The sequence below is a fragment of the Elaeis guineensis genome, chromosome 15 (assembly GCF_000442705.2).
Source record: "Elaeis guineensis isolate ETL-2024a chromosome 15, EG11, whole genome shotgun sequence".
Classification (NCBI taxonomy): domain Eukaryota; kingdom Viridiplantae; phylum Streptophyta; class Magnoliopsida; order Arecales; family Arecaceae; genus Elaeis; species Elaeis guineensis.
The window spans coordinates 72,429,426-72,573,604 of record NC_026007.2 but is presented as its reverse complement, the minus strand read 5'-3'; the positions used below and the strand labels follow the sequence as shown (position 1 = coordinate 72,573,604).

Sequence of the window (144,179 nt, the reverse complement as noted above, 5' to 3'; positions counted from 1 at the left end):
TGTTACAAGCGGTTTATCTTTTGTCTGTGTTTGGTAATTGCTCTGGAACTGAACTAGCTTCTTCCTCTGGCAGATATAGAAGATGGCAGATGCTGAGGATATTCAACCTCTTGTGTGTGACAATGGAACCGGGATGGTTAAGGTACAAATGAATGATACTTCATCCTATCTAATTGTTTCTAGGAAAATACCTATACTCCTTAAACTTATGCTACTTCTCCACTACGACAGTGCCTTTGTTGATAATGACACTAAGGGCTCAATTTTATGCATCTTATTTAACCAGCACTCCCCCACCCTCCCCACCCTGCACCAAAAAATAACACATGTACATGCAGGAGGAAAAAAAAGAAAAAGAAAAACGGGAAGTCACACCAAAATTTTCTTCTACATTCATGTGCTAGTTTTATGTGTGCAACAAAATGCTTAAACCGGTAGTACTGTACATACTTAACCTTCTGTTTTAATCTCCAGGCTGGATTTGCTGGAGATGATGCTCCCAGGGCTGTTTTCCCTAGCATTGTTGGCCGCCCACGTCACACTGGTGTGATGGTTGGCATGGGGATGAAGCTCAATCCAAGCGTGGTATTTTAACTTTGAAATACCCTATTGAGCATGGTATTGTGAGCAACTGGGATGACATGGAGAAGATCTGGCACCATACATTTTACAACGAACTTCGTGTTGCCCCTGAAGAACATCCAGTTCTCCTTACCGAGGCACCTCTCAACCCTAAGGCTAATCGTGAGAAGATGACTCAAATCATGTTTGAGACCTTCAATGCTCCTGCTATGTATGTTGCAATCCAGGCTGTTCTATCTCTGTATGCTAGTGGTCGCACAACAGGTAAACAGATTACACACACACACACACACACATATATATGTATTATTGGTTCAGTTCCCTTCTTTTGAATAAAAGAAATTGGTTAAAAGTCGTTTGGTAGTTCTCTGCAAGATGTATTTTGTTTACTTTTGAACGTAAATTTGCAAAGATGTTTAGCTAAAGGACGGAAATATCTGGGCATGGGAAGACAAGGCTTTGGTCACCTGTACTGTCAAAATAAGTGTAGACACCGGTGTTTCATGTAGCGTGCATAACCTTGTGATGAACTATGCATCTTTCCTCAGTTGGTAAACTGCCTTTTGCTTAGTTGGGTTTTTAAATTTCTTACATTTTGTATTCTGCAAATCTAAATTTACCAGAATTTTGGACCTCACCCTTTTACTGGTCTATTGTATTTGACTATTGTAAACCCCCATTTCATTCTCTCGTGAAATGAACTAATGGGTAACACCAATCAGTCCCATCCTTTTCATAAAAGAAAAAAGAGAGGCTTAAATTATGACTGCCGTTTCATTACCCTAGTTCAGGGATGAAAGAGTTCATCTCATTTCTACCATTTCCCAAATTTGTGCACTGACCAGTTTCCTCGTCTAGTTAACATGTTGGGTGAGGTCACTTGTGGTTTTTGAGCCGTGAGATTTCTTAATATTACAATTTCTGTTCACTTTAAATTCTTAAAGGCTGAGTTGGAAGATATTTTGAGTCCAGATTCATAAATTCCCTGCTAACTTCACCAAAAATGTCTTATCAGAATCTGGATTTACTGCATATTTTGGAAGAGCTGGACACTCTTATCATAGTAAATGACTTGATTGCGCTGATTTAATAAAAGAATTTTGGATACTGCTATATTGTATTTCATGCTGCTGTTCCTTTCTTGGTGAATCATAACGATGATGGCTTTATGGATCATTTTCTCACTTTGGGTGTTTGCTTGTACAGGCATTGTACTGGACTCTGGGGATGGTGTCAGCCACACTGTTCCTATCTATGAAGGATATGCACTCCCACAAGCAATCCTCCGTCTGGACTTGGCGGGGCGTGATCTTACTGATGCTCTCATGAAGATTCTGACAGAGCGAGGCTACTCTTTCACTACGACAGCAGAGCGTGAAATTGTGAGAGACGTGAAGGAGAAGCTGGCATACATCGCTCTAGACTATGAGCAGGAGCTGGAGGTGGCCAAGAACGGCTCATCTGTAGAGAAGAGCTATGAGTTACCTGATGGTCAGGTGATCACTATTGGTGCTGAACGGTTCCGGTGCCCAGAGGTTCTTTTCCAGCCATCCATGATTGGGATGGAAGCTGCAGGCATTCATGAGACCACCTATAACTCCATCATGAAGTGCGATGTAGATATTAGGAAAGCTCTGTATGGCAACATTGTTTTGAGTGGTGGGACCACAATGTTCCCAGGTATTGCTGACAGGATGAGCAAGGAGATCACAGCCCTGGCGCCAAGCAGCATGAAGATAAAGGTGGTTGCTCCCCCTGAGAGAAAGTACAGTGTTTGGATTGGAGGCTCCATCTTGGCATCCCTTAGCACTTTCCAGCAGGTGAGTGTAATTACCCCAATTTTATTGATCATGTTATAGCAAACACTTATGAGGACACACATGCATGCTATGACAATATTGGCAATCATGTCAATGTCTGTATGACACAAATGATGCTATGAGCTATTCTGGAATAATCAAGTGATTCAGAAATTTGAACACCACTTTGGATAATTTCATTTAATGTAGAATTGTGTATTTACTTCTGTTATCCTTTTTGATGACAAACACTCATGAGAGGTTGTCCATGATGGCAGATGTGGATTGCAAAGGCTGAGTATGATGAGTCCGGCCCATCGATTGTGCACAGGAAATGCTTCTAATTCTGTGGGACTGTGAAGCAATTTGAAGGCAGCTATGTTACATCTTGAAGATGAAGCTTTCTTTCTTTTTTGTGGACAAAATATTCGGCCAACATTTATTATTATTTTCTTCTTTGCAAAGACTTGGACTTGTACTTCAAGGGTAGCCGATAAATTTCACTTAAATTTGGGATTCAGTTAAAGTTTTTTTTTTTTTTTTTAACCTTATATTTTTATTTCCGATACTCTTATTTCTATCAGAAAATGCATTTTAGTTTGTGGATGCATCTAGTGAGGTATGATGGGTACTGGTAATATTAGTGTTGCGGAAACTTAACAGGAATCATCTTTTTCAAGCTCATTTTTAATCTCCTTTTTTGGGTATAGTCGGATTTGTCCTCCTATACTGATGATACTTTTTATACATCTTTTTTCTCTAAATCGTAAGCACAAGTGAGTCAATAGATTTGCTTAGATAATCCACAACAGGGACCAGACAGATGACCAGTTCAGTGGTTTTCCAGTTTGACTGACCGGTCGTGTCTGCATTTAGAAAGTATTGAAATGAGATAACTGTAACACCCCGGCCCAAAATCAGTCACAGCCCAAATCAAAAAAAAAAAAAAAAAAAGGAAAGAAACAGGGGAGAAGACTCCCGAAGACTCCCGAAGGAAGTCTTCTTCCTCCGTTCAACGGCTCCCAATCGGAGTCGGAGACAAGCTCCCTCCGGTCCTATTTAAGGAGCAGATCCCTCCTCTCTCCTTTCCATCGAAAATCCGGGGCAAAACGGCGGCAATCGCTGGAAATTTCTCATGGAGACCCATCACTGTGACGTCCAATTTCTCGCCGGAAAAGCTTCGCCGGCGACGGAGGTAAGCCTCCTCCCCTTCCTCTCTTCCTCCCCTTTCTTCCGTGCCGATGTGCATGCTCGCCGGCGACCGGAGTCGCCGATTTTGTTACGGAAGAAATCCTTCTTTTTGCCATTTTCCATCGCCGGTGGTCACCGCCGACCACCGGTTTGGCCGCCTCTTATCGTCGGATCACCTCTCCTTCGATCGCCGACCATCCCCACGTCGGTTGCATCGTCGGCTGGCCAACCAGGGAGGGGATCAAAGATCCCCTGTTTCGGTCAAAAATAAGCCACGGGAAGAAAAGAGAAGAAGAAGGAAGAAGAAGAAGAAGAAAAGAAAAGAAAAGAAAAAGGAAAAAGAAAAAAAAAAGAAAAAAGAAAAAAAGAAAAAAAAAAAAAAAGAGAAAGAGAAAAATAAAAATAAAATAAAATAAAAGAAGAAGAAGAGAGAAAAATTTTTCTCTCCTCTCTCTATCTTCTCTCTATATTTTCTCTCTCTAGATACTCTTTCTATTTTCTCTCTCTAGATCTTTCTCTCTTTTTGTGGATTTTATCTCTCTAGAATCTTTCTACTCTCTCTCTGATTACATCACAGACCCTAGGATAAATTTGAAATAAAAATATGATGATTTGAGATTGCTCCAAAATTCGTGCAGTAGATCTGATCCCAGTCCGATCCTATTCAAAATTTGTAACACTTGATTCATATTGAGTCACCCTGATAGGACCTCTGATGATCTCGATCATGACTGCCTCATCGGAAGGATACGAAAGTTTCTCTCTCCACTTTATCTCTCTACTTTCTCTCTCTAGAATTTTCTCTCTCTTCATGGATTTTCTCTCTCTAAAAGTCTTATGGATCAGTGGAGGATCTAGATACTTAGATAAATCCTAATTTTGATTAATCCTAAGAGAGGTCCTCAATCTGTGTTATTAGGATCGATTATCGGTAATTTTCTCCATATATGATCTTTATATTTGATCAGGGTTATGAAGAGATGATTGTTTGCAAATGATATCGAGTGGAATATTTTGTTAAAGAATTCATAAATCAAAGAAGAACATTAATTTTTGTGTTTGGATCAGTCACCGGTAAAGGTAAGAATCTCTGTACATGATCATCATTATATATGTTATTTTACCGTTAGTTTTATCTCTTTGATTTTGAATCGTTGGATTTGAGATCGATGAATTTGTTATTTCTGAGACATTGTTATTTATTTATGTGATTTTGAGCATGAGTATGCTATATCAATACATATGTATCAGTGATTGATGGCATGATTATGTGTATGACATATTTATTTCACTGCAAAAGATGAATTGACTAATGAAGTTAAATATTTTAATTTCATAAAAAATGAAAGAAAGAGAAATATGGTTTGGACTGGTCTTGTCATGTGGAATAGCTTGCCAGGAGCTTATGCCTGGGACAGCCCCCACAGGCTTATGTGTGGAAGAATATGATCCGAGAAAGATCATGAAGAATCTGATCCGAGAAAGATCATGAAGAATCTGATCCGAGAAAGATCATGGCCACTTTGATCCGAGAAAGATCATGAATATTTCAATCCGAGGAAGATCACAGAAATCGATCCGAATAAAAGATCGTCGCATGATCCTGATAGTCCAAAGCCAAAGCCAAAGCCAAAGCCAAAGCTAAAGCGAAAAAGAAAAGGATTAAAGATGATGTGATAATAGAAGAAAATAGAAAGATAAGACATGAAACAATCGTTGAATAAAATTGTTTCACTTATTTAACATATGATGATGCATCTCTTTTGATAAAACAGATAATCTATAAATGTTTGCAGTATTCTGGACAGTGAACATCGACTTTTATGTGATATTGCCTATCATTATTTTTAGATTATATTATTATATTGGTGTGATATGAAAATTCTTACCGGGCTGTAAAGCTCACACCTCTTCATTTTTTTTTCTTCTCAGAGTTACAAGATGTCCATGGTTGGCTGTGGTATGGATTTGTGAGTGAGCGGATGCATAGATAGAGTACCATTGATACCTGATCAGAGGATTAAAGAAATATTAATTGTAATTATGTAAGTTTTATGAATTATTATTGAAATTAAATATTATGGTTGATAAGGTTGTAATGATTTAATTTGGCCTTGCATATTCTTTAGGGCTTGCTCTAAGGAGTGTGCGGCCATCACGTATCCGACCCGGGTGTTGGGTTCGGGGCGTGACAGAATGGTATCAGAGCTTAGGTTATGATCATTGGAGATTACGATATAAATGATTAGGATGTGATAGAATAATATCAAAGCTTAGGTTTAAGATCACCAGAGATTATGAAGTGATATTAAAACTTTATGTAAGATCAATAGGATGTGACAAAATGGTATCAGGGCTCAGGTTATGATCATTAAGGATTATAATATAAGTGATTTAAATATTATAGAGTAATAATACAGCTTAGGTTATGATCATTAAGGATTATAATATAAGTGATTTAAATATTACAGAGTAATAACAGAGCTTAGGTTATGATCATTAGAGAATATGATTTAAGTGGTATTTGAGTTTAAGGTTATAATGATTCAGAATTATAATTTTAGTGATATCTGAACTTAGGTTATGATCATGAGGAACATGATAGATATAAAAGAGAAGATTCAATATTTAGATTGCGAATCAATAGATATTAAGATGAAATTACGCATAAGTAGCATATGATATCTATAATAAAATTGACGAGTTATATCTTGGATTTTAATTAGTAGGATGGCCTGAATATAAGAAGAATTGACTCTGGAAGGAAGCGGGAGGTATTGATATGTTATATTGAGTATACTCGATAATTTTGGAATGCTAAACTTATATGGAAGGAAATCATGAAAATTTTTCTGACTTTGATGTTAATTATTTGAGCATTACAAATTTTTGGACTTACCAAAAGAAAAATTAATTAGGGTATGGTCTAAGAAGAAATTTCATCATATGAGAGAGAAATATTTTTGAGTATTGAACCTATAAGAGGATCATATATGAAACTCAATCTTAGATAAAAAATATATTTAAATTTTTATTATGAGAATATGAGATACACATCTTGGTGAAATCTTTGGTTACTCAAAATATCATATTCTGAATATGATTCCTTGATCTTTCAAGTTGCATTGAATTTCAAGTCAAAAGTTTATTTTTTAAGTGGATCAAAAGTATTTTGATATTGTTGCTAAATTAAAAGAAGAAAATTGATTTTGTCAGAGTATGATATATAGGTTATGATGAAATCTTTAATAATTCGTATTACTATCTTTGGATTACATTTTAATTTTTCTTGTGATTGTTGAAGATGGTGAAATGTATTAATTATTCAAGTCAAAGTTTGGATTGAACCAAGACATCTTGCTAGTGTTAAATTTTGAATGACTTATACAAAAAACAAGATTTTGTATAGATTTATTGATTAATATTAAGGGTTGTGATGAAGGGAGTTCTATAAGAAATAATCAAGTTGATTCTACTTAAGGATGTTGGCTTGAGTTCTTTTAGTTGTCAAGTTAGAATTAATTCTTTTAAAAAGGAAGATTGATTTAGAAATTATCTAAATGATTGTAAGATAAATCTAAGGTTAACTCCAATTGATTCTAGATATGTTGGATTCTTGAAGAGTGATGAAACTTATGCAATGATTTCAAACATAGAAAGTGGATCAAGATTTAATTTTTATATGCTATACCCAAAGGTAGTAAAGATAAAGAAACTTAAAATTTTGTCCTAAGTCTTATATAAAATTTGAAGGTTACATCTATCCTGGATTGATCTAACATATGAGGATATTTTTATCTTTGATAGACTTATATAATTTGATAAATTAAGATCAGAGTGTGCAGCAAAAGCGTGATGGATTAAATTGATTAGAAATATTAATCTTTAAAATCAAAAGATATTATGATGAAATATATTAGTTGCAAATAAGGAAGGATTTTATTGATAATGAAAGGATACTATAAATTTTGATCTAATCTGATCATAGCCGGATAATCTTGTCAGTAGGTTGCTTCATTGTAGATAATGCCAAGAAATTTTAAATATCTCAAGTTTATTAACAGCTTGATAGTTCTGATATTAATTCAAACTTAGAATGTCTTGACATAGATCTCATATTTTTTAAAATTTAATATTGTTACTTGAACTGATATAGAAGATTGAGATTTTTCTTAAGATGAGAGTCTATATATAAAATTTGTTGGAAGATCAAGTGAAGAAAGAAATCGATGATTGTGAAGAGTGCCCGATGTTTGATCTTTATTTATTTTTCTATCAAGGGTAGCCTGAGTAATTATGAATTTGAGTGGAATGTATTAAACAAATAATGGTGGTATATTAATACAAGTCCAAAATATTATAGTTCTTCAAAAAGTTGAGAAATCAATAAGAGGAGATGAATTTGAAGTTTCAAATAATTTTTGTTATAACAAGATCATGAGAAATAAATAATATATAAGATATTATTGTAAGCTTGAGAATGATATGAGGAATGTATACCTTGAAATATATCTCAACAACATAACTTAATTTTGAGGACGAAATTAGTTGAAGGGGGGGAGAATGTAACACCCCGGCCCAAAATCAGCCACAGCCCAAACCAAAAAAAAAAAAAAAGGAAAGAAACAGGGGAGAAGACTCCCGAAGGGAGTCTTCTTCCTCCATTCAATGGCACCCAATCGGAGTCGGAGACAAGCTCCCTCCAGCCCTATTTAAGGAGCAGATCCCTCCTCTCTCCTTTCCATCAAAAATTCCGGGGCAAAACGGCGGCAATCGCTGGAAATTTCTCATGGAGACCCATCACTGTGACGTCCAATTTCTCGCCGGAAAAGCTTCGCAGGCGACGGAGGTAAGCCTCCTCCCCTTCCTCTCTTCCTCCCATTTCTTTCCGTGCCGATGTGCATGCTCGCCGGCGACCGGAGTCGTCGGATTTTATTACGGAAGAAATCCTTCTTTTTGCCATTTTCCATCACCGGTGGTCACCGCCGACCACCGGTTTGGCCGCCTCTTGTCGTCGGATCACCTCTCCTTCGGCCGCCGACCATCCCCACGTCGGTTGCACGTCGGCTGGCCAACCAGGGAGGGGATCAAAGATCCCCTGTTTCGATCAAAAATAAGCCACGGGAAGAAAAGAGAAGAAGAAGGAAGAAGAAGAAGAAGAAAAGAAAAGAAAAGAGAAAGGAAAAAGAAAAAGAAAAGAAAAAGGAAAAAGAAAAAAAGAAAAAAAAAAGAGAAAGAGAAAAATAAAAATAAAATAAAATTAAAAGAAGAAGAAGAGAGAAAAATTTTCTCTCTCCTCTCTCTATCTTCTCTCTATATTTTCTCTCTCTAGATACTCTCTCTATTTTCTCTCTCTAGATCTTTCTCTCTTTTTGTGGATTTTATCTCTCTAAAATCTTTCTACTCTCTCTCTGATTACATCACATACCCTAGGATAAATTTGAAATAAAAATATGATGATTTGAGATTGCTCCGAAATTCGTGCAGTAGATCTGATCCCAGTCCGATCCTATTCAAAATTTGTAACACTTGATTCATATTGAGTCACCCTGATAGGACCTCTGATGATCTCGATCATGACTGCCTCATCGGAAGGATACGAAAGTTTCTCTCTCTACTTTCTCTCTCTAAAATTTTCTTTCTCTTCATGGATTTTCTCTCTCTAAAAGTCTTATGGATCAGTGGAGGATCTAGATACTTAGATAAATCCTAATTTTGATTAATCCTAAGAGAGGTCCTCAATCTGTGTTATTAGGATCGATTATCGGTAATTTTCTCCATATATGATCTTTATATTTGATCAGGGTTATGAAGAGATGATTGTTTACAAATGATATCGAGTGGAATATTTTGTTAAAAAATTCATAAATCAAAGAAGAACATTGATTTTTGTGCTTGGATCAGTCACCGGTAAAGGTAAGAATCTCTGTACATGATCATCATTATATATGTTATTTTACCGTTAGTTTTATCTCTTTGATTTTGTATCGTTGGATTTGAGATCGATGAATTTGTTATATCTGAGACATTGTTATTTATTTATGTAATTTTGAAAATGAGTATGCTATATCAATACATATGTATCAGCGATTGATGGCATGATTATGTGTATGACATATTTATTTACTGCAAAAGATGAATTGATTAATGAAGTTAATATTTTAATTTCATAAAAATAAAAGAAAGAGAAATATGGTTTGGACTGGTCTTGTCATGTGGAATAGCTTGCCAGGAGCTTATGCCTGGGACAGCCCCCACAGGCTTATGTGTGGAAGAATATGATCCGAGAAAGATCATGAAGAATCTGATCCGAGAAAGATCATGAATGATTTGATCCGAGAAAGATCATGGCCACTTTGATCCGAGAAAGATCATGAATATTTCGATCCGAGGAAGATCATAGAAATCGATCCGAATAAAAGATCGTCGCATGATCCTGGTAGTCCAAAGCCAAAGCCAAAGCTAAAGCTAAAGCGAAAAAGAAAAGGATTAAAGATGATGTGATAATAGAAGAAAATAGAAAGATAAGACATGAAACAATCGTTGAATAAAATTGTTTCACTTATTTAACATATGATGATGGATCTCTTTTGATAAAACAGATAATCTATAAATGTTTGCAGTATTCTGGACAGTGAACATCGACTTTTATGTGATATTGCCTATCATTATTTTTAGATTATATTATTATATTGGTGTGATATGAAAATTCTTACTAGGCTGTAAAGCTCACACCCCTTCATTTTCTTTTTCTTCTCAGAGTTACAAGATGTCCATGGTTGGCTATGGTATGGATTTATGAGTGAGCGGATGCATAGATAGAGTACCATTGAAACCTGATCAGAGGATTGAAGAAACATTAATTATAATTATGCAAGTTTTATGAATTATTATTGAAATTAAATATTATGGTTGATAAGGTTGTAATGATTTAATTTGGCCTTGCATATTCTTTAGGACTTGCTCTAAGGAGTGTGCGGCCATCACGTATCCGACCCGGGTGTTGGGTTCAGGGCGTGACAGAATGGTATCAGAGCTTAGGTTATGATCATTGGAGATTACGATATAAATGATTAGGATGTTATAGAATAATATCAAAGCTTAGGTTTAAGATCACCAGAGATTATGAAGTGATATTAAAACTTTATGTAAGATCAATAGGATATGACAAAGTGGTATCAGGGCTCAGGTTATGATCATTAAGGATTATAATATAAGTGATTTAAATATTATAGAGTAATAATAAAGCTTAGGTTATGATCATTAAGGATTATAATATAAGTGATTTATATATTACAGAGTAATAACAGAGCTTAGGTTATGATCATTAGAGAATATGATTTAAGTGGTATTTGAGTTTAAGGTTATAATGATTCAGAATTATAATTTTAGTGATATCTGAACTTAGGTTATGATCATGAGGAACATGATAGATATAAAAGAGAAGATTCAATATTTAGATTGCGAATCAATAGATATTAAGATGAAATTACGCATAAGTAGCATATGATATCTATAATAAAATTGATGAGTTATATCTTGGATTTTAATTAGTAGGGTGGCCTGAATATAAGAAGAATTGACCCTGGAAGGAAGCGGGAGGTATTGATATGTTATATTGAGTATACTCGATGATTTTGGAATGCTAAACTTATATGGAAGGAAATCATGAAAATTTTTCTGATTTTGATGTTAATTATTTGAGCATTACAAATTTTTGGACTTACCAAAAGAAAAATTAATTAGGGTATGGTCTAAGAAGAAATTTCATCATATGAGAGAGAAATATTTTTGAGTATTGAACCTATAAGAGGATCATATATGAAACTCAATCTTAGATGAAAAATATATTTGAATTTTTATTATGAGAATATGAGATACACATCTTGGTGAAATCTTTGGTTACTCAAAATATCATATTCTGAATATGATTCCTTGATCTTTCAAGTTGCATTGAATTTCAAGTCAAAAGTTTATTTTTCTAAGTGGATCAAAAGTATTTTGATATTGTTGTTAAATTAAAAGAAGAAAATTGATTTTGTCAGAATATGATATACAGGTTATGATGAAATCTTTAATAATTCGTATTATTATCTTTGGATTACATTTTAATTTTTCTTGTGATTGTTGAAGATGGTGAAGTGTATTAATTATTCAAGTCAAAGTTTGGATTGAACCAAGACATCTTGCTAGTGTTAAATTTTGAATGACTTATACAAAGAACAAGATTTTGTATAGATTTATTGATTAATATTAAGGGTTGTGATGAAGGGAGTTTTATAAGAAATAATCAAGTTGATTCTACTTAAGGATGTTGGCTTGAGTTCTTTTAGTTGTCAAGTTAGAATTAATTCTTTTAAAAAGGAAGATTGATTTAGAAATTATCTAAATGATTGTAAGATAAATCTAAGGTTAACTCCAATTGATTCTAGATATGTTGGATTCTTGAAGAGTGATGAAACTTATGCAATGATTTCAAACATAGAAAGTGGATCAAGATTTAATTTTTATATGCTATACCCAAAGGTAGTAAAGATAAAGAAACTTAAAATTTTGTCCTAAGTCTTATATGAAATTTGAAGGTTACATCTATCCTGGATTGATCTAACATATGAGGATATTTTTATCTTTGATAGACTTATATAATTTGATAAATTAAGATCAGAGTGTGCAGTAAAAGCGTGGTGGATTAAATTGATTAAAAATTTTAATCTTTAAAATCAAAAGATATTATGATGAAATATATTAGTTGCAAATAAGGAAGGATTTTATTGATAATGAAAGGATACTATAAATTTTGATCTAATCTGATCATAGCCGGATAATCTTGTCAGTAGGTTGCTTCATTGTAGATAATACCAAGAAATTCTAGATATCTCAAGTTTATTAACAGCTTGATAGTTCTGATATTAGTTCAAACTTAGAATGTCTTGACATAGATCTCATATTTTTTAAAATTTAATATTGTTACTTGAACTGATATAGAAGATTGAGATTTTTCTTAAGATGAGAGTCTATATATAAAATTTGTTGGAAGATCAAGTGAAGAAAGAAATCGATGATTGTGAAGAGTGCCCGATGTTTGATCTTTATTTATTTTTCTATCAAGGGTAGCCTGAGATAATTATGAATTTGAGTGGAATGTATTAGACAAATAGCGGTGGTATATTAATACAAGTCCAAAATATTATAGTTCTTCAAAAAGTTGAGAAATTAATAAGAGGAGATGAATTTGAAGTTTCAAATAATTTTTGTTATAACAAGATCATGAGAAATAAATAATATATAAGATATTATTGTAAGCTTGAGAATGATATGAAGAATGTATACCTTGAAATATATCTCAACAATATAACTTAATTTCGATGACGAAATTATTTGAAGGGGGGGAGAATGTAACACCCCGGCCCAAAATCAGCCACAGCCCAAACCAAAAAAAAAAAAGAAAGAAAGAAACAGGGGAGAAGACTCCCGAAGGGAGTCTTCTTCCTCCGTTCAACGGCTCCCAATCGGAGTCGGAGACAAGCTCCCTCCGGCCCTATTTAAGGAGCAGATCCCTCCTCTCTCCTTTCTTCCATCGAAAATCTCGGGGCAAAACGGCGGCAATCGCTGAAAATTTCTCATTGAGACCCATAACTGTGACGTCCAATTTCTCGCCGGAAAAGCTTCACCGGCGATGGAGGTAAGCCTCCTCCCCTTCCACTCTTCCTCCCCTTTCTTTCCGTGCCGATGTGCATGCTCGTCGGAGACCGGAGTCGCCGGATTTTGTTACGGAAGAAATCCTTCTTTTCGCCATTTTCCATCACCGGTGGTCACCGCCGACCATCGGTTTGGCCGCCTCTTGTCGTCGGATCACCTCTCCTTCAGCCGCCGACCATCCCCACATCGGTTGCACCGTCGGCTGGCCAACCAGGGAGGGGATCAAAGATCCCCTGTTTCGATCAAAAATAAGCCACGGGAAGAAAAGAGAAGAAGAAGGAAGAAGAAGAAGAAGAAAAGAAAAGAAAAGAAAAAGGAAAAAGAAAAAGAAAAAGGAAAAAGAAAAAAAAAAAAAAAAAAGAAAAGAGAAAGAGAAAAATAAAAATAAAATAAAATAAAAAGAAGAAGAAGAGAGAAAAATTTTCTCTCTCCTCTCTCTATCTTCTCTTATATTTTCTCTCTCTAATACTCTCTCTATTTTCTCTCTCTAAATCTTTCTCTCTTTTTATGGATTTTATCTCTCTAGAATCTTTCTACTCTCTCTCTGATTACATCACAGATCCTAGGATAAATTTGAACTAAAAATATGATGATTTGAGATTGCTCCGAAATTCGTGCCATAGATCTGATCCCAGTCCGATCCTATTCAAAATTTGTAACACTTGATTCATATTGAGTCACCCTGATAGGATCTCTGATGATCTTGATCATGACTGCCTCATCGAAGGATACGAAAGTTTCTCTCTCCACTTTCTTCTCTACTTTCTCTCTCTAGAATTTTCTCTTCTTCATGGATTTTCTCTCTCTAAAAGTCTTATGGATCAGTGAGGATCTAGATACTTAGATAAATCCTAATTTGGTTAATCCTAAGAGAGGTCCTCAATCTGTGTTATTAGGATCGATTATCCGTAATTTTCTTCATATATGATCTTTATATTTGATCAGGGTTATGAAGAGATGATTGTTTGCAAATGATATCGAGTGGAATATTTTATTAAAGAATTCATAAATCAAAGAAGAACATTGATTTTTGTGCTTGGATCAGTCACCAGTAAAGGTAAGAATCTCTGTACATGATCATCATTATATATGTTATTTTACCGTTAGTTTTATCTCTTTGATTTTGCATCGTTGGATTTGAGATCGATGAATTTATTATATCTGAGACATTGTTATTTATTTATGTGATTTTGAGCATGAGTATGCTATATCAATACATATGTATCAGCAATTGATGGCATGGTTATGTGTATGATATATTTATTTCACTGCAAAAGATGAATTGATTAATGAAGTTAAATATTTTAATTTATAAAAAATAAAAGAAAGAGAAATATGGTTTGGACTGGTCTTGTCATGTGGAATAGCTAGCCAGGAGCTTATGCCTGGGACAGCCCCCACAGGCTTATGTGTGGAAGAATATGATCCGAGAAAGATCATGAAGAATCTGATCCGAGAAAGATCATGAATGATTTGATCCGAGAAAGATCATGGCCACTTTGATCCGAGAAAGATCATGAATATTTCGATCGAGGAAGATCACAGAAATCGATCCGAATAAAAGATCGTCGCATGATCCTGGTAGTCCAAAGCCAAAGCCAAAGCTAAAGTTAAAGCGAAAAAGAAAAGGATTAAAGATTATTGATAATAGAAGAAAATAGAAAGATAAGACATGAAACAATCGTTGAATAAAATTGTTTCACTTATTTAACATATGATGATGCATCTCTTTTGATAAAACAGATAATCTATAAATGTTTGCAGTATTCTGGACAGTGAACATCGACTTTTATGTGATATTGCCTATCATTATTTTTAGATTATATTATTATATTGGTGTGATATGAAAATTTTTACTGGGCTGTAAAGCTCACATCCCTTCATTTTCTTTTCTTCTCAGAGTTACAAGATGTCCATGGTTGGCTATGGTATGGATTTGTGACTGAGCGGATGCATAGATAGAGTACCATTGATACCTGATCAGAGGATTGAAAAAATATTAATTGTAATTATGTAAGTTTTATGAATTATTATTGAAATTAAATATTATGGTTGATAAGGTTGTAATGATTTAATTTGGCCTTGCATATTCTTTAGGGCTTGCTCTAAGGAGTGTGCGGCCATCACGTATCCGACCCGGGTGTTGGGTTCGGGGCGTGACAGAATGGTATCAGAGCTTAGGTTATGATTATTGGAGATTATGATATAAGTGATTAGGATGTGATAGAATAATATCAAAGCTTAGGTTTAAGATCACCAGAGATTATGAAGTAATATTAAAACTTTATGTAAGATCAATAGGATGTGACAAAGTGGTATCAGGGCTCAGGTTATGATCATTAAGGATTATAATATAAGTGATTTAAATATTATAGAGTAATAATAAAGCTTAGGTTATGATCATTAAGGATTATAATATAAGTGATTTAAATATTACAGAGTAATAACAGAGCTTAGGTTATGATCATTAGAGAATATGATTTAAGTGGTATTTGAGTTTAAGGTTATAATGATTCAGAATTATAATTTTAGTGATATCTGAACTTAGGTTATGATCATGAGAAACATGATAGATATAAAAGAGAAGATTCAATATTTAGATTGCGAATCAATAGATATTAAGATGAAATTACGCATAAGTAGCATATGATATCTATAATAAAATTGACGAGTTATATCTTGGATTTTAATTAGTAGGGTGGCCTGAATATAAGAAGAATTGACCCTGGAAGGAAGCGGGAGGTATTGATATGTTATATTGAGTATACTCGATGATTTTGGAATGCTAAACTTATATGGAAGGAAATCATGAAAGTTTTTCTGACTTTGATGTTAATTATTTGAGCATTACAAATTTTTGGACTTACCAAAAGAAAAATTAATTAGGGTATGGTCTAAGAAGAAATTTCATCATATGAGAGAGAAATATTTTTGAGTATTGAACCTATAAGAGGATCATATATGAAACTCAATCTTAGATGAAAAATATATTTGAATTTTTATTATGAGAATATGAGATACACATCTTGGTAAAATCTTTGGTTACTCAAAATATCATATTCTGAATATGATTCCTTGATCTTTCAAGTTGCATTGAATTTCAAGTCAAAAATTTATTTTTCTAAGTGGATCAAAAGTATTTTGATATTGTTGTTAAATTAAAAGAAGAAAATTAATTTTGTCAGAATATGATATACAGGTTATGATGAAATCTTTAATAATTCGTATTATTATCTTTGGATTACATTTTAATTTTTCTTGTGATTGTTGAAGATGGTGAAGTGTATTAATTATTCAAGTCAAAGTTTGGATTGAACCAAGACATCTTGCTAGTGTTAAATTTTGAATGACTTATACAAAGAACAAGATTTTGTATAGATTTATTGATTAATATTAAGGGTTGTGATGAAGGGAGTTCTATAAGAAATAATCAAGTTGATTCTACTTAAGGATGTTGGCTTGAGTTCTTTTAGTTGTCAAGTTAGAATTAATTCTTTTAAAAAGGAAGATTGATTTAGAAATTATCTAAATGATTGTAAGATAAATCTAAGGTTAACTCCAATTGATTCTAGATATGTTGGATTCTTGAAGAGTGATGAAACTTATGCAATGATTTCAAACATAGAAAGTGGATCAAGATTTAATTTTTATATGCTATACCCAAAGGTAGTAAAGATAAAGAAACTTAAAATTTTGTCCTAAGTCTTATATGAAATTTGAAGGTTACATCTATCCTGGATTGATCTAACATATGAGGATATTTTTATCTTTGATAGACTTATATAATTTGATAAATTAAGATCAGAGTGTGCAGCAAAAGCGTGGTGGATTAAATTGATTAAAAATTTTAATCTTTAAAATCAAAAGATATTATGATGAAATATATTAGTTGCAAATAAGAAAGGATTTTATTGATAATGAAAGGATACTATAAATTTTGATCTAATCTGATCATAGCCGGATAATCTTGTCAGTAGGTTGCTTCATTGTAGATAATGCCAAGAAATTCTAGATATCTCAAGTTTATTAACAGCTTGATAGTTCTGATATTAGTTCAAACTTAGAATGTCTTGATATAGATCTCATATTTTTTAAAATTTAATATTGTTACTTGAACTGATATAGAAGATTGAGATTTTTCTTAAGATGAGAGTCTATATATAAAATTTGTTGGAAGATCAAGTGAAGAAAGAAATCGATGATTGTGAAGAGTGCCCGATGTTTGATCTTTATTTATTTTTCTATCAAGGGTAGCCTGAGATAATTATGAATTTGAGTGGAATGTATTAGACAAATAGCGGTGGTATATTAATACAAGTCCAAAATGTTATAGTTCTTCAAAAAGTTGAGAAATCAATAAGAGGAGATGAATTTGAAGTTTCAAATAATTTTTGTTATAACAAGATCATGAGAAATAAATAATATATAAGACATTATTGTAAGCTTGAGAATGATATGAAGAATGTATACCTTGAAATATATCTCAACAACATAACTTAATTTCGAGGACGAAATTATTTGAAGGGGGGGAGAATGTAACACCCCGGCCCAAAATCAGCCACAGCCCAAACCAAAAAAAAAAAAAAAAAGAAAGAAACAGGGGAGAAGACTCCCGAAGGGAGTCTTCTTCCTCCGTTCAACGGCTCCCAATCGGAGTCGGAGACAAGCTCCCTCCGGCCCTATTTAAGGAGCAGATCCCTCCTCTCTCCTTTCCATCGAAAATTTCGGGGCAAAACGACGGCAATCGCTGGAAATTTCTCATGGAGACCCATCACTGTGACGTCCAATTTCTCGCCGGAAAAACTTCACCGGTGACGGAGGTAAGCCTCCTCCCCTTCCACTCTTCCTCCCCTTTCTTCCCGTGCCGATGTGCATGCTCGCCGGCGACCGGAGTCGTCGAATTTTGTTACGGAAGAAATCCTTCTTTTTGCTATTTTCCATCACCGGTGGTCACCGCCGACCACCGGTTTGGCCGCCTCTTGTCGTCGGATCACCTCTCCTTCGGCCGCCGACCATCCCCACATCGGTTGCACCGTCGGCTGGCCAACCAGGGAGGGGATCAAAGATCCCCTGTTTCGGTCAAAATAAGCCACGGGAAGAAAAGAGAAGAAGAAGGAAGAAGAAGAAGAAGAAAAGAAAAGAAAAGAAAAAGGAAAAAGAAAAAGAAAAAAAAAAAAAAGAAAAAGGAAAAAGAAAAAGAAAAAAAGAAAAAAAAAGAAAAAGAGAAAGAGAAAAATAAAAATAAAATAAAATAAAAAGAAGAAGAAGAGAGAAAATTTTCTCTCTCCTCTCTCTATCTTCTCTCTATATTTTCTCTCTCTAGATACTCTCTCTATTTTCTCTCTGTAATTCTTTCTCTCTTTTTGTGGATTTTATCTCTCTAGAATCTTTCTACTCTCTCTCTGATTACATCACAGATCTAGGATAAATTTGAAATAAAAATATGATGATTTGAGATTGCTCTGAAATTCGTGCAGTAGATCTGATCCCAGTCCGATCCTATTCAAAATTTGTAACACTTGATTCATATTGAGTCACTCTGATAGGACCTCTGATGATCTCGATCATGACTGCCTCATCGAAAGGATACAAAATTTCTCTCTCCACTTTCTCTTTCTCTACTTTCTCTCTCTAGAATTTTCTCTCTCTTCATGGATTTTCTCTCTCTAAAAGTCTTATGGATCAGTGGAGGATCTAGATACTTAGATAAATCCTAATTTTGATTAATCCTAAGAGAGGTCCTCAATCTATGTTATTAGGATCGATTATCGGTAATTTTCTCCATATATGATCTTTATATTTGATCAGGGTTATGAAGAGATGATTGTTTGCAAATGATATCGAATGGAATATTTTTTAAAGAATTCATAAATCAAAGAAGAACATTGATTTTTGTGCTTGGATCAGTCACCAGTAAAGGTAAGAATCTCTGTACATGATCATCATTATATATGTTATTTTACCGTTAGTTTTATCTCTTTGATTTTGTATCGTTGGATTTGAGATCGATGAATTTGTTATATCTGAGACATTGTTATTTATTTATGTGATTTTGAGCATGAGTATGCTATATCAATACATATGTATCAGCGATTGATGGCATGATTATGTGTATGACATATTTATTTCACTGCAAAAGATGAATTGATTAATGAAGTTAAATATTTTAATTTCATAAAAAATTAAAGAAAGAGAAATATGGTTTGGACTGGTCTTGTCATGTGGAATAGCTTGCCAGGAGCTTATGCCTGGGACAGCCCCCACAGGCTTATGTGTGGAAGAATATGATCCGAGAAAGATCATGAAGAATCTGATCCGAGAAAGATCATGAATGATTTGATCCGAGAAAGATCATGGCCACTTTGATCCGAGAAAGATCATGAATATTTCGATCCGAGAAGATCACAGAAATCGATCCGAATAAAAGATCGTCGCATGATCCTGGTAGTCCAAAGCCAAAGCCAAAGCCAAAGCTAAAGCTAAAGCGAAAAAGAAAAGGATTAAAGATGATGTGATAATGGAAGAAAATAGAAAGATAAGACATGAAATAATCGTTGAATAAAATTGTTTCACTTATTTAACATATGATGATGCATCTCTTTTGATAAAACAGATAATCTATAAATGTTTGCAGTATTCTGGACAGTGAACATCGACTTTTATGTGATATTGCCTATCATTATTTTTAGATTATATTATTATATTGGTGTGATATGAAAATTCTTACTGGGCTGTAAAGCTCACACCCCTTCATTTTCTTTTTCTTCTCAGAGTTACAAGATGTCCATGGTTGGCTATGGTATGGATTTGTGAGTGAGCGGATGCATAGATAGAGTACCATTGATACCTGATCAGAGGATTGAAGAAATATTAATTGTAATTATGCAAGTTTTAAGAATTATTATTGAAATTAAATATTATGGTTGATAAGGTTGTAATGATTTAATTTGACCTTGTATATTCTTTAGGGCTTGCTCTAAGGAGTGTGCGGCCATCACGTATCCGACTCGGGTGTTGGATTCGGAGCGTGACAATAACTCTACATTTTTTTTAAACGCAAAGGCAAATTAATTAAATAGGGTTGCCTTCTTAAATATTTGAGACGTTTGGTGCTGGTAGGCGTTTACCTTAACCACACAAGAGTTTGGGGTTCCCTCAAGTACCATGTCGCATGTGGATAGGCGAAGGAGCTTTACTGAAACATCAACATCAAACTGTTTCTTCAAGCATAATTGCAATGCTAAGCACTTTTACAAGCGCAAACTTTCCTGGGCAATTATCTAGTGCTAATATGCTACACCATGCTGATGTATACCATAGAATATATGAAGGAGAAATGGACAATACCCCTGTGATAGCAAAACAGAAGGTTTTTGTAGCACAGGCAGCAGAAGAGCAAAAAAAAGGAGGAATTCTTTTTTTTTAAAGAAGAACAAAAATGTACCATATTTATGTGATTTGATCTATTAATCTATATCCACGAGCGAAGATCATTCAAAAATTTTTACTACAAAAAATTAGAAATTATAAGTACAAGATTTCCTTATAAACTCTAATCTTCATATATCCAGTTTTTAGGACATTCAATTGCTCTCTTTCCTTAGGGTTGTAGTATATATAATAGAAAAAATAATTTAGATTCGAACTGGTTTTCTTAAGTTGATTTGGACTTGAGTTAGTGTTCTAGACTCAATCTTTAGAACTTGTAAACTTAAAGCATGTTCAACAGTTTTGGATTAGGATTACTCTATCATATCAGTCTTCTCTTGGTCTAAGAAAATTAATAGTTACATATTAAGAGGTGTTTGGTTTGTGATCGAATCAGAACAGATTGGAATGAAATCAGAATGGCCATATCTCCTAAATATTGGTTCATGATCAGAATTAGAATCAGAAGGAATTTGTATCATTAGAAAGAGTTGGAATTGGTTTTAAGGATATTGGACCATTCCCATTCTTTTTTGGAATTGAAATGGGACTCTCCCCAATTAAACGGTAAAATATGAGTCACTCATTTTATTTTCATTCGGGACCAATTTCTCCCAACCAAATATCCTCTAGAATTCCAATAATGAATGACTTTGGCGTGCATGTCCATGATTTTCATGTTAAAGGGAAAAAAAGTTATTTGCCCTTGTAGGTCATTCTTAATACATGGAACGCAGTGACAAGGAAAAGCGTGGTTCCACATCCCTTTCGTTTCAGCAGCATCTAGTACCGAAGCTATCTATTGCAAAATCTTATCCAGAGGAATTTTATTTCGTTGGCTGCGGGGACCATCTGCATGAAGCTGACGGATTTGTTGCGGAACTTGCTCTGGTCCTGCTCCATACGCTTTGCAAGCTTTCTTTAGTCTGCCTATCTGGCTATCTTATATTCTATAAACTAATGCTTTGTCCATTTTGTTGAAATAAAGTACCCATATTGAAGCATAAATCAAGAAAATATTCAGTTTCTGTCGTTATCTCGTCTCCACTCCTTTTTTAATTTGGTTAGGGATCGAGGATGAGCTGGGTGCACATCTGATGGTTGCTTACAGATGACAATATTCACTAGTTCTCTTCTAGGAAGGCATTCTGTTTCAATTATTTGTGCCGTTGTACACTACTCCCGTTCAAAAAGTTTGTTCTTTTGTTCTCTCTCTTTTTGTTTAGGGTAACCAAAAAGTATATTCCTTCAGAAATCAGCCTTGATTTGTTGGCTTTCATTGCAAGGAAGGCCCAATGGTAAGGATACTCTGCAGTGCGCCAGCTGCACCATAGATTGCTGTATAGCCCTCGAAGACCATCATCAGAAGATAGACAGCCATCAGATAAGATGGTCCATAAACATGGATGTGTTATGCACAGCATGTATTATTTGATATAGTTGTCCATCTTTTGACGGCGGTCATCAAGACTTGTATAGCACTCTACAATATGGCCCATGCACCGTAGAGGATCCTGGTTGAAGTCATCCCCATTTCGAACTCCAAAGAGACACATTCACAGTCCCAGTCCTATTCCGTAGTTTCAAACGTAGGCCCCTCTTGTGTGTCCATTATCTTATGCAGAAATCACTACAAACCAAATCACTCTGAACTGAAAGATGAAAGCTAGTGGGGTGGCTACTGCCAGCAAAAAGATTGATCACAACTAAACTGGTAATATTATATTATTTAAGTTCAATAAAACTAGTACATTTGGTGTAAGTAATCCTCAAATCCTCCGCTTATTTTTTTCTTTTTTTCTCTTGCATACAGCTCATCCAGCTCTAATTGATGGGCTGCACGCATACCACTATCTTGGCATGCATCCCATGATACACCATATCAGTATGCAGGTATCCTGATCCTATTAACAACAACTCCAATGGCTATAGTATGCACAGGGGGCTCACACCATCCTATTTGTGTTCACTTCTACTACATTGCAGGGTGAAGCTGTTTGGCCATGCTCCATTTGTACAGAACTCGGCCGAAGACATCATAGAACACCACGTCAGCATTTGTCTTGGTTAATTGAAGTGACATGAACCCTTGGCCATCATGGAAGAATTGAAGTTTATCTGCGTTTGGAGTGAAGACACCCCTCCATGCCTTTGAGCCGCCTCCACTTGTCAGATATTGGAGTGGACTGCAAGTATAATCGTCACCATAAGATTGAAAAATTCTAATGAGTTAAAATAATACATTAATAGCTATATTAATCTTTTAAAGCTATTAAACATATACCTGTCCTTACTGCTAATATGCTCAGGCAATGGTCATGCCCATTTATATACAAGTCGACTTCATTAGCCTGCAATAATGCCGTGATCACAAGAGTTACCGAGACTTTTCTAAAGCTTTAAGCATGAAAACTTTAATCCAAACGAGTCCTATGTGTACAATGTATTGAAAATCATTTACCTTAAGAATGGGGAGCAGCAGTTTCAGGAGCTCTTCGGTGTCCCCATGTTCACTGACGCTTCTTATGGCATGGTGTCCCACAACAATCTTCCATGTTGCTGAAGATTCTTTCAGTGCCTTATCCAAATCCTAATGAGAAGTTCAAAGAAATTTAGTTCTAGTGGTTCTCCTGCTAAACTTTTGGTTAATGTTCTACAGTCAAAATGTACTTCTTCCCCAGAATTATATTGAGGAACTAAAGTATTTCAAATGTAAATGTATTGATCAGGATCATACATATAAATTTGTAGTACTGGAGGAATGGAATGGGATGTTATGAATTTACCTTCAAGAGATTTGAGATATAATTTTCACGAGGAGCGACTTCCCTCCAATCATAGTGACAGTCATCTAGATCATGCCAATATGATTCGACAAAGGGAGTAGTATCCACAAAGAAAAACTCCACCATTTCTAACAAAAAGAAGAAGATTAAACAGATGTCACATTAACTTAGACCCATGATCAAAGCACAGATGACAAAGTTCTTCACCTGCATTAACAATAAAAGATCTCATGCAAATCCAACGGCTATCAATCTTTTGGAGGACAGGATTCAATTGTGCTAGCGCGTCACCCCTATAATCATGATTTCCAAGAACTACAAAGAATTCACAATAACATTATTCAGTTTAACATCTAAGAATACTGGGCTTAGCAGACAAAAGTATCGATACAAATTATCATGTCTTAGATAACGTACTGGTATACCATGGCCTTTGTAAGCTCTTTGCAGTGTATACGTTAGTAAATGACTCCTCGAATGCCTTGTCATCGATGCCTGTTAATCCATCTTCATAGAAATTATCGCCAGCCGATATTACAAAATCTATATCTAGCTCCTCTCCAATCCTTCCCATCTGGATCAGATCAAGTTAGTTTTCTGAGTCTTGTTCGGTAATTGGCCTGAATATTTCCAATCTTATGAATTACTGACTTGTAGGGATCTCTAGTCTAGTTTGCACCAAGCATTACCAGTATCTTGGCTAGAGAGCTAGGAGAGAAACTTTTCCTAACCATAAACAAAATGAGCAAAGATTTACCCATTTTGGGATTATAAAGTTAAAGCAACTAAATAATCACTAATGACAGAAGAAACTGTAGATCTAGTTAAATAATCACGTATGCTTTCCATTTCAACTTTTATGAAACTTAACTGACATATTCCTTGGAGCCATCCAACTCTACCCTAAGCCATTATCGCAATTTATTCCAGCTGCCTTTGGGCACCTTGAGACCACTCTTCCGAGGATAACTTGCCTAACAAAGTCTCTCTTTCCTTGGTATTTTCCTTCCCTTGTCTTGGAAGGCAAAATATCCTTTATGTACTCAATTGTCTAACCATAAGGTGAACAACTTATGTTCCTATCTTTTATTGGTGACACACCCTATTTTGTTTTCACAGTCTTATTTATGTAAAAGATTGGACAATGTGATACTCCAAATAGTAACTGGTCAGAAAACCATCTCTTTAAAAACAAATATGTAATTTTTGTTCATCAAAAAAGAAGAAGAAGAAGAAGAAGAAGAAAAGTGGACAACCAAATGCCTGCTGACCTGCAAGGACTCATTATATCGAGTTTTTCAAAAAAGAGATACTTCCTAAATATTAAAACAACAAGAAAAAGAAAAAAATATGAGATTGAGAAGAAGGGAATTGGAACCGCTCATGTGAAAAGATAAAAATTATTGTTGTCTCTGAATCTAGAAAAAGCTAAAAAGAAAGATGAGAAAAAGGGAATTCGCACCTGTGTTGCGACTTCAGATTGATTATATTGTCCTTTCCTTCCCCAGTCTCCGATCACCAGAAGGCTTAGAGAACCATCATGCTTTAAAGGGTGCTGGAGCCTCTGAAGCTCTGCAGAGGAGGGAAGAACGAAGGAAAGACCCCCCACGAGGAGAACAAGAGCCAGAGCCATGGTCTCGCTGCAAAGGCTAGCCATGGCTCCGGTTTATTGAAGAGCTAAAGGAAGATCGCCGAGAGCAAACAAGAGGATGAAATAATAAAGAGAGGTTGAGGATGGTCATGAAGAAACCCTGGAGAGGCTTTTATAATAAATCGGGCGGGGAAAAGGGAGGCTGTTACCCGGGGGCGGTATCCGTAAATCGAAGGAATTAGTGGCATCCAATCGAATATTTCGCCTGGCTTTCGGACCGCCCATCACCGGTTGACCCGGTTTCCGCGGGGTGGAAAGTGGAATCGCGGAGGACGAGAGGAATGGGCGGTAGCCGGTCACCGGCCGGTTCTTTGGTGTACGTGATGGGCTGTGATTGCTTGTTGGGTTCAGCGGGTGTGGGCTCCCACTTGGTGGGTGGGCAAGGTTTTCGGAAGGTGGGCCACATAGAATATCGTAGAGGGCGGGTTTTCTATTTTGCTATGATTCTTCTAATAATATTTTTTAAGCAAAAAATCTAAAAATCAAAGATTCTTATCAAAAAGAATTGTTAGTCTATAATTGAAAACAAAAATGCATAATTTCTTTCTACCTTATTTTTACAAGATCTTTTTTATCGATACATGTTACGTGATCAAATAATATATACTAAATAAATTAATCATCAAGCAAGTCAATACATACTTTTAAAAAAATTAATACATAATTTTTGAAATATAAAGTTCATTAATATACAGTATATGGCTAAATGATATATAATTTTTTTTTTATAGAATTCTTGCCAAATTTTTTAGTATTTATTTAAGCCACCAAGATACATTTCTCATCTTTCTGGCTAAGAACAAGTGTATTTAAGCTACCATGGGCATTCTTCTTGATCCATGCATGTGCATCATGGAATTTGATGTGTACCACCCAACATCCTCTAAATCACACCAGTATTTGGATGAGATCCATGGGCATGCACACAATATATTCGCCTCAAACCAGTATTTGGATGAGATCCATGGGCATGCACACAATATTTTCACCTCCGGTTGCCTGTAGAAAAATTCTATCAGCAAGGCAAAAAGTTAACTATCCTAGTTCTATTAGGATAATTGGCATCCAACTCTGTATAGGACAAGTCGTTGAGTTTGGTCTATACTGATGGCAAATTAGCATTTAAACAGAACTGATCATGCAGGACTATGGCTATCTAGAATTTTACATTATCCAATTTGACTCTTAGCTTGTGCTGGGTAAGACCCGGGTCAACTGAAATTCTTTGTGCACCGCGAGCAGTGCAGAACTACGTGCACCATATGTGGTGATTGGCTCACACACGGGGTTGAAAGAAAAAAAAAAAATTTTTTGTGCGCCGCGCCCCGACCCCGAGTGTGAGTTAATCACTGCAGGCAATGCGCGTGTTCTACAACACCCATGGTGCACAAAAAAATTTTCTTGGGTCAAAAGGCTTGGGCAAATCTGGCCGGGCCCAATTCGAGATTAGGTTAATATATACCAACGCTACCAAAGCTATGGTTTGGACTCGAAGCCAGGGTTTCAGTTCAAAAGGGCAAACGATACATGAAGCAAAAAACTGATTGGATTGTTAATTCATCTTTATAATTCCACAGTCCAACAATGAGTAATTCAAGAAATTCAATATATCTGTGGCTATGAATCAGTAGAAAACACTTGAAATTGTATACAGTTATCTCATGGCAAAAATATTTATATGAGAACTTAGAAATGGATCTTATATTTAAAATTAACAAAAAAATCATAAATCATCAGATCATGATCCTTATAATTTCAATTTTAAGTAAAGTAAATAATAAAACTGAAAATAGAATATTTTTAGCATGGAAAAGACATAATTTATAAAGAAGTAAAAAGGAACAGATTTATAGCATGAAAATAATTATGTAGTGCTTTTCTTGTTCATATAGTTCCTAACGCACAATAAAACTAAGTTTAAATATAAGATGTTAAACTAGAAAATCAAAAAGAAAAACAATAAAAATCAATCTACAGTCCGTCCGGATAAAGGCCAGCTTCGATCTTAATTAGAACTCTATTACAACTATGGGGAAGCTATTTATTTTTCTTTTCTAATGAAAAAAAATAAAGAGGAAGTTCAGGCCTTAACCAAAAGCATCCGCTATTGAAATATAAACAAATTGCTGGTATATGTTTAGCACTGAGCCCACCCTAAGACCATAAAATGCCCACCGTTGGATGTATGTATTTGTGCATGCATGCATACGTGCATGCGTTCGAGGTCTAGTCCTTTGTATATTAGCACACTAATCATTATTCATTAGAACTTCTGAAAAGAAAATAGTATTGGATTTTGATTGTACCTGGCAAATGTCTAAAATGTCATCCAAAATTTGATAAAAAGTCCTATACTCTTCATATTATTTGTAAAAACATGTAGTTAGCTGTTATGAATAACAATTATACATGGGACTTAATGCTAGCTAGGTATGTCAAACTCTCAGTTATAATTATTAACACTGAATTGAAGCTAGTAGCTAGATAATATATCTAATCAATTCACGTCCAATGAGTTTTTCCCCGGAAAACTGATAAGTTATTATTGTCACCATTATATAACTTTTAATAGCATTAATCTAAACAGTTGATGGAAATTAGTATTAATCTTAATTAGCTATCCATTTATTCTGCAATCGTAGCACTGGTCCTAGCGTTTTATCTTCATGTATCTACTCCATTCTTGGAGACTACTCATTTCTTTCAAGCTCTCTTCCAATGGCTCCCATAGGGCAAAAGCGTGAGCCACAACAGCTTATCTCCATCTCCAGATCAGGCCTTTTTCTGGCCTATAAATTATATGGGTGGGCTTTAATTGATGAGTGGTCCTAGCAAACCTCCAAGGAACCTGTTATCGTAGAACTTACGAACAGGTATTATTAGTGTTCAGAATTAGTACGCAGTTTAGAATTTACCAACTGTTATTATTATTTAAAGAAATAGATGAATTCGAAGTTATTAAAGAGGACATTATTCTTGTATCAAGAAAAAGAGGATATGGACATTATTCATTTGAACAACTTGTGCTAGTACCTAGCATCGTCATCCAACTAGACTTGGAACCAGATCATTCCCAAGAAGATATGCTTGCTGGAAATGATGTCTATCCTATAGGGCTACCTTTAGGAAAGGCCTATTTACAAGCATTTGTGCCAGGGGAATCCAATCCAATGACATAAAGGCACATCTATCTCACATAACAGGGGCCTACCAAGAACTTCACCCCTTTCTCATGTGATCTATGAGGAAGAAGTCTTTGATTTGTTTCATCTTTTTACTACATCCATCAAAGGGACTCTTCTTGCTTTAATTCATAGTTGTGTAGCTTAAAACCATTCTTTTGTGGTGGAGCATTCCACCTGATGAAATAAAAAGGTTATCCTATTTCCCACCTTCTTTCCTCCGGTCAAAAGGCCAATGATTGATGGGAAAAGTTTGTTTTGCTCTACATATATAGAAAAAGAAAAAGATAGACAGGAAAAGCTTATACCAAATTCACATAAAGATATGGGTCGTGAAGTTTATTTGGGGCCCACCACATTAGATTTCATTCAAAGTCTCGAGCGGAGAATAGTTGAGATTTTTTCCTTTCTTTTTTTTTTATCCTCCAAAAAGTTGGGCAGGAAAGCCTCAAATTTAGGAAAACCTAGCTCTAGGTGCTTTTTGTGACGCGTGTTAGGTTTCCCATAGCGTGGCTGGAAATTGTCCTTCTCTAAAGTGAAAAACCATAAAAGGAAATTTAATTCATGTTTCCAGTGTTGAATTTATGGTTACTATTAAATTTAGATTGTGTTTGGTAGCTGACAATCTATCCAAATTGCTGGAAATTTAATATGATTATCTGGATTATCATATTCGGTATACTTTTTGGACTGAAAATTCAGTTGCCTTGACAATCCAGATTATCTTGCATGAAGTAATTTGGATTACCAAGATGAGGAATAGCTATTCAAATTCTCACCATTTTGATAATCTTGTAATAAAGTTTCGGAATATAATTACCCTCCAGCGGTCGTCCCTCCTCTTTCGCTCTCTCGAACTCCTCGCACATCGCTGGCTGCTCTGGCATCGTCGCCTTCCTCACAGCAGCATCCCACGCGTGCGATAGTGGCGAAATCGAAGGACTCGTCGATGGGGACCTTGCAGCGGACCTCCGACGAGGCACGGGCCTTCTTGCGGCAGACGAGGGAGAAGAAGATCTGGTGAGGAGCGATCCCCATCAATGTTAACCTCCTGCTCTTCGTCAAAGGTGGGGTGGACTATAACGGTACCGATGTCGACATCCCACTCCTCGTCGAAGAACACGATTGGAAAGGAGGAGGCGTGGGAGCTAGCTGGCAACTCCATCATCTCACCCGCGAGGTTGCAATGAACTCCGGCATGGATGCGAGGGACTGATAGGGTGGGTGAGGGTGGCGGCGCGGATGGGTGAGGCCGTGATGAAGGCGGCCGCAAGGGCGCAGGTGCGGGTTCGTCGGAGGGTCGGAGTATGGATGGGTGAGGGCTGCAATGGAGGCGGCCGCGGAGGGCGCGGGGTGCGGGTTCGTCGGAGGGCGATGCCGGAGGCACGACGGACAGGGTGCCGTTGGGGTAGGGTGTGCGAGCAGTCGGAGACCACCAAGGGTGGAGAGGTGGGGTGTGGCATGCGAGAGAAAGAGAAGGAAGGAAAAAAATATAATAATAATAATACTAATAAGTATTAAAAATAATATTTTTTAAAATAATAATAAAATAATATTAAATAATAATAAAAAATTTAAATAAAAATTTAATTATTTTTAAATTTTTATATATAAAAATTATTAAATTTTTGAATATATGTTACATAGATTGATCTGATTAAGGATTTGGATCACTAATTTTACTAAATATATATTAAATACTAAATTAATAATTTGATTTAAGAATATTTTGAAAATTTGATGTTACATTATCAGTAATCTGATAGTCATCCCAAACATGTCAATTAAGATTTTCAGTAATTTTACTGCAACTTACCAGCGTGTATCAAACACAGTAATCAATATTGCTGGTAATCTGCATTATTGACAATCCAAATTGCCTAGCGATGTACCAAACGCCACCTTATGGTTATCTAACACGCAAAGTCTATTGTGTCAAACGTGTTGCCATGGTTTTATGCCTCAAATGATTGCATCTGGTTTGGTAATTTATATAGCAGAAACTATAACCTCTCCTTCTTCTGCTCTTTTTTTCTTTCTCATATATATACACATTAGACTTAGCTACACTTGAGTAGATCTCCACTAAATTCAGTCAAATCCACATTGGACAATGAGGATCCGACCATGATGATTATATATTTATTCATAAAAAAATAATAATTATATTATTTTTTTAATCACTTGAGGTATAAGCTAGGGATTTTCAAATCATATCATTTTTTGTGGGTGATTAATTTAGAGGTAATAAATCATATCTAACAATTGGTATCATTGACATTAGGCCTTCATTCCCTAATGTAAATCTAACCAGATTTAAGTAGAGATCTACTCCATTATAGCTAGGAATAGATGTATATATATGGAGATTTGATGTGCCGACGGCTTTGTGTGTTTTCAAAAGTTACAGTGCATCGATTATTCTCATTTTCTAAAGCATCTTTTTTATTTATCATGTTGATTCTTCTTTAAATCATGGTCTTGATACAAAGCTCTATGGCTCATATTTGTGTATAGATCATGATTTTCCATGTTTACATACACGACATTTTATGATGCTTTAGACAGCATTGTGAACTCATTTTGCGACACTAATAAGCATCGGCAAAGTCCAAAAAAATGTTGGGATTGTTGATTTTTCCTATGGCTACATACAGCAAAATTGGATACTGTCGTTGACTATGGTAAAAATTGGAGCACTCCCAAACAAGTTTCTTAGAAACATCTGTTGCAAAGGTTTTAGGAATAGAAGAGCTTTCCTGTTAACCTTAGTTTATAGATGGTACTAGATGATGCTAAATGGTTCTTAAAACTAATCACAGGACCCGATTGTGTCTCAATGGTGATGTTCATAAGAGCATAATTGTGGACTCATTCCTTTTGGGGTAAGGAATGGGAAAAGTTAGTTTCTGAAAATAGTCCCATTGAACCACCACAAGAGAAAAAGAAATTAACTTGTCCATTGAAATAGAGCAAAAGGATAAAAATTGGATGGTAGATAAGATTATAAGAGGGAGGGAGGAGGGGCCAACTTTTTGCCTAGGCTTATACAAAAAAAATCTTTCTTCTCCCCTTTATCTTCTTTTCTCATTAGTTTTTCAATTTAAATTGAAAATCCGAAATAGCTGTTTTTGAGAAGAGGCTGGCAGCCTGGTGCTTAAAATAAAGTGTGATGCTTCAAGCCCTGAGATTTCCTTCCACATGCCTCTTTTTTTTTTTTTTTTGATGTGCATAATTTGATTGCAATATTGGGATGACAGGATTTATACAATATTATTAATATCCTCAATGCCATTACATTACAATTATAAGCTAGTAATTATATTGCAACGGTTAATATGACCATAATAACATAAGTATAAATTTATTTTTGAAACAGTTTTTTAGTTTATGCTAAGTAATAGCTTGAAAAAGGAATTTTGTGCTAATTAACGGTCTTCTGTCTTGTTATAACAGCCTAGTTATGACAGTATCAAGCAACGATATTGTATGTCTAGATTGATAATATTAAAATTAAAATATTATTATTAAAAAAAAATAATGATGATGATAATAATAATAATGATGACAGTAGTAATATAATCAAGGTCTTGAACAAAATATTGGTTGACTTACATGTCCCCAAAATGGACCCATCTTAATGGTTTGGTGGTGCAGAGGAGTTATTTTTGTACTCCATTGGTTGCAGATATCTAGGGAGCTTGAGCTTGTTTGAAATACTTCAGACATCTATCTGCAGAATGTGTAAAGGCGTCTCGGAATTTGGGTGTTTGAATTCACATCCATCTATTTGTAAAATGTGTAATGTGTCGATATTTTGTTACTATTCAAACTTGGGTGCATTGTTTTGGATAAGTTTTAGGAGAGATGCCAGAACCATCAATCATCTCTCAAGTACATTTTAATCTACTCAACAGAAGGCACTAAAAGCTGTCTGTACTTTCCAAGAAGTATCCAAGTTATTTTTTTTTTGTTTTAATGGATCCTAGGGGTTTGGAAATCCATTGTCGAGTCAAATAAACGAAAGGGAGATGATCATTGGATGTGATATAATTAAAGTGGACAAGATTGTTGCAAGGTCTGAAGGGAATATATGGAAGTATGTGAAGGGAATAGGACCTAAAAAGAGTCGTTGGAAGAAGGGTTTTACAGTGATCATCACTTTAAAGCGCAATAAAGGAGGGCAACTAGCACCCTTTGCCAATATAGCTAACTAATTTTGCCAACCAGCGCCACTCACTGAATTCGTCCTTGCTGCCAAATCACATAAAAACCCTTCTGTTTCACTTAATTATAACATCAATAGAATATAATACATGTTAATTTCCCCTCCTAATCTCATTTGAGTTGTTTGAACCGTAAATTAGGAATTTTACTAAATACCTTTGGTACGGAACCTAATGCAATATCTCTATTTTGAACATTCGGTCACATGCACGTACGTTCATATCTTATCCAAAAAGCATGAAGTGAAGCTCTTCCATTGTACATATGTATCAAGTGCTTAGTCACAATATTTCTCAAAAAAGAGCTGTGTCATGATATTTTGTCCGCACGATCGCCCATCCACATGTTTAAATAATTTATGAGGGACTTGGGCAAGCTCCTACAACACCAAAGTCCCAACAACCATCAAAAACAATGGTTGTGAAACGAGGAAATCATGAAAAATAAAAGGGAAAGAAAACTAAGGGAAAGGATTTTGCTGAGATTGCAGCATTAAATAACAGATCTAGGTCTTTCCAACTTTTAATGTGTACATCATATATCAGACACTTATCAACTTGAGCTCTAGCCATTCCACTCCCTTGTGGCTATGAGTGTGAAACAAAGGGAGAAAATAATAAGAATAATACAAGCAGTGAAGAATTAATTTTGTCTTAAATGAGGGTCAAAAGAAAAGCCAAAGGAGAAGAATAAAGACCACATGAAGAGCATAAGGTTCATGCACCATACAAAATAGAATGCCGTAGTTGATATTTGCATTTCCTCCTCATTCTTCATATAGACCTCCTTATATTCTTCTCATTGCTGATATCAATACCTTTTAACTTCCCGGCAGCCGCAGAATGAATACCACCGACATGTAGCTCCACTAGCATTATCTTCTGTCCTGCTAGTCTGGTCTTCCTAGGGTGAACTCCAAGCTAGGGCTATTGAGTTCTTGACGAGATGTCGTGGAGCCATTGGATCGGCAAGGATGACTACCCTGTTTAAGGTCCAGAGATGCACTTTTTATCATTCCTTTTTTTTTTTTTTGGTTTCCTCTTAAATTTTGTGAAAAGACTTCCTGTCATTCGTAAATTATATTCCATTTTTTTTCTTTACAAACACAGTCTCTCTCTCTCTCTCTCTCTCTCTATCTATCTATCTCTCTCTCTCTCTCTATCTCTCCATCCTTTTTTTTTTTTTTTTGGTAAAGCAGATGATTTTATATTGAAGTACAAGTTCATGTCAAAACCTGATAACTTAACAGTCTCTCTCTCTCTCTCTATATATATATATATATCCATCCATATCTCTCTATCTGCGTGCGTGTGTTTTGTGTGCGGTGCATGTGATATCCACAAAGTCATTGCTCTCGTAAGTACCTCTGTCTGAGACGTGAAAATTGCTCTATGGCCCTCCATTTCCCTTGAATTGGTTTGCATCCAAGCTCCTGTGCTGAAATTTTTGACAAAAAGTTCTTATCATGCAAAAGTTCAAGTTTGAATTTCATGTCATGACCTTAACAAGGACCATTAATAATAACAAGAAGCTATATCAAATCATACTTCTGTATCATGCTAGCTGAAAAAGTTTACGTTTTACCAGTTCATATATATTGTGCTGGTTGTATAGAAAATCTTATCTCCCTTTTCATCAGTCAATAATGGAGGAATGGTTTTGTTTTGATCATTTGCACCGTTTTATATTTATAGAATCCAGGTGCACAACTGGAGCATCATTGGTTGACAAATTCTTTTTATTTCCTTTGAAGAAATATACTCTCCTCTGGACCGTTTTTCAGTCTCAAAATGCAAAACTTTTTTTAAAAAAAAATATTTATGCAAGTGTAAATGGTATAGTTATATAATGTAGATGAAATCTACGTATGATTGAAACTGAAAATGTTCCTTTAATAAAATTAATAAAAAAAAATATTAGCACTGCACGAGGAGATGGTGTGTGAATGTGTGCAATTGGTAAGGAAAATTTTGAGCACGGATAATGGAATTTTGGTGATAAAGTATTCTTTTTACAGAGTTATAGTGCATATTTTTCAAGCGAACCTCATTTTACTGCTATTATTTTCTGTCTTCATGGATCTATTCACATAACTTTCTGTCACAACGACCAGATTCGTTTGTGAGAGTACAATATGTATTCATAAAGCATAACTAAATTCATGATTTCAGAATGTCGGTGTGTTTTGTTGCCGTGACTTGCAATTTAATAGTTAAAATGTAGCATGAGTTACCTAGGTTTACTAACCATGCGATCTAATAGAATTTTGCTTTATAATTTTCTCTGCCCAAAAGAGCAACAAAAATGATTGCAGTTTAAATAAATAGTTTATTTTAAGAGCAACAAAAATGATTGCAGTTTAAATAAATAGTTTATTTTAAGATCCTATGATAAACCGTCTGGAACAGCAGATATGGATCAGCTTATCAGGTTAAGGGATTTTTGCTAATTGTAAAGGATAATTATGGTATATGATTTTAAATATACAAAGGGCCAGCCCTCTTAGGATTTCTTCCCTCTTCCACTTAAGCTCTTTACCCTAAAACACTACTTGTTATACCTGCTGTAATGACCAATTTATTTTGTTTGCATTGTCCTAATTCAGTTCCTATATGACACTTTGGTACGTGGAGTCAAATGTGCCCTAGAGTTTTCTCTACTGCTCATGTTGTGGATTTACAGGTACGTCTTGTTTTGTATCAAATAAGATGAATATCCAGGTTTTTCTGTGCATCCACTGCACCAAAATGTTTAAAGCCATCACCTTGGCTTTTTTTTATCATTCAATTTTACATCGATTTATTTTCCTGATCAAATGGTTCTTTTTTATCATTCTTCATTTCCCCGGGAAACCTAAAGAAACATTAGGTTTTTAATAAACAATATTATTCATAAAACACTAAAGTTATTAACATCTTCATTAGAATAATTTCGAACATGCATCTTACTATGCAGAGCTTCTAGAAATTATACTGGTCGAAATACACACTACCACAGAAAGATTTATTAGCAGGCAATCATAGTAGCATTTGCTATATTATGCAGCTATATTCTCTTTTTTCATGCCATTTAGGCTCAAAAGCTTCTAGTTTTTAAGAAGTGTTATAAAATAAGCAGCATTTTTTTATAAATGTTGCATATTGATAACTTGTAGCACATAATGTGAGATACCTCTAATTAGATATCGATTTCATATATTAATATTAAGGTATTTACTTGAAAACAATTAATTGCTGACATCATCCTAAAACAGTATATAAAAAAACATCACAAAATGCTGGTAAAGAAATTTGCAGTATTTTTTAAGCTATTAGTTGCACTGGAAGATGCCTCAATAGCTTACTGTAGCCACAGCATATTTAAATTAAATAATCCTTGCTATATATCAATTTTCAATATTTGATGATAACAGTAGTCATTGGCCAAGGAATTAAAGAAGGTCATCTGCAGCATAGGTGTCTGAAGTTCTGTTGAGATATTCCATTCTCCCAGAAATATGATTACTGCAAAAGGATTTTTTTTGAAATGATTATAAGATATGTGATTCATATCAGAAATAGTTGGCATGCATATCTGAAAAAGTTAATATATGACGCTTAATGTTATATTACCATATTCGAATATTTGAGTTATACGGATTAGTATTCCTCAAAAAAAAAGAAAAAAAAAAAGGCTCTACAAGTCAGTAATAGATATGTTTACTCAAAAAAAGTATAGTAAAGAATAGTTTATGAAACTTACGTGTAATTTCCTGACATGGGCTTTTCTTTCTCTTGACCTTTAGTGTCACAGAAATAACATAAAAAGGGTTATGCGTGCCACATATAAACTGAGCAGAATATTGCGTGCTATCTTTCATCCCACTTCGAGCATATATGATATAAGATTTTTGTGAAGTCTTGACAAGAAAAAAGGGATTTAGGAACCAAAGAAGGAAATCGAACCCTAATAATAATGAAGATGGTGGGGGTTAAAAGTAAGATGACAAGAAAGAAGACGAAAACAGATGGTATCGTGTATCTAGGTCCAGGACACATGTGGTCAAATCACATCCCAAAAATCAGAGCCCATGCATTGAAAAGAACGCTAAACTACTGGAATAAAGAAGCAAGAGACAAACCAAACCCCAAGATCGAGACATGATACTACACTATAATAATACGGTGAGACCAAAGATAGGGGAGCACACAAGTCAAGGTGTATATGGCCTTTTCGGTCTCGCTCACTGAAGACATAGGCCCTAAGAGGAGACGAGCATTAATCAAGACGCTAACTAAATACAGCATTAACAAAGCAAGTTGTTCTTTGATCACTTTTAGCAAGTGAGTGCTTTCTTTCCCTTATCCCTAAGCTTTGGCTTTAAATGTCCCAATGAGATCTCAAAGAATACAAAGGGCGAGAGAGAAAAGCTAAAGCTGCCATGGAAGCCCTTTTGCACCTAAGATTTGGAGAACGTGGATTTGTCAATCTTCTAGGCTAAGCTTAAAAAAACATTCACTTGAAAACAAAAATAATTCTATATGCTAATTAGAAACACTAAAAATAATATGCATGGAGAGAGAGAGAGAGAGAGAGAGAGATTGGTTTACCTAGATGAGTTGCTCCATCTAGTATTCGAGTCTATGTCATTTAGTTGGATTGGTCCATCTGATCCTTTGTGCTCCATTAACCGACAGAAGCTGAGACTGCCATTCCCAAGAGCAGAATCTTCTTCGCCTGAGCCTTCTGATTGGCCTTGAGAATACAAAATATATGCAAGAAGCACATTGAGGAGAAGATGATATTGCACTTCTTATTTGAAGATGATTTACCAAGGTTTAGTAGAAAATTTCAACTGATTTTTGAAGAAAGTAAAAGAGTAAAAAGAGGGAGGGAGAGATGAAATAAAGAGAGATACAGAAGGCTAAGCAATACGAATTACCCGAGGAAGCTGGAGGTTTGTCGGTGGATTTAACAGTTCTATACATCTGTAGAGCCAGAGAGAAAGAAATTAAAGGCCATTAATTAGATAGAGAGATAGAAAGACAGATATAGATAAAAGAGAAGTAAAGAAGAGAGAGATCGAGAGTAGTGAAATGAAGCTACAACAAAAGAAAGAAAGAGGAAAGGTAAAGAGGAGAATCCTGTTTCAATCCAAACCTATACTCTTTCTTTCTATGGAGTTTCTTGTTTTTTTTTTATTTTTTAGAAATTTTTCTTGTTATTTTTTATTTTCTTTTCCCCCTCTTTGCTTACGAGGTTGATGCCTCTGAATTTTTTTTGCAGCCTTCTATTATTGTGAAATGATGGCTACTTCCCCACCCCCTCTCCTCTCTCTCTCTCTCTCTCTCTCTCTCTGAACTTATCCTGGCTGTTTTCTTTCTGAGTAAACACACACACACACACACACAGATGGAAGCTCTGCTCAGGTTGAGAAGAGGATGAAGGCGAAGAATATGGTCTCAAACTTTAGACAAAAAATACCTGCAAGTGGCTCTTGACATGAGCAAGAGTAAGATCTTTCACATCCATGAGCTCAAGAACAGACTTCGGCGTTGCCCCTAAACCAAAACAATTAATCCCCCAAAGCAAAAATCAGAGCACCAAGTTTAACAAACTATAGATTAAACAATATGCTACGATCACAAAATTAAGAAATAGCAGGATGGAGAGAGATGGCATACTCTCGTGACCACCGAGGAGCTCGACGGCGTGGACGAAGCGAGCATGAAGGGAGCTGGTCCACCGCATCCTTGGCGCACGCACGCTCCGCTTCGCTGGGAGCTTCTGCATGAACCGAGACCTCATCATGTTCTGAGAGATATCTAGCGGCCCAATTCCATGTTGTTGGTGGTGGCTGTAGTGTTGGTTATACTTGATCGTGTCCGATGATAACCCGGTGAATCTTGTCGGTGGTGCCATCATCCGATGATAGGAAGAGCCCATAGATGGGACCAGACCGGCAGAGCGCAAGAAAGAGCTCATTGTATCTAAATGGGTAGAATAGCCACAAGAAGAAGGAGGTGGAGATGGCGTCGAAGAGAAAAATGAAGACCATGAAGAAGGGGAAGATAACGTTTGGTGGTTGAATCCCATCTCCGGATCAGCTGAGAGGAACGGTGGATTCGAGCTGCTGTAGATGGGGATTCCCTTTATTGGCCTCGAGCCATCCAAGACTGACTCCAGATGGCTGTTTTGGCACCGATCATGCTGTGGTCCTTGCCACCTCCATGAGCCATCTGCCTCCAAGCTTGCCGATGAACTTGAAAGGGAAAGATGGGTGCAAGCTAACAAGTTTGAGCGGTCTTCAGCTTGCGGTTTGAGGGCTTCGATCCGGTGAAGAAGACCAAGGCTGGGGTCACGGTCGGTGGCGGGTGTTGAGGAGGGCGTGGGGCTTGGAGGGCTGATGTGCAACGAGAGGTCGAGGGATGGCATTGAGGTGGTTTCCATGAAGATTCCTTGAATTGGCATTCTATGATGTCTTCCTTTCGTTCTTCCTTGATATCTTCTTGATGCGTGGATGATGTGTGGTGATTGATAGATGTGCTAGAGATAAACCCACTCAACTAGTCTGAGATTTTGCACCAAGAACACCAGTACTGGCATGCAGTTGCAGTACTGCTTTCTTCTTTCTTTTTCTTTCTTTCTATGTAGGGAAGTGAAGAGCAAGAGAATAAGGAAGAGCTTTGAGAGGGTGTATGATCTGCAAGTGTTCCTTCTTTATTCTCTTTGTATGTAGTGACTTAGAGAGAGAGGAGTGGTGGGGTGGGTGATCTCTTTTTTGAGTATAGGTGGTGGGTGACCTCAGTGTGAAAGTTTTTAGTGGTTGAGAGCATAAAGAAAGGAAAGGGAAGAGCATTTGTAAGGGATGGGGGTCTCATTTGATAGTGCATACGTGGGAAAGTGACACTTGAGAGAGAGATGGTCAAGACACTAAAGCAACGGGAATTTGAACTTTGGACTTCGACCCGGGGGAAGTCGGCTTATATTTTAGGACGAAGCTTATATGTATGAGACAGTATGTAGGCTTGCAGATAAAGAGAGAAGAAAAAGAAAGGACTAAGGCTTGTGCTGCTATTCATTTCCACCGGCTCCATCAGGTTGTTTTCTAATCTAAGTTAAAAGGGAAGAGAAAAGGAGGAGGACAAAAAAAAAAAAAGAGAACCGCTAAAAAACATGTCGTTAATTGTTATAATATTATGTATACAAGGATCTATATGATCATATGTTTAGTTCCATGTTAATTATATACGGATAGATTTTGATTATTTATATGGCACCATGGAATTCAAATAATACGTCGTAGCTAGCTTTTTTGGATGAGGTTCCAGATTGTTATAGATAGTATTAGAGCAGGTCTAACCCATAATCTATGGGAATCAGGGGATACCATAGTATGGCCTATTAGAGCTGATCACAAGTTGATCCTATTGGTTATGATTGGATTTGGATCTTTAGCGTAAAATCCAAGGCTCAAATGGAAAATGCATATGAGGACTCATATGGATGTATATTTAATCTCATATCAGCTATACACTACATACATTTCGGATACTTATATAGGATCAAAAAATTCAAATGATATTTTCTGACCATCTTTTTGCATGAGATCTTGCATTATCATAATGTGTTTTTAGTTATTAATTATAGTCAGGTTTTTATAATCAACACTTTAAACTCCTTGAACTATTCAAGCTGAGTTGGTTAAGGTGACTTTCAAATCTTGTGGTGTTTTCCAGATTTTTATATAATGCTCATCATCGCTGCTCTTTTAGCACTCAATAGAATTGCTGTATTATTGTTGGTTGTTGGCTCGAAGAACTGCCGCTAAAATTATCTGTTTTGTATGTATGTGTTGGAGGTTGGGGGTTGGCTTGGCTTTCATGGTTTCAATTATAAAAGTGATAACTGTAAACCCTAATTCTGCAAACCTTCCATGTTCTAATTCCCTTTTCATACTCCCAAATATTCCCTTGTAACCTTGCAGCTACCATGTCTAGTTTCTTATGTCATGTTCACGTGATCTTCTCCACCACACAAGGTTGACCCATGAATACATTTCCAAAGCCCTAGGTTCCATCAAGACAAACCAATATTATAATATGGTATCGGATCTCTTATTGCGAAGCTGATCAATTAGCATTTAATGCGTTCCTTTAAGATAATAGGCAGGCCCCTAAAGAGAAGATTGAGGGTTATTCTAATAACATACATGACGTTTTGAAAAGTATATATGTGGAAATACCATACAAACTGCACTTCCGAAGTTATATATGGACCATCAGAATACACACACACACACAATTTAATACTTTAACTGCTCTTTGTCACCTGACCCTATTCAGAAAGCATTTATGAGATAAAAACTCCCCCCAACCCTTTCTTTCAAGTTGGAGAAAATTTTTGGTGTTTTTCGTTTTTTGTGCGTGTGGGAGGTGGGGTGGGCGGCCTGTTGGGGCTTATATATTTCGAAGTTCTTCCATCTAGAATTACCCATTAAACGTGAAACTACAACACTATGAGAGTCTTCAATCTAGGTCAGTGCACCCATTTCTGACAACAGCCTAACTCGATGTACACACTCGCCGACTAATTTTTGGCACCTTTTTATGTGTGGTTCTGGAAGTTCTTGTGAAAGGTGCGGTTTAGGGAGTAGTTAAACTGTGTGTAAAATTACATTAACATTCCAGTATTCAACCTAGAGAAAAGCCAAATGTGTAGCCTTTCTCTGACTCATGTGCACCGTATTATATGGTTCTGATATGACTGTGAGAGGGTGTGGGCTTATGGAGTGGCGCAACTGTCTTCTTCAGATGGCATGCAGCATCTTGAGTTGATGTATGGGACCTCCATTATTTGATCGCTGTGGAAACCACAGTCCATGTCTTTTAAGGATGGAGGTTAAAAATATGTGGCCTCACTCACACAACTTAAAAAAAAAAATGGAGAAAGATGTGGCCTCCCATGATATGGTTTGTGGGTCCTACTATACCAACCAATGGAGGTCTGACATATCAGTTCATAAATTTGTATCATACTTGAATCGAGATAGCCAATCCTTGCTGGCAGTTTGAAAGTTGCATCCTAAGTATATTTGGAAAAAAAAAAAAAGCTTTTTTACCCACACAATAAATCACAAAGTTAATGAGTATACCTACCATCATAGTCTTTAATTTTCAAATTGGCAGCACTTTTCTTTCTTTCATTAATGCATCTTTCCTTGTTCATTCTCTGGAATAAAGTGGCGATGAGCAAATGCCCCCAGACCGGAGGTGTGAGAGAGATGTGTTGTAGGTCTTTACTGTTGTCTCAAGTGTCACATCCTCTATTTACAAAGGAGCCGGACTACAAAAGCAAGGAATCTTACGGCACGCAAACATTTGGCCCTTAATGACTCAAAGAGCTTTGCATGAAATGATGGCATGTTAGCTTTTGAAGGCTTCCATTCAGACCCACCTCCCCTGGATGAAAGTGGATGACACAGAGGGCTTATTGCTACAGGGCTCTTGGTCATTGAGAAGATTCGTTACCAACACCACAAGGCCCAACTGAGGACTATTCTTTCCTATAATACATACGTACCCTATTCCATTTTATGCATGAATTGATAAATAAATTGGAAGAAGCTCATGCAGCCTTAAACCAGTTTCCTAAAGCCTAAAGGTTTATATGTTTAATAGCTACACTGTTAGTAACTGGGGAAGTACCATGTGCCAAAAGTTGCTCTTCAATCCGATAACTGCTGCTGTTCCAAGGCATCTCATAAATCTGTCTTCCGACAGTTTGACATACGTGTTTTTGGTTTCTCAATGTTCACTATATACTATGTTAAATATGTTGGTTGTTTTCTACAGATTTTTGGCCATTGTATTCACGTTGCAGATAAACCATACTTCCTCTGTTCTTTGTTTTGAACTTTTGCTGCTTACTTTGTATGTTCTTACAGATTACTGTGCAGAATTTTGGGATGTAAAAAATTACTTTTTTTTTTTATTAAAAAATTATCTTGATGCTGTGATCCTTGGCTTGTTCTAGAGAAGAACACCATGATCCCATCATTTGGAGATGGTGGATGGTTGCTCTGGTCGGGGATGCGAAAAATTACTGAAGGAGTAATGGAACATTTTCTTGGTTACAAACCAAAAAAGTAACCGGGGAAGTACTCTCATTTGTAATTGGTCAATGATCATTTCTTGTCGGCCAGTGCCTTATTTGTAATAACCAAGGGTGTGTTTGATTATACCTTTTGATTTTTACTTTCTAAAAAATATTTTTTTTGATTTTTGTTATGGAATAAAAATAAAAAAATAAAAAATATGTTTACTTTCTAAAATTTGTTTTTATTTTTTTGCTCTTTTTTTTATTTTTTTGATTTTTAGCACCTCAGCAGCCATTCCATGCATTGAAAACCCACTCAGCATCGCATTCCAAGCAACCAGATTTCCACGAGGCATTATTTCGAACAAACGACGAGCAGTGTCTATCCTTCCGCACTTTAACTATATATCGACCAAAGCGGTGCACACCATGAGAAGATGACCGTCGCTAAAAAGACCTGTTTTTGTGAAGTGGGCATGGATCCAACGTCCAACAGGTAGATCTCCGACCTGAAAGCATGCTGAGAGGAGAGAACACAAGCTAATGTGGTTAAGATTTCTTACTGAAATATCCAAGAAGAGCATCTGAGAAAGAAGGATAGTGTTTCTCTGGGAAGCCCAGCTTTGATACAGTAGGCGACCATGACCGTTCACGAGACCTCATTCTTCTGGAGCATTCGGTCGAACACCTCCCACCCGCTGGCAAGTCCCTCCCACTGCAAGGCGCCCGAGAGAAGGACGGTCTAGGAGACGACCGTGGGGCAGTGCATCTCATCGAAGAGGCGGCGAGCGTCAGGCATCCGTCCACACTTGGCGTAGGCGTCGATGGCAGCGTTGCGGATGGGGACGGAAAAGGAGAGATCGAGTTTGAGGAAGAGGAGGTGGGCGGAGGCGGCAGCAACGAGGTCGCCAAGGCGAGCGGAGGCGGAGAGGAAGGCGAGGAGCGTGACCACGTCGGGGGGGGGGGGCGGCGACGGTGGCGCGGCGCATGGCACGGAAGAGGCGGACGGCGCGGGCGGCGTGGGAGGAGATGAGGGTCGTCCAAGCGACGGGGGAGCGAGCGGAGGTGGGGAGGAGGAGGTGGAAGGGCGCGGAGGGCGGCAGATGGGGGGCCGGCGGCAGCGTACATGTGGAAAAGGGCGGTGGAGTGGGAGGGGAGTAGGAGGGGGAGGGGGCGAGCATCAGGGCGAGTCGGGGTGAGTCGGAAAGAAGCAAAAATAAATTTTAAAAAATAAAAATATTTATTTTTTATATAAAATAATTATTTTTATTTTTTTAATTTTTATTTTTATTTTTTGTGGTGTTGCTAAATATTATTTTTTGATTTTTATTTTTTTAAAAAAAAAAAATTATGGTTAACCAAATACACCTTAAATTACTTCCTTAGTAACCTGTATTTCGAGGTGGCACGAACGTTGCCTGGAATAACCCTGTTATAAACCAGCAAGAACTCAAGCTATTTTCATGTACTTAATTTTCCCCCTAATTATAGATGCTTCAAACAAATTTTACTTTCTTTAATCAGGGTGTCGTTAATTTTACTCATCATATTTGGAACCATGTAATCTTCAGCTGTTGCAAGTTGTACATCTTCTTCTTTTTCTTCTTTTTACTTTTAACAAACTTCTTTTTGACTAGTTCTTTCAAGCCATGTATCAAAAAATCTAGATTGGCCCATGCTTTGCAACATTGTCATGCTATGTAGGTGATTGGTAGCAGTATTTCTGAGATATCAAAAGGTTGAACTTTTCGGAAGATTATACGTTTGATAAGTTTCAACTTTTCCCTTCCGTCGCTTGCCTACATTTCTAGCGAGGATCACTACTCAACCCATGCACATGGAATAATAGAAATTCTTAAATCAAATAGATGAGATGAGGTTATGAATAATTATGATGGTATGTGTAACGATGGTTACTTCAATTTTCGTCCACTCTGTATGGCATCAAATTACAGGTCTTGGTCACAAACGTCGACGCGTAGGAACGTAGCGTGGCCCATGAATTGGACTAAGGCAATCCCTCATTGCAGCAATGAGGAAAGAACCTCATTAGTTTCCCCATCTCCAACACTTTTTGATTGCTTCAGGTCAAGACCCACATGGTATTGCCCATGTAGCAAAAGAAAAGGTTGGTGGAGTGCATCAAGCTAAAAAAAAAAAAAAGACATACCCCACCATCCACATGCAAAGGTCTTTAGTCGTTTCTTGGGTGGAAAGCAAGTGTACGTAGCTGGTCTGATTGTGGAGTTGTGCAGGGCAGCCTATTGGCCAACGATAGCGTGACGCTTGTAATCAAGCTCAATAATTGAGCTGATGATGACACGGCAGCTAATAAGTCAAACTGTTGGGAGTGAGCTAGAAAGAGCAAGATGGGAACTCAAATGAGGAAAGGAGCTGGTGGTGGTTAAAATGGTGCGTGGTGTTGTGTGGAAGCAAGGAATGAAGAAAGAATAAGAGAGAAGAAGCTAGATTCCCGCAAGTCACGTGAGAGGAACATGTTGTCACCTGACCCCTCTTCATGGATTTTATTACAGGTAAGTTATGTAATGTGCCTGAATAGAAAGTACGCTCTTTTTTTTTTTTTTTTTTTTGATCAAAATAGAAAATAAAATTTAAAAACATTTGGGTGACTGCTTTGCTCCATGGATTCCGGTCATTATACACGTGTGCACGCTCGTGTTGCTAAACCAAGGGGAAGATATCCAAGGTCTACTGCCTTCACGATTGCAAGTCCACCACGATTCCATATCTTTATATTGCAATAATTTTCACCAGTCTTAAATATTGTTTGGGAGCAGGATTGGGATGGATTTCCTGCTGGATTTATAGATTAAGCAGCTCATTCAAGTTAGGCCGTATTGACCCTACAAACCCAATCCAAACCCTATGGAAGGGTCATTTTTTTCCTTTCTTATTTCTGATGATGCGAGCCTAATTTTGTCGGGCTTCATATGGTCACGGCCTAGCTTGATGTTTAAGTCAAACTATGGATTAGGACTTGAACGTGCCAACAAGTCAGATTTCTGCAGAATCTTCCAATGGGAATACCCAAACTCGCCCTCAATGACTTAATCCTCAGAGTCTAAAAATCAAAGCAGATCTAGTTTAGCAACTCTACATATATTAGAGTTTGCCGCATGCAAGGCACGTGAGATGCATCATCACACGGTGCCGTCTATAGACACCAGTGTCCTTGCAATCTTGTGCTTCGAAAGATAAAGAAGCTGAACGAACACTCAAGAGGTGGATACATACACCTATTAGAGTCTGCATCACACAGTGGTAGATGTTTGATCCCAATTCTACTCATTTTGATCACCAGATATGTTTCTTTGTAGTTCATTATATGCTAGACCCGAGAATATCTAAGATTGCGACCCAAACATGAGTCCACTATCCATAATATAGGCCTAGATTGGGACCAAATTGAGTTTGGTGTCGTAAACCATAGAGCTAGAGATTACATGCATTATTATACTCGATCTTAGGTTGGTTTGCACACCAGTCCCTACGTGCAGTTTTCTTTGTTTATTTTAATAAATATTAATGTTCAAGGAGTTTCATGGAAGGCACGTCCTGCCCTTTTTAAGAACACAATCACTTTTGGTGATAGGGAAGGGTAAACATCAGGCCTTTTCGTCTTTATATTTATTTGGTGTACTTGAGATATAGACTCCCCTAGACAGACAAAATCTCATCTTTTTCTTTTCTGCTCTCTTTGCTTCTCTTTTACGTGCAAATTTGTCATGCATGCATGCGTGTGCGACGTCTCTTTCGCCGCTCCCAATACACCGAAAGTCCTTTTGAGAAGGTCTCAGGATAACGTCTCCTGTCTCTCTATCCCTTTTCTGCAGGCACTCCCCAGCCAACAATTCCCATGCAAACATGCAGCTTTCTCTTTTACTCCTCTCAATGAGCACATATATAAGCTACGCTCTTTTATTCCTTAATTAGTGCCCATAAATTCATACTTTCATAAAGGGATGACATGAGTCAAGATGGGTACCTTCTTTCTGTTAACAGGATGGCTGGACTCTTTTTGAGGAAATTATAGAGATAACTAGTTGAGATTAATCCTATTTGCAATGTCTACGCACTTAGAATTCACTTAAACTTTGGTGATCTGGATGCTGATTTTGACCCCTAATTATTCCACTCTCTCTTTTTATATTCCACCTCACTTCCACTCTGTTTTCCCTTATTTTTTTGAGTAATTTTTTCCATGACTAGTTATCCATGTCACACTAACATCAGCCAGAAGAGACCAAGTAGCAGGTGCGGAGTTGGCTTGTTCAAGTCAAATGATTAGGAGTGACCAAGTTAGACACATGCCCTGATTTACTCTAATTAGTAAATCCAGAGGATATAAACACACCAACATATGCTTGTGGTGCTTAATTCGGCCAGAATACCTCGCGACAAAAAATACATAGCTGTGAAAAAGTGAGACTCTCCGGCAAGTAACTGCGACTGGAAAAAAAGACAAAAAGATTAAAAAAGAAATTCCAGCTACCATGGCTTACATCATTGTAGGTGACAAGATAGCCCCAAAAGCCAATTATAATTGCCATTTTTCCTTATTAATCATGGTCCTCATGTTCCATAATCGAAGGAGGAGCATGATTCTTTTTTCCCGCCCGTTTTTACTTAGCTCGATAGACAAAAGATGCGTTATTTGACTGGCATGCGCGAAACCCTACAATCTACAGAAACCTAGGCCTAACTTGATGGTCTCATGAACCCTAATGTTGTGCACATTGTATCGTGAATGTATCAAGCAATGGTTCACCATTAATAAACTAAAAAGCCTGAAACATCTCACTGTGATTCAACAGAATCTCCTCTGAACAGAAACAAATTACCAACTGTTTGTTTAAGCCTTAACTGTGATAAGGTACATAAAATATTTTTGTCTAGTATTATCAATTAATATTCCCTCAGGATCAAGTTGATCAAATCTCATAGTGGCCTTCTTGACTTCAATTTCTAAATTGGAATGCCTTGGACAGCTACTGTTAGCGTGAGACCCTCCTATAGGTGGAATGATGGCATCACCTGCATAAAGTTATAAAGCTTTCTTAAGACAATAAAGTGCACGAAGACATAACAATGTTGATCATTGAACCTATTTGGTGGTCATCTGATCAAGGTAGGATGTACTCATGTCACTATAAAATAACAAGGGCTGTTCTCATCTCCTTTTTGTAACAATATGTCTTCTATGCTCTTTGGGACCATACAGTGGATGTCTATTATTACCCAAAAAAAATATTGGTTGTCTATCTGTGTTGTCTCTTCTACTTCACTATTGTTGGTGGTATTCGACCATCATTGCTAGGTCGGCAAGAACAGATGGTCTAAATATTGTCATTTCTCTTCATTAAGATGGGACACTAGAAGATTGACTATGACTTGGTCTTGCTCAATAATTTGTTAATTTCAGTGTATGAATTTCTTCTCAACATTAAAGAAATTTAAAAAAGAAAAAAATTTGAATGCTTAGAAATTTTGTTGTAAAAAAAAAGAAATTTTGGTTCATCAAATTTTTTATTTTACCTCTTTTATATTTTTTAAGAAATCCGATTGCTTCAATAAGAATTGATCATTCTTAGCCCTTCAACCGGCAAGATCTGCAAACTTGATTTTTAAAATAAAATTCATAATTGGATTACGTTATGAAGCTCATGTCAGCAGTTAAAAGTTCCAACCTATTCTCAAATAAATACAATGCGATCCCATAGTTTGTGATTTCAAAAGTCTGATGGAGATTTTCTTTTCTTTTTTTTTTTTGAGGCAAGTGGAGGGAATAACTTCTTGCCATCACATAAGTCCATATTAAAGATTTTTTTTGGGTAACTAGGATTTAAAAAAAAAAAAGCAATTCTATACTTAAAATTTAATGTAGAAGATTTCAAACTCGGAAGTTCATCACAGCTAAAGACTCAGAACTTTACAATAAAATAACATTCAGCTCGATGCGCATGATAATATCTTATGTAAAAAAGAAACAAGAAAGATTTTCTTCTCTTTTTCCCATCAAGAGCATTGATGGCAACTGTTGGAATTTAATGTGGATGACAAATATGACAAAGTCACAGGCATAATTTTTACTGCGCATTTGAACCACGGACATGTCTTCCTTCCCTTGTATGCATCAACATTATTTAGTCATGATGACTCACATCATTATTCAACCCAACTTGGTTTTCTATCCTTTCTCTCAAATGAATGCGTTATACGCACAGATTCCTAGGTATGGACACATTTCTCTTGATTGATGAGACGACTCTTTTATGTATTAAAAGCATCGCCTCGGAAAAAAGGAACAAGGTTGCTAGGGACTTAATAGTGAGCATTTATTATCTTGGGATGTGAATGAAGGTTTCTACTCAAATTAAATAATTAAGAAAGGTTTCTCTCCGAAAAAAAGGAAGGCGGGCAATTAAGGTGGTCATTAATTGAACCGTTGGGTGGCAGCTTTTGCCGATCAGTTGTGTCATTTGCCCTTGGAGTTGTACCTTCATGAACAGTTCCTCTCAACCGAAGAGGACTAAGTAGTACTTTATCTGATTTTTACCAGCGTTTTGAATGCATGAAGTAAGGAACTCCAACTTAGTTCTCATTGTCTATTTCTCTCTCAAAAGAAAAAAAAAATCTCATTATGTACTGTGTGTTGAGTGGTCCAAAGTTATTTATCTATGATCGCAGGGTCAGTGACCGTCTTAATTAAACCATCCCATCACTCCAACACCAATCTCATTATCAAAAAGAAATTAGGACTTTATGTCACTTCCTGACAGTGTGTTTCTTTAAAGTTTGGCTGCCCCCTTCCCATGGGGATAAGATTAACTAATATTAAATGAACTTTCTTATTTTTCCTTTTTATTTTGGTAGATTGAGGTCCATAAGCAAAAAGGCTAACCTCGCACTTTGCATCATGCAGGCCTTAATTGAAAGTTCAATACAAATTACAATATTTCTTCCAAAAGCAAATCATATATATGAGATGTCCAATACTTAGCCTTCTTAGGTGTAATGAGTTGGAAAAGAATAGTCCTGAATTAATCACAAAATGTGTGGGGTGGGAATTATATCTTTCACACAGAAGAAGGATTCAACTTTCTTCACACGGAGCCACCATTGGATCACCCATTGGTTGCTTTAAATCTATGCAAGCACATAAATAATAGAGTCTAAAATACTTTGACATCTGTGCAGAAGATGATCAAATGTACGAAAGATGCAATGGGAAAGTTGGCCATGAATGCTCAAAGGCAGCTTGAAAAATATGGGATGGTCTCCAATTTCTTGCTGTTGAGTCCAATGAAGGCCCAGATTTCATAGATACAGGCCCAATTTTAGTAATTCTTTTGTTGTAGAAAAATTTCATAGATACAGAAAACTACCACCCTTCATTTTAAAGATGGGCAATAATGAGAGAGGCAAATCTCTATTGTTATATAGCTAACCAACTCTTTTCTATGCACTAAGATTTCTATTTGGTGGTTTGGGAGCTAAAGTTAGCTACCCTGACTGCACCATTCATTCAATGGGCCGTTACTTGCATTATATCTATAAGCCTTTGTAGATCTCGTGACTCTCATGACTCCGGTGATGGATTTTGTTGAATAACAATTTTCTATGACAAAATTCAGAATCATTTTGTTCTCGACCACATCTATCAATCTATCCATATGATACTCATTCTTGTAGTTTTAACATACATCAACCTATTGCCTCATTGACTCATAGATGTTTATCCATGCCTTCTTCATTGCTTAAAATTTTTAGCATTACTTGCATTGCTTGACATTTTCATCAAATACATATGCATGCACATGTAAGCTGTCGTATTCGTTTGTAGGCATGTACACAAAACTTACATAGAAGTCTTTCCATCAATTGTGCAATAGGTTCAAGGCCTAAAATCTACAATTTTTGCTAGTGTACAAACTATCAGTTTGTGAGGGTCACATTCCAAGTTATTTTTTTCAATTAAAACAATCTTTTCATGTTAGAACAAGATCACCATTTTTGCCATGGTTGTCTCAAGACAAAAGATGACCATTTCGAACTGCTACTGATCTTCCAAATCAATTTGGAGCAATTCATGCAGTGGTATGAAGGGTGGCAAGGGCCTGTTAAAAATCCTTTGTATCCTAGGACCAACACATGGTTGGAAGATCTATTAGGTTTCTGGGAAGTCTGCTTCACAATTTAGAAAAAGTAAGCAAATTTTCCTAGTGTTCTGTCTATTTTCTGTGAAATTTTTAAAAGCGATTGACTCTCACTATTTGGACAATATCTAATATAGCTATTTTTCCTTTTTTTGCAAAGTTTATCTGCAGCACATGAGAGCAAAGTTTACCTAAGAAGACACCACTTCATATGACATAGTTCCAATATTAAGATAAGGATATAGTGTAATTTTTTTCTCATTTCATTCACTGAAATGTATGGTAAAGAAAATGCAATCCAATATATAGAAAATTCTTATATGCATGATAGTTTAAAATTAGGGAAAACATTTTAGGTTTTTGTCAATCAGTCTGAAACCAGACACTAAAAGAGGTGTTTGCTCTATTGACATAATCCATTGATATTTGGTTGAAACACATCGATTTGGATTTTGGGCCAAGACCAACACTGCAATCAACAGAAAACTTTGTCACAGTTGAAGCTGGCCAGTTGGCTAATTTTAATTGGTCTCAGCAAAAAATTGAAATGTTATAGACTATAAGCTAAACAAAATGAGTTGAAACAAGGATTCGAAATCATGATGCTGAAGCTAGAGTTATATAAGCCAAGCGTATATTTAGTGTTGACGGTATCAGCTCTGAGCATTATCATTCTCCATTATTGGTGCAGCAGAGTAATGGCGGTGCACTACCGATGCATTAGAATCATTAGGTTCTGCGATTGGTGCCATAGAATTGTTAGGATTTACTACTGGTGCAGCAGGAGCCAGTGCTGGAGCAGCAGAGTTACCCAAGATTGTTGCTGATGCAGCAGATTTATTAAGCTGCAGTTTTGATGTGCGCCTAGCCTGCGCACCATGCGCGTATCACGCCACATCGCGCGCGCTCCTTCGGTGTGCCGTCCCGAAGATGTGCGCCCTTCCCTGCGCACAATGCTGCACCGAGCCCCACCGCTCAGCAAGGCATGGCACGGTGCCTCCTGCGCCCGTGCCAAGCCTATGTCCAAGGCTTCAGCCCTGTGACAAACCTCCCCCACTTGATGAAGCCAACGTCCCTGTTGGTTGGGAAGCTAAAAACTCATGTACCTGCTGCTCAAATTGCCAGAGGGAAGTCTCCTTCTCCCAGCTGGTCTCATTGTCTGGAAGTCCGCTCCACTTCACCAAGTACTCCACCCTCCTGTTCTTCTTGCTTTGCCCCAAGACCCGGCGATCAAGTATTTTCTCCACCTCGCGTGTGTACTCCGTTCTGATTGTCGGAGGGGCACGCTTCATCTGTCGCCGTGAAGGCACTCCTTCACCTCCGTCTTGGTAAAATGGCTTCAAGAAGCTCACATGGAAAGTCGGGTGGATCTTCAATCTGGCGGGCAGCTGTAATCGGTATGCTACTGCACCAACCTTCTTGACGATCTCAAATGGCCCGTCGTACTTGGGAACTAGACCCCGATGCACCATCTTGCTACTGATTTTCTTCCAAATCTGGGGAGTCAGCTTTAGCAATACCTGATCCCCAACCTGGAACTCTCGACCACGCCTTCCTCGATCTGCATATTTCTTCATGCGTCGAGCTGCCTTGTGAAGACTGTCTTGTGCTGCTTCGAAAAGCTCCTGCTTCGATCGCGCATATCGGTAGGCCGCTGGGCACCTACCCTGTGATCTGCTCCTGGCAACAAACCCTCCCAGGTTACACAGAATGCTCTCTCACAGCCTATGGAAACACCCTTCCTTGGCTGATTTTCCCTCTCTCGGCTGCCTCCTACAGCCTTGGCCGACAGGCCTTTATATCTTCTCTGGCCGTGGGCCACTCGCCCACTTCCCTGGCAGTGCGCGCCCACTCCCTGGTAGCGCGCCCACTTTGCTGGGTAGTTGGCCGAACCGTCCAACCACCAGCAACTGCAAGTCCCAGTCAGCCACGTCCTGAAACCGCAAGGAACCGCCAGCAACTGCAGCCTGGCGTGCATGCGTGCCCGACCGCGTGTACCTCCGACTTGCGCGCGCACGCCTCCGCTTTCTGCGCGCGCACGTCTCCTGCGCACGTCGCCCGCGCCGTGCCCTGCCCGAGCAATTACATATGTGCCCACAAGCAGTGCCGCGCCTGCGTCCATGTAGTGCCGCGCCTGCGCCCGAGCTGTGCCACGCTCATGCCCGAGTTGTGCTGCGCCCATGCCCGCAGACAGAGCCGAGTCCTCCTGGCCGAACCCAGGCCGAGGTGCGCCTAGCCTGCGCACCCATGCCGCGTATCACCGCCACATCGCGCGCGCTCCTTCGGTGTGCCGTCCCGAAGATGTGCGCCCTTCCCTGCGCACAATGCTGCACCGAGCCCCACCGCTCAGCAAGGCATGGCACGGTGCCTCCTGCGCCCGTGTATGAAGTTTATATTAGGATATTTCTTGAGAGCAAAATCTTTGTGATTGTTTTTTTTTTTTTTTTTGGTGAAAACATGAAATTAGGCTGAAAACAGATTGGATACTGGAAAGTATATATTGGTATCTTTTATACATTTGAGAGATGCAAATATGAATACAAGTAATAAAAGACACTAAAACTTTGACATACAAATATTTCCAAATAGGAAGAATGACATATAGCTCTTTCTTTGACAAATTCTAAATATTTCAAACAAATAATTTCAAATTGGAGGAAAAAATGAAATCCGCATCTGCATCTTCATCCAAAAAAGTTTCTCTCGGATTTCTAATCTGCATTAGAATCTGATCTTGATTTTTGTATCCAAATTTAAGTTGCTCTGGATAAAATTATCACAGTTTATCTAACCCATTTTAAACCAACATGAAATTGATTCTCATGTCATAGATTAATTAATTTATCCTTGGACCATGATGTAAAATAATATCCTTATATATTTCTAGCTTTTTCAAAAGGTTCGCCCTTTAGATTAATGGTAGTTGTTATAATGATGACAACTGTTGCTACATCATAATGGCTTTATATAATGAAAATAATGAATTTTTAAATATACAATTTATTGACATATAAAGAGGCATGGAGGTGAATTCACAATCTCGACACTGTGCCATGGCCTATCTTAAGTCGTTTTGTAATTTTCTTTCTTTTCAAGCAAAATTTCTTTGTGCCTTTCTTTTATTTAAATTTGTTAATATTCACTTCATATTTCTCTTTCACCTAAATTAATTAATATAATGCCATTGAATATCTTTCTATCAAGGCCTTCTTATAAATAATATTGATGATGATCGCAAAGAAAATGAATTGAATTGTGTGGTTGTGCCACCCAAAACAGCAATGGGAAGTTTTGTCAGCTATTGTTTTACTTTATATTACTTTCATACGTAGATTTGCAATATGCAGTTTGGCACATGATGAAGAATCTCATTTAATTGTGTCCCAAATGTGGTTGCCAAGGGAGCAATTGACCCATGATGTGATATCTGAAGTTTAATATCCTTCTCTTTTGAATGTTAGCCAACAACCTTATGTTTAGGGTCCTCTTTTTAAGTTCGGAGCCCCTCTTTATCATAATGTACACGAAATCATTTAAAATTATGTGAAGTCAAGAGCCTAAGTTTATAAATTATAACCTTGAATTAAACATCATCAATTAATAAAATAATCACAACTAGCCTGCCTTTTGAATTATAAAATTATCAATTATTACATCCGGCACTGTCACTCCATGTTGCAGGGTTCAACCAAATTTATCTGTCTTTGCTATCAGCTAGTAATTGTAAACAGGGGAGGTGCTTGAAAGGGAACCACAGATTTAGCGTGCCTCATAAACATTATGCCGTGATATTTTATGTCATCAAATAAACATCTAACCATATAACAAAAGTACACCAAGCTTTGGTTATTGCATGGCATGTCGTATTCTCAAACAGTTATGTTATATACTGATGAAGATGAGTAATTTTGGCGGCCAACTCGATCTGCTAGACACATTGCCATGCATCGGCATGCACCACTACCATTGCCATGTACTGCATTTTAGACCACCTATGGTTCAATCAATTTGACTTCGGGTGTTCCATGCGCATTTCATGCCGCAAGAATATTAATAGCATGTTAAGTTAATGAAAGTTGTAAGATGATTCGCTCAAACCTCACATCTTGATCATCGTCTGCTTTCATTTCTTATGATAATTATGGTTATTAGTTATATTGTAACTAAGTATTTTTCATTTGTATCATAAATTCAGACAAATATATATCAAGACAACAGACTCTGTTAGCCATATATACCAAGTATTAGCGAAGGGAATCAGTTGTTAGTCTGCTGCTACTGAACAGAGTAGTGCAAATCCAACGCACACTGTTTCATAGTGCAAACCCAATACCTATTCTGGTCGTTGTTTACTGGCCTTTCCAAGATTCTTACGTGTCATATGCTTGAAAGATGATAATTGAGAAGCCAAAAGCAAGTTAGTTATGTCACTCTCCTTATTATTATAGAAAACTACAACTTATGAAATGCATGGATTATTTTTTCATCTCCTTTACATCACAGCTTAATGAATGCTTCCCCAGTTGTGTTGTCTCAGAATTTTAAAAAACTAATCAGCAGTCTCTAAAAAAGTTCCAACTTGTTCTATAAATGGATTTCCCTTAGGTTCCCTTTTTAGGAAAAAAGTATTTATAGCTGGGAGGATCAATATCCCTGAACAGTTTGAATACACTAGGCTACATTATGACTCCTCTAACACTAATAAAATATTGTCATGCCTACGTAGTTATAAGAGAAAATATTAGACTATAGGTGATCAATTGAGATCTTGCGAAGTGTCGACAATCTCCCTAGTCCTAAGTAGATGTTGACTGGATGACTTGATCAAAACTGGCTGATCAATCTGTTATATTATAATTGGTAATGCAAGAAATGGAGGAGTGATTTCACCTGATAAGAAGAGACCAATAAGTGATGATTATTCCATCAAAATATTTTTAATCATTCTAGTGGAATTCAATAAAATAGAGCATGCCAAGGCAGTTTCAACCATGAATTAAGTACCTCGATTTTGACAGGTGCTCGAATAGTGCTGAATGTTCATTTCATAAGCCATTTCAATCCAAATTAAAAGTATTTTTTTTTTTATATATCAGAAAGCTTCATATATAACCTAGTTTTGATATAATGTGAACTGTAAACGCATTAGTTTAAAAAAGGAGCCCCTCGGCGCTCCGTATGATTTCCAGGAATTGATGGAACTGCATATGATGTCTCAATTCCTTACAGAAGATACAGTATCAAACTTTAATCCTTATAATACTCAGTTTTGGTGTATTTTGTCTCTAAAAGATTGAGCTGTCTTTCTTTTTTTTTTTTTTTGGAGGAAATACAATATGTGTTACTATAAAATGAGCTATCATGTAATATAAAATTATTACCCAATGGTTCACAGTTTCTAGTGGGATCAGATTAGAGCCTTCATCCACAATGTCATTGGCAACTAGTTGTGAAACCAAAACTTAAAGAACCTTTAACCACAAGGCAAGGGAAGGGTAGAAACTAATAAAAGTGAGCAACAATATTCAACAGCAGCTTATGAGTAAATCAATATAAGCACCAAATTCTTTAAATGTTGAACGGTTGTTCCAATTCTTCTTCCAGCAATAGCTTGAATTATCAGTGGTGCAATGAGATATTTGTGAATAAATAGAGAGTATTTATCTAAAATTGAGAATTTAATATGGGGTCAGAAAATTGTGCTTCCATGAGGTTTCCATTTACTTTAAAAAAAAGAAAAAAGAGGGGGTTGTGTGAGTTACGCAGGTTTTTGACTTGGGGGATGTCCTGGAGGACACTTGGAATTTCATGTGACTCCACATTCTGTTCTCGTTTGAGAGGAAAAAAAATTCCGTACAATGACAAAGGGAAAAGTATGCTGAGAAACAAACAGACGAGAAGAAATCCCAAATGAAACCAGCTGATTGACAAACTAGCAATTCAGATTAAATAAACCTTGTTCTTTAATAACCATAAGAAGTGACAACAGAGTTGGAAGTATTGGACTGTCTGATCATCTTAGTTTTCCAGATGAATTATTTACAAACATAATATAATCACATTGCACCTCGACCTTTTTGGAGTTATATTAGGGTTCTTATTCAATGGTATTAATATAGCAGTGAAACAGTGTTCTTCTATAGAGGCCAGAGCTAAAGATAAGGTCAAGAGGCAATTTGAATTCTTTTATCTTGTGATAGCGATATGCTTAACTTACATGTCTTCTTTAAAAGGCAACTATTGCTTTTCCAAAAAAGGTAACTTCCAAGAAATGATGTACATCAGTTGAGACGGAGGCATTCAACAATGTCGGCATTGAAGGGATGATCCAGGAGAATCTCTAGACATGATGTTGATCACTTTGGCCATTACGGATAGGGTTGGACAGAGTTCAAAAATAAGATCCACCATATTAAGAAGCGGAATCACAAATCAAATCTTTGGAGGCCATAATTTTGTTTTACAACATCATATTGAAACGATTTTTTTTTAATTAAATAGTTTTTTAAGATTTACGATATGAAACCATGCCTTTTAGAAAGTGGTGCTTCTAATGATCAAACTCAAATGGATCAGTCAAACTATTTTTTTTTTTTTTTCTGATAAGATTTTAAGCGAATATATTTTTCAATCCGAAAGGAATCAGATGAAGCAGCAAAAAAAAAAAAAAAAGTTTAATATAGAAGTTAAGATTTTTTTCCTTAAAAATTTTAGTTTTTTTGAGTTTATTTCTACTGCTTATGTCTATTTAGATAAAAGAACCCTATTAAAATTTAAAAAAAAATCTGATCTAAATTGTGCAAGGGTAAACCTCAATATTGCAAATAGAGGTGTGTGTTTCAATTTTAGATCAATCAATGAAGGAAAATGGGACTTAAGCTCTATTTTTGTAATTCTTTCATCTTCTTGGAATTTTTTTTCTGAGATCTTTGTCAAGCGGGACGAGGAAAGTTTTCCTTCTTCCCAATCAGATCAAGGGATCATGAAAAATTTGGTGATGATTGTGGCAACTATAGGTGCATATAAATTTTGGTTGTTATATGAAAAAATGTAAAAGGAAAAAAACATATGTCAAGATTTTGGTGTTAAATAGAAACTTATTGAATGGAAGATTTCTGACATATTGACAAAAAGAAAATGGTAACATAATTTTTGCAGAGAAATTTGCCATTGAGAGATTTAGAAATGGAAAGAGAAATCCTCTTTTACGAGTACCATTCACTTTATATAGAATATGTCTTGCATGAATCATCAAATAATTAGGAATTTATCCTTCTAAATCAGGTAAATATACCCCTAAGAGATAAAATTTATTCTTATACCTTGCAATCACTGATTAATCCAAAATATCATGAATGAACTATAAAGATACATATATGATATCTCTGCCTAGAAGGTTAACATTATTCATAGCTGGCCATTAAATTTTATAGATTAGTGGCTACCATGGTAGGATTTACATCATCAGCATATATAACAGCCTATTGATAGAGAAATGTATGACCACTAAAATAATCAAGAGAAAATAAGCTAAAGATACGACAGGTTTCTTTGATACTCTATCCAGTAGTAAACCAGATTTACAGTCTGACTATGGCTGCATTAAGTGCATCAGAGCAAAAAAGGACCGAGCTGATGTAGAAGAATCGCCACAAGAATTATGAATGCGTTGGCAAATGATGGGCTGATGAGATCCTTGAGAGTTTGGAGTCCAGCGAACCATGATAAACATTATTTTTTATCCTTGGGCTGCAAATAACCCATCCCTCTGTTTAACACTTACATCAGAATGCAGAGTAAACCATTCCCCCTCGGTCTCCATAACAAAGCCCTCCATATAAAGGAAAGAAGGACCCAAGGAACACTCTTGGTTCTTGGGTGCTTGCCCTTCCCCATAAGACTTATTTTCACTGGGGAAGTATTCCCATTTCCAACCAATTGCAAGCCTTGGCATGCATCATCGTCGGCGTCAGAAGAAGTGCTTCCCTTTTTGTCTTCCAGCTTGCCCAATATCCGATAACTTTTAGTGCTTGAACGACTCTATAGAGGGGGCCCACATGGCCACCCTAAAAGCACCATCCTACCCCACTTTCTATCTATTTATTCCCTTCCTTCCACCCATTTGTTCCCTTTGTTTTCTCCTCCTCCAACCCCAAAACCAACCACCCCCACCCCACTCCAAACCCCATCCTAGCTACCACCATGACTGAAAGCCAAAAGCAAGGAGAAGTGAGCTTCTCTCTCTCTTTCTATCTATCTATCTAGCTATCTCTGTGTGTGTGGTTGTGTAAGAGCTAAATGATGAAAAATGTTCATGTTGTTAGGTCATGTGGCCTAGATTGATGGCCAACAAGCTGCTTCGAAGGCCATTGGGCAGCAAGTCCTTCATCACGGACTTCCCGAGCACTGAGATGTTGCTCGAAGTGGCTGGTCTGGATGATCCCATCAAGCCAAAGAGATTGTCTAATGATCAAATAGACACCCAAAAGTACAAGTGAGATTCAAAAATATCAACGTTAACATTTCTTCACTATCTGACCTTCCTTCACTAGATTCAACAGCAATGAGTCATATTAGCTTGGAATTTTCAATCACTTGAAAATATTCTAACATGGATGCCTTTTCTCTTCTTTTGTGATTAAGGCTCTTTGTTGGTACGTGGAACGTTGGTGGCATCCCTCCCACCGATGATCTAAATTTGGAGGATTGGTTAGACACAAAGAATAGCTCCTATGACATCTATGTTCTTGGGTAATTTCATTGGTTAATTTCCTTCGTCAAATTTTGCAAGCTTACCTTTAGTATCAAGATGATGAAAAACATGTGTAGTCCTCCTGCAAATCATAATATAATGGTGGTTATCCTTCATCACAGGTTCCAAGAAATTGTGCCGCTTAATGCCAGAAACATCCTCGGCCCAGAAAAGAGTAGAATCTCCGTGAAGTGGAACTCACTCATCAGGGCAACATTAAACAACTCTCTATCCAACGCACAAAGAGGCCAGGATTCTAAGCTAGGGGAGAAGCAGAAGGTGTATCCGGTCAAGCAAGGCAGTTCCAAGGAAAGCATTGTGCAAGACTTTCGATGCATTGTAAGCAAGCAGATGGTAGGGATTCTAGTCTCCGTTTGGGTGAGAGGAGATCTCCGACGATATATTCGTCACCCTAGTATCTCCTGCATCGGTTGTGGCATTATAGGCTGCCTAGGGAACAAGGTATGTCATGCTATCTCTTCACTGGGTTTAGGATACTAATGATATATCATATCGTGTGCATATTTAGAATCTTAGATCAGAATAATAATATAACAATTTTTATAGACTTTCAAAAGATTTAGAATCTAGGAATTTGTCTTGAAAACTTAGACTCGAATTTTTGCATGCAGGGTGCAGTTTCAGTAAGGTTTTGCCTGCATGAAACTAGCTTCTGTTTCGTATGTTGTCATTTGGCTTCAGGAGGAAAAGAAGGAGATGAGATGCGCAGGAATTCGGATGCCATGGAGATTTTATCCAGGACAAGCTTTCCTCATGGCCCTCCTCTTGATTTGCCACAAAAAATTCTAGATCATGAGTGAGTAAAGACTTGGTGTAGTTTAGCTAATTTTCATCACCATTATACAAGCTACAAGGCTTCTTCTGTTTTAAAATTTTCATCACCATTATACAAGCTAGCTCGGAGGTTTCTTCTTTTTGAAAACTTGAACTTTCAGGGACTCTCTCTCTCTCTCTCTGTGTAGATATCTCTCATGCAGATGTGATACAGAGTACTATTAATTATTGATTCAAATTACTCTATGTTAATCCGTATTCTGGAAAGATCACAGTATGTGGGCCTTTTTAATATCCTATTTTAAGTACATTTTAATAAATTAATGAAACTAGATGGATCCCACCTCATGATATGAGATCAGTTACACCGCCAAAAAGAGGATCGCCAGTCATTTAGGTGGACCACTTGGACATATTTCCAAAGTGATAAATACTATTTACAGCATTAACGATAGCTACTTCATTATTCATTTGCCAAAGTTAATTACTTTAATCGCATGCATCTAGACTAATGACCTCTACAACTTGCATACTTCAAGAAATTCCCAAACTTTTTTCTTAGAGAGAAAAATGATCCCCATATATAACTTATTTATTTTATCATTCCATGCAGTCAAGTAATCTTGCTTGGCGACTTGAACTATAGAATCTCCTTGCCGGAGGCCAAAATACGAACTCTAGTGGAGCAAAAGGAATGGAACATTCTGTTAGAGAAAGATCAGGTAGTGGACAATATCTATTAAAAAAAAAAAAGGATCTGAAGGTAGTAGGCAATATCACACTGGAAATTCTATCCTTTTTTTTTTTTTTTTTTTGAGAAACAAGTCTATAAACTCCCTGAACATGCAGCTGAGAATGGAGGTCTCGGAGGGTCGGATATTTGAAGGTTGGCATGAGGGCGAGATCTCGTTCTCTCCCACATATAAATACTACCCAAACTCAGATACATACGGTGGGTGCATTCAAGGCAAGAAAGAAGAGAAAAGACGAGCTCCAGCATGGTAATCAGTCACCAACTTTCCAAACCAATTAGTTGTATTCTTGCCAACCTGCTGCTAATTACCACGGATTAACATGACGGATATATCCACAGGTGTGATCGGATTCTATGGCATGGGAAAGGTTTGAAGCAAAACCGATATGAACGATGCGAGTCTAGACTATCTGATCACCGGCCTGTGAGAGCAATTTTCTCTGCAGAGGTTTGGTCACCACAAGCCGTAATAGCTCCTTAAGAAGCTTTTTTCTTGTCAGATAGATTCGATCCAATCGCTAGCCACATCGAATTGTTGCCAAATGAAGACTATATTAGCAGTGGAAGATCAAGCCTACAGGCTACACATCTAGGCCCCATATTGACCTACTCGAAATGACATGAAGTGGCCAGTCATTCACAATTACATTATTATCTCCAGCCATTGACTCACCAATATACTTTGGGGGTGAGCTTTGCTCTATCACATGAGTAACCCTTTCCTTAAGCTTCAAAAGAGCTTGGGAAGCTGTTTTTAATGTACCTTTCTGGTCTCTTCAGTATATATTTATAGAGAGGATCTCAGTCCAGTGTATATTTCTATGTCAAGATTTAAAAATTTGTGTAGTGAGAGTGCAGTAATTAGTATGTCTAATTTTTTATTCAAAAAAAAGAGCAAAGAAAAGCACAAATTCTCCATGGTGTACAAACTACAGCATAAAATACTATGCAGCTCTTTATTCTACCATCAAGATATGAATGGCCATCAAATAAGATGATCTAGAAGCATGTGTCGTACCGTACATTATCTGATAGTCATCCATCTTTTGATAATGATCATCAAAAACTGATCGATACTCCATTGTGCTGAATGAAATAGAGGATCCTCATTTGGGAAAGCAAAAATATTTTCATCTTTTGAGTCACAAGTTTGTACCATTTGTTTGATACAAATTACTACATATACAGCTATATTAGTATACGTCATCCATAATTGTGGCATATTGTGATGGGTTATCACTGTAATGAACATATAATGAATAGAATTCATGCTTCCATATCTTGATCATCGGTGGCATATACCATCATGCATATACGTGTGTAATAGAAACGCAAAAAAAAAAATTAAACAAAAAAAAGAATGCCATTGCTTAAGTATCACCAAGAATATTGTAGTTGGGTACGAGAGATCATTGCATGAATTTTACAGCCTTGCGTTGATATGCATGCTCGATTGATTTGATGCGTCTTTTGAGAGTTGGTGATGGTGGGTGGGCAAGAAGCGGACAAGTTATCTCGCAGCGCAAGCCATTGGAACACTACTGTCGCCATTATTGCCATTATGGTGTAAAGTTTGCTTGATGGATTGGACTTGCGGTGGATTTGACATTAAATTAGAACTCCGAGGGTTCAATCATTCCCTACTTGGGGGCACTTCTGTCCCCACCTGATGACCCCCGGTCAATGCGACATGTCTTGGGCTCACAATTTGACAAGGCTCAACAACTTGACAATCTGAATGGCTCCCATTAAAAAGGGGTGGCTATCAAATAGTATACATCATGTATGACATGAAACGTGCCATGGACTGTTTTTTTTTTTTTTTAAATAGCTCTTTTTCTCTTGATGATAGACATCCATAGCTGTAAAGTACTCTATGATGCCACATACGCACTGTAGTGGATCCGTGCTCCCAATTCAATGGGTTGGTTGCCAGTCTCCCTCCATGTAGCCATGATAGCAAGTCATCAAATATTTTTGTCGATATATAAATTTGATCTGAAATAGAAACCGGGTCCTTTTAGAAGCTGTTCATCTCTGGTTTATTTGATCATCTAAATTTGATGTCTCGTGATCTATATGGTTAGTTGTTTGGTGTTCAGCCTAAGCTTGAATTGGCCAATAATGGATCTCACAATCCAAAGATGGTCATTGCGGATTAGATGGGACCAGCTTGCTATGGTGAATCATAGTGGCTCTACGTTAATTTGTTAGATCAAGAATATGCATCCATACAATCTCTCATCATACATGCATATGCATAAGGAAAAATGCCCAATTTAGTTGTAATAACTCAGATCCTCATCCAAAAAAGCTTGCCAAAAGATATTATTTTAGGTTTTATGATCCTATATAAATATTAGGATCTTCCAGTAAAGAACTAATGTAGGACTAAATACACACATGCACAAGTGCTCGCATACTCTCTCCATTTAAGTTCTGTCATCCTCGTTAAGCTAAGGATCCAAATTCATGCATCTATTCATAAATATCATGATAGGTCTGTGGTCAACTATAATAAACCTGTGTTATAGTATCCCTAGTCACATAGACTATAGACTGGATCAGCTTTAATACTATTTGATACAACCAGGACTCATCCAAAAAAGGCTACCTAAAAGGCATTATTTAGATTCCTTAGCTTTGTATAAGTATCCAAGTTCTTTTAGTGAATAACCAATGTGAGACTAAAGATATGCCACACAATCCTCATATATTCTCTTCTATTTAAGCTCCGATACCCTTGTCAGGTTAAAAATCTAAATCTATGCATCCATTCATAAACACCATGATCGATTTGTAATCGACCTCAATGAATCTGTGCTGCAGTATCTCCCAGTTTATATAAGCTATAAGTCGGATCTGTTTTAATATCATTTGTAGCAAAAAAGACTAGCTAAAAAATATTATTTTTAGTTCCTCGATCATGTATAAATATCCAAGATCTTTTCTGTAAATAATCAATGTTGGACTAAATACACGCTTGCATGAGTCCTCACATTGTGAGAATTGGTCCAATTGGATCTGGTTTGGAATGAGCTTGCCAACTTCACCATAATTTTTTTAAAAAAATTGGTTGGAACAAAAGAATCTTATCCCTTGCTCGATCCTAAGCCATGGGAGAAGATAAGGCCATGAGGATGACCAGATAAATGTCGTATGCTGATGAGGGATTATTGGATGGATTACACCGATAAAATCTACCTTTATTCGAGAATAATCGAGCTTATCTCCTTTCCATTCTCTTATTCTTAAACCCCAACTATCTCGATCGATTTCCACCTCCAAAACCTCCTATCTTCTCTTTTTCTTCTTCCTCATCTCTAACAGCCACCATGCCACCTTACCAAGCATCACTATCTCCTTAAAATCCAATCCTTCCTCCTTAAACCATCATTACTCTGTTCTGAGAGTTTTTGGATGTGATATCCACCAAAATCTGCCCCACCGACCGCAACCATCTTTGCTGTTGCTGTCAGTAAGTCTTCTTCCCTTCCTTTCTTCTCCTTTAGCCTTGGTTGCTGCCGCTATAACACAAGGGGGAAAATCCTTTTCTTTTCTTCTCTCTCGGCTATCTTGTTGCCACTAATCGGACCACCGCCTCTAGCCATCATCGAGCCACCTCCACTAGTCTCTCTAACTGCATCACACTAACCCATGCCCCTTTTTCTCCCATTTATTGTTCCTTAGGAAGGCCCTAAGAGATCTTTGGTTCGACTACAGAGGAAAGAAAAATAAGAAAGAAAGAAAGAGAGAGAGATAAAGAAAGAAAAATAAGCAAAAAAGAAAGAGAGAAATAAAGAAAGAAAAATAAGAAAGAGGAAGAGAAAAAGGGAGAGAGAGAGAAAGGAAGAGATGGTAGAAGAGAGAGAAACTCAACTTTTTCGATGAATCTATCTTGTTGAGTGGATCCAATCTGATTGAGTGTAAGGCAATCCGAATCATATAAATCTGATTTGTGAATCGACCCAAACTTTGCCTAGACTAGATTGAGAGTCTCTTTTTATTCATCTTAATCCTTTTCAAATTGAAGATTAATAAAATTTGTAAACTGCTTATACTAGAGCTTGCATCACTAGAAGAGCATTGGATCTAGAGATCGGAGAATAAAGATCCTAGAATTTCGAATCCAATCGACTATAAGTTATTTTATATCTCTAAATTTTTAATACATATTCATATATTTAAAAATTAGAATCTATACATCCTAGAATATTTAAAAATTATAAAGTTTGGAAGTATGTATTTTATGCATGAAAAGTAATTCAAAATTATGGATCAAGCATGGTATCACCTTAGCATGATTACAAAATTTAAAATGAGATGATTTCTTTATTTTAATATTGCATAACCTTTGTAAATAAAATTATTTATATTTATCCTTGGATAAATTTTGAAAAAAAATTATCTTCTTATTTTTAGAAATGAGATGTGAAAAATTTAATTTGATATTGTTGGAAAAATAAGTATAATTATTTAGTTATGGTGAAATTATGAGAAAAATTTTTTAGTTAGACTATGATTTGGATTTAGCCAACAGACTGATTATTGGCCATACATAAAAACTAGTTTCTCTTAGATCTAGCTGGTCAAAATTGATCGCTGGTAAAGTTAGTTCTTTTGAATCTAACCAATCAGGGCTAATTATTGTCATGTGAATCAAATTTAATTTTCTTCTGGACTTAAGCAGTGAGGGCTAATTGTAACACCCTGGCCCAAATCAGCCCAAAAAGCCCAAAGCATTACAAAAAAAAAAAAAGAATGAAGAAGACTCCCGCTGGGAGTCTTCTTCCACCCAAATCACCGGTGGAGAGGTTGAATCTGAGGCGGATTTGACCTCCCCTACACCCTATAAAACCCCCTCTCCTTCCCTCTAAGGTTGGTCACGACGAGCACCGAATTTTTCTTTTATTTTTCTCGAATTTTTTTGTTGAAGCCGCGGATGTCCTCATCGTGTTCATCTCAAATACTCATCGGAGACCTCACCGGAGTCGGAGGTAAACCCGTCTTCTCCTTCCTCTCTTCTTTCCTCTCTTTTCCACGGCTTCGTGCACCCTCGCCGGCCGTCAGGATCGTCGGAAAATCTGTTTTTGCTCTGTTTCGGCCGGACGCTTCCCTCCCTTTTTCGGCCACCAGCGCCGCTGTCCATGGTGCCGCACCCCTAGGTTTGGACCCCCACCTCTCTGCCTATGTTTTTCGAAGGTCATGGCCGCCGGTGATCGGCCAATGACCGGAGAAATTTAAGAAAAAAAGGGGCGGTCTCCTGTTTTTTCAATTTTTTTAATTTTCCCACCGGCCGAACCTCATCGCCGGCTATCTCTGGCTCCACCGCCGTTGGTTGCTGCTGGCCGACCACCAGCCATGCCACCGCAGTCCGCCGGACCATGGACAAACGTCCCTCTAATTCTTCCCCTGTTTCGGTCAAAAACAAGCCGCAGGAAGAAAAGAAAAGAAGAAGGAAGAAGAAGAAGAAAAGAAAAGAAAAGAAAAGAAAAAGGAAAAAGAAAAAGAAAAGAAAAAGGAAAAAAGAAAAAGAAAAGAAAAAAAAGGAAAAAGAGAAAGAGAAAAATAAAAATAAAATAAAACAAGAAGAAGAAGAAGAGAGAAAAATTTTCTCTCTCTCCTCTCTCTACCTTCTCTTTCCAATTTCTCTCTCTAGATTCTCTCTCTATTTTCTCTCTCTAGATCTTTCTCTCTTTTTGTAGATTTTATCTCTCTAGAATCTTTCTACTCTCTCTCTGATTACATCACAGACCCTAGGATAAATTTGAAATAAAAAATATGATGATTTGAGATTGCTCCGAAATTCATACGGTAGATCTGATCCCAGTCCGATTCTATTTGAAATTTGTAACACTTGATTTATGTTAAGTCACCCTGATAGGACCTCTGATGATCTTGACCGTGATTGCCTCATCGAAAGGATACAAAGGTTTCTCTCTCCACTTTTTCTCTCTACTTTCTCTCTCTAGAATTTTCTCTCTCTTCATGGATTTTCTCTCTCTAGAAGTCTTATGGATCAGTGGAGGATCTAGATAATTAGATAAATCCTAATTTTGATTAATCCTAAGAGAGATCCTTGATCTGTGTTATTAGGATCGATTATCGGTAATTTTCTCTATATATGATTTTTAATTTGATCAGGATCATGAAGAGATACGATTGTCTGCATAAGATATCGAGTGGAATATCTTATTAGAGAAATTTATAATCAAAGAAGAACATTGATTTCTGTGCTTGGATCAGTCACCGATAAAGGTAAGAATCTCTGTACATGACATCATTATATATGTTATTTTACCGTTGTTTTATCTCCTTGATTTTGCAACATTGGATTTGAGATCGATGAATTTGTTATACCTGAGACATTGTTATTTATGTGATTTTGAGCATGAGTATATTATATCAATACATATGTATCAGCAATTGATGGCATGATTATATGGGTATGACATATTTATTACATTGCAAAATTTGAATTGATTTATGAAGTCAAATATTTTAATTTCATGAAAATGAAAAGAAAGAGAAATATGGTTTGGACTGGTCTTGTCATGTGGAATAGCTTGCCAGGAGCTTACGCCTGGGACAGCCCCCACAGGCTTATGTGTGGAAGAATATGATCCGAAAAAGATCATGAAGAATCTGATCCGAGAAAGATCATGAATGATTTGATCCGAGAAAGATCATGGCCATTTTGATCTGAGAAAGATCATGAATATTTTGATCCGAGAAAGATCACAAAAATCAATCCGAATAAAAGATCGTCGCATGATCCTGGTAGTCCAAAGTCAAAGCCAAAGCCAAAGCCAAAGCTAAAGCTAAAGCCAAAAAGAAAAGGATTAAGATGATGTGATAATAGAAGAAAATAGAAAGATAAGACATGAAACAATCGTTGAATAAAATTGTTTCACTTATTTAACATATGATGATGCATCTCTTTTGATAAAACAGATAATCTATAAATGTTTGCAGTATTCTGGACAGTGAACATCGACTTTTACGTGTTATTGCCTATCATTATTTTCAGATTATATTATTATATTGGTGTGATATGGAAATTCTTACTGGACTGTAAAGCTCACACCCCTTCATTTTCTTTTCTTCTCAGAGTTACAAGATGTCCATGGTTGGCTATGGTATGGATTTGTGAGTGAGCGGATGCATAGATAGAGTACCATTGATATCTGATCAGAGGATTGAAGAAATGTTAATTGTAACTATGCAAGTTTTATGAATTATTATTGAAATTAAATATTATGGTTGATAAGATTGTAATGATTTAATTTGGCCTTGCATATTCTTTAGGGCTTGCTCTAAGGAGTGTGCGGCAATCACGTATCCGACCCGGATGTTGGGTTCGGGGCGTGACAGAATGGTATCAGAGCTTAGGTTATGATCATTGGAGATTACGATATAAATGATTAGGATGTAATAGAATAATATCAAAGCTAAGAATAATATCAAGTCCTCGCATACTCTCTCCATTTAAGTTCTGTCATCCTCGTTAAGCTAAGGATCCAAATTCATGCATCTATTCATAAATATCATGATAGGTCTGTGGTCAACTATAATAAACCTGTGTTATAGTATCCCCTAGTCCACATAGACTATAGACTGGATCAGCTTTAATACTATTTGATACAACCCAGGACTCATCCAAAAAAGGCTAACTAAAAGGCATTATTTAGATTCCTTAACTTTGTATAAGTATCCAAGATTCTTTTAGTGAATAACCAATGTGAGACTAAAGATATGCCTGCACAATCCTCATATATTCTCTCTCTATTTAAGCTCCGATACCCTTGTCAGGTTAAAAATTCAAATCCATGCATCCATTCATAAACACCATGATCGATTTGTAATCGACCTCAATGAATCTGTGCTGCAGTATCTCTCAGTTTATATAAGCTATAAGTCGGATCTGTTTTAATATCATTTGTAGCAAAAAAGACTAGTTAAAAAATATTATTTTTAGTTCCTCGATCATGTATAAATATCCAAGATCTTTTCCGTAAATAATCAATATTGGACTAAATACACGCTTGCATGAGTCCTCACATTGTGAGAATTGGTCCAATTGGATCTGATTTGGAATGAGCTTGCCGACTTCACCATAATTTTTTTAAAAAAAATTGGTTGGAATAAAAGAATCTTATCCCTTGCTCGATCCTAAGCCGTGGGAGAAGATAAGGCCACGAGGATGACCAGATAAATGTCGTATGCTGATGAGGGATTATTGGATGGATTACATCGGTAAAATCTAACTTTATTCGAGAATAATCGAGCTTATCTCCTTTCCATTTTCTTCTTCTTAAACCCCAACTATCTCGATCGATTTGCACCTCCAAAACCTCCTATCCTCCCTTTTTCTTCTTCCTCATCTCTAACAGCCACCATGCCACCTTACCGAGCATCACTATCTCCTTAAAATCCAATCCTTCCTCCTTAAACCATCATTACTCTGTTCTGAGAGTTTTTGGATGTGATATCCACCAAAATCTGCCCCACCGACCGCAACCATCTTTGCTGTCGCTGTCAGTAAGTCTTCTTCCCTTCCTTTCTTCTCCTTTAGCCTTGGTTGCTGCCGCTATAACACAAGGGGGAAAATCCTTTTCTTTTCTTCTCTCTCGGCTATCTTGTTGCCACTAATCGAACCACCGCCTCTAGCCATCATCGAGCCACCACCACTAGTCTCTTTGACTGCATCACACTAACCCATGCCCCTTTTTCTCCCATTTATTGTTCCTTAGGAAGGCCCTAAGAGATCTTTGGTTCGGCTACAGAGGAAAGAAAAATAAGAAAGAAAGAAAGAGAGAGAGATAAAGAAAGAAAAATAAGCAAGAAAGAAAGAGAGAAATAAAGAAAGAAAAATAAGAAAGAGGAAGAGAAAAAGGGGGAGAGAGAGAGAGAGAGAGAGAGAGAAAGGAAGAGATGGTAGAAGAGAGAGAAACTCAATTTTTTCGATGAATCTATCTTGTTGAGTGGATCCAATCTGATTGAGTGTAAGGCAATCCGAATCATATAAATCTGATTTGTGAATCGACCCAAACTTTGCCTAGACCAGATTGAGAGTCTCTTTTTATTCATTTTAATCCTCCTCAAATTGAAGATTAATAAAATTTGTAAACTGCTTATACTAGAGCCTGCATCACTAGAAGAGCACCGGATCTAGAGATCGGACAATAAAGATCCTAGAATTTCGAATCCAATCGACTATAAGTTATTTTATATCTCTAAATTTTTAATACATATTCATATATTTAAAAATTAGAATCTATACATCCTAAAATATTTAAAAATTATAAAGTTTGGAAGTATGTATTTTATGCATGAAAAGTAATTCAAAATTATGGATCAAGCATGGTATCACCTTAGCATGATTATAAAATTTAAAATGAGATGATTTCTTTATTTTAATATTGCATAACCTTTGTAAATAAAATTATTTATATTTATCTTTGGATAAATTTTGAAAAAAAATTATCTTCTTACTTTTAGAAATGAGATGTGAAAAATTTAATTTGATATTATTGAAAAAATAAGTATAATTATTTAGTTATGATGAAATTATGAGAAAAACTTTCTAGTTAGACTATGATCTAGATCTAGCCAACTGACTGATTGTTGGCCATACATAAAAACTAGTTTCTCTTAGATCTAGCTGGTCAAAACTGATCGCTGGTAAAGTTAGTTCTTTTGAATCTAACCAATCAGGGCTAATTATTGTCATGTGAATCAAATTTAATTTTCTTCTGGACTTACGCAGTGAGGGCTAATTACTAGTACATGCTGATGGATCGCATATTCTATATTCAGGACTAGTCTCTTCTGGATCTTATCACAGGATTGATCATGGCTATAGTCACCAAAGACTAAGAGAGGATTATAAATTTTATTGTTATGCATATCTTGAAATTAAAATTATATTAGTTTATGTATTTATTTTTGTCAATAGCTATGTTTAGAAAAAAATTTAATTATACTTGATCCTTAAGAGATATTGATAACTTATTGAACCTGTAAAACTTATTCCTTCTTTTTTTTTTTCAAATCTAGAATTAGAACATACATGTCAGGGCTAAGCCAAGTTACGAGGAACATAGATTTTTTATAGAACATTTACTTAGTTTGTTTTTGAATAAAAAAAATGATTTTTGATTTATGTTGTTGAATTTTATAAGTTATTGATGAACTATTTTTATTTAAATCAATAAATTAGGAAGTTTGCTTTTATTATCACTGAAGGAGTATGGTTTGTTTTGATATTTTAAAAATGAAAGCAGACCTTGCATGTCTAAAGGTTTAAACCCTAGGGGCGTGCGGCCATGCCCAACTTGATGCATCAAGTTGGGGAGTGACGTCATAGTAGCTCTTCACAAAAAGTTAATGATTAAATAATCACTGAAGTGAGATTGCTTGCATTCTATTAAGAAAGTTTGCTAGGGGTCTAAGAAAGAGCAGGCTTTGAATGTAGCAAAGCCGGTATTACAAATGTTTAATTCTTAGTGGTCCAATAAGATCTAGATGGACTCAAATCCAGTTCACATACAATAAATTTAATTTATTGGAACAAATCAACCGACCTCCAACTCCGACTCTATATCGACCGCACGAACACATTACGTCGATTCACAATCGATTGACCGACCAATAGTCGGCTGTTATCAACCAACAACAGAACTCAGTTAATCTTCGACTGAAGAGCATCGACAGAGTTACCGACCGATGCTCATTCAGATCTCCAAGACTACCGATTTATCAGTATTACCGATATATAGTCGGTCTATCTGCTCAACATATTCTAACCATTATGAACGGTTATCGACTACGTATCACGGTCATTAATAGAAATAAATAGCTCACTAACTCCACGATTATGGCCAATAATTTAGCACCATAAAAAATGGGACCACGTACTCGACGGTTACATCAAAATTATCTATAAAAGGGAGATAAACAAACAGCATGGGTAAGACAATTCTGAACTAAGACTCTACCGCTCTAAATACTTTTTATCTGCTGTTTATCAACCACCTCTCTGACTTAAGCATTGAAAGGTCCTTGTCAGATACAACTCCGATCTATGAAGATTTTATTTTGCATGTACTCTTTACCGACGCCAGACGACAGAGGATTGACCGCAACATAACCAACAAAGTTAAGTTTGCATCTCCAAATTGACCAAGGCTATACAAATCATTACTTCATACTTTATTTTAAGGTTTCAATCCTCTGAATAATGTCCTGACAATCTTAAAAATTTCAAAATATTTTTGCTTTCAGTTTTGATTGTACATTATGTAAGCTTGCTTAACATGGTTTTCTTACCTACAACTTCTTCCCCTCTATATTCCCTCAGACAATTGAAATTTATCCTATCTTTTGCAACTTAAGTATAGCCTACCATTTTAAATTATTACACCAAAGCTTTTGTCCGCAAAAGAACTTCCATGAGGGTTTTTTCTTTTTTCTTTTTCTTCTTTTTGAGAAAAAGAGTAGCCAGGAGTTCCATATGCAAGAATTTTTTTAACTTCTAATTTTTTGCTATAGTTCAAAATAGAATAATACGAAATTTGGTCATAGCCATCCCTAGCAATCTAAAATAGTTGCAAGCTACATACAAATCATGCATTATACAGATCTTAATTACATCCCCTTTTTGTCCCTTTTACCCCTTGTTCAAAGATTGTTAATAGCACGTCAAACCATACATGCTGAAACAAAATATCGTTGTCATATTTAAGACAGTGATTTGTGCATAGAAATCCGTGAAGGTATATCCCAACGGCTTCCCTTCAAGTGTTATTTCATCACTATCTCTAAATAAATGAACCACAAACTAACAAACACAAGCTTCTATAAAATGATTATAACTAATTAATTTATAGAAACAAACACAAGCTTCTATAAAATGATTATAACTAATTAATTTACAGGCACCATTTTTGGCCTGGTCAAATACGCATCAAAGTGAACAAGCCATTATATGGGCTTAGGCTTGATACAAAGGAAGCAAGTTGGTGGCGCAAGGACATAAGTTGTAGCCGGGAATCATGGAATTGGTCAACTCTTGCCAAGATGAAGCAAAGATGGAAAATATGACCCACTGAAAGAGCTTGGTAGTTTTCTGACTTTGGTTACATGAAGGGGACATCATGAGTGTTGACTCACATACATATCATGAGTGCAAATCCAACCAATGTGAACTCCCTTCATGTTCTGCAAATGTCTAAATATAAAAAGGGAGATGGAATTGGCTATCCTCCACAAGGAATCTCCATTCAATACCTTGTTCATATAGAGTTGTTGAAGTCAAGACAGGACCGACATATAACCGAAGTAGAATTATCAAAGTCATTTTTACTTTTCAGGATTCACACCTTGCAGTTATGCAGGAAGTAACACGAAATGATGTTTCACTGGATCTATAATCTATTTGCAAGCATAGGACGAGGGACTGAGGCAATCCGGCCCAATAAATTTTCCAAAGTTAAATTATGCACTATCTTAGGTCAAAAGTCATGCACATGGTAACTCTCAGGTCAATCCAATTTAAGACTTATTTACCAAATTTAATTAGGTCATGAAACTTATTTTGGCAAAGCATGAGTCGAACCGTTTTTATTCTCTTTTCTTTTTCAGCAAATGGCCCAGAGGATGGTTATGGTCAACGACCATTTTTTTTTTTTTTACAAGTTTGATCTTTAATCTTGTATTGATGAATGGTTGGATTACGAGATCGAGACTTGTAACAACAAATTTAAGGTGTCTTTCCCTGCAGCATGCAAGTTAATTGCAATCTCTGACATGATTGGGTAAACAACTAAAATCTACTTAAATTTAAATAGCTGATTTCTGCTCAAAACTATGGTTCGATTAGTTACTAATTGAAAGAAGAAAAAGGTATACTCAACCTCCATTGATTAGATAAGGGAAAATTTCGTCATTTGTTAATAAGATGTAAGGATAATAATATATGACGTGCTTTGGGATATTCGCATAGCATATATGCTGGAGATAATTTTTTGTCGATGGAATCCCTGTCTGAAATGCTTAACGCGCAAGGAATGGAAAGGGCAAAACACCGAGACATAAAGGCGAGAAAACAGAAGGCACTTGCTCCACATTGCTCACCATCATGAGATCCACAGAATCCATATATCTCCCAAAAAGAAAATAGTGCAAAATTAGGTAAAAGAAGCGAAACCACCCTCTCAGTACGGACCTGGCGGGTCTTTTCCAACCTCGTGTCATTCGCACTGTGTTCCCTCCTCGCCCTTCCCGGCAGAACGCTTTAGACCGCAACACCGTGTGGGGGGCGTTTGGTGACCCAATTTGGATCACTGCAGTGGCGAAAGATCACTGACGGTCCAAATTTTTAGATGATCTAATCTTTTGATTATTATATTATTAAGATTTAACATTCAAGATTTGATTCATATTGAGTCTACAATGAGGTCCATGATGAAAAATGAAGTCCAACGAGTCCAAGATCATCTCAAACGGAGTTCGAACGGAAAAGATGCACGCGAGAGAAGTTAGTACGAAATCCAGAACGGTAGAGGACCGTCGGTGGCCGACAGCAGGCCGGTGGAGCGGCGGCGGCGCGGGCACGCAGGGCGCGGCCCAGGCTCGGGCGCACGAGCGTGCAAGCGCGACCCAGGCCCAAGCGCGTGAGCGTGCGAGCCGGCCCAAGCCCAGGCATGCGAGCTCACAGGCGCGGCTCAGGCCCACGTAAGCCCGCGCCTGGGAGCCCGTAGCCCAGTCCACCATGGATCGGACGGTGCATGGCCTAGTCTATGGACCGAGGAGGTATTTTCCTTCGATTTCTCGCAGTCCACCGTGGACCGCACGATGTTTCTCGTGCGATTCTCGCGGTCTATGGTATTGTTTCATGGATCGGTTGCGATCTGACGGCTCTAGAAGCTGCCAGTCGAGATCCGACAGTTCTGGGAGGATTTTGGAGTGCTGTGAGACTCCTTTTCACGATGTTTTTAGGTTTTAAGCCTTTAAAAAGGCTCTGATCACGGACAGAAAGTGGTAGGACGTGGTCGGGTGCGGTTTCGTCAGGCTGAAGACCCAGAAAAGCTGAACCAGCAAGAGAGAGCAGACGCTATACCGAGAGGAGAAGGAGCAGGCTCTTGGACAACGGACAGCGGTCGTTCAGGAGTTCAGGGGGCTTTCCTAAAGAGAGAACTTTTGTGAGGAGAACTTTCTGTGAGGAAAAAATTAGGTGTACGAGGATTGAGAGTGAGATCTCCTCTTATAATATTTTTTTTTCTCATAATGAAGTTTGCATGCCCTGTGGAGGCGAGTCCTTTGTTGACTGATCCACGTATTTGATTGTTTTCTGTTTTATTTCTTCTTTCTTCTTGCAGCATCGCTCGGTATTGAAAAGGTCCTGAGAGTGGTGTCCTGACCAGACATCCACCAATATATATTTGGTTTGCCATAGTATAGTGATTAAAGATCTCTACATATATACAAGTTATTTATTTGGTATGCTATAAAATTTAAGATCACAAACCATATAATACCAAAAATATCTCTGACAATTTGTTTGGAGTTTAAATTGAGAATTTGGATAGAAAAAATTAAAAAAAAAATAAATAGATTTCTTCTCTTTCTAATCAACACGATGAGAAAATGGAGGATTTTCTTTGCTTCCGTGGAGATGGCGCCTTTAGTACCAAGCACGTTCCTTCTCCATGGAGGTGCTTCAAGTATCCACCCTACATACATGTGGAAAAAATATTTTTTCTCTTTCCAAAGTCTCTCAATCGTGAGGATATTTTAATTAACATATTTCAATATAAGATCACCGTGATTGAGTGATGTTGGATATCCATCCTCAAGTGTGGGTTTTCTATCACCGTATTGGATAGTGATTTGAAGAATGGGGGTGATTTGAAATTACCGCCATGTAGAATCACGATGGTGTAAACCAAACATGATGATTTTATCACTTCCACCTACATTATTTTGATTTGGATAGATCATCCTATATCAAACATCCACTGTATGTGTTTCATGAATCTAAATTATTATTATTCTTTGAATCGGCCATGTGATGCAGCCATATACCTCTAGCACATTAACTCTAGAGGGTATACAAATCAAAACACTTAATAGTAAGAGATAAAAAATTAAGATTTCTAAATATTTTTATTAATTACTAATGATCAAAGTTATTATCCATAATACATTGTTCAGATATATCCAATATTAGATACAAAAATCTAATTATCACTCTCCCAAAAGATCTTGGATCAAACCCATGGAGCTAGGCTTCCTATGGCTCTAAAAAATGATCCAGCAATAGTGTGGGCTAGTAGCTTAACAAGAATCCCATATACACACTAGCAAGATAGACAAATTACAACTTTTAACATGATAAATATCTGCTGAAATGATATGCTTAAATATTGCCATTATACTATAATTAAATATTTATAAACAGATCGGTAAATATCTCATGTATGCACCAAATGGCAACTCAGCATCCATATCATATACAGCCATATTAGCAATTCCAATACATATATATTGCATAATTTCCAATTAGTAGTTCCATTCAAGGGGATTTATCATTATTCTTAAGACAAGTCAAATTTGACAACTTTATTTTGTGGCATTGAACAGGGCACGACCATGCTTCAGTTATAGTGGGCAAATCTTATACTATTCATGCCACACTTCTATGTCTCAATCATTGCAATGAATTTAAATAAATAAAGAACTAATTTTTTAAATAATTTAAAGAAATCCCAAGCATACTAAGTAACCACTACTTTTAAGTATTTTAATTTTCTAAAATCCAGTTTTGCAATCTTAACTCTAATAGGCCGTTTTTATATCCTGATCAGAGTAATTAATTTAAAGGTATAAAGGACTAAAATTTATCTTAATTAGTGGGTAGGGGAGATACCCTATGCCAGTCCTCTATAGATCTAGACTGTTATCCACCTACACAAGATTAAACCAACCTTAATTGGAGAGATAATTTAGGATGAAAGAGAGGATCAAAGATGTTTGTTATGGATGCAGGGGTGGCGATCCTGGTCTTAAAGATTAAGAGTAAGTCGAACAGGGGATTTGGGTGGAGCTAGGGGAAGAGATAGAGGGGAGATGGTGGGGGAGCATGTGTGCTAGGTTTGACCTGACTCAAGAGAATAGAGAGAAAGAGACATGGCACTATAGGAAAAAAGAGAACTGCCGACTTTTAGTCATCGATGCTACTTTGCGGGGTGGACAATTTTTAAATATTTTCGCATTTGGTTTAGAGCGAACCGGCTTTCAACGATGCATAAAATAGTGGTCGGTTTGGGCTTCAAGACGGTGCTCATAAGCATCTTTGGGATCCAATTGTAACCATATCCACGACGTTCATCTGGGTCGGTAGGTGGGATTTCAAGCCAGCGCTCATAAGCGTCTTCAGGATCCAATTATAACCCTATCCGTGACGTTTATTTGGGTCTTAAGGTGGGATTTTACAGCCACACTTATTTTTGTCGTCGGGATCCAATAAACCCTCCATCGCAATCCAGCAAACCCCAGTCTCCGTCGTCTACTTCCTCGATCCTCCTCCTCCTTCTACCTCCACTATCAAGCTTCTAGAAGTGCCCTAAAGGCCTTCTACTGCTTTAAATCTCCGCTACCGCCTCACATCTCCCTCATCTACTCTTCGTTTCTGCCAGCTTCTCCTCCTTCTCCGACTTCTTCTCCTTCTTCCGTGTGGGGTGGAACACCTTGGCCATCGATCAAGCATGGGTTTTTCCTTTGTTCATCTTATTTGTGTATTTCTACCTTTTTTATGATATTTTTTAATTTATGATTTTATGATTTATAAAGGATCATCAAAGGTGAAACAAAGTTTGTAGAGATTGCGAGTGTTGGATGGATGTCTGGTCTGGACACCACCTTTCAAGATCTTTTCAGTACCACGTGATGCAGCAGGAAGAAAGAAGAAACAAAACAAAAAGAAAAACAATCAAAATACGTGGATCAGTCACAAAAGGCTCGCCTCCACAAAGCATGCAAACTTCACTATGAAAAAGAAATTTTACAAGAGGAGACCTCACCCTCAACTCTTGTACATCCAATTCTCTCTCACTAGAAGTTCCCCTCACAAAAGCTCTCTCTCTCTCTTGGAAGACCCCCTGAACCCCTGAAGTACCTGACGACCACTGTCCAGAAACCTCGTGCTCCTTCTCTCTCAGCGCTTTCGCCTCTCTCTCTCCTCTCGGGTTTGTACGACTCTGTACGGCGAGAAAACCCGAACCACACCTCTCTCTGTTGTCACAGGCCTTTTTAAAGGCTTAAGCAAGGTTTAAAACCTAATTAGATTAGGTCTAAGAGTCCTAAACAAGCCAAATCAACCTCCTGAATCGTCGGATCGTCACTGGAAACTCCCTGGACCATCCGATCGCGATCGGTCCACGGAATAGTACCGTGGACCGCATAAAATGCGTGGGAAACACTCACATGGTCCATAGGCCCAGCCGTGGACCGTCCGGTCCACGGTGGACGGGGCAAATGGCTAGCAGGCCGCCTAGGCCGGGGTCGGGCCGCGCCCGCGTGCGGGCTGAGACGCGTGCCGCGTGCCCGCCTGGGCCGCGCGCCCGGCTGGGCCGCCCGCCCGCCTGGGCTGCGGGCCTGGGTCGCACATCCTGCGCGCCACCGCCTGCGGCCGCGCCGCTGCTGCCCGCCGCCGGCCGTTGGCTGTCCTCCACCGTCTCGGATCTCGTGCCGACTTCAAAAGCTCGTATTTCCTCCATCCGAGCTCCGTTTCGAATAATCTTAGTCTCGTTGGACTCCGTTTTTCGCCGCGAACCTCGCTGTGGGCTCAATGTGGACTGAATCTCGAGGCATCAAATCCTAACAGTGAGGTTTTGAAGATCGGATAGAGCCTTTTCTTCTTGTATGCACTCTAGATAAGAGCTCCAATAATCATGAGTGATGATCTAGGATTTTCCTCTACTTATAATGCCCTAGGATGATCTAGGGTTTTTTGAGAGTTGTCGCTTGTTGCTGATCTTGCGAACACTTAGGATCCCTCCCCTGCCGTCCATTGTTGGCTTGTTGTCCTTCCTTGTTGGGCCTAAGAGCCCTCCCTCATTGCCGAGTTGAAGAGCAGTCCATTGTTGGCTTCTTATCCTTTGTCGCCATGCTCGATGTCATCCTCTTGTCCAGTGCCATCGAGCCCTTCGATCATCCTCTTAGATAGTAATTGCTATTAATTGAATCTGAGAGTTAATTTTAATTCTTGGATATGAGACTTTTGATAGGGATCTTTTTGATATGGTAAGGATCTGTAATTACTTGCATCAAAATACAATCTGAACAGTTTTTGTTTTTTTTTTGGTTTCTTGATTTGATCTATAAATTTTAATTCTTGATTTGATCTGCAAATTTTTTTTGCTATTTTGAACTGTTTAGATGTTTCATTGATTTGCAAAGAATCTGGAATTCATATAGAGTTACTAGGAAGCTCCAAAACTGCTGATTGCTGAGCAATTTTTTCTCCTGTAAGTAACATCTATGAGTTTCCCTAGCATTGCGCTATTTAGTAATGCTTTGCCTTTTCTGTCTTTTTTTCTTTTCCCTCTGAACGTTGCTACAAATCTTCCAAAACGACTTGGAACAATTCAACTCCGAATTCATGATGCCCATGGTCACTCACTTGTCATACTTGTCCGCATATATCATTGTCCTTGGTTTGCTTGGAAACCAAATAAGCAATTCTGTGAAAATTTTGTTATCCTCGATGCATATGGTAGGTATCAGAATAAAACAAATAAGGATAAAACTATATTTGTCCTGGGATAAAATATTTTTGTCATCATCTAATCATCTAATATCATAATATACAATGGCCATATATTGGTTATTTTTTGTTGAAAGGGATAAGAATTCTCTTTTTTACTATTATTTAGCTAAAGATTTTACATTTTAGTCATTTTGACGATCAACTGGGACAAAAAGAATTACTGTTATTTAGGGATATCCTATGGTAGCACTAATTCCTGTTTATACACCGTTTTTGACCTTATCCCAAGAACAACGAAGGATAACTTGCTCTGGATGCTGCCCTGCTTGTAAACTAATATGTGGTTTGTCAACTAGAATAAGAAATCAAGGCTTCAGTGATGGTAAATCTCTCATTTGCAAAAGATTAGCTCAGTTTGTGTTATAATGTCAGAATAATTCTATGATAGGACAACTCTACACAAAGTGAATAAGACTGGTTGGAATAAAAATTTTATAAAGGAACATATATTATTCTTAAAAAAAAAAAAAGATCTTCCAATAATTTTACATATAACTGATTTTTTCAGTTATCAATAGTCTCCCTTATCATGGACCATATGTGATAGTCAAATATATCCTTTGCAAAGACTGATTATGCTATTTCTCATTACATATTTTCCTGTAGTGTGGAGAGAGAGAGAAAGGGAATAGGAGAGATAGAGTGAGAAAGAGAAATATGGAGATATAGAGTGAGAATAGAGGAGGGCCTCGAGCCTATTTGTAAGGGGGAGAGAGGGGACATAGGGGAAGAGAGAGAGAGAGAGAGAGAATGGTTGGTGATCGATAGTGAAACAAGGGAAAATCCTATACTTTCCACTATTTGAGAGGCAGGAAGAGAGAAATAGAGGCATCAAAGGCTTCATGCCAACCATCAAGCATCCATGCGCCTATAACTCGACTATGATCGTTAATAACTAGAGAAGAAAGATAAAAAAAGGAAATAAAGGAGGGCATCATTCCCATCCTTTGTGAAGGGAGAGAGACTAATTAAGAGTGAAAGTGAGTGAGAGAGAGACAATTAAGGGAGATGATTAAAGCTCTCAGCTGCTAGCATTTGGTGATGATTCTAGTTACATAGCAACAAACAAATGAGTCAGAAAAAAAAGGGGATAGGAGAGTCTTGTGTCTCGGTTCAAACCTCTACATCTAGCATGGTCACAGCCAATAGCAAGAAATGATGAGGAAGAGATTTATCTTTCCCTACTATACTTCACTCTAACCTCTCCCTCTCTCTCCCTTCATCTCTCTCTTTCTCTCCCCAGAGAGAAGGAGGGAGATAGAGAGAGAGGGTTGGTGGGAAGCACGGTAAAAGAGGAAAAACAAAAGAGGTGAATCTTCTTTCTTTTAACAACAATGTCGTTCGGCATCATATTCTCGAGGTACTTGAGGAGATGGAGGTAGCACAGATAGGGCGATGCCTCTGTTCACATCATCTCCTTTATTGAGGATTAAATCGATCCATGTTATCACATCTAGACTTGATATTTAATACTACTATCCATCAATTTTATTGTGGTTTATTTGCATGGAAGAACCATGCCCATTTCTTCATTTTTAAGGCAGATTCTGTGCCACCTTTATTGTTTTGCTCACTACCAATGATAGGTCAGGTATAAAGGTCAACCATCGAGTATAGGCTATAAATAATAGTGTTACCACATGCTGTGTTCGGGCATTAGCAATTTTTGTTAATCAAAACACCTCAACTTTTTGAGAAGAGATCCAAACACCTCGATAAAAGCCAAAATGCCTTTGATAGTCTTGATTTATTGTTTATTTGCCGACTCAAGGCTTGCTTTCAAGCAGCTCTTAGTGTAGAAATAAAGCTTAGAGATGCATTAATAAGTGTATATGCTATGATATATGTTAGTTGGTGCTATTTCAAGAAAAGCAACCCATCGACAAGGCATGGCATAACCTTCTTTTTCATGTGCTTTGCCCACTCACGCAACCAAGGAAAAATTTAAATATTAAAGAGTAGCCTTAGGGTATAGTCCCAATACATGCCACATGCCATGCGATGAGGCACCAACTTGCCTTGATGTTTTGAAAGTTGAAACATCTGACCTATAGCATGCCAAAAGTGCATTCGGCTTCGATTTTGGCAAACTAAACTTTGAAGACCCAATAAGATTCTGCCACATGGCTCATGCTTAAAATGATTTGCGGATTATAAATGGCATCATATTTTCCAAATATTTTCTAATTTTTATTTTACTATCAATAAAAATGATAGTTGGATAGATATTTTTAGATATCCGATCCGTCCCAAAATCTAATAGGATATATTTAGTATATCGTATGAGATTTAGGATTTAAAATTAAAACTTGAACATATTTGGGGTAGGTTTGGAATTTGCTCCTAGAGTACCTACTACCTGAATATGCTTATATATAAACATCAATATAAAACTCTAGCCATCATCTAAGCTTTTTAGTCTTCCCTATTCACCCATTACTCCAAACCTGTCACCCAATTGAGACTCCTAGGATGGAAAAAATAAAATGTATTCGACAGCTCCAAGCCTCCCACATGATTGAGACCCCTACGAATGAAAAAAAAATAGAGAAAAAATCGATAGAAAACAAAAAAAAAATCAAGAAAAACAAAAGAAAAGGGAAAAAAATTGAAAGATAAGACTTTTCCCCACGTAGATTGATCATTTTTTTCTCTTTTTTTTTTTTTCATTTTATTCTTTTTTTCGGAGATGCAGTAAAGGAGAGCACCTGAGGGAGATCGGAGGGGTTTCCATAGGTTCATGTTGGGATTTTCCTTGAGCATATGAGATTTTATGGGAGTTGTGGAGTTGGTCCCTTGAGGTTTTAAGAGCTTAATCTTGATAGAAGTATGATATTTTATGTGATTTGAGAGATTTTGAGCTAAAAAGGTTCTTCTTGGCTCCAAAATTTCAATTTAACGAGTTACGTTCTCATGATTATACAATATGATACCAAATCCATGGTATACTATCAAATCCGCTGGGTGGGTTCGTATATCCGGTAGGTGTACCAATTCTTAATGGGATGGGTTTGGGATCTCTGGTTTGGACTCAGATAATAGGATTTTAAATGTGTTTGGATACGGGTAGGATAAATTTTGTGGCTATCTTATCCGATGTCACCCCCTAGTCACCAACACCTTGGTGAGGCAGGACCTCTACGTTTTCTGGGGCATCCCACCGACTTGAGCACATGGCTCCCAAAATGGTTTGAGGTTGCACCAAGTCTAAAGCTATTGGCTGTCCTTACCCAAAAAAAAAAAAAAAAAAGGCTATCGGCTGTCATCAAAATCCAAACATCCTCGTTACCTCTTGTCAAACGCCGCTAGACTTTTACCAAAAAAAAAAAATGCCGCCGGAGTTTTTGCTCCTGGATTTGCTGTTAAGTCACCAACAGGACATGCGTGCTTCGAAGTGGGTCCCACATCAAAAGAAGTTCGATGAAACTGGGGACACGTGGAAGAGATCCAAGGATCTACGCTAGCAGAATTGCGGCCCATCAGCTCGAGCGCACAGTTGGGGAAAAAAAAGGCTGTCCGCTGTTTCCTGCGGAACACGCTGACATCGGCTAGTCATTTTCCACCAACTTGGTGGGGCCAAGCCGAATATCGAATTAGATGCACGGTCAAGATATGTCCAGCACGGAATTTCCCTGTTCTCAGCTGAACAGCAAAATCTTGCGCGCATAAATTCCGCTCCTTTCTAGAAGGGAATAAAAAACCTATAGTCCAATCTTAACCATCAAAATTTAGACTTAACTACGTCAAATGCCACTTAATATCTTAATCCAATTCAGCCTCCGTTTACCGTCCATCTAACAGTCAAAAGTCAAATCACGCTCTTTTCTTCATCCGCATCGTAACGGCAGCCATATCACACCTAGAAAAAAAAAAAAAAAAACCGTTAAATAAGACTGAAAATAGATTCGGACCGGTCGAAGTCCTTCGAGTCGAGCTTTAGATTAGATCTGAATAAAATCAAGTTGAATTTAGACTCAAATATAGAATCAATTTCATTTTCAACCCAAACTTAGACCTATCATTGGTTCAGTCGGGGCTTGTACCTGACTACAAGCCAAATTCAAGCTCGACTGTAAGCTCGAGATGGCCCGACTGTAGCCATTAAACTGCTCCACAATATCGCTCTCTACAACGACAACTTCCAAGGGATGCCCATCGGCATCTCCATGGACAACCTTTGCATCATACCGGCAGCAATCAGGAAGCTCATCTTTATTCAATTCTCTGAACTCATTTGTGACTACCACAAAGATGGGTTGCTTTCCAACTTAAGCACGAGCGCAGACCTGAGTCTTAACTATGGGCTCAAGGGGATAAAGATTGCCCAGACAACATACTGCTTCGAGCTCCAGTACTTGGCTAACCCAGTTACCACCCATGTCTAAAGTACCGAGTAACACAATCAGAATATAAACTCTTTGTGTCTTATTTCTGCGATAAAAAGCACGGAAGCTGTCGAGATCTTGAAGCTAATGATGACCACCTATATGGTAGCTTTCTATCATGCCATGGATTTAAGATAGTTGGAAGAGAACTTGAAAGAGGTGGTGAAGTATTTGTACTTGGTGATGCAAGCTGCGAGGAAAATACTGTTCGTGGCCAAGGATGGGAGTTTATTGGAGACAAGGTTTTGCGAGAAGGATTTGATTCAAACGATATGAAAGTTTCGAAAAAAGGAGAGAGGAAGGAGAGAGAAGTAGAGGGAGAGTTGGGGGTTTAGATCGGATCTTAGGTTTGGATCGGTCTGATTGGATTTGGATGGATTCGAACTTGAGTTTAGACCATAAATTTTAAATATTTTCGAGCCTAAGTCCAGTTAAAATTTTTTTTTAGACTTTAGATCAGACTCGAATAGGGATATGATCCAGTCCAGTTCGATCTATTTTTAATCCTATCAATCAGTCACAAACTATTGTTGATGTAAATGGGACAAGAGAATGGTGTTTTAAATTTTAAATCTAAATTTTATCGAAAAATTTAAAAAATGGCACAAGCGATGCAATCCGTTCCATTGCTATGACCGTTGCCGCTAATATTCATATAACGGCAACGACTAGGGGTGGAACCGTAGTTTAGAGAATCAATTACGGGTGTTTCCGTAATTTTGTGTTATTTAATTTGGACAGGAAGGCACCATGGGCCGCTCGCCGGAAGTAAACCCGAACTTCTGCGAGAAAAAATAATAAAAAAAGATCTTTTAAATAGAGGAGAAGAGCTGAGCTAGAGACGAGGGAAAGAGAGAACCGAAGTCCGAAAGCCAACAGGAGTCCCCCAACTCCCCCCCCCCTCCCTCTCTCTCTCTCTCTCTCTCCCCCCCCTTCTCGAACACTAGGGTTTCCTCTCGCCGAGCGATCGAGGAAGGGAAACCCCTTGGAATCTCCGATCCCTCGAGGTGGAATGCTCGGAGGCCTCGCCTGATCGAAGAGGACCGCCCGCGATTCTCATTCGGATTCTCCACCATGTCGGGCAAGAAGCTCATCAACGATCCTAACGGTTTGCCCCGATTATTTCTTTGCGAACCCTAGTGCTTTCTTGATTTTTCCTGTTATTACGAGTTCGATTCGTGAGCTCTTGTGTTTCTTGGCGATTTCTTGCGGTTGTTGCTTGTCTGATCTGATTCAAGTGGTCGTAGGCGTCGGATTTGTGGTTCTCTTTGTGTCCGTGTCAACTATAGAAAGTTCATTGGATATCTTTGTTATTTAGTGATCCATGGAAGTCTTTCGTGTTGTGGATAATGTTGGGTGGAAATGGGTTATCCCTCAATAATCAGTTCTTTTGGTTTTGATTTTTTTTTTTTTTTTGGAGACTTTTGCATACTGGGCCCATCGATCAAATGCTCGATTGAATTTTTATTTTTTTTTCTAGCACTATATATTATTCCTTGGAAGTCTGTTTTAGATTGTGGATGGTATCGAGAGGGGTTTGGCTGTTCTCCAACAATTTTCTTGAAACTTCGTTTTATTTTGATTCTTTTCTGGAGATTTTGCGTGCTGTTCTCATTTCTCGAACTCTAATTCTTTTTCCGGGGAGTTCGCCTTGTCTTTTACTGTATATTGTTTCTTGGAAGGACTTCCCGCCACTCTATATTGTGGATAGTGCTGTTTGGAGATTAATCATTCTCCAACCTGTACTTGAAGGTGTCCATCTATCAAATGCTCATTGTTTCTTTTCTTTTCTTTTACTATATGTTGTTTCATGGAAATCTTTCTTGCGATGTTGGATTATGGATAATGGTGAGTAGAGATTGGTTGTCCTGCTTTTTTTCTTTGATTCTTTTTCTAGAGATTTTGCTTATTGGTCCCTCAAAATTCTTTAGATCTGTTTTTCTTCTCTTTTATTATGAAGATTTCGCGTTATTTTTGGTTAAAATTTGCACCCTATTTTTATTGTTATCATGCTTTGATTGCTTCATACTTTATCATCAAATACCAACTTAAATGAGGATTGCTTTGAGTATGATGATGTATTAAACTTTAGGGGAATGTCATGTGGAGATTGATTGACCTTTTCCTCTGTTGGCATTTTAATTGCATAAACTTGTTGTACGAAATACCTTTTAGGTGGGGATTATGGAGTAAGTTTTGACTCCTGTGAGTGCAGATGTGGTGACTGAGTTCATTGAGGGCCTTGTTGAAACTTATCCTGGTTTGCAGTACTTGGATGGCTTCCCGCAGGTGACGGTTGTATGACATATGTGCCAATTTTAAGTGATCATCTTATGGGTATATAGTCATATCTTGAAAGGAAATCTTGTATTGAAGTGCAGATCAAGGTTGTATTGCGTGCTGATGTCTCAACCACAACTAACGACAAGGTTGCAGTTGTATCTGGTGTGTGGATTTGCAATCAAAGTTTCTTTCTTCTCGGCAATTCCCTATTCTATTTTTTATCTGTGGTAATAGATCTTTTACAAAACTTTGATGCATGCTGATGGTCATATATGCTGAGCATAGTAAAAGTATGCAAACCACTGAGCTTAAACCTGATTACATACCGATGGTTTTGAAAGCTTTAAGAGATTATGCTGTGTGGAAACATAAACATTTTGGACTCCTTCATTATTGTTTGTGGTATGGATACAAACATGTTTCCTTTCTAATCTACAAAGAATGAAAAAAAAATATAACCCTAAAAATCTACACAAAAAAGTACAAGCTTTGATAGCAGTGACAAAATACAAGAAAAAACCTCGAGAAAATGTACTACAACAGAAATATCCCATGTACAGCATCTTCTCCATGGTATATATGTCACCGGAGATGTCCCTTATGTCTCTATTCTCTTCCTTATTCTTTCAATTATCTCGTTGCCTCTAATTCATTTATCTTAGGCTTTCCCAACAAATGGTAGCATGTGGTGACTCTATAAGCCCACCTTGTCCAGTAACACTTTTCTATCTTACTCATTGAAGAAAACCATCTAGGAGAGTATCTTTTTTGTTTCTTACACTATACATCTCATGTATAGTACAACAAAGCCCTAAATTTTATGCATGACTCAACTTTCTCGTTCTTATTAGCCAGGGATCAAATATGACACCTAGTAACACTCCCAACTAGACATGATCGATTACCAGTTTGGCTATCTCCCTTTGTCCACTTTGCAACGCACAAGTACACTTCAGTTTGCTTTTAACAATCAGCTTTGGTGACTGTTAATCTAGACTGAGTGAAATCCTACGATGCCATCTTTAATATCAGGAGGAGCATCCCAATTCTTTCATCAGTTTCTTGACAACATCCTTATAGACCACCATTTCTCCTCATGTTTGTCATGCCTTAGGTATGTATTCATTCTAAAAGTTTGTCCCTATCAATTATTATTTGGATAGTTCAATTCTTATTGCCAGTATGTGAATCAAACAGCTTATGCATACCTCACGTGTTACCAAGTGGAAAAGATGGAGGCAAGAAGGCCTTAATTTGAGTTTAGGCTCTAATTTTCAGTAGAGGGGTCTAAAATCAGGTCTAGTTGATTTTGGGATTATTTATAAGCTTAAATCGTCTTGGTGGAAGTTCCAGAATAGATTAGCTTTCATGTCCTTGGTCTAACATCCCATGTTTTAAGTAATGGTAGATCCTAGGCTTATGTTGTACCCCTTTGTAAGCTGTGGAAGTTTGCAACTTGGAGAGTACTTGATATCAATGATCACTACAAGTGAGGGCCCCACATTTTGATAAAAGAGAGAAAAGAGAAGGGCCAAACAAGAGATCAGATTCTTGAGAGTTGACTATATTTCGGATGGGATTGGCCCTTGAAAGGTGCAAAAAGCTGATCTCCTAGTCCCAAACACCAATAGACACAACATTCCCTTTTTGGTTGTTGTATGATTGCATTGTTCTTTCTTGCTTTTGCTTTAGTAGGAAATTTAAGAAAATCTTGGACTATTAGAGACAGGGATTTTGAGGGGATTTTAGAGTTCAACCATAACCATAGTCATGTAGCCTTTTCCTAACTAGTTGTATCTGCTTTTTGGATCCTTGTTCATCAAGTTTTCCTATTTTGGGCCTCCTCTAATGTTATTCCAAGCTTCTCCATCCCTTTTCACAAAACCCCCATCCATGTACTTGAGGTATTTGATTCATTTTCTTGCAACCATTCCACAAATTAGCATACCTCTCTTTGTTGGAGTCCCCTCATCTCTTTTTGATACATGTTCATATCATCTAAATTGATTTTCTATCATTTTGTCTTTAATTCATGCAACTCTTACATCTCCTATAATATATTCATTTCTCAGTCTGTCCTTTATAGTTATGCCATGGATCAATCTTAAAATTCTCATTTCCACCACATTGATTTCTTGAACCCTCTTAAGTGCCTAACTTCCCTAGCTATATAATATGATATGCCTTGTGGATGTTCTATGTAAATACTCCCTTAACACTCCAAGGTATGTGTTGGGCATACAATGCCCTAGAGGTACTTCTCCATGCCATTCAAGCAGCTTTAATTCTACATGCTTCATATCTCCCCATTATTTTGTTTAATGGATTGCGCAGTTTGCATTTTTTTCACAATTAGCTATGGACATAATGTCAACCTTCCATCTTTCTTATCTATGCTTGGGATTGGCCATGGTGGTATTGGATTTTAGAGTTCAAAAGAGAGTGAACACGTTGTAATTTAATGTTTCAAAATATCTTGCTGGAATGAATTTCCCCTTTCCCTCTAATTTTATATTTTCTTTTTTGCCCTCCTATAGATTTGCCCCATTGATCATGGATATGATCTAGCAAACAGATTTGGAATTATTTTAAATATTGTAAGGCATCTTGACCCAATCCTGTAAGATCTAAAGCCATTTGAATGTATGGTTATAACTATGACGATATATTACATGCTTCTTACTCATCTTTTTATCCAATTTATCCATACATTCTTATTAAGGATGCTGAGGTAATGGTAGTCATGATATATGTCAATTAAGCATGCTGTGTTGTACAATTACAAAAAAAAGCATATTTATATGTAAATTCACAAAAATGGAAACATGAAGGAACAAAGATAGTTTTGGAGCAAGGATTTACATTCTATCAGAATGCAATGGTATGCTCGTTACCCTACCATCCTGGTAGGGAAATAGGGTTGGGATGGGTGTAGGGCACTAGCTCTCTCTTGAATTGGTTCTCCTTATCAATCTAGTTGCATTTTAACACTTGAGACACAATGAGATCATCAACACGAACAAAGATACAATCTTTTTTCTTTTTATTCTTGTTGTTATTAATTTTTTTGGTTAGTCCCAATCAAGGTTTGCCAAACCGGTGTTTACAGTCCGGTACCAGCTTTACCATGTCGTATTGATACGGAATTGAGATTTATTACAAAAGGCATGCTAAGTCTTGATTGTCGAACCAACCCCCATATTGGGCATACCGATATTGTACCTGCATGGTGCCGATATGGGTTTGATATCAAGACGGCACATCTTGGTCGAAGTTGCACCATCTCATCCTAATCTTGTATCATCCCAAGCACAAACTAAGATGGGGTACCAATATTTAAACTCTTGATTCAAAGTATGCTATGCATTAGTATAACCATCTTTTCTTCTTCTTTGGTATTTTGATCCTTTTATCTTAAAGAGTTTAACATATCCTCCAACCATTTTGCTTAGTATACTTAAATATAATCTTCGATCGTAAGGACTGCTATGGTCTTAGTTCTTTAAAATCTTGGAGCATAAGCTCAAAGAACAAAAACAAGAAGGGTTGAAGTAGAGGCAAATTTACATTGCTTCATCGAGTGTGGCTAAAGGAAGAAGAGCTGCATAGGAAAGTTGCTTAGTTTGAAACAATCTCATGCAAGGGTTCAAATTCTGGTATCAAGCATTGCCTTGCTTTGCTCCTAGGATGGCATAGTTTTAGGATGGGATGATACTATTTGGGTTGGACTGAAATAGTCAACAACAACAAGAATAAAAACAAAAAAAATTGTATCTTGGTCCACCCAATCCTTTTTGACCGTCTTGGTGCATATCTAAGTGCCAAGTTGCAATTGGGATGATTAGGATGTCCTAATTCAAGAGAAAACCGATATCTAGCACAATCCCACTTCTTGTTTTGGTGGGACCTAAATTTTTTGTCTAATGCCATTATTTACTAATCCCTACTTATTGTGCTATTTTCTATGCATGTCTAGATCATCTTAATTGGCTATATGGAGGTTATCTTGAAATAAAAGTCTACTATTGCCTACCTTAGTTATAGCACATATCAGCCTCCATATCTCCTCTCTTTGATGGTTCTCTTGGTATCTATATATAATTTAGTGCAAGGTTTGCCATACTAGTTGGTATCGTATCGTATCGTACCATATCAACTATCGAGAGTATCATACTATACCAATACTCGGTATGCCGAATTTTATCATACCAACATTTGGTATGCCGAACCTTATCAAACCATATTGCATACTGACATTGTAATAGGATGGTATTTATATCGGGATGGTGAACTATGATTTAACATTTTCAAATTTTACCATCTCGACACTGGACCTTGTATCGGTACTGTCCTAGTACAATATCAATATGCCAAGTATGGGGTCGGTTCGATGTATTGACATCCGATATGCCCTCGGCCCTACGTACCAATTTGATATCAGCATGGTATGGTAATCCCAAGGTTTTAAATCTTGTGGGACAGGATTGTCCTGATTTTTTCATGGAATATGATGTGTCGTTGTCCCATCCTATCTCGACACTTGGGACAGAGAATGTCCCAAGACGTCCCGATTGAGATGCTGGGATGCCAGCGGGACTGCTTTGTCCCAACACATGGGATGGTATCCCATCCCGATGTCTCGTTGGGACCTGAATCTCTGGATAATGCCTAACATGTAACGATATGAGCCAACACATCGTATCATGAGTGTCATCAATACAAGATATGATGTGGTACATTCGGTACATACTAGTACCGATTGGTATGGTGTACCATGTATCATCCTTAGTATTGTTCAGTGAAACTATCCATAGACTCTTAGGGCATGTTTGGTTGGGTGGAGTCGGGCTCTTGAATGGGAACGGGAATGTGTGACCCCCATTCTAGTTGTTTGGTTGGGGGGATCCCATTCCCATTTCGATCTCAAGGAGGAATAAAAATGCCCCAATCTCCCAAAATCTAATCTTGACTCTCCCAATATTCAAATCTCATTTTGATTTCAATTCTAATTCCAGTCACAAACCAAATGCATTGGGGAATATGGCCATTTCAATTTTCATTCCAATCCATTATGAGTCCAAGTTTGGTTGCGAACCAAACACATTCTATAGTGTGATGACTGCTCGATGCGCTAAAAACTTCTCAACCTCATTCACCTTGCATCAAACCTTTAACTCTACTAGAAATGTCTAGCATTCCATATTATTCTACAGATTAATGATAATGACATTAACTTCAAGGTATCTCTTGGCTATTAGTTTGATGTTGGCCCTTGTTTCAACACATATACATATATGCACCTGTTTTATAGTATATAGGCATCTTCATTGATATTGCATTTGTATATGTAATATTTTATTAGACATAGCCAAAAATTTCAAGTACGCACTACCAGAATCACAAACCGAGTATAATTCTTTTAAATCATAATATATTGAATTAAATTTACCTTTCTATCATATATTTTTTCCAACGTGATTATCAAGAACATGCAGTCTTTGTAACCTGCATGTAATTTTCTCTGCTAACTTGATATTCTTGTGTATGGATGATACTGTTAAGCTTGAATACATACTTTCTTTGTCTAATACTTTAGGCCACCTAGATGTCCTGACTCCAGTTTTATGACTATTAGTGACATCATTTAACATATAGCTTGCTATTTATATCAATGATACTGCCTTCCTTACAGGGGGTGGAAGTGGCCATGAACCTGCTCACTCTGGATATGTTGGGGCAGGGATGCTCACAGCAGCCATTTGTGGCGATGTTTTCACTTCTCCACCTGTTGATTCTATCTTAGCTGTATGATTTCTTTTGGCACAATTTACCTCATTTTTCTTGTTTGCTGCAAGTTAGACTAACTTGATCTAATCTTATAGGGCATTCGAGCTGTCACAGGTCCTAAGGGATGCCTTCTAATAGTCATGGTACTGCAGTATCACCTTGATTACAAATCACAATAGATGTCACCATATTAGCATATCTGTAAATGAAAACTTGATAATCTTTCATATCTTGATGCCTTTCAGTGGTTTGATTTGTCCTTTATTTGGATTTCCGCATGTCATTTAAATTTCAGTCTTTTAATTTATTCTTTGAATGGAAGAAGAATACAGAGTGATTAGTTACTCATTTTGACCACCTTAATTAATATTGTGCTTTTTTCTTTACCATGATGTTCCTTCTAAGAGGACTGCATTTTGCACATTGACAGAATTATACAGGCGATCGGCTTAATTTTGGTCTGGCAGCTGAGCAAGCTAAATCCGAAGGCTATAAAGTAGAGGTATGAAATTGTCTGTTATTTTCAGTAAGCTTATATAATCTTAGAGATGGCCTCAACAAATTCCAGAAGTTTTGATTTCTGCAGATGGTTATTGTTGGAGATGACTGTGCCCTTCCACCACCTAGAGGTGTAGCTGGACGAAGAGGTTTGGCAGGGACGGTTCTTGTTAGCAAGGTTTTTTTTCCCCCTGCTCCATCTCATTTGTATGAGCTGTGGCAGTTATCTTTTGTAGGATACCGTGTGTTGATTCTGAACAAATTTACATTATCCTTATTGTTTGCTGACAATAAAATTTTAAGTTGGTTTCCATATAAATATTATCCAAATTATTTTATTTTCTATTTTGGGAAGCCTGAAAGCTTAATCATATATGTGTATCAGTCATCACGTGAAAGATACTAAAAACAATGCATCCAGCAACATACATCTTATACGGGCTGCTGGCATCAGCTGCATGACCATGGCAATTTTTTTAATAGTAATTATAGGAATTTCCTGATTTGTTTCTCCATAATTTTATCATGGTATAATTTTTTTATATGAATGCTTTATATGATCAATTTCATATCCAGAAATCATTTGAGAGAGTCTTTGAATGTGGGCATGTTGCATGGGCTTTTGCTCAAGACAAAGTTGTTTGCTAATAATCTGCTTCTATGCAGTCCATACTTGAGGAGTTGGAAAGCAAAGCTAATAATAAGCCGCCTTTATGCACACCATCCTGATGTCTGAAAACATGCTTTCATGGCTAAAGATGTTTAGTCTGTGGTGTCAGTGTTGCAAGAATTCAAAAATTAAGATGTAGTTTGGGTCATCTCTTGCAAGATGTGTCATTACCTTTACCTTTGATGCAATCTATAAGCCATGCGCCTTGATGAAGATACAAGACATTCAACAATGATTATCTTTGCTCGAAACAGATCAAATCTCCACTTAAATTATGGTAATCTGACTCCTAATCTAAGCCATATTCCTGAACAATTAAATGAAAAAGGACAAAACAAGCAAATCCCCAAATCAAGTTACTTCTATGGTCTTCCTTTATGCCCGTTATTACTGGACCGGTCAAGATCCAGTACATCGATCAGTGAGCACATTCTTGTCAGCTAATACAATGAATGACTCATGAGAATGTTGTAGTGGCATGATGGTATTTAGGGCAATAGAGTGATGTCTTGATACACAATAATGTTATAGCATCATGGCATTTAGGGCGATGAAGTAAGAGAGGTGGATGGTGATGTAAAACTCATTCTATGTCTACAAGTTTGAAGCAAAAGTAAGAGGAAGATGGTGTTTACAAGTTCCGATGCATGATGTTTGAAGCACTAGCTAGAACATGTGACCCTGATGGGAAAATATAAATGCCAATTTGCTATTTGGTATGAATCAAGGTATGTTGATCCGGTACCGCCGGCCGTAGTACGGTTCGGTATGGTTTTGTACCGTACCGAACCGACGAAGGCAAGCGGATCCGAATCGAAAGAAGAAAAAGAGAGAGAGAGAGAGGAGGAAGAAAGAAAAAGAGGGAGGGGAAGGAGCCGACGGGGCCGCCGCACGGCCTTCGGTTGGCCGCTGTGGCCGTCGGAGGGCGCAGTCCATGCGCGCAGCGCCGCTGGCATGAAACGGGGGCGTCGCCCCTATTTCGTGAGTTTTTTTTAAAAACATAGTTTTAAGTGAAGTCGGCAAATAGTTTGCCGGCTTCACGGTTTTTATTTTTTTTTTAAAAAATCCCTTAAGTCGGCAACTGGATTGCCGACTTCATGAGTTTAAAATCAAAAAAAAAAAAAAATTGAAACAGACGACCATCTGTTTTGAAAAAGAAGGGGGTGGAGCCGTGGAGGGGCTCCGCCCGCTCGACCGCCCTCAGGCCGTCGGCGTCAGCTCATCGGCCACCGGGGGCCTCGCGACGGAGGCGCCGTCCGTCCGGTAGGTCCCTCTCCCCCGAGTGCTCTCTCTCTCTCTTTCTCACTCTTTTGAAGCCCTATCGGGCGATACAGGGCTCGAAAGCCCTCCGACGGCCGTAACCGGCCACCGTCAGTCTCCGACGGCTCCCACCTCCCTCCCTCTCCTCTCTCTCTCTTTTTCACTTTTTTTCTTTTTTCTTTCTGTACCGCCGGTGTACCGAATTTACCGGCCGAATCGTGCTGGTTTCCCGCCAGTCCGGTACGATATGGGGTGGACCGGCCGGTTCGGCACGGTATGACAAACCTTGGTATGAATCATTTACTATAATTAAGGGACATGAAAAGGTATGGTTTCATGAATCTCCTACTGTTGGTTCCTGAGCCACTACACTAAAAGTTATAGCAGCTCTTACTATTGGGTAATTTCTGAGCTCTTGAATACTTACACCATTAGCTAATGCTTTTTCTATTAATCTGATTCAGTGCTTAATGTTTGCACATTAACCTACACATATTTAATATTTTGCTTAAAGAAAACCATTAATTTAACTATAGGATTATCCAGTGGGTGTAATCTTATCTCATTGGGGCACGTCCCATGCTCTCCCACTTATTACTTTCTGAGCGGACCATTGGTACCTAGATTCACTCTTATTCTCATTCTCACTTGCTGCAATAATATGGAAAATGTTGGGGGTGGGAGGTGGGGGGTTGGGTTAAATGATGAGGAGCTCTGTGTAAGGTTAGTGATAAATGCTGTTTTCTATGAGGTTGAGAGAGATGGCAAACAGGATGAGAGCTTGAATTTCTGACTTCCTTTATAGAGGGGACGGCTAATCTAATTCACAACAATATCTTGAGCAGAAGAATTCTAGATTAACAAAGATTCTTGAAACTCAAATTTGAATATCACCCTCCTTGTATATCAGCCTTTAAAGGCTTATTAGAACTAGCGTATGCTGGTTCAGCTCAGCCTTAAAGCTGTAGAAAACGGAAATATAATAGCTGAACTTAAGCAAGGGAAAGGAAAGAATAAAGAAACTAGTGATAAGGAAGTGCATGGACACTCCAGATAAGTGCACCACCTTATTTTCTTCTATTGTTGCAAGCAATCATCGTCTACTAACTAATGATGAAAGCATATGGGTTGCAAGAAAAAAACAATTAAGTTGGGTTTAATACTAATGTCCATTGTATTCTGTTAAGGCCTGATGACATGCTAACTGCCTTAGTGCATGCTAGTAACATTATGACTGCACTGAAACAGTTTCAACCAGATGCATCTTTATTTTCTAGATGTAAAATCATGATGGTATTGTGTACCGGCCCGAACCGATGGAGAACAGGTCCAGTTCAGATCGGATTTTTGGAAAATAATCTAAACCGGACCAAACCGGTCGGTTTGGTATGGTATCGGCCTGAATCGTCCGATACCAGGCGGTTTGGTCTGGTTTGGGGTTTGTTTTCTTTTTTTTTCTTTTTTTTTTGTGCTGTTGGGTGAGATTTTTTTTGATTTTTTTATTATCAATATGGTATAGTACCATACCGACCAGCAACCGGCACGGGTTCTGGTACTGAGTCTGCGAACCTTGTGTAAAATTTATATTCAATTCATCCTTGTTATACCCAATATGGATGAGATGGCATGCTATGTGGAGATGTTTAATTCATGACAGTACATTAATTTGACGCTTTGTCATTTCATATTGAATCCAAGAGGAGTAAGAATGCTCAGAATATGCTACTAAGAAAAAGTATGGATCCCCCTTAGAGGATTATATAGCCATGTCACATGATTAACATTACAATTGTCACATTCTCAAGGTAGTTAACAAACATATACTTAAAATTTCCGAGGTCACTTATTAGATATTTTAGGAAATCCTTTGAAAAATATATTTTTGGTCTTTTTCTTTTATTCATACTTTCAAACTTATGTTTCCCTAATTGATAGGTTGCTGGGGCAGCTGCGGATGCTGGTCTGTCCCTTGCTGATGTTGCTACAGAGGCAAAGCGCGCATCTGAAATGGTGGGAACAATGGGAGTTGCCTTGTCAGTATGTACGCTGCCTGGCCAGGTGACATCTGATCGTTTAGGTCCAGGACTGATGGAGCTTGGTCTTGGAATTGTAAGTGGACTTCAACATATTTTGTATTTGTATACTGTCACTCGTATACTTTTCTTGTTTTCTGAATTGGTGTATGTTGTTTCATTACTTTGTCATTGTCCTGTATTTCTGCTGGAAATATGGATCAAATCATATGGGCATTTTTGTTTTTTTTGTTTTTTTATATACAATTCTGGACTTAAGAGGCCTAATTTTGCTGTTCATTTTTTCAGCATGGTGAGCCTGGGGCTGCTGTTGCTGACCTCCAGCCTGTTGGTGTTGTGGTATCTCATGTTCTTAAGCAGATACTGTCCAAGGTATGCTTCATGTGACCGATATTTAAGTTTCTTTAGTTCATTATTTTGCTTCCTGTGACAGATTCTGTTTTTTCCATTCTCAAGTAAGATTTTTTATTTAATTATTCGAATGTAAGTCCTCCAACTTATCAGCTGAGCACATTCATGCAAACTAAGCAAGTTTATTTTCATCAACTAAATGCCAGCATAAGTTGGGTTCTTGATCTTTGTTCATCATGTCATCCTAAGTTGGTATGGTTCCTGAAAGGTGTTGTTAGTTTCAAGTCTTGATATGGAGGATATAAGAACACTCTGGCCACCTTCCATTTATTTCAAACTCTGAATCCTGTAATTGTCCAAGACATTGGGTTGCATAAGGCATCAATTAGGGTGCCTAGAGTAGTATAAGAAAGATATTTGTTTTTGCATAAAATCTGAACCAATATGTTGGCAAAATCTTATGATTTAATATATATTATAATATTTATATATATATATATATATATATTTTTTTTTTTTTTTTATTTTTATGTTTTACATGGTGATATCTGTAATTGGCTAGGTTCAAACAAAATTTAATGATGCAGATTATGATATGAGTTAACAGTAAGGACAATAGGATCTTGATGAAAGAGGCATAGTTAAGGAGTACCTAGTTTGTTAAATGAGGTATGATAAAATCTCGATAGAAAGAGTGAATTAAGGTGAAGGATGAAGATGTTATTTTCAAAAGTTTTTCAATGAGGATTCTACTAGAGATATTTGTATTGTAGAGGCAAAGTTAAGGAATTTTGTAGTTTCTCTTTGCATAAAACTGAAATGGAGATGGTTTTCGAAAGAATTTAAAAGGGTTAGAGAGTAGGGTCAGATGATATACAGATTGAGGTTTGGAAAGTTATGGGAGATATTGGCTAACTTGGCTTGCTAAGGAAATGCCAAATTATTGAAGGACAAGTACTGTGGTAACCATGTATAAAAATTAAAGGGATATGTAAATTGCTTTAATTACCAAGAAATTAAACATATGTGCAACTTTATTAAGTTGTGAGAAAGGACAATTGAACAAATATTAGAAAAATGATGACAATCTAAGAGATTCAGATTTTCGTTGTTCCCAAGAGTTTAAAAGTGGAAGCAATCTTTTTACTCGGGCAATTTATATATATATATATATATATATATATATATATATATATATATATATATAAACAAGAGGGAAGAATCTGGATGCAGTTCTATTGACCAGGAGAAAGCTTATGGTAGGATACCAAGAAAGGGGAGAGCTTGGAGGGTTTTATAAGGGAAGGGTATGTATAAACAATATATTGAAACCATCAAGGATATTATATTAGAGAATTTACAGGTGTTAGGATTCGTTACAGGACAAGTGGATTCTAAATCATGAGTGACTTGCACCAAAGGTCGACAGTAATTTATATATATTTACACTAAGTCTCAGTGAAATTACTGCTAATATTTAGGAATATGTGTCTCGATGCATGTTATTCTGTGGATGACGTGTACTATTGATTGATGAGCAAATAAAAAGATCAAATTCTTTATGAAAGAAACATTTGGAGGATAAGGGCTTACAGTTCGACATCTATTTTATATTGGAGAATCTACATATATAAATCCAATTTAAAATAAAATTATCACTTAAATTCTTGTGTGAAATTTCATTTCTGTTCATTCTAAAGTTTTTTTTTTTTGAAACTCAAATTCAATTGAGATCTAGAAAAGCTATATGTAAGAATAATGTATTCTAAAGTTAATATAATGTGAATTAATACATTTGTTGGAATTTGTATGAGGGTCATTCTGAAAATTTCTATTGAGTCATTTGTGTAAAAGTTCTGGGATCTCCCTATAATTCAGATCCTACATGGACTTAAATTCACTTAACTATAAGATTTTGTGAAATTGATAAGTGAAATTATTCATATTGAAATTTGGAATTACAACTGAAACCCAAGTTTGTATGAACAAGTTTCATGTTTGAAAGGTATAAATCTGGATGTAGATAAACCTTTATGTTCATGCTCATGTTTTGTAGACTTTATTAATTGATATTGAAACTATAAACTTCATTTAAGTATGAATGATGTTGTTCCTTGAATACAAGATTATATTCCTTGATATTAAAATTGTCCTTGTGAATTACATGGATTTCATTAATAAAATTTATGCATATCGAAATAAAAAATGATGCATATCAAATTAAATTCACTAACCATGACAACTGTGTCCAACAATGGTAATGAATTCTTAAAAAATTAAGAAACAAAATAGTGGAATATGATATAAATTCCCTTCTATTCCAAATCCATTGGATTAAAACTTATGTCTAACTTAAATTGCAAACATGATATTAAATGCTTTTGCTTTAATCAAAGCATGATAAGCAGATCTAAACTTATGCGATAAAGTTATGTTTATGTTAACATACTTGTTATTCAATCTTAGTTAGCACTTATATAAAATCTCTTAATCAGAAGTTCCCTGGTCTAAATGGGGTTAACAATACATGCTTGAATCTATTGGAAATCATGAACCTACTTAATAATAGAACTATGTTATGGTAAATTTGAAAGGATCCAACCAATTTATTTTACCATATATCTATCCTAAGGTTGAAAACCAGGGGATAGATTTATGACTCCAAACTTATTGCTTGAAACTGCTACGCACTAATGGCTCCTCATGTCACAGATACTAATAAGATGCAAAATTCTCCACATTTAAAGAAATTTATCTTATGCAAGGATAGCTTTTACCAAATAACAATTGGTATGCCATTTATCTAGTTTAACACAAGCTATTATCAGCTTGAACATGACCATAAAAAAAAAAATAATAATAAAAAAAAAAAAAAACCCGAATCAACATTATGTGGAAGAAATAAGAATAATTAGCAATCTAAATTGTATATCAAACTTTATTATATCAAAAGAGAGTTATACATAGGGAGCATTTATAGAATCTAGGGTCCTTTGTGATGTTTAAGGACTTGTGGGTCTTCATGGAAGTCAAATGAGACTCATTACTTTGAAGGAAAAAACAACTGAATTCCATGTAAATATCCCATAATGACTGGACTTGAGTTATGGGTTATTGGACATTGGAAATTTTTGATTAGTTGATTGGATGTTTAATCAAAAATATTCAACATTACAGATGCAAAATTTTTAGAAGAAATGCTTGCCAATCATTCAAATGGTTTTTAGCTAAAGCATTTTGGATTTTGGACAGTTAAGCAGGGTCAATGGCAGCTAAATGTTTAAGCAGGTGCTGCTTAAGAGATCAAGTACCCAACAGCAGCTTGCTGCAGAGGTCAGTTTTGATAACATTGGTATATTGGGTTTAAAGAAAGGAGTATGTACTCTCCTTCTGGAAGGGCTAAACCCTCAACCGTTAAGAGTCAAAAACCATGTGTTCAGGGCATAGTACACCAGGCTGATCAGTTCAGCATGGTTCAGCTCAAATTTTGAGATGGTCAGCGGTTTAGCCCCAAACTCTTGTGATCCTTTCTCTACCATTCGAGGGTTTTGATTTAGATGTTGCTTGCTCCCTCTCATTGGTAAGCTCCCTCCCTCTCCCTCTCCTCTCTCTCTCTCTCTCTCTCTCTCTCTCGCTTAGGGTTTAGAGGGCCCCTCCCCCCCTCTCTTCCTCTCCTCCCCTCTCCCTCTCTCTCCCCTCCGGTACAGGTTTGGCAAAACTTGGTCCTATACATACAGCGAAAGGGCACAAATTTCAGCATTGTGGTAGTGTGTGTTCCAGACTGTATCATAGAATATATAAATTAGAAATCCTCATCACTGGCTATGATTTACACCTCATAAAACATGTATTTACCAAATTTCAGTAGATTTGGATGCTTCCAAACAATAAATCATTCAAAACATCTATCAAACCGCTTTAAAACAATATTTTTTTGGACTACTTGATGCATAGGCAAATGACCTCAAAGATTTGATTCTTGGTTTAAAAGTAGCTTTTCATATGTAGATCATAATCAATGGTGTGGATCCTCATATGGGATATCCATTATTGATTTTGGTGATTGAAACCTCAATCCTTTTGCAAAGAGTGCAGACTAGTTCGGAAAGAAATTGAGAGATGTAAATTTGTGAACCTAAATCTCTAGACATTTAGGTTGTCATGTCTTGGATCATAATCATGCATTAAAATAACATATTACATTCTAAAATGATGTGAGCTAGAATTTTAATTCTTGTATACTAATTTATAATTTTGCCTCAGTGGAAAAAAAATTCTATGAAGAAGTGTCTTTCTCTGTGGTTTGTAACTGGGAGCAAGAATTAATGCTAACTGGTGGACGGCCTGAATTGTCATTTATCTGAGGAGGTGCTCTTGCAAAAAATTGAAGTTGGTGACTGTGCCTAAATGTCAGAAGAAGGTTCCATTGGCGATTCTATATTAAGATGCTATGCCTGGTTTTACTGCACATTTTCTTGGTGCTATTTGTTGGTTACAAAATCTGATTTCTTGATCTAATTTTTCCAGCACAGACTTCATTCAGGAGATTCCAAGCCCATTATCAGATTTTGTTTGATTTTTTCCCCTTGTCAATAAACTTCAAAGTGTTTGATTGTACAGTAAAATATTCTGATGCAACATCTGCATTGCAGTACATGTTTCCTTGGGTGCTATTCACAGAATATTGTATCTGTTCCTTTTTCCGCTAGTTTTTCCATCATAGACTTCTCCACAAAGATTCTTAGACCAATATCAAACTTTTTGTTTTTCTCCCTTTTTTTGTTTTTCCCTAAGTCTAAGAGTGTTAGGTGCTAATGATGGCTCATCTTAGTCAGTTGCAATGCCTGCTTTCCTATGCACATTTTCTTGGGCTCTATTTGGCAGAATACCATATCTGATTTCCCCTCTTATTTTTCAAACAGATTTTTTATGGAAGATTCTAAGTTGTGTATCAGACTGTCAATTATCATATTTCCTTTTACAATTATCACTAAGTCTATAGTGTCCAATTCCAGGGATAGGTAATTTTCTTCATTTACATATGTAGATTGTATATATAAATGAATCAGTTGAACTTCAGCCTTCTTGTTGCGTGGTAAGGTTTGCTAGTCTACGAATTATTTTCACACGTACAGTTATTGTGTGGATGAAAAGTGCTGTTGTTCAATGCCTTGTGCTTCTATTGCAATTAAACAATTGTTTCAGCTCTTGGGAACTTCTAAACTGATGTTATCCTTATTGTTTCTATCTATAATTGTGTTATTCATTTAGAGTTTCTTTATAATTGCACTGCATCTTTAACTTATATATTCAAATGGCGATACTTCTAGTGACAGCTTATGTCAAGAGTTCCTATTATCTAAATGGGATGCATTAATAGAAATATTTTTCTACTTCCACAAAAATCTACCATCTTCTACGTTCAAATTGTTTCAATTCCTTGCAGGAAATTCAGTATGTTCCTATCACCAGGGGGAGCAGAGTTGTTCTAATGATTAATGGGTAAATACTTTTTTTATGATTCCTATATTTGTACATTTAATTTTAGATTAGTTTTACGAACAAGGGGCCATGACTACACTTAAATGGGGAGCATAGCTAGCACCTACAAGGAATAACAAGTTATCACATATTTTCACCAATATCAAGTTATGAAAAATATAAAAATCTTATTGCTAGGAGAGCATGCTATGAGAATTTTTTATAATTAAGGAAAAAATTATTTCAAGAATATTGGGTGGAAAATTAGTTGCCAGAATCTTCTATATTGGCAAGCAAATGTATATTGACTTCCACTTTGTCATAATAGACTCCCTTGTCCTGCAATAATAGGTTATCTTCGTTATGTTGTTAATTTATCACGGCCATGGTATCAACTGGTTACAGCAAGTGACTGCATGATCAGTGCTTTGGGAGTTGTTGAAAATATATTACTCCAAATAAAACATAGTTTTAGTGTGATTAAGAATGATCAATATAATATCTGGTAAGATAAATTTACTACTGTCAAGAAGTATTTTTATGCATCCTCAAATTGATATCTTTATTCATTACTCTGTTAGGATAGGTATAATATGCATGGGGCCAATATGCTTTTTAAATATATACTTCATTGCAAAATTACTAAACCTTGACTTTTGAATGGTTTTACATTTTCTAAGTAACAAAAACAAGGTTCCTCAATGAAATAATAGCATTGACAAGTTCAAATGAATTTTTTTCATGGTAGTGATGATATTTGAATATCAGTGAATTAAACCCTTTTTGTGTACAATTCTCACGCCTTCATTGTTTTAGGACACTCTCTAACAAGTATAACGTAATAATATTCATTCCTTTGGCCTTATCTGTGGCTTATTGATTAGGTGGGCATCTTAACATCGTTGATTATAAAATGCAGTAAGAAGACAAGACACATGAAACCATTGTTTGATTTAATTTGTTATAATACAGATTAGGTGCCACTCCCATAATGGATCTGATGATTGCAGCTCAAAAGGCAGTTCCAGAGCTACAACTGGAGCATGGACTGGCTGTTGACAGAGTTTATACTGGATCTTTTATGACTTCTCTTGATATGGCAGGTTAGTTAATGCAAGAAGCTTTGGTGAACATACCTTAGTCTTGCTGGCTGTCATGAATTGTTTTTGCAGGTTTCTCCATAACTGTTATGAAGTCGGGTCCTACAATTTTGCAGCGTCTGGATGCCCCAACTAAAGCTCCATACTGGCCTGTTGGTGCCGAAGGTAAGAAATATCAATAGGGAAACTGTGTGTGTGCGTGCGTGCATGCGTGGTGGTGTAGATATATGGTATAGTTTGTGCATGGATATATAATGTACGATTAGGTGCAGAGTCCTACCAACTGTAAATTTGTAGTGTGGAAGATCTTACTGGTTGTCCAATGGTATAACAACAGTCTTGATCATGATAGGAAATCACATGAGTGATGTCTTAGTTCTGTGTGCATGCATTGCTACCAGGAAGTTGGCATCAATCTCATGGTTTGACATCATGTCGAGAGCTCATTGTATGACATTCTCAAACTCCATAAATGAAATAAAACTTGTGAATTAGGTCTGTGTGTGTGTGTGTGTGTGTGTGTGTATGATGTATGGTTTGACGTTCTTTGAGATTAAAGGGCTTAAAATATGCTTTTTTATGCTTTGCTTTTTGTACGCTTTTATGATGCTTTTAGCTTGATAATATAGTAAGGTGTCTTGACTCTTAAGTATCATGGTTGATGTAGATTTTCTACCTTTTTTATCACTGTTCGTTCAAATAATGCATTTCTAAATTTTAACCAACGGCTTTTTCAACTCTTCTTGTTCCACCAACAAAATCCTAGCTTTATATTGAGAGAAATGAGAAGTCATTTCGACATCATAGGTATGAAAACCTTCTTCAGTTCTTTTGCATTAAACTTTTGTACCTGCTCATACAAATTCCAAAACCTGAAGTATATTAATTCAGTTTTTTTATATTGTTCTAAAAAGAGTTCTTGAGGATCTGGTCCTTGTTTAACAATTTTTTTTCTTAATCTGTAGGTGATCGCCCACCAGCTAAAATTCCTGTTCCAGTGCCACCACCTTGTTCATCAAGGAGTAATGAGGTCAGAGATAACCCCATTTTAGCACTGCTGGTTTCCACCTTATAGAATGAGTAACTATTTTTCGTCATTGAGTGGTACTTGCTTTGGTTTCTACATTTCTGTTAGCCCTTTAGTCTTTAATTACTTCGTAACAATTATGAAAAATTGTGTGATAATTTTAGGTGAAGGCACTTAACTTGGTGTAATGCATTTGATGTTGTAGAAGTTTGTGTTTTTGATCAGTGACATTTTTTAAAGAAAGATATGTTAAAGTTTTAGTTTGTCAAGCTTTCTATAGATTAAAATCTACTGACATAAATTTAGAAATTTCTGTAGACCCAAATGTTCTCTGGACTTTTAACCAAAACAAACCAAGGATCTTGATTGACAGTTGATGGATCTGCTTAATTAGTTGTTCCACTGAAGAACTAATATCATGTCATGATTTGTTGGTGAGAAAAAAATTACTAATGGAGCTTTATTTTTTTGCTGCAAATGCTATTAGGGTTCACACCAGTAGAGAATATCGTGGATATATGTATGTATAGAAGATGCTGGGCTTAAAAAGAAAATCTTCGGAATTCATAGTTTCATCGAAAGATCATCACACAAAAATAGTACATGGAAGATGCTGGGCTTTTGAGAATGTTGTTTTGTTCCACGCTGGTGGATTCTTCTTCAACCAATCCATTAGGATTTTTCCATTTTTGACAAGATATTCATGCAAAAGTCTGACACATAGTGAAGACATCCTAGAATTCTTTGTAATTATTTTTTATCTTTAATTTTATTAAAAAATTTATCTGCAAGTTGAATGACTCCATTAATTGGAGAAAATTTGATCATATTTTATTTTGAATTGCAGGAATTGAATTTCTGTTTGAAATAATTTATTTTTCTTGTGGATACGACTAATCCATTTCTAATCATTATTTTATAAAAAGATATTTGGATGCTTCCAATGTTGATCCAGATTTTTTGAGAATGTTAATACCTCATCTATGTACAGAATTACAAAATTAGTCTACGGCAGAAATATTTCATTCGTGATTTTCTAACAATCTTACTTTTCCTTTTAATATTTATATTTCTTTTTTCATCAGAGTTTGTTTTTTAAGCTAGTTTTTCTTTCTTTTTTCTTAGTCTTTCCTAGTCTTTGGAAAATTTCATCTAGGGCATTGAAATCTTGTTTTTCTTCAGAGCCTTGAAGGGTCTATACCTCTTGGCCTTTTACCAGGTAAAGAACTTTGCAGGCTCATCTATTCTGTCCTCTAGGTTTTTCAAGAATCGATCATATTAATAATAAATTGCTCTTCGTTAGACAATACTAGGATTTCATTATCACTAGTTTCATCTTTATTAGAGTATTCATCACCACATGAACACCCTTGTATTTCATTTTACTCATCCTTTGAGTCTAGTTTCAGACTACTAATGAGGTCGTCTAATTTTCTCTTATTTCATCCAAATCCTTTTTTCGGATATCTCCTGGATTTTTCTTTTAATATCCTTTTTGGTGCATTGGTTAGCATAATGTCTCTTTTGCTTGCATTTGTTGAAAGTTGGAGATTTTATTGGAGGTTTTGTCCTTATCCTTTTTTTGGACAAGACTTTGGATAAAATTTTTCGTACTTCCTTTTTGGATGTTTCTGAGCCTTTTTTTAAAAGTATTTTCATTCATGATTTTCTAACAATCTTACTTTTTCTTTTAATATTTACATTTCTTTTTCCATCGGAGTTTGTTTTTTAAGCTAGTTTTTCTTTCTTTTTGCTTAGTCTTTCGTAGTCTTGGGAAAATTTCATCTGGAGCATTGAAATCTTGTTTTTCTTCAGAGCCTTGAAGGGTCTATACCTCTTGGCCTTTTACCAGGTAAAGAACTTTGCAGGCTCATCTATTCTGTCCTCTAGGTTTTTCAAAGAATCGATCATATTAATAATAAATTGCTCTTCGTTAGACAATACTAGGATTTCATTATCACTAGTTTCATCTTTATTAGAGTATTCATCACCACATGAACACCATTGTATTTCATTTTACTCATCCTTTGAGTCTAGTTTCAGACTACTAATGAGGTCGTCTAATTTCTCTTATTTTATCCAAATCCTTTTTTTTCAGATATCTCCTGGATTGTTCTTTTAATATCCTTTTTGCTGCATTTGTTGGCATAATTTCTCTTTTGCTTGCATTTGTTGAAAGTTGGAGATTTTATTGGAGGTTTTGTCCTTATCCTTTTCTGGATAAGACTTTGGATAAAATTTTTCGTACTTCCTTTTTGGATGTTTCTGAACCTTTTTTTCAAAGTATTTTTTCTTATATTCTTCTATTTTTTTGCGTTTCTTTTGCTAAAACAGAAATCTTCTAGTTCTGTTCTTCCTAACATTTTTTGCTTTTCAATTGATCTCTAGTCTTCAGATTGTTATACAATATAGCTCTTACTATGTAAATATTTTTTATAGAAAATATGAGTGGTTATTTTTAAGTTTCTAGAAAGTTCCTTTAACATGCACCATAAACTTCAGTCAGAATGATGGGCAACTTTTAGATGATGGGATAATCTGTAGAGGAAGCATATATTCTTGATGTCAGCACATGTATTTGGAAATCAGAATGATCATCAATGGGTGATGCTATCTCATTTATTTAGAGAAATGAATTGGTAAAGTCTTAAATGAAAAATGAGATGATGAGCAATGTTGTTGTTGATTCGAGGTGACCCTGTACCAACTTTGACTTTATATTTTATCTTATAATATCACAAGGCAGCATTTCTTAAATATAAAATAGAAAGAAAGAACATGTTGATGAATGGTTTATTTGACAAGAGATACGACTCATGCATAAAGAACGAATGATCTGCTTGTGTATTGACTGCAAATTGTCTGGTGAATCATTTAAGTGGGATGATGAGGGATTCTTTGTTTTTATTGATTCATGTTTTCTGACTGGGTAAAACAATGACTTCTGTTGGGTGTTGTTTAGTGTTATATTAGAAAACAACATTTCCTTTATATAACCAGATAAAAAGAGAGACCTCTGAGAATTGAATGAGATGAGATGTCCATTCTCAAGATTCTTAAAATTCAATTTACAATTTGGTCTTGCAAAGAACAAAAGGAATTCAAAATCTCTCTTGGGAAGACATAATGATCAACAATTGAAATCCATTTCTCTCTCTCTCTATCTCTCTCTCTCTCTCTCTTTCTAAGAAAAAAAGATTTCAGGACCGCAATGGGTACTTATAAAATCAACAAAAGTTCTTGATTAGGATGAAGGTTATGAAATGTTGACTTTATTTTTTCTTTTTCTTGTATGCCAATGATGAAAACTAATGTTTGATGCTAAGTAGCTTCAACCTTGCTTTACTGAAAGATTTTTCTGCATCAAGGTATTTATATATTATTATGGTCATGTTATCCATTTCATGTTGCTCTAGACAGCTACTTTTTGGGTATATCAACTTATCGATTCTTTAGCAGATGATCATTCAACCACAAGAGCTAAGTGAACAAGGCTGCATTTTGGAGGTTGCTATTCAAGCAGCTGCAGATGAAATAATTAATCTTCGGGACAAGTTAAATGAGTGGGATAGTAAAGTTGGTGATGGTGATTGTGGAACTATTGTGAGTTCATTATTAAGTCATGTGATTGAAGTTCATATTACTGTGATTCATGTTATATGGTTTGTGATTAGGCTATGCATGTCTTTTACAGATGCATAGAGGTGCTACGGCTGTTCTTGAAGACATGAAAAAGTGGTAAAAATAGATCACTTAACATTTTTCATATGAACCCTAGAGTAAACCATCTCATTTGATACATCAATTCATGCTTGATAAATGCATGTTATCCATGCCATGCTTTCTTTTGCTGATTTCAAAGCCCTAGCATACAACCATGATTAGGGGTGCAATCGAGCCGAGCCGAGCTGAGTCGAGTCGAGTATCTAAAAGCTTGAGCTTAACTCGATTCAAAATACTCGGATCCAAAACTCGGCTCGAGATTGATTAAGTCTTAATATCTCGAACTCAAGCTCGGCTCGATGAAAGATAGGCAAAACTCGAGATTGACTCGACTCGAATATCAATCGAACCATTCTTGGCTCGAGTTTGAGCTTAAAATCAAGTCTTAGCCTACTAATAATATATATTAATATATATTATAAATATTATTAAAAATATAGATAAACTTGAACAGGCTCACGAGCTTTTGAGCTGAGTATCTTGCTACTGAAGTTTGATAATAACCAAGTTGAGTGAAACTTGAACTTAAGTTCAGCTCGAGTAGCTTGTGAGCAGCTTGACTCGTTTGCACCCCTAGTCATGACACAAATTGCATTTTCAAATGTCCAAGTTTTTTGCAAACTATTTTGGTACATACTCTGATGATGTAACATAAATTCTTCAGCCACCCATTTTTGCTTTTTGGAAGATTAAATTTATTATACATTACCAATTGCTTGTTCTACTTATACATTTAACTTCAATTTGTCTAATTAATGATGAAAAACTTTCACCAAAGTAGCATCTACTTCCAAAGATATATCCTTGAACTAGCATGTAATGCATTTAGATGGCCAACAATTGTTAGATGAGAAAATAAATATACTTTAATAGGAAAGTGATCCCTGGAGGATTAATCCTAGCCATCAAAGTTCATGTAACTTAGATGTATGACTTTTTGAATTATTTTATTTTTAGATAAATTTACGGTGAGCCAAGATTCAGATATTAATTTTTTCAATAAAGTGGAGGACATAGAGGATGAGCCTTGGCACAATGGTAAGATTGCTCCATCATGTCCTAGGTATCATGGGTTGGAAATATGAAAACAATCTCTCATCATGCATATTGGGGTGCATATGGTTCGGGTCAAACCAAGTCATGAGTGACTCTGATCCGACTTGGTTTCTTGATCGAGTCTTGATGTTGGGCTCGAACCTAGGCCAATAGAAGATCAGGTCGAGTGGGGTTGGATTCATGATCAAATTTCTTAATCCAATGAATCATTCGGATCGGGTTGGGTTGCGTCCATGTATAATCCAGCCCCAACCAATGAAATATGGGTCCAAGTTAAATCCGGGTCAAGTCGGGTCTAGGGAATTTTACAACCTGTGCTAGCATCTCCCATCAATAAGGGTAATTGTCTTTCTCCATCTCATTTAAAATGTTGTAAAATTTAAAGTGCTGCTTTTTTGTCCATCCCCTTGAAAGATTTCTAAGACTCATTCTAGCTACCAGCTTACTCCAAGTACAGCACCTATATATTTTCCCCCAGTATTCAGAAGAGTAATCAAAATATTAGAGCAAGTGATCTTTGTTTACCCTTGTGTGGCCTTACGTAGATCATATCTTAATCAAATAATCAACACAATTACATGAATAGTACTAAATAGACATGCTTCTTTCTAATAAAATGCTATGTAAAAAATACTTTCTTCATAGAAAACCATGCAAAAAGCATTTCACAATCTGTATGTAGCCTACTAAGATTTTAGGGATCAAGAACATAAAAAAATTATGCTTCATATTTTTTCCCTTCATCATGCTTTTGCGTTACAAAATAGTATTTATTTTATTTAAAGGAATGATCTTTAGTCATTGATACAACATTGATGGGCCCATAGATCAAAACTTTCTCGCCAGTGACATGGATAGCTCGTACTTGAGATAAGACAAGGCTTGTTGGTCAGTCTATCAAAACGGCAGCTTAGGCTTTTTCTTCTATGATTGAAGCCTCTGTCTAGACTCAAAAGGGATGTTTAACTCTTTCCACAGCAGTAATATTGGAAAAGCAAACACATGTTATTCCTTTTGATAGACAAATTAAGATAAATTGTAAAGCCTGTCTTAAGAAAATCTAAACCCCAAAGACAGTGAACGGATTGGGTTGCGTCGAGTCGGGTTAGGTCGGGCCATTGAGCATAAAATCCAAATAAACTTTAGAAAACTAAGCGGGTCGGCTCAAGTTGGATCGGATCAAAATTCAGTAACCAGACCCGATCTACAAAATAGAATGGATCCAATTTTAAAACCCGACCCAGCTCCATAGGTTCTTTAAAATGGTTTGAATCGAGTCTCAACGGGTCGGATCGGGTCATGGATTAACCCGACCTATTTGCAGCCTTACATGTGAGTTAAGGCTGTGTACATCCGACCCTCCCTTGATCCTGTAATGGTGGGAGCCTTGTGTATTGGGCTACCTTTTTTGTATTAACAAGGCTGGGGACATCAATCACCGGCATCTTAACCTATTGGTTAAGGGCCTGAGGCAGTCTTTAATGAATATCGGTCTGGGTCAAGTCTGAGTATTACATCAAATATTTGGATATTTATCTTGTAGTCAAGCTATTGATCTTAATTAATAGATGTTACACAACTGTGTCCTTTCTGCAAGAAGGGCACTCTATAATGGTCCATTCTTTAATATGTATTTATATTTCCTTTTTGAGAGATGATACTGTACATCAAATATTTGTATATTTATCTTGTAGTCAAACTATTGATCTTAATTAATAGGTGTTACACAACTCTGTGTCCTTTCTGCAAGAAGGGCACTCTATAATGGTCCATTCTTTAATATGCATTTATATCTCCTTTTTGAGACATAATACTATGAAATCTACATATTTATGTTGATGATTTGATAACAAATGATTTAATTTCTAGATTATCTGTTAACTCCAATGAGGCTTTGTTCTCCTGATCGCTATCTAACCAGAGGTTTTTGCTTTACAGTTACCCTCTGAATGATGCTGCAGAAACTGTAAATGAGATTGGGGCCTCAATCGGAAGGGTGATGGGTGGAACTAGTGGGATTTTGTACTTCATCCATCTTATCTCCTCTTCAGTCTTACCTTGAATTATAACCTTACTATTAGCCCCAGTAACCATAATGGTGTTTTAATAACAATTTAGCGCTTCCCTACTACTTGTTTCATCGGCATCAAGGATTTTAATATCTCCTAAAAGTAATGCTTTGATTTATGGGTTGACAGATATGACATATTCTGCAAGGCTGCATACACAAGCTTGAAGGGAAGCCCAATTATCACATCAAAACAATGTAAGATGATGATTTTTATTAATAGTTAAGATGGGTATCATTGGAAATATTCTTCTGTGTTGACTGGTAGGAGTTACCACCCTTCTGTTCATTCTAGGGGCCAGTGCTTTGGAGGCATCAATCACTGCAGTTAGCAAATATGGCGGTGCAAGTGCAGGCTATCGCACAATGTTGGATGCTTTTATTCCAGCATTAACAGTTCTAAAAGAGGTAAGCAAAAATTTGCTTTATTTTTTTTCTTTTTTCTTAACTTTCTTTTCAGTGACATGCTAATGCTTCTTCTTCTTCTTCTGTTTTTATGTTTTCATGAACAGAAGCTGGATGCTGGGGATGATCCTCTAACAGCCTTTCTCCTGTCATCTGAAGCAGCCATGAATGGGGCAGAGTCAACAAAAGATATGCATGCACAAGTAATTATGTTTAACTTTATGTTTTTGAATTTTGTTGAATTATATGCACAGTCATTGAGCATCGTGAATGAACTTCAGTATGCACTTTGATGCACCAGCAAACTTCAACTTTGGTAGCATCCATCATGACTCCTTATTGCAAGCCTGCACCCCTAGACAATGTTTTGATCCTGTGATTTTAATCACCTGGCCAATACATTTACTAATGAGGTCAGAACTATGATAATGGTGAACCAAAATGAAGCACCCAACAAAGTTGTAATTTCATTTATCAAAGCATCACTTACTGACAATGGTGGTTGATGAAAATTAGTGCATGTGGCAGTCCACATAGTTTTAGTACATGCCATGGATTACATATAAATTATATTTATGCGAGCGTATATGTTAAATGCAGGCTGGCTGGTCCACTTACATAGCTGCTGATCTTCTATCTTTAGTTCCTGATCCTGGAGCAATGGCTGCAGCAGCATGGTATAGAGCAGCAGCGCTTGCCGTCAAGAAGAAGCTGCAACCATCAGAAAGCTAACAGTAGCTGTGCATATTAATGCATAATTTCAAAACTATACCTAACAGAGTAATTCTTCACAATTTTTTGGCTTGTAACTCATTTGTTTTCCGCTTGTGCAATGCATGAGCTGAGAAAGCTTGAGTTCTATCTATCCATTGTTTTGTCAGTGTAGTATACTGCCAAAATTCTATAGAAGAGATCCATTGTGATAATAAAGAGTTAATAGTCATTTTGCCAATTTGGTATTCATCGTGGCAACCGAATTTGTGGTTCTACGGATCCTCCTGTTAAAAAGTATGATGCATCTCTCTTCATTTATTGTGTTGTTTCATAGGCCATACCCTCTTAATGAAGTATTTAATAGGTGGTATATCTTTTTTCTTTTTTTTTTTCCTTGTTGGAACTAGGACATTGAGAAATTTAGGCTGGAATCATGGTGAGGGCAGGAGCCAAGTCCATATCCTTGGAATCCAACTCCAAAGATTTTACCGATTACACTGGCTGGCACCCTGTGTCAGTAAAAGAATGTGTTATAATCGCCGAGTACAACCAGATAAAGTAGTAACAATATTGATCCATTATGTTCTATATTAGCAGTTCAATGGTTACTCATTGCATCCTCTCTCTCGTTTGCAATGGATGTCATCCAGCACAGGCTGCTAACACTTTTTTTCAGTCACAAGAGGAATATCTGATAGGCCATCCAAACAGGTCCTATACAGTTATTCTCATGCATCCAAAAAGAATAAAGACCCCGGTGAGGGTGAGCCTAGTTATTGGCAAAAGAATGCCAGAGGGCGAGCAACGAAGTATTGAAGCACGGTCGGTTGCAAACTTCTTTATTTTTTCTATTCGTCATGCACTGCAGTAATCGCTAGTTGACAAAATTCTCTACACAACCAATCAGAAGAAATTGAGTATACAACCTCCAAAATGCAGGCAAACGCAAAGGCTTCCTTTTTGTTTTTTTGTCTTTCCGTTAGCTAGGTTCATTTTGCATGCAGCGGTTTTAGATGATCCTCCGTACTACCGTTGATGCTAGCTTTTAATTTAGGTGCAAATCCTTGTTGTGCAAAAAAAATCCTTACAGCACTATTCCATGTATTGCCTTAATGATAGGCACGTAAGCATCTTCTATTTTAATAACAATCATGTACAAGATGATTTCTTTTTTTTTTTGGTATCTTCATGCTCGAATAACTAAGTAGCAAGCTCGTGGCAATTTGTGCCCTCTTACCGGCTACTTAAATAAATGGATGGTGCTGCTTTGTTATTTTTTTTAAAAAAAAAAAAATCTCTCAATTTAGATTGATTGTTTTTTGACATGCAGTTATTATTAAATAATTTTTTTTGTCCATTCTTCGATTTTTTATCATGGTGAGTCTTTACTCCTTGCGTATCAAGCAAAATTATGTGCAAAACAAATATAATTATGCAAGAAAGCAAATGTAACTGTACGTAGAATATTGATTTAACTGTATATATAACTGAACATAAAATATTAAATATATAATTTTTAAGTAAATCTGAATATACTATGATTAGAGGCGAGAAAAAGGGCCGTCGTGCATGTGCTTCGTGCGCCCCTCGCAGGGTTCTCCCGCCAACGAGCTAGACAGAGACGCGCACACCCACACACACGCACAAACACAGAGAGAGATAGAGATGGAGAAGGTGATGCCGTCGTCCTCCTTGGCCACCATCCCTTCTACGCTGCGACATCGTTTACTGGAGTTCCTCCTCCACGCTTCTTCGGTAAGCCCCCTTCCGAATTATACCCTCAAAATCTTCCCTTCTGAATTCTGATCATTCCCTTCCTTCTCCCGGAAAAAAAAAACAAAAAACAAAAGCAACTCCAATGTCCCCCGATCGTCAAGTACACAGCTCTCTCCTTCTTCGCCGACCGATTCCTCCCTTCTCTCCGCAGGTACCACTTACGTTCAAGAAATCCTCATCAAAAGACCGACTTTGGTGCTATTAATTGATTCTTTCTCTCTTTATTTCCATAATTTATCCATCGAAGGAAGGCGAGGTTGCTTGGCGAGAGGGATGGAGGGAGCTGGCTCTTGGATCCACCAAGGGAGAGCAATTTGCAGCTGTTTGCCCTCATTTCCTTGTGGATTTCTAGCAAAGTATGTAGTTCCCTTTTTCCTATTTTTAAAATTCGCTGTCGCTAGGTTTGATTGATTTCTTGTTAATCTTATGCTCTTCGTCATGTAACATGGCGGCAGCTTCATGATTCTCGTCCCCTGTCTGTGAAGAGCATCAAGGCTTTGGGAGACAACCTCATCACCGATCAGCATTTCATGACTCGAGATTACGCTGAAGCTGTACGTCCCACATGTCATTCTCCCCCGACAAAAAAAAAGTACTCTTTCCCTAATTTTAACCTCTTTTGACCGTCTAGAATTGATGAATTTTGATCCTCATGTGCAGGAATTGGTCTTTATGGAGGTATGACTCTTTCTGATGGAAAAAAGATGGTTCTTTTTGTCCGATGTAGTATAAAAACCTAGCTAGTACTTTTCTTTCAGGTATTTGGATTTGATATTGGAGCTTCGACCATTGCATTCGTCTTCCTTGAGGATCTTCTCATTCAGTTCAGGTGGTCCTTGACTCATCTGATTTCACCATTACTTTCACTATGTCCATGTTATTGCCCTACAGAGAGTTCAATTAACAAAAAACTGGCTAGAATCTTTGCTTATTTTTCTTTCTATCTGGGTGACAATTTGTGAATTTCTTGAGATGACAGGTTACTGCAAGGTAAATCATATCCGGTGTATTTCTTAAATTTTCGATTTTAATTTTGTGAATCAGGGAATTGTCAAAGATTGGGGAACTTTTGAGGTTTGATGTGTGCATGGAAATCATGGATCTCCTCTATGAGACGGAAGACGTGTCAGCGCTCTTCAGCTCCCCCTGTTCTCTTGCAGCATCCATCCTTGTACGTTTGTCACCTTGAACTGTCCCAATGATTGCAAGAATGGCCATTTCTCATCTTTCTTCTTAGTTAGTTGAATTGCTATAATTGTCATGAAGGTGACTGCATATACAATTTCAGTTCCAAAGCAACGATGGGAATTTCCAGTTCTACCTTGGGGTAAAGTTCGATTTATCTGTCCTTCATGAAGTTTGTTTAATTAGTATACCATAGTCTTTTTGACCTTTCATAATCATATTGAATAGCAAGATATATTTTCAAATATTTGGCTGGGGTGCCTTTCTTAGGACAAGTAATTTGTTTAACTTAACCTTGGTAAGCTACCATATATATAATCTTTGCCTGGACTTCTCTCCTTGGCTTTTACGCATCTCTTTTCTTTGAAACCACCATTTAGAGGAAATTGGCTATAAAACCATCCTTAATTTTGTTAATACAGAATAAATTTCTCTCAGAGAATATATATAAAAATTGTAACATTTATTTGAATATTGATTTTGTAATTAAAAAGACACCTTTAAAGCTGTTTCTTTTTCTAGGGCATGCATATTTTTGAAAGTTATATCGAGGTGTGAATGGGTCTAGTTAAGATTAACATCTTGGAGAGTGATGCCAAGAACATTGTTTCTCTTGATTCTTGAGTGCTATAAGTTTTTGTTGGCTCTTAATCTTATAAATTGTGTATGATCTTCTCAGGCAACAAGGTTAGCTGAAAATATGAGCATCATGTTATCATCTGCATGTAGCTGTAGGAGCCTGTTATTTCTGTATATCATCGTGTGTGCGGGGATTCATTATCTTTTGCCTTAGCTTTTTGGGCTTACAGATTATATTGATGGACCCTCCTAATATTATCTATTACAAAACTCTTGAAGTTTACTATCTGCAGAAAATCTAAGGATAAATTTGGATGGAAAACCCAAAGATGGTAATCCTGTTTTTACGAAGCAAGTATTTTCTATTCCATTAAGCACTGGAAATTTAGATCCCTTCATCCTCTGTGTCTAAATTGAGTCTAATGAGAACGAGTTCTATATAACATATATTGGCCTGGTTTTAGTATGCTATTATGATCACTGAATGACCATAATCCTATAACTGTGATGGGTGTTTTATGATTCTACTATAACTGTTTATTTTTGTAAGAAAATTTAAAAATAATGTTACTTTTTTTTCATGGCTATTAGCCACTAATAATAACTTATGAAAATAAAAAAAAAATTGTTTTGGATGTCTCATATAATTTTTTGTATCATATATAGATAACAATATCACATGTTTAATTTAAAATAGTTATTTATATATAATATTCAGTTATAAATGCATAGTGTTAAATAACAAACACAATGACCATATTATGGCGCATGTTACATATGTTTGCAGAAATCATTATGTTGGTTGTTATGTTATGACCTCGCTCAATTACGCAACCCACAAAAGCCCCATCAAAAAAAAAAAAAATTTGAGGAAGACTCCCATAGGGAGTTTTCTTCTCCCGACCGGCTCCTAATCAGAGTCGGAAAGTTCGTCGGGGAGGAGTCAAACTCCTCCTCTCCGACTCTATTTAAAGAGGAGACCTCTTCTCCTTTTTTCCCACGAAGAAAATCGGAGCCAGACGGCGAGGATCGTCAGAAATCACTCACAGGAGCCCGTCACCGTGCTCGCCTCGATTTCTCGTCGGAGACGTCACCAGAGCTCGAGGTAAGTCTCGATTTTTCTCTCTCTTCTCTCCTTTCTTTCTCTTGTCTGTGTGCACGATCGTCGGCGATCGGATTAGTCAGATTTTGTTGGGGAAGATAACCCCTGTTTTGGCTATTTTCTTTGGTTTTTCGATGCCGGTGGCCGCCGCTGACTATCAGTTTGGCTTCTCTAAGCTGTGGGTCCGTCGTCGCTCTTCCACCATCAGCCACTGTCGTGCCGGTCGTGTCGTTGATCAGCCAACCAAAGGAGGGGACCACACGGTCCCTATTTCGCCTAAAGGAGGCCACAGGAAGAAAAGAAAAAGAAAAAAAAAGGAAGAAAAAAAAAAAGAAAAAAAAAAAGAAAAGAAAAAAAGAAGAAGAAAAATAAAAAAATAGTAAATAGACTCTCTCTCCTCTCTCTCCCTCTTTTCTTCTCTCTCTAACCTCTCTCTAATCTCTCTCCACTTTCTCTCTCTATTTTTTCTCTCTAAAATTCTCTCTCTAGATTATTTTTCTCACCTAAGATTTCTAGAATTTTGAGAAGAATGATGATGAATTGAAATTGATCATAATAATGAATTTTGATCTGTGATCGCCAGATGATATACCGGCATCCACCTTGATCAGACTTAATATTTTTTAAGATTTTATTTTTCATGATTTTATTGAATTATTCACATGATAATTTTAGCCTAATTTGATCTGATCAATCAAATTTGTTGAATCATATCGTCTGAAGAGTTCAAGATGAATTTTTTTCTCTAAAATTTTCTTTCTCTAAAATTATTTCTCTCTCTTGATCGATTTCTCTCTCTAAAAAAATTTATCAAGGAAGAATTTCTTTTAATATTTTTGATCTGATGAAGAATCCTGATCCATGATTGTCAGGCAGCGTACTGGCACTCACCTTGATTAGATCCGATATTTCTTAATTTGATTATCCATGATCCTGATTTAACCATATTTTGGATTAGATCATTTTGATCACATCAATCGAGATGTTGGACTATGGCATCTGATTAATTTGGATTGTACTTCATGAATTCTCTCTCTTCTGATTTTCTCTCTCCACTTGATTCATGAACCCAATGAAGGAACCTTGATCTTATCACTTCGAATCCGATTTGATCTGATAGTCAAACTTTGGATCGTTTATATCCTAATTGAATTTTGATCAGATAAAATTAGATGATCGGATCCAATCTAAACTGTTGAATATGGTATTCATATCCTTTCTAATTATTGAAATTTAATACTGTATAGCATTGTAGATGTTTGATCATGGGATATCGCGATATGATCTACGAATAGAATTTTTGAAAAAAAATTTATAGAATTATGTGGATTATTGGAATGCATTTGAGGTAAGTAATGTTTCACTTTTTCTAGATTTATCAGTAAATTATAATATATTTTTCTGACATAATTTGTGAAATGATGCATGAATTGGATGAATGATATTTTGTTATGAAAAATATCTTATTCGAAATGTTATGATGAAGCATGATTGAACATATTAATTTTATGATGCATTATATTAATTGATTTTGATATTACATGATTATATATTTTTTTTATCCAAATTAAAATATGAAACATGATTTATAAAGAATTCTGATATAAGAACAATATGAATTGACAATCTAACTATGTAAAGGACCCCGTCAATAAGGGCATATACGTTGGCAATTAATTTGTCTCAAGGTTTATGTCGTCAGAGAGACCAACGATATGTTGCTAGATAGATCAGCGACAAACTGTTAGAGAGATCAACGGTTCTGAAGAACTTTGCTGCCAGATGATTTGCAGCTCACTGCAAGAAGTTACGTGATATTATGATCCTGTCACAGAGAAAATATGATCATAGCTCATGATTGATGAAAAAAATTTAAAAATAAAAAAAAATTAAAATCTCGAAAGAAACTTGAATTTTTGAAAAAAAATTAAATTTGGCATGAATTATATTATATAATTGAAATTGATTTCGAATTGATGAACTCGATATGCTTATTTTTTATAAATAATTATTTACTATTTTGCCTGATAAAATTTACTGAGAGTGATCATTGCTTACTGGGCTGTCTAGCTCATTATCTCCTATTTTTACTGTTTTTACAGATATCAAAAAATTAAGATAATACAAGATATGAATGGAAGAGTGATTAGAAGCAGAATCTTCATACTTTTAATTTTAGACTAAAAGTCTTATTGAATTTAATGGAAGGTTTATTGAACAATATTGTGTTCTTTGAGATATTAAAGTTAAAATTTAGATTGTTATGTTTTGGATTTAAATTATTGACTAATTATTCCATTGTGAAGCATTGATATCGTGATAAGATACCTTGCATACTTATGGGAAGAGTTTTTTATGAGTATGCTGTGGTTGCCACGACCCTCGATTTATAATCTCGGATCGAGGGCGTGACATTTAAAATGGTATCAGAGCATTAGTGGATGAACTAAGATGTGTATAGAATGAGTGTTAGTGGATAGATACTAAGAACATTATGGTGTATATCTTTGATGATTGTAGTGGGAGAAATCTTTATAATTTTTTATTAAACATTGTGATGCGGGACAATCCTAAAAAAGAAAATCAATCCTAATAATCAAGCTCTCTTCTGTTCATCAACAACAAATCACATCCGACCAGGGGATCATTATTCCCAGGACAGACAGTATAGTTGCCTATATTCTGCTCAGGAGGCGTGATTGATTGATACGAGACTAAAGCGAGATCACTCTAAATGATACAGACGAATGCCATTCGAGAGATCAGTAAACAATTAGTAATAGAAAATTTCATAAACAGATAGCAGAAATTAAACATGCTCACGAGTAAATACAAAAAAAGAAATAAGAATGAAACGAGAGAAAATAAAACATTAAAGCCGTGAGAAAATCCAAGAAGATGATAAAAATTCGGATCGTAGTAGTTAAGAAACTACTCTGATTAGGACTCTTAATCTTTTAACCAAACAGATCCATCGATAAAGGACTAGGTCTTTACCAACATCGGATTAAAAAAAAAAATCAAAGATCAACTGTTAAGGAACGAAGGTCCTTGACAGCATATGATCTGTAGAATAAGAAATCACTCCTTCTCTCAGCACGACAAATAAAAATTCTGGAGGAGATAGATCTTCTCTTGACGGAATAGGCTTGCGTGGGTAGATGGTGGGTCGATCAGAGTCGCAGGAACACTGAATCTTAAGTAGAAGGAATAGGATAGAAAGTGGGCCTCACACCCTCCCCTTGTGGGGCGATTTTGGATCTCACACCCTCTCCCTCTCGGAGCGATTTACATAAGTATTTGTGGAGTTTGTAAAATCATTCATTGTTTTTTTCATGAAAGATACAAGGATTTATATAGGACTCTAAGGGTCTTGTTTGTTTAGGAATCTCTTATCTTTACAAGGAAGAAATCAACCCTCCACAAAAAAGTAAAGCATTATAATCTACCATAGGAAAGAAATCAGCCTTTAACAAAATAAGTAAGTAGCCAAGAACTCTTAAGGAATTCTAAGGAAGAAATGAAACTCCATGTGGGTGCTTGATGCTTGACACAACTTGGCATGAGCACGGCACATGCTGGCATGCATATTTCTTCTCTTGACATGTGGAGAGTGGTGGCTCCAAAGGTGACGTGGACAAATCCAAGTATGGCCCTATAGACCCAAAGCCAAATGCATTAAAATTTATTGACTGAAAATAAATAACTGAAGTAGAATCAATTTAATGAGGCTTCTTCGATCCAAATCGAACTTAAATTATGTTGCCGATTTTTGATGGCTCTGGTGTCCGCACCAATTCTCTCGGGGTGGAAAAAACTCGACCCTGTCGAGTGTGGGTCGATTCCGCTCTGGTGACGCTCAAGTAGATCGGGATCAATGCGTTGCAGCTCTTCTCAAGTGATCCAGGTATCTTCAGACTCCGGTCGACCTCGCCATCTGACCAGATACCGCTGATAGCCTCGACTCTAGGTGGAAAGGATTTGCTCATCCAAAATTCTCTCAATCTGATCGTGTTTTGCTGACATTTTGGCTGGTGGACACTCAGGGATAGGTTCGCTCTCAAAGGTTGGTTCAAGCTCAAATGGCTCACTAGGTATTCGAGTTGATTTTTTATAGGCGACAAGATCTGTAATGTTAAAAGTAGAGCTAATTCCAAAATCAGAAGGTAGGTCCACAATATACGCATTTGATCCAATTTTCTTTATGATCTTAAACGGACCTGCTCCTCGGGCATGTAACTTCTTCACGGTTCCGGGGGGAAACCGTTCAAACCTCAATCGAACCATCACATAGTCTCCCTCTGCAAACTCTTGAACACGTCGATGAGAATCTGCATTCTGTTTATAAACTTTATTACTCATACTAATTTTTTTACTGATCTCTTTATGCAGACTCTTGACATGCTGTGCAAATGACTCTGCAGATTCGGAAATCCTAGCATGCATGGGTAATGGGATGAGGTCTATTGATTTTCTAGGTTGATATCCATGAACTACTTCAAAAGGACTCATGCCAATGGATCTATTAACAGAGCTATTATATGCAAATTCGGCTCGGGGCAGCAAAAGATCCCAGTTACCCATATGTTCCTCAATCAAGCAACGCAAAAGATTTCCAAGACTCCTATTAACCACTTCGGTCTGACCGTCTGTTTGCGGATGATAGGCAGAAGAAAACTTTAGTTTTGTGCCTAAAAGGTACCATAGGATTTTTTAAAAGTAGCTCATAAATCTAACATCCCTATTAGAAACAATGGTTTTAGGCAATCCATGTAGTCTAGCAATCTCATCAAAGTATATCTTTACAACTTTCGACGCATCAAACATTTGACAACAGGGCAAGAAATGGGCCATTTTTGAAAATCTATCTACAACCACTAGAATAGAATTATGCTTCCTAGCTGTCCTAGGTAATCCCAAAACAAAATCCATACTAACATCTTGCCAAGGACAGTCTGGTATAGGTAAGGGTGTATATAAGCCGGTGTTTTGTTTTCTCTGCTTGGCCACGGCACATGTTCTACATTGGGCAACAATTCGGGTGACATCTCTTTTCAAGCTTGGCTAAAAGAACTGGGCTTCTACCAACTCTATAGTTTTATTCCTACCAAAGTGTCCAGCTAATACTCCAGTATGTAATTCCCAAACTAAAAAATCTCTTAAAGATGTACGGGGGATACACAGCCTAGTTTCTCTAAATAGGTAATCATTCTGAAGGGTATATTCACTACGTTCTCTAGATGGCCCCTTACGTAAAGCGGTAAGTATGTCACCAAAATCTGGACACTCCTCATAATTTTTTTTAACCTTATCAAAACCAACAACTTCTATACTAACGGTGGACAGCAAAGTATGACGACGACTCAGGGCATCAGCAGTACGATTCTCTACACCTGCACGGTGTTTCAAAACAAAAGTATAGGCTTGCAAAAACTCGACCCACCTACCGTGTCTATGATTCAATTTCTTTTGAGAATTCAGGAATCTAAGGGCCTCATGGTCAGAGTACAAAATAAATTCTTGCGGTAGTAGGTAATGCCTCCAATATCTTAAAGCTTGAATTACCGCATAAAACTCCTTATCATAGGTAGAATACTTGAGTTTAGAATCGTTAAGTTTCTCGTTAAAGTATGCTACCGGATGACCTTCTTGACTAAGGACACCACCAATCCTAACTCCTGACGCATCGCACGCTACTTCAAAAACCTTAGAAAAATCAGGGAGACGTAAGATTGGGGCATGAGTCATCTTGTCCTTATTGTCTAGAAAGGCTCTATTGGCTGTCCTAGTCCATTCAAAATTTTTTTTTCTAATGCAGTCAGTGATGGGAGCGATTATGGTGCTAAATCCTTTTATGAACCTACGATAAAAGGTTGCTAATCCATGAAAACTCCGCACGTCATGCACACTCTTGGGCACCGGCCACTCAACTATTGCTCTAATCTTTTCAGGATCAGCAGATACACCATTGGGGGTAACAACAAAACCTAAAAAGATGATATGGTCTGTCATAAAAGCGCACTTCTTAGGATTAGCATACAAGCTTTCTGTTTTAAGAACTTGACACACTCTTTGGAGGTGATCTAAATGGTCTTCCCTAGTTCGACTATAGATCAAAATGTTATCAAAATATACGACTACAAATACTTTTATAAATGGTCATAGTACTTGGGTCATCAACCTCATGAAGGTACTAGGGGTATTAGATAATTCAAATGGCATCACCATCCACTCATATAAACCATTTTTTGTCTTGAAAGCAGTTTTCCACTCATCTCCCGGTCTAATCCTTACTTGATGGTAACCACTCTTAAGATCGATCTTAGAAAAGATAGTGGATCCGGCCATCATATCTAACATGTTATCTAACCTAGGGATGGGAAAGCGGTACTTAATGGTGATCTTGTTAATGGCACGGCTATCTATGCACATCCTCCATGTACCATCCTTCTTTGGAGTCAGTAGTGCAGGAACCGCGCAAGGACTCAAACTCTCCCTCACAAATCCTTTTTTTATCAGCTCTCCAACTTGTCTTTATAGCTCGGCATGCTCATTAGGGTTCAACCTATAGTGGGGCAAGTTGGGTAGGGTAGATCCAGGAACTAAATCAATGGCATGTTGAATGTTTCTCATAGACGGTAAGTAATCTGAAAGATCCTCAGGAAAGACATCATGAAACTCAGTAAGAAGGCTAGCTACTTCCTTAGGATAATCCACCTTAGAATCCTCACGAACTTCTCTAGCAACAAGCATCCAAACTGGTGATCCTTCTTCACTCATGGTCGTCTCTAATTCTTTAGCACCTATCAGATTGAGGCTTTTCTTCTTAAGATTTTCTTTTGGTCCATCGCCTATCTTTCTATTAGTAGCCTTAGGTGGGGAAGGATTAATCGTGATCTTCTTACCCTGATGAGTAAAGCTACAGGAGTTGGTACGACCATAAATCGTAACATTATTGTCGAATAGCCAAGGCCGACCTAATATGATACTTCCGACTTCCATGGATAAGACATCGCACTACACATGATCCTGATAGGAATGAAGTTGGATGGGCACACAGCATCTAAATTTGATGGGAATAGAGGAGGAATCAATCCAAGACACACGGTATGGACTGGGATGATCTACAGGAGTTAATCCTAATCGCTTAACCGTGTCGGTGGAGATGGCGTTGATACAGCTACCGCTATCAATGATCACCTTACAAATTTTATCGCCAAATTTTATGAAGGTATGGAAAATAGAGGTCCTACGCCAGTCTTCACTTTCCTTAGTTTGGGCTAGGACATACCTAACGACTCCAAGCCTAAGGTCTGACTCAGGTGTGGCATAACTTAGGATGTCCTCAGTACTCTCAAATTGCTCGACTAAATTTGGATCAGCTTCATAAACTTCCTCCTCAATATTTTCTAGAGTTTCTCCTTCTAATTCTTCTACGAATAATGATCGGTTGGGACATTGTGCAGCAAAGTGACGGTAACCATGGCACTTGAAGCAATGAGATCGAGAACTACTTCCTTTTGATAACTCTCCTATAGCTCCTTTTCCTTTATCTTCTTTTCTCCCAATAGGATTTGTAAGTGGAGGTCCGTTACTAGGAGTTTGATTAATATTAGGTCTCGATCCAGAAGGGGTTACTCGATTGGGTTCAGGACGACGGGGAGTCGAATATCTAGAAAATCTTTCAAAATCTAAGGCAAGTTGATAAGCTTGTTCCAACATGGTTACCTCTCGCAGAAAGAGTTCACGCTGAATATCCTCTCGTAATCCAGCTCTAAATCTAGATAAGATAACAACTCTATCTTCGGCTACTCCACATCTCATGAGGTATTCATCAAATCTCGTGATATACTCGGTGACTGATCTATTCCCTTGAGTAAGCCTCTGTCATTGATCTAAAAGTCTTTGTTGGTAAGAAGTGGGGAGGTACTTCTCTCTGAGTTTTTCTTTCATCTCATCTCAGGTTTCTATCGGATCTTGTCTTCTCTGATTGAGAAGACGCTCAACACTTTTTCAATAAAGTCGGGCTTGCCTCACCAATTTCATCCTAGCAAACCTAACTCTCCTTGCTTCAGACATTTCGTACCATCCAAAATAGTGGTCCATATCTGATTCCCAATATAGGTACTCTCTCGGATCTAGACAACCATCAAAACTTGGGGCTTCGACTTTCACATTCCTAAGAATATGCTCATCTTGATCGAACTGGTTATGGTGCGGACGTGCCCCTATAGGTCGATCAAGTTTTAGATTCCTACCTCTTTGTCCTATAGGTAGTCGGGGAGACTCAGGTTCAGGTTGTTTCTTCCTAGCTTCTTCTAATACCACTATTCTCTCATCCATGGCTTTCATAAAATTTTTCATGTCATCAAACTTTTCAGTCAGAGCATTAATGATGGCTGCTATATTGCGATCCATATTGGTATTAGGTGGGGAAGTAGGATGTTGGTACCAGGTACCTGATCTAGTGGTCATGCAACTCTAAGATGCAGAAATAAGGTGCAATAAAAATTAAAATGCTTGAAAGTAAAGTACGAAATTTAGAGTGCGAAAATTTAACTTACGAAAATTTAAATTGCTGAATTTAAACTAAAGCCCTAATCAACCGGCTCTGATACCAAATTGATGCGGGACAATCCTAAAAAAGAAAATCAATCCTAATAATCAAGCTCTCTTCTGTTCATCAATAACAAATCACATCCGGCCAGGGGCTCATTATTCCCAGGATAGACAATATAGTTGCCTATACTCTGCTCAAGAGGCGTGATTGATTGATACGAGACTAAAGCGAGATCACTCTAAATGATACAGACGAATGCCATTCGAAAGATCAGTAAACAATTAGCAATAGAAATTTCATAAACAGATAGCAGAAATTAAACATGCTCACGAGTAAATACAAAAAAAGAAATAAGAATGGAACGAGAGAAAATAAAACATTAAACCCGTGAGAAAATCCAAGAAGATGATAAAAATCTGGATCGTGGTAGTTAAGAAACTACTCTGATTAGGGCTCTTAATCTTTTAACCAAACAGATCCATCGATAAAGAACTAGGTCTTTACCAACATCGGATTAAAAAAAAAATCAAAGATCAACTGTTAAGGAACGAAGGTCCTTGACAGCATATGATCTGTAGAATAAGAAATCACTCCTCTCAGCACGATAGATGAAAATTCTGGAGGAGACAGATCTTCTCTTGACGGAATAGGCTTGCGTGGGTAGATGGTGGAGTCGATCAGAGTTGCAGGAACACTGAATCTTAAGTAGAAGGAATAGGATAGAAAGTGGGCCTCACACCCTCCCCTTGTGGGGCGATTTTGGGTCCACACCCTCTCTCTCTCGGAGCGATTTACACAAGTATTTGTGGAGTTTGTAAAATCATTCATTGTTTTTTTCATGAAAGATACAAGGATTTATATAGGACTCTAAGGGTCCTGTTTGTTTAGGAATCTCTTATCTTTACAAGGAAGAAATCAACCCTCCATAAAAAAGTAAAGCATTATAATCTACCATAGGAAAGAAATCAGCCTTCAACAAAATAAGTAAGGAGCCAAGAACTCTTAAGAAATTCTAAGGAAGAAATGGAACTCCATGTGGGTGCTTGATGCTTGACACAACTTGGCATGAGCACGGCACATGCTGGCATGCATATTTCTTCTCTTGGCATGTGGAGAGTGGTGGCTCCAAAGGTGATGTGGACAAATCCAAGTATGGCCCTATGGACCCAAAGCCAAATGCATTAAAATTTATTGACTGAAAATAAATAACTGAAGTAGAATCAATTTAATGAGGCTTCTTCGATCCAAATCAAACTTAAATTATATTACCGATTTTTGATGGCTCTGGTGTCCGCACCACATTGAGATTATGTACGAAAGGATCACAAGAGATTATAATATATAGAGTTTGAAATATGATGGATGATCTATGGATCATGGTATAATTAGTTAGATTTTGATCGAAAGTAATTACAAAAAGATTAACATGAAATTTTATTGTGCATTATGGTTATTAATTTGATCATCGATTATTCAAGTGAATCGTAAGTTCAAATTTGATGTGAGAATAATACTATGATATTGCTTCTAGTTGAGAAGTTGACTATTATTGGCAAAATAAAGATTTGATAATAAAATATTGCTCTAGGATAGACTAAGAAAGTCTTTTATGATGCTTGATTAGAATATTTATCGAAATTGAATTTGGTATGTGGATCATATATAAAGTGGCATATTAGGATGAATGCATATTTGGAGATATTGCAAAGAAGTCTATTCTTATTGATGAAATCGATTATGAGGTTGTAAGATATTCGTTGTGCTGGAATTTTTTATGTGTATAAAATTTCAATTTAAAGATTTTGTATCTAAGTTGATCAAGAAATTTTTTGATATCATTGTTGAGATTGTTAATGAAAAATGAATATCTTCAGATTAAGATAAAATATCTGATTTATATTTATTTGAGATTATGAGACCTATGTGAATTTATAATTTAGAAATTTTAGATTTAGAAATTGATATGAAGTTTCTTTACTTTGGTTAATGAGGTCCCTGATTGAATCTATTAAGTGAGGATTTGATTTTTTTAGGCTTGTATGATTGTTATGAAAGGATACTTGATAGATATTGAAGATCCTGATGATAGAAACTTTAGAAAAGATAATGATTTGAAATTCTTATATATTCTGATTATATCCTAATTTAATGGAGCATCGAAAGATTTTTTTGTTGATTTGACTTATAAGGATTTTGATTTGGAATTATCGAATTGAATTGATATGAGAATTAAAATTTGATTCATATTGATTATAGTAAACCTATATGATGATTTTAAATGTGATATTGGACTCAAGGGTTAATTAAGATTATTGTACACCAGTAAAAGTATGAATGAGAATCGGAAGTTAATTTTTGGCTTCAATTGAAATTTGAAATTTTAGATCTTTTCTATTGATAGGATAAAAAAATAATTTGATCAAAATTTTTTGGTGAACTTAAAAAATTTTGATTGTTAGAATAGAGTGCGCAGCAGAAGCATGGCGATTTGGATTATTTTGAGTAAGTTAGGAATGTTGACTCTTTGAGTTAAAAAAATTATGATAGATGATATGATTTGATACAAAAAAAATTATTGATATTAGAAAGAATAATATTTTTAAAAAAATTTTGGATATCCTTAATGTGATTTTTAAAAGTAGTGCTTCCACCTATTATGCTACAAAAATATTTAGCATCCTAATTCTAGGATGAGTGGACCCTTGATTTTTGATTTTAGATTTAGAATATTTAGAGATAAATTTTTTTTATCTTAGAATTAAATAATTCTCTATTTATTAGAAAGAATTTGAGATTATTTATCAAATAATGATTTTGATCTTAGATTTTCATACTCAAAAGTTTATCTATAGAGAATGTGGTAAAATTTATTTATGATCTTGTGATGAATTGATTAAATCATGAGCAATTAAGGATTTTTGGTGAGAAATTTGATATCCTTATCTAGAATTGAGAGAGATTAATTTTGATGATCAGAAATAGTGATATTGATTCTAATCAACATTGGTGATATTGATCTTTATGAAATAACTTAATGATGAAGTTGCATCAAGAATTAAAATATCAAAATTTCGAGAATGAGATTGAAATGGTAAATCTTCAACCTTTGAAAGCATGAATAAGAAAAAATATTTTTGAATTTTGATTGATTGAGATGTCATTGTATGATTCACATAAATATGTTTTCCTATCTTATGATGGGTTGATTAATTAAGAGTGGTTAGTATTTTGAAAAAAAAAATAAATGATGATGATGAATGAAATTTTTGTTCAGGAATTAAGATATTGATTTTTTTCTATTTACAAGAGATAGGTTTGATTTTGATCTAGTCATGAGGTATTGAACATTATTTTATAAGGAATGAGAGCATGATTTTGAAATCTTAAAAATTGAAAATATTTGAGATGTTGATTTTGACAATAAGAAAATGAATGGTTCTGTTTCAGATCAACACTTGATGTATTAACTTTTTCCTTATGAAATGATTCAAGAATAGATTTGTATCAAGAATTAGAATATTGAAATATTTGTGGGTGAGATTTTTACCATAAATACCAAGTAAGAAATTTTGAAGACTTAAGCAAGAAAAATTTCGAGGACGAAATTTTTTTTAGAGGGGAAGAATGTTATGATCCAGCCCAATTACGCAGCCCACAAAAGCCCAACAAAAAAAAAAATTTTGAGGAAGACTCCCTATGGGAGTCTTCTTCTCCCGACCGGCTTCTAATCAGAGTCGGAAAGCTCACTGGGGAGGAGTCAAACTCCTCCCCTCCGGCTCTATTTAAAGGGGAGACTCATGCTTCCTTTTTCCCACGAAGAAAATCGGAGCTAAACGGCGAGGATCGTCGGAAATGACTCGCAGGAGCCTGTCACCATGCTCGCCTCGATTTCTCGTCGGAGACGTCACTGGAGCTCGAGGTAAGCCCCAGTTTCTCTCTCTCTCTTCTCTCCTTTCCTTTCTTTGCCTGTGTGCACGATCGTCGGCGATTGAATTCATCGGATTTTGTTGGAGAAGATAACCCCTGTTTTTGCTATTTTTTTTGATTTTTCAGCGTCGGTGGTCACCGCCGACCATCGGTTTGGCTTCTCTAGACTGTGGATCCGTCATCACCCTTCCACCGTCAGCCATCGCTGTGCCAGTCATGCCGTTGATCGGCCGACCAAAGGAGGGGACCACACGGTCCCTGTTTTGCCCAAAGGAGACCACGAGGAGGAAGAAAAGAAAAAGAAAAAAAAGAAAGAAAAAGAAAAGAAAAAGAAAAAAAAAAGAAAAAGAAAAGAAAAGAAAAGAAAAGAAAAAAAAAGAAGAAGAAAAATAATAAAATAATAAATAGACTCTCTCTCTTCTCTTTCTCTCTTTTCTTCTCTCTCTAATCTTTCTCTAGTCTCTCCTCACTTTCTCTCTCTAAAATTCTTTCTCTATGTTATTTATCTCTCTTAAGATTTTTAAAATTTTGAGAAGAATGATGATGAATTGAAATTGATCCTAATAATAAATTTTGATCTGTGATCGTTGGACGGTATACCGGCATCCATCTTGATCAGACCTAATATTTTTTAAGATTCTATTTTTCATGATTTTATTGAATTATCCACATGATAATTTCAGTTTGATTTGATCTGATCGATCGGATTTGTTGAATCATATCGTCTGAAGAATCCGAGATAAATTTTCTCTCTCTAAAAGTGTTTCTCTCTCTTGATCGATTTTTCTCTCTAAAAAGATTTATCAAGAAGGAATTTTTTTTAATATTTCTGATCTGATGAAGAATCTTGATCCATGATTGTCGGACAGCGTACTGACACTCACCTTGATTAGATCCGATATTTTTCAATTTGATTATCCATGATCTTGATTTAACCATGATTTGGATTAGATCATTTTGATCATATTAATCGAGATGTTGGACTATGGCATCTGATTAATTTGGATTGTACCTCATGAATTCTCTCTCCTCTAATTTTCTCTCTCCACTTGATTCATGAACCCAATGAAGGAACCTTGGTCTTATCACTTCGAATCCGATTTGATCTGATAGTCAAACTTTGGATCGTTTATATCCTAATTAGATTTTGATCAGATGAAATTAGATGATCGGACCCAATCTAAACCGTTGAATATGATATTCGTATCCTTTCTAATTATTGAAATTGATACTGTATAGGATTGTAGATGTTTGATCATGGGATATCACGATATAATCTACGAACAGAATTTATGGAAGAAAATTTATAGAATTATGTGGATTATTGGAATGCATTCGAGGTAAGTAATGTTTCATTTTTTCTAAATTTATCGATAAATTATAATATATTTTTTTGACATAATTTGTGAAACGATGCATAGATTGGATGAATGATATTTTGTTATGAAAAATATCTTATTTGAAATGTTATGATGAAGCATGATTGAATATATTGATTTTATGATGTATTATATTGATTGATTTCGATACTATATGATTATATGTTTTCTTATCAAAATTAGAATATGAAACATAATTTATAAAGAATTCTGATATAAGAACAATATGAATTGACAACCTGACTATGTAAAGAATCCCGCCAATGGGGGCATATACGTTGGCAATTGATTTGTTCTGAGGGTTTATGTCGCCAGAGAGACCAGCGACAAACCGTCGGAGAGACTAGCGGTTCTGAAGAATTTTGCTGTCAGATAATTTGCAGCTCACCGCAAAAAGATACGCAGTATTATGACCCTGCCACAGGAAAAATATGATCATAGCTCATGGTTGATGAAAAGAATTTAAGAATGAAAGAAATTGAAATCTCGAAAGAAATTTGAATTTTTGAAAAAGAAATAAATTTGGCATGAATTGTATTATATAATTGAAATTGATTTCAAATTGATGAACTTAGTATGCTTATTTTTTATAAATGATTATTTACTATTTTGCCTGATAAAATCTACTGAGAGTGATCATTGCTTACTGGGCTGTCTAGCTCATTATCTTTTATTTTTACTGTTTTTACAAATGTCGAGAAATTAAGATGATACAAGATATGAATAGAAGAGTGATTAGAAGCAGAATCTTCATACTTTTAATTTTAGACTGAAAATCTTATTAAATTTAATGTAAGGTTTATTGAACATTGTTGTGTTATTTGAGATATTATAGTTGGAATTTAGATTGTTATGTTTTGAATTTAAATTATTGACTAATTATTCTGCTGTGAAGCATTGATATCGTGATAAGATGCCTTGTATGCTTATGGGAAGAGTTTTCTATGAGTATGCGGCGGTTGCCATGATTCTCGATTCACAATCTCGGATCGGAGACGTGACATATTATCATGCTATAACATTCATTATCAGAGACTGACCTTTGAGGTTACATTTCCATATCAAATCTTGCAATAGAAAAGCATTGAATGGTCCCTAAGATGGACGAGAACACAGATATGAGCCAAGTTTCAGATAAGCTGATAATACTTGGAAAGTGTTAAATACATTTCAGCACCTGGTCTATTGTAATACCAGCGGTCCTTAGATCGCCATCCTTAGACCCAGATAATTGTTACAGAAAACATTGACAAATTGATGGTACAGCTAGTAACAATCATTATGCAATTGTGATATTGCTTTTTTTTTTTTTTTGCTATATTTTGTTCATTTTTCTTTCATTTTTTATATGGACAACATTACCAAACCTATTATTGCTAATAACATGAGGAAGGATAAATAGGGCTAGGTTGTTATTCTAAAAATGTATGTTCAAGACTATAAAGCATTCACTGTTCACACGTAAGAGACCTTTTGTTGTTGCAGTGACATTTGTTACTTCCTATGATGAAGATGATATAAGAAGGATTGTATCATGCATTCTCAGACATGTGCTGAAGCCTGAGACAACAGAGTAGATGCTTGATGAAATCTTCTCATTGTGAAGCTCGTCATGGGATGGTATGATGCCAAGACTAGCACCTAGTGAGTTCTGTAACTAATTCATGTATTGAATGAAATTTGCTGTGACAGTTTTAGGTTATTGGTTTGCCTGCTCATTTACCTTGTCACGGACTTTTGTCTGTCTCTGTATTTTCACTCAGTTCTTATGTTAGCTGGAAAAGCTGGAGAAAAAAATCTTGTAGGAATTTGAAGGAGAACACAGAAACAATGCAAGGAAGTAAAATGGATGTTTTTATTGCTTGTCCCACATCCTTTGCAAGGAACCAACCCGATGGCTTGTTAGCCAAACTTGCCTCCACTTCCTCTCGAGCGTCAATTTGGACGTCCTCGTTTCCCTTCCAGTTGCTGTCTTTAGCGCAGGCTGACGCTCTTGGATACGCTTTTTTTTTTTTTCTTACAATGAGGCTTGTCCTCTCAACGACAATTAAAAAAATGATGGAAATCTTTTCCCAACATCTAATTAGGCAAATTTGGATAGGAATAATCACCTTGATTCTCTGAGTATCAAATTAGGCAGATATGGGCAGAGCAATGATGAAGATCATATTTTGATTCTCTTATATAATTCCATGTGATGAAAATTACTCTTTGATTTTTTTTTTTTTTTTTGACCAACCATGCAATCAGAATTAGTAGATATGACCAATCCCATGAGATTAGAACCATCCCTAATTTTGCTAATCATATATATATATTTGTCAAGATTTTTATTATATGGATCATATTATTCTTTTGATGTAAAGATATTGATCTTTTTGATGTCGGGATTTTGATTCCATATATATATATATATATATATATATATATATATATATAGTTAATGAGTTTAAACCTTTTGGCCGTAAATTTCTTCTTTAATATTTTTTGTCTATAAATTTTTTTCTTAATGTGGTATCAGAGCATTTTGGTTTTTCCAGTCTCATGCAAATTGATCGTAGTAGATCTCATGATGCTCCTACTCCCACTACTCCAGATTTACACCCAAGCAATATGCCAAGCTACTTGTTTTGATTTCTTCAATTACTTCAACACCAAAAGCCAAAAATATAGGTATGCTAGCTTATTTCTCTATCCTTTCTAAATTGAGCGTGATTGATAGTGAAACCACTGATCACATGGTGTCTGATTTCTCTCTTCTAACCTCTTCTATCATCCTGGATTCTTTCAAAAAGATGACCCTCTCTAATGAAAAAGAAGCCGACATTATCCACATAGGAACAACAAACCTCAATATTTCTTTATATATAAATAATATCCTTTACATTCTATCTTTTCAACATAATCTTCTCTCAGTCGATAAGCTCATAAAATCTCTAAATTGTGCCGTTATTTTCTATCATGAAAAATATATTTTGCGGGACCTTTCAACAAAGATGAAAAATTGTTTAGATAAAGAGCAAGGAGGCTTTTATATTTTTCAATCGAATTTTAGTTCCAATGCTGTTCGTTCGGTCTCCCCTCAATCCTTCGATGTTTGGCATTATCTTTTAGGATACCCATCTTCATCTCGGCTACTTAATTTTAGATTTATTTATCTAAAATTGTTCTTGATGTTTGCTTTTCAAATAAATATTAGGGTCGGGTTTGTCCTCTAGCTAAATAGATAAAGTTATCTTTTTCTTTAAGTTCAATTTTATCTGGTACTCTATTTGAATTAATTTACATTGACATTTGGGGAGCCTATTATATTAAATCTCATTTTGATACATCTTATTTCTCAACTTTAGTTGATGATTTTTTCCATACTATATGGGTTTATCTAATGCAACATAAATTTCAATCTAGACACTATATCTAAACTTTCATATCTCGTTAAAACTCAACACAACACCCACATTAAAAGAATAAGGACCAACAATGGTCTTGAATTTTTTTATCATGAACTTTAATATTTTCTGCACCTTGAAGATATTATTCATGAACATAGTTGTGTTGGGACACCCCAACAAAATAGGATCGTTGAATGCATGCACGTTTACTTGAAGTTGCTCGTGCCTCGCGATTTCAAGCCCAACTTCTTCTTGAATTTTGGGGTGAATGTATTTTTATAGCAACTTAATTAATTGCATTCTCTCTCTAGTTTTGTACAATTGTTCTCCATATGAAGTTTTATTTGATACTCGATCTAGTTATGCTTATCTTAGGATCTTTGATTGCTTATATTATGATATTCTGCATGTCGAAAGTCAATATTTTTTGAGCCATATTATGATGCAGGATGTCATAATATACCACAGGATGTCATAATTTTTTGAGCTATATTATGACATCCTGCATGCAGAAAATCATAATTTGATGTAGGATGTCATAATATACCACAAGATGTCATAATTTTTTTCAAAAAATAAAAATATTTTCATCATTTCAAATTTTCAAATGAAAAGCAAAATTACAGGCATTAGATGCGTGTTAGAAAGTGATGGCTCCGTGGACCTATCACATAAAGCGGTATATTCTATATCGTATTTTCTACACCGCTCGTGGAGCATAAAGAATTTCCCGCATGATAAAAGGGAAAGAACTTCTGCATGGGAGTCCCGTTCCCTTTGCATGTAGCAAGAGATGAGGACCTAGAAAGCCACACGACCACCTGCAGCAGTAATATCACAGAAAGCTCACGGAGAAACTACTAAGCATGGACTCTTGATTTCCTAGGTTCGGATCAATTTCTATATATCTATAAATTTAATTTATAGATATTTTCCAAGGAATCTCTCTTCTACATTACTTTCTTTCTATAAGAAAATAAAGATGGCAATGTACCAAAAAAAAATTAAAAAAAGGGTGACCTCATAACCATCCAAGACTACTGAAAAGAATGTCTAATTTAGACCACTGCACCCTATCCCCTGCTATACCCCTCTTAAATGCTCATCAGATGTTAGAACAGCTTTTAAAAATTTCCGTCCTTTCACAATTTAGGTATCTGAGCAATTTTCTCAAAAAAATTGCAGCAGTTTTCCATATCGGTTTCATGAAAAACTTCAAATTGGCAAAGCTACATGCACATTGGGTGCAAATGACAGGTGATGAGATCTCCTAACATAAGCCTATATTTGAACCTGATCATCCATTTCAATCAGAGCATAAGGAGAATATATTTCTTTTTCCATTCCGCAGAAACATCAACTAAAATGGCTTGTCGTTCTATTTGAATATCACCTGATCGGATAATTGTGAATGTCATGAGCCTTCAAAAGAAAAAAAAAAAAAAGAAGACCAAAGTAGCAATTGAGACACAATCCACGTTTCAACAATGCGATTAAAAATTTATGGCCCGTTCCGTACTGCTTTTGTTTTCTAATTTTGTTTACAAGATGTTCAAGAACAAAATTGAAGTGGACTAAATAATTAGATTCATGAATCCCTTTAATCCTTTAAATTCTGTAAAAAAATTAGAGTTTTGGCAACAGAGATTTATCGCTTTCGGAAAAAAAAAACAAAGCAAATAAAAGCAGGAAATGGCAGAATCTCTGCACAAATAATATCTCCAGCAAAAATCTATATGCAGTATTTCACAAATCTGTGAACAACAACACCAAACAGCTTCTTACCGGCCAAGGACTTCGGAAACACCTCCAAAAGTCTGATCCTGAAGTCTCCCCCGAACAAACAGGAACATAAATAGCAGATGGGCCATGAGAGGATGAGGGAAGAAATGAGGGGGTAAAGCACACCCTGCCACTAAGGGCAATACGGAAAGCGCATCAATTTCAGCAGCTCGATCTCCGAATTTTAATGAATTTCCACAATATATATTAACTTCCTAGCACAAATATTGTTGTCGACAAATACTAGTTTATTTGTTCAGGAAAAAAATGCATCACATGCAAGTAAAAAAAAACATCAAAAATTTTGCCATCACCATGTTACTATCTTGCCATATCTTTTTTCCCCTTGACCTAACCATGCATCCCCTTAAAAACAGCCGCCTAAAGATCAATGCCAACATACAATGCAGGCTGACATAACTAGGAAAAAAAAATGATGGCCATGGCTTCCACAGCAACAAAATAATCTCATTCTCAAGCCTTCATCACCCTCTTCCTCATGCATCACATTGGCCTGAAGCTAGTATTATTCTGTCAAAGCCCCATTTATAGGCAACATCTGCATGAAAAGGACCATGTGGCATTGCATAAAAATTTCAGGAATTGTATAAAGGTTCTGTCAATCCCTTTTAGTAATTACCCACAGTAACAAACTACTAAAGAAGATTGAATCTTTTACGCCCTGCTTCTTGTTTATTATAGTTTGAACATATAACTGTGCTTGGGCTTACTTTTCAGCATCATGGTCATCCACCAATTCCCATTTCGTCCCATTCAACAATTCTTCCATGCACTTCCACCCAACTGCATCCAGCAACTTTCTTCAAACCCCTCTCTGGAATGCTGCCATGTAGCTTGGCTGCATCACTCCATTTATCAGACAATGCGGACATGTTAGCAGCAAGCACATAGTTTGCTCCAAGATCAGGCTCCTCTTGGAGCAAAAGCTTCATCAATCGATTCAGTTCACCATCCACAATGGTAATTTTACCATTTTTCCTGCATGCTCCGAAGAAAGACCTTAGTATAACACCATTTGGAGCAATAGGCATGTTTTTTATGAACTCATAAGCAGTATCCACCAAACCTGCTCGTCCAAACAAATCGACCATGCAGCCATAATGCTCGATTGTCGGTTGGATATTGTATGCATCCACCATCTTGCTAAAATAGCTCCGGCCTTCATCTACCATACCCAAGTGGCTGCAAGCACTTAAGATGATGGAGAACAAAGTGCTGTCTGGTTTCAGACCAGAAGCTTCCATTTGAGAGAATAGAGCGATTGCTTCTTTCCTATGGCCATTAACCGCAAATCCTGAAATCATGATCGTCCACGACTGCAGGTTCCTTTCCTCCATGGATTTGAAAACTTGGAAGGCTTCCTCTACATGCCCACACTTAGCATACATGTTGACAAGAGCAGTTCCTAAAGCAACGTCCAATTTGATATCATTTGTTGTTATGTATGAATGTACAGATCGACCAATGCTCGGACAAGCTAGATGGCTGGAAGCAGAAAGCAAGCTTACCAGAGTGACAGAGTTGGGTTCAACATTTGCCCGTCTCATTTGTTGAAACACCACTAAAGAATCAAGAGGACGATCACTGTGCACACAAAAGAACCTCCATGAATAAGAGTTTGATGCATATGCTGCAGTTCTGAAAATTAAATTACATGGAACCAGAACAAAGGCAAAGCTATAGAGGTCAGGAAGTATAGAGCACACAGCAGAGGATCATAAATTGCAATAAGGAATCGAAAATTGCAAATGGAAAATAAAGGAACATAAGAACAAATAGATTATTCAATGCATTTAGTGCGCACATGAAGAACCGATAAATATGCATATGAAGGTCGAGCCCTTAGATAATAATGATTTTGCTCGTTAAAATACTTCATGGCACAAAATTGCAAAAAGTGCCGATGTCTTGATCATGAACTGTAGGTTGTAAGAAAGATCAGTTGTGCTTTAGCTAAATTTCATTGACTGAATCAAGAAATCGGAGTTACTTCTAGAGTTGAGTACGTATCAGGTGTTTTCAGAGACAAAGCGACACGCACTTTAGGAAACATATCGAAAACTAAATAAAACCGGTTCGCTAAAGTGAGTTTTCACCTACCAAGCAACATATCCCTCGATCATGGAGCTCCACAAGGCAACATCTTCTCTCACCTCCATTTCATCAAACGTCTTCCGGGCACATGCAATAATTCGACAACTAGCATACATATGCAGAAGGGTGCTCCCCACATACAAATCCGATAAAAACCCCGACTTCAAAGCCAAGCCATGAAGCATCCCACCTGCTCGCAGCAAGGATGAACGCCCGCAGGCCTTGAGAACAAAGGGGTAGGTGAAGTTATCCGGTGCGACCCCGGCTTGCCGGAGGGCCGAGAAAAAATGGAGTGCTTCAACAGGGGAAGCGGAGTTGGCGTAAGCACGGATGATGGAGTTCCAGGCGAAGACGGGAGGGGGGAAGGGGAGGTGGGAGAAGAGGGAATGGGCGTGGTGGAGGGAGAGCGAGCATAGAGAGGCAACGAGTCGGGAGGCGAAGAAGGGGTGGTGGTCGAAAGCGGTTTTGAGGAGCAGAGAGTGGAGTTGAAGGAGATGGGGGAGAGTGGTCGAGCGTTGGAAGAGAGATTGAAGGTGGCGGGAGTAAACCATGGAGGAAAAGGTAAGAGAAGGTAATAAATTAAATAGACAACTATGGAAAGCTCAAAGAGAGTCGAAGAGGAGTGCAAAAAAAGGCAATAAATTCGTTAAAAGGATCTTCGTTCCTTACATGGAAAGATGAAGGAAAATAAAATCCAAATCCGTCCCGATAGAATTTTCGACTCATGCATGCTTCAATCCATCCTTTCCCTCATGCTTATATATATAGTCGTCCATAAGGATACATCTCCTCGAGCGTCGCAGATCGAAGAGAAGGGAGAAGAACGAGTTGTCATGGAGAGATTGTTCTCAGATATTGATGATCTCCGGGCATGGATGCTTTCGGAGCATGACATGGAGCAGTATGCCTCTCATCTCCTGGAAGAGCAGCTGCCTGCAGGCAACGTGGATGCGGTCAACATGGAAGTCGACCATGTTAATCCTTCATCCTCCCTTCTTCTGGCACCACCTCCTAACCACCAATCTTCTAGCATGGAGGCAAACTCCAGCACGGAGTACTCAGAGGCTAATCTAAGGTGCAAGCTGGACGAGGCCGGTGCCGCGGCGGTAAGAACTGCATACTTTTAGGACATTCGATTCTGTCTCAAAGAATAAGTTTTAATAATACGTGATCCTATGAATAGATGGGCTGAGCGACTGTAATGATCTGGTTATGTCGATATTATACTTTTTTTTAGCATGATCAACACCTGCCATAGGAAAACACATGTAGAAAATAATTCAGTATATGTCATGCACTACTCCACAAAAATAGCTTTTGTGGATATTATATGATGCTATTTGTTTATGTCATCTAAACTAGTTTCTCACCATTTTCACTTAAAATTGTGTATTCTGAATTTTTCATGATATAACACACAATTTTTTCTTTCCCTCTTATCCAGGGATTAAGGTTTCCAAATGATATACCTTCAGGTGGATCATATAGTAGGTCGTCAACTGATAAAGGAGGAGAAACGCAGACTGCAAAAAATATGGACCCTATGGAAGAAAAGCAATTAAAAAGGTAAACATTATATATATATTAAGTGATATGTTGATATTCCTATTTGATAACTCAATGAGGCATTTGTTTATCGATCATTAGTTAGAATACATTTAGAACTATTTCCTTAAGCATATCATGCTTTACCTTTATTTCTAGCATAAAATATTGTTAACATATTAATGTAATAATCAGGCTCCTAAGTCTATAATACCATATAAAAGGATAAGTATATCTTGCTAGCATATTAACATCTCAATAATTTTTATTATTTCCGGTTCCATCGGTGCATTCTCTATCAATTAGAAAGCTTGCTAACAGGGAATCAGCCCGACGTTCTAGAAAAAAAAAGCAAGATTATGTTTATGAGCTTCTAGAGGAGGTAAGAAGCCATAATATGGTACTAAACTCATTGATCTTAAACATTCTATTGCTTATTTAGAAAGAGTTATTGAATTCTACTTATTAGCTTGCAAGATCACAAGTTGAATGCCAAAAGCACAAGAAAGAGAACGAAGTTTTGAGAGCTCAGGTAACCAAAAATATAAAGTATATTTTTATTCCATAAAAGGTTTGGCTGTATTATTTTCTATTTTTGTTTGTCAAGATCTTTGATCTAGAAACGATTTATGCCCATCTAACAGTTGTTATTGAATGCTTCTTATTAGGTTAAAGAATCCCAAACTGAGCTTGCAAAAGTACAACTCAAGAACAGAGAACTAGAATTCAAGATCATAGAATTATCTCCAAATTTTGATCGATTTGTCACAGAGAATAATATGATTTTTGAAGCTCAGGTAACTATATAATGTGATTACTTTTTATTCGTTGATAATAAATGTTGTTTACATTAGACTTGTCAAATTCATATGTTGTGAGTTTATACACTTTTTTGATTAGCTTATAGTATATTTAATTAATAACTTTATAAGCTTTGTGTAAGCTGTTATTATGAACAAATATAATTTTACCTTGTAAAATAAAGACTCCCCATTCTAGGAGTATCCATAACAATTAACTTAGTATTTTATTTTTATATTTATATATGTTAATAAATCATCAAGTATTATTAAATATTATATGGACAGAAGATTGGCTTATCTCTATAGATTAATCATATTATTTTGTAAATTTTCCAAATGCTCTACTTTTAAAAGCAAGTTCCATTATTTAAAGATTTAATTAATCAAGCATCATGATATTTGGTTTTTCATTTTTGAGATTATGTTTCAAGAAGGATATGTTTTTAATACTTTTTTACCTAAGGCATAAGTATTTTTAATATGATCATTGTTTTTGCCCAAACTACAGTTTCTTAACAAAAAATTAAAACCTTCTCCATTTTTAGGGGTTTAGTTTGCAAACTTTTTTAGCTGGTAATCTTAATTCTATGTTATTGTATTATGAATTATAATAATTTTTATATGGATCGGTTTGGAAGAACTCTATAAATGGATTTAAAGAGGAATGCTTGATGAATGAGGATCTAAAAAGCTAGTCCTAAATAGTTGGCATAAAGCTATATAATAATATTTGTAGTTACGTTAAACCTATCTCTCTGCAGGAAATAAATTTGTTGCATCATTTAGCCATTCATTGTAAGATGGATTCACTTTTACATAGGCCAGTTGCATTATTTAGCCATTCATTGTAAGATGGATTCACTTTTATATAGGTCAGATATCAAAGGAATATATTTTAATTTGATGGTTCTTTCGCTATTTTTTTTTTCGCTATTCATTCTAATCTTTTATGCTTGAAAGAACAGTCACTCGGACTTTCATGAAAAGGTAACTTGCAGTCAAACAAATGATTTGTTTGGTAATTCTTAGTAATTTTATTGATTTTGATCATCTTAATTTATGACTGATCGTTTTATTATTCTTTTTTATTGGTCCTTTAAGGCAGAGGGAAACAAAGACAAAGGACTGCATGGTCAACAGTTCAATGCAACAGCAGACCAACTGGGAGCCAATTCAAAATCGGCCGGTGGCAAGCACAGCTGTGCGGAGTCTATGCAAAAAGACCGTCTTGATGGATTTTTTGATTTTTGAATCAGAATAAGAGATTATATATATACATTACTTTTCAGTTCAGCATCTAAATAGGATTTTATGTTCAAGACCTTCAGATTTATATTTGCTTCATTCCTTTGTTTATGCATGATCGATATAATGCCAATGGCAATATGCACCAGCTGTCTAAATATGCCAAAGCTTATATCATCAATGTGTTTCAAGCCATAAATGATATGCAAGATTCATATCATTTCACATATCCACGAGGGATGTGTTGCTTGGATTTGATCAAAGGAGCTTTGTTGATAATGAAATTTAAGGGTGACAAAAGTCATTATATCATAAAGTTAGAATTCTCTATCTGATTTTGAGAAACTACTCACCAAAATTGTTCTTAGACTTCCAATAACTTGTTGCCACACTATTCAAGTTACTCTGATTTATATGTTAATTTCCAATATCCATCTGATTAAATTAATAGTTTTCATTTTCAAATCTGTGTCAATTCAGAGGATAATATTTGGTTTCTGAAAATGAGAGCTATATAAAAAATGACCTCTGCAGCATGAAGTTTCTGAAGATAAGAGTAGGATTCGAATGCTACAACTAGGTATATATATGCACATCTTTATATACAATCAAACAAAAATAGCCAGCTGAGTCGATTTTCCCACTTCAACGACTTCCTACCATGTTAGAAAATCATGCTATATAGATTTCCATGATTTCATGGGGCATGCTCCTATACAGATTCTCCTGCTCCGATCTGTAAGGATTCAAACTTTTAGAACAACACCTCCCCAGCCTCCTCTTTTGGGTCTTGCTTGTCATATTGGAAGTTTAATTTTGAACATTTATTATCAATCGAATCACAACAACATATAGCGCTATGTATCTGACGGCATGTTGAAGGTACATCCTGGAGCAATTGGAAATATCTAATATGGCAACAAACTCACAAGCATATTCACTTTTTGACTTTCCCATTGTCACGAGGGAAGAACTTTAAAAATTTTCATCCCTTTGATTGACCTTGGCACTCCTATGAATATCAATCAATTAATATTTGCTCAGCCGGTCGGCAGTCGCACTCCCATCCAATTAGAGATCAATGGTTCAAACCTAGAGTTTCATCTCCTCTTCTCTTCTTTTGGTATGAAATGTTTTCTGTTTAGAGGTGAAAGCAACCACAAGATGAAGTGCATCGGAATAGCCTACAAAGCCATAAAAATCAACAAACTGATTATTAAGCTCAGCAAGGGGAAGTAACTGATTGTCCCTATCATTACTTTTTTTTATTTTTTTTTTATTTTGATGGTATGGGAGGGGATACCACCCAGATTTTATTTAAGCTTTACTGTTTTGGTTTGTCTATAGCCTAGTGAAATACTGCATGTAGATTGATGTTGGAGACATCATTTGTACAAAACTTCTTTTGTTCCTTGTTATTTTCGCTCTTTTTAAAAGTAATAAATCTTTGCTCCTAAATCTTTACCGATGAGATGTGCTGCTGAGAAGGGGCCATATCAAATCCAAGTCGACCATTATCAAAACTACAGATGGCCTTTTCTGAACTTTCCCTTGAAAGGTTTGGCACTACACAGTTCTCGATCTGCTGCAAACACTTTAGTTGTCCTGGTGAAAGTTTTGCATCCATTTGTCTTATGATTGCTATCTGCAGCTTCATCCAGATATCCGTAAAAATAATTTCCATCACATATGGATATATCTCTGCCATCAGATCGTTGGCTAGCATGTTCTGAATCTTAAGTTGATGATGATTCTGCATGTTGAGCACTTGAGGAATTGTTGCTGCAGTCTCCCTCGCTAAGAAGACATGTTGAGCAGTTACCTGAACTAGATGAGTTTGTTATAGGATCACAAGTACTACTCATTGGAAATGTAGACATGAGACATGAGCTAACTTCCTGCTTTGCGCCATTCTTTGAGTAGCAATTTGACTTTCATACTGAAACAAATCCATTGTGGCCACTTACCGCTACACTCATGAAGTTGATAACTACTCAAAACATTCAGCTTTTCCTG

General features: G+C 36.6%; 7 protein-coding genes and 1 pseudogene across 10 annotated transcripts; 5 read left to right on the top strand and 3 right to left on the bottom strand.

Moving 5' to 3' along the window:
• Nucleotides 1-2,907, top strand: part of LOC105058677 (actin-like) — a 5,546-nt pseudogene extending 2,639 nt beyond the window's left edge.
• A 19,488-nt stretch (nt 2,908-22,395) lies between these two features.
• LOC105058676 (purple acid phosphatase 17) lies at nt 22,396-25,214 on the bottom strand. The gene is given in 8 exon segments (XM_010941677.3): nt 22,396-22,885; nt 22,984-23,008; nt 23,011-23,050; nt 23,161-23,289; nt 23,486-23,613; nt 23,693-23,800; nt 23,903-24,059; nt 24,948-25,214. Coding segments are annotated over 8 exon segments (993 nt in total). The 5' UTR covers nt 25,143-25,214; the 3' UTR covers nt 22,396-22,674.
• Nucleotides 25,215-33,037: 7,823 nt separating this feature from the next.
• LOC109505255 (probable transcription factor RL9) lies at nt 33,038-39,357 on the bottom strand. Its single transcript, XM_073249383.1, has 6 exons — nt 38,209-39,357; nt 38,009-38,085; nt 37,467-37,512; nt 37,135-37,279; nt 33,910-33,982; nt 33,038-33,527 (listed from the first exon to the last, which is right to left on the bottom strand). Exons 1-6 carry the CDS (start codon nt 38,993-38,995, stop codon nt 33,435-33,437), a joined length of 1,221 nt encoding a protein of 406 aa, XP_073105484.1. The 5' UTR covers nt 38,996-39,357; the 3' UTR covers nt 33,038-33,434.
• Nucleotides 39,358-58,946: 19,589 nt separating this feature from the next.
• Nucleotides 58,947-61,943, top strand: LOC105058675 (type IV inositol polyphosphate 5-phosphatase 9). Its single transcript, XM_010941675.4, has 8 exons — nt 58,947-59,028; nt 59,124-59,293; nt 59,443-59,550; nt 59,674-60,013; nt 60,184-60,368; nt 60,960-61,068; nt 61,196-61,347; nt 61,440-61,943. The coding sequence occupies exons 1-8, from the start codon at nt 59,002-59,004 to the stop codon at nt 61,579-61,581; spliced, it is 1,233 nt and encodes a 410-aa protein (XP_010939977.1). The 5' UTR covers nt 58,947-59,001; the 3' UTR covers nt 61,582-61,943.
• Nucleotides 61,944-85,205: 23,262 nt separating this feature from the next.
• Nucleotides 85,206-113,011, top strand: LOC105058673 (putative 3,4-dihydroxy-2-butanone kinase). Of its 3 annotated transcripts, XM_010941671.4 has the most exons (21): nt 85,217-85,425; nt 86,533-86,606; nt 86,699-86,762; nt 92,293-92,405; nt 92,483-92,530; nt 92,818-92,889; nt 92,974-93,063; nt 96,751-96,924; nt 97,137-97,220; nt 102,646-102,701; nt 103,653-103,783; nt 103,853-103,945; nt 104,746-104,810; nt 108,137-108,175; nt 108,267-108,410; nt 108,502-108,545; nt 111,525-111,608; nt 111,785-111,852; nt 111,950-112,062; nt 112,167-112,262; nt 112,660-113,011. In XM_010941671.4, exons 1-21 carry the CDS (start codon nt 85,392-85,394, stop codon nt 112,789-112,791), a joined length of 1,818 nt encoding a protein of 605 aa, XP_010939973.1. In that variant the 5' UTR covers nt 85,217-85,391; the 3' UTR covers nt 112,792-113,011. The 3 variants fall into 3 exon arrangements, with proteins under 3 accessions (XP_010939975.1, XP_010939976.1, XP_010939973.1); XM_010941673.3 differs by lacking the exon at nt 108,137-108,175 and having other exon boundaries at nt 85,206-85,425; XM_010941674.3 differs by lacking the exons at nt 92,293-92,405; nt 92,483-92,530 and having other exon boundaries at nt 85,206-85,425.
• Nucleotides 113,012-114,330: 1,319 nt separating this feature from the next.
• On the top strand, nt 114,331-133,132 carry LOC105058672 (cyclin-J18-like). Its single transcript, XM_073249436.1, has 9 exons — nt 114,331-114,528; nt 114,624-114,700; nt 114,797-114,905; nt 115,005-115,103; nt 115,210-115,227; nt 115,308-115,378; nt 115,594-115,720; nt 115,816-115,876; nt 132,767-133,132. Exons 1-9 carry the CDS (start codon nt 114,343-114,345, stop codon nt 132,856-132,858), a joined length of 840 nt encoding a protein of 279 aa, XP_073105537.1. The 5' UTR covers nt 114,331-114,342; the 3' UTR covers nt 132,859-133,132.
• Nucleotides 133,133-136,714: 3,582 nt separating this feature from the next.
• On the bottom strand, nt 136,715-139,721 carry LOC105036829 (pentatricopeptide repeat-containing protein At1g50270-like). 2 transcript variants are annotated; one of them, XM_073249598.1, is made up of 3 exons: nt 138,577-139,721; nt 137,187-138,060; nt 136,715-137,014 (listed from the first exon to the last, which is right to left on the bottom strand). In XM_073249598.1, the coding sequence occupies exons 1-2, from the start codon at nt 139,119-139,121 to the stop codon at nt 137,202-137,204; spliced, it is 1,404 nt and encodes a 467-aa protein (XP_073105699.1). In that variant the 5' UTR covers nt 139,122-139,721; the 3' UTR covers nt 136,715-137,014; nt 137,187-137,201. The 2 variants fall into 2 exon arrangements, with proteins under 2 accessions (XP_073105699.1, XP_073105698.1); XM_073249597.1 differs by having other exon boundaries at nt 136,715-138,060.
• On the top strand, nt 139,404-142,169 carry LOC140854000 (uncharacterized). The gene is made up of 6 exons (XM_073249126.1): nt 139,404-139,676; nt 140,015-140,136; nt 140,422-140,497; nt 140,585-140,647; nt 140,784-140,912; nt 142,020-142,169. Exons 1-6 carry the CDS (start codon nt 139,404-139,406, stop codon nt 142,167-142,169), a joined length of 813 nt encoding a protein of 270 aa, XP_073105227.1.
• The last annotated feature ends 2,010 nt before the right edge of the window (nt 142,170-144,179 follow it).

Coding starts and splice junctions, on each gene's coding strand:
- LOC109505255 (XM_073249383.1), bottom strand. CDS start 38,995: ATGCCAATTCAAGGAATCTTCATGGAAACCACCTCAATGCCATCCCTC. Junction 37,280..37,466: donor CAAACCTCCAGCTTCCTCGG/GTAATTCGTATT, acceptor TGTATTCTCAAG/GCCAATCAGAAGGCTCAGGC. Junction 33,528..33,909: donor TTTTCACGTCTCAGACAGAG/GTACTTACGAGA, acceptor GACCTTAAACAG/GGTAGTCATCCTTGCCGATC.
- LOC105058675 (XM_010941675.4), top strand. CDS start 59,002: ATGACTGAAAGCCAAAAGCAAGGAGAA. Junction 59,294..59,442: donor ATAGACACCCAAAAGTACAA/GTGAGATTCAAA, acceptor TTTGTGATTAAG/GCTCTTTGTTGGTACGTGGA. Junction 60,369..60,959: donor CAAAAAATTCTAGATCATGA/GTGAGTAAAGAC, acceptor CATTCCATGCAG/TCAAGTAATCTTGCTTGGCG.
- LOC105058673 (XM_010941671.4), top strand. CDS start 85,392: ATGTCGGGCAAGAAGCTCATCAACGATCCTAACG. Junction 86,763..92,292: donor CAAGGTTGCAGTTGTATCTG/GTGTGTGGATTT, acceptor CCTTCCTTACAG/GGGGTGGAAGTGGCCATGAA. Junction 108,546..111,524: donor CTTGAAGACATGAAAAAGTG/GTAAAAATAGAT, acceptor TTTGCTTTACAG/TTACCCTCTGAATGATGCTG.
- LOC105058672 (XM_073249436.1), top strand. CDS start 114,343: ATGTGCTTCGTGCGCCCCTCGCAGGGTTCTCCCGCCAACGAGCTAGAC. Junction 115,721..115,815: donor CTCTTGCAGCATCCATCCTT/GTACGTTTGTCA, acceptor ATTGTCATGAAG/GTGACTGCATATACAATTTC. Junction 115,877..132,766: donor ATTTCCAGTTCTACCTTGGG/GTAAAGTTCGAT, acceptor TTGTTGTTGCAG/TGACATTTGTTACTTCCTAT.
- LOC105036829 (XM_073249597.1), bottom strand. CDS start 139,121: ATGGTTTACTCCCGCCACCTTCAATCTCTCTTCCAACGCTCGACCACT. Junction 138,061..138,576: donor ATCGAGGGATATGTTGCTTG/GTAGGTGAAAAC, acceptor TTGTGTGCACAG/TGATCGTCCTCTTGATTCTT.
- LOC140854000 (XM_073249126.1), top strand. CDS start 139,404: ATGGAGAGATTGTTCTCAGATATTGATGATCTCCGGGCATGGATGCTT. Junction 140,498..140,584: donor TTTATGAGCTTCTAGAGGAG/GTAAGAAGCCAT, acceptor TCTACTTATTAG/CTTGCAAGATCACAAGTTGA. Junction 140,648..140,783: donor ACGAAGTTTTGAGAGCTCAG/GTAACCAAAAAT, acceptor GCTTCTTATTAG/GTTAAAGAATCCCAAACTGA.